General features: G+C 44.5%; 1 protein-coding gene across 7 annotated transcripts; it reads left to right on the plus strand.

The window, feature by feature from the left end:
* The first annotated feature begins 17598 nt into the window (after positions 1 to 17598).
* On the plus strand, positions 17599 to 111940 carry LOC138785936 (calcium/calmodulin-dependent protein kinase type IV-like). Of its 7 annotated transcripts, XM_069962420.1 has the most exons (15): positions 17599 to 17672; positions 19546 to 19624; positions 54041 to 54088; positions 54623 to 54698; positions 55248 to 55394; positions 65548 to 65626; positions 73870 to 73932; positions 75529 to 75611; positions 78781 to 78853; positions 80211 to 80301; positions 86834 to 86908; positions 97205 to 97280; positions 100968 to 101094; positions 104853 to 105005; positions 110803 to 111940. In XM_069962420.1, the coding sequence occupies exons 5-15, from the start codon at positions 55297 to 55299 to the stop codon at positions 110908 to 110910; spliced, it is 1026 nt and encodes a 341-aa protein (XP_069818521.1). In that variant the 5' UTR covers positions 17599 to 17672; positions 19546 to 19624; positions 54041 to 54088; positions 54623 to 54698; positions 55248 to 55296; the 3' UTR covers positions 110911 to 111940. The 7 variants fall into 7 exon arrangements, with proteins under 7 accessions (XP_069818521.1, XP_069818522.1, XP_069818524.1 ...); XM_069962421.1 differs by lacking the exon at positions 54041 to 54088; XM_069962425.1 differs by lacking the exons at positions 17599 to 17672; positions 19546 to 19624; positions 54041 to 54088; positions 54623 to 54698; positions 55248 to 55394 and adding exons at positions 58089 to 58124; positions 60984 to 61007.
* Positions 111941 to 130984: the final 19044 nt, after the last annotated feature.

The following is a 130984-nucleotide window of genomic DNA, read 5'->3' on the forward strand; positions in this document are numbered from 1 at the left end:
CTGGCATGCAAAAACAAAAGCAATCTGATGGAAAATGAAAGAGTTATGACTCTTAGACTGTGAGGAGATTTGATTTATTTTGCAAAGGGAATTCCACATGATCCATTAACAAATTTGCTGCGATGGAGGACGCAGTACTGTCACTTGGCGAAAGCACGGCATTATCCATAATCCCTTGCAATCATCCAATCACCTGCAAGTCCCACTGTGATGTCACCAGGCACTTCTAACCCTGTACACACTTCCTGGAGGTGGGCAGTCAGCTGTGTGTGCAGAGCAGAGAAGGATCGCAGCAGGCATTTAGTGCAAGACAGGGAGAGAATCAGGGAGGGACATGAAAGGATAGCAGAGTCCATTGTGGATGGGTGTCTGTGGGTGCTGTGGGTGAAGTTATCCCAGTGTGTGGGAAAAGTCATCAGTGTCCAGTAAAACCAGGCTGTGAGTGCTGTGGGTGGTATCCCAGTGTGTTGGTGCTGTGAAGCCAGTCTCCAGTAAATCCAATCTGTGGGTGCTGTGAAGCCAGTGTCCATTCAAACCAGTCTGTGGGTGCTGTGGGTGAAGTGAACTCAATGCTATCACAGTGTGTAGGTGCTGTAAAGCCAGTGTCCATTCAAGCCAGTCTGGGGGTACTGTGGGTGAATTTAACCCATTGGTATATCAGTGTGTGGGTGCTGTAAAGCCAGTGTCCATTCAAACCACTCTGGGGGTACTGTGGGTGAATTTAACCCATTGGTATATCAGTGTGTGGGTGCTGTAAAGCCAGTGTCTATTCAAACTAATCTGTGGGTGCAGTTAACCCATTAAGATCCCAGTGTGTGGGTGTCATCAAGATAGGGTCTATTCAAACCAGTCTGTGAGTGCTGTGGATGAAGGTAATCCATTGATATGGGTATTCAAGTTCCCATGAAACCTCTTCCAACCCCTTATAGTGGGGTATGGCCAGTGTTAACGGCCAAGGTGCCACACAAGGTGGCCCAAGTGGAACACAGGTGGGAGTGGTGATCCCAACTGGATTAGAAGAAGGTTTAAGCTCCTACACCTAAGGGGCAAGTGAATAGCAGCAAGGCTGAGATTGTTGACTGGATCGTTCAAAGTTCCAGCTCCACAGCAGGCAGTAGCCAATCCCGGAGATTGCCCTCTCCCAAGACTCTCAGTCTCTAAGGGAATACCCTGACAGTCAAGAATTAGAAGGCAGCTTTGAGACTGCAGGAGTTCAGATCAGAGGCCACATCTGCAGCTCATGCAACTGGAGGAAAAAGGAGTGGGCATACATCATCAGCCAGTAGACTTCAGCAGGGCCCAGGCACTAAATGGGTACCCCAGGGCATTAGCAGCACTCCACAACAGCCTAGCAGTGTGCCTGCTTGGAAGAATCGCCCACTGCGATCAGCGATCTGGCAGTTCTTCCATGTCAGTGACACAAAGACCATGCAGCCATCTGCAGCATTTGTGACCATAAAGTGAGTAGGAATTTGGGTTGAAACCCAGGTACCACTTCTATGCGTCAGCATATGGAGCTCCATTACCCCACCCCCTGGAAGAACCAGAACTCCCACGCCACTTCTTGCCAGGAACAACAAACAGTTTTAAGCTTATTGACCTGCAGTCTCTTCCGTGTGCTATAGAGAAGATATTCTTAAGAGACCTGATACAGCACCCCATTCAATTCCCTCAGAATCCCAAAGAACTCACAACACCACACGCTGCCATATTATAAGAGTGCTGCGTACTATAAAAACACTTCCAACACAGGCATATATTATCGACACCAGCTTAATGCCTTGCCGAAGGACAGTGCGAAACCCATGCCCCAAGAACAGGATTATCCAGACACATATCCTCATGACTATGGACTAAAGAATCTTACCATTTGTGTCCCATTTTTATGAACACGCATGGTAACTGGACAATAACTTTTCTTGGTATTTTTACGATATCATGAGTACGGTACTTAGAGCTTGCACAATGGTTCCTGATGGGGTACTTGTTGTGTGACATTTTAATGGCTCTTGTTGTATCTTGGGTAGTTTAAAGCTATAGGAAGGGTTCTTGATGGGGTATATATGATGGAGAATGATGTACTTTAAAGGGAACCTGTCACCCCCCATGCCAGGTGAAGGCCGCCTGAACCCCATTAGAGCCCCGGATACTTACCCCATCTCGCTAAGTCCCGCTCCTGGAACTGGTCCCGGGACGGACATATCCTTGTCGGAAGCCCGGCGGGCACGCTGCAGAGATGAGTTCAACAACCATAGAGAATGACGGCTCCATTCATTCTCTATGAGCATCAGACCCATCTATGCAGCACGTGCGCCGGGCTTCCGACAAGGATATCTCTGTCCCGGGAGCGGCTCCAGGAGCGGGACTTGGAAAAATGGGGTAAGTATCCGGGGCAGTAGCAGGGGTCGAGTGGCCTTCACCCCGGAGAATCTGTGTAAACCTGCATGTGATTGTGTTCGGACTGACCTATAGAATAATATGGTATCATGTTGCTTTTACCATATAATGCATTACGTAGACACAGGAACCCCCCAAAAGTTACCATATTGCTTTTTTTTTATGATTTCACCAATTTATATTTTCATAAATAATATTTTTGGGGTTCCATCATACATGTTATAGTAGAATGAAAGGCGCGATTACAAAGTACAACTATTCCTGAAAAAAACAAGCCCTTACATGGCCCTGTATATTGCTAGAGCTCTTAGAAGGGGAGGAGGAAAAAAACAAAAATGCAAAAATGAAAATTGGCGCGGTCCACTGGGTCATTTTGGGCTTCGTCCTCAAAGGGTTAATAGTCCCACTATTGTAGCTACAATAGTTTGGCTGTTTGATTGAGATTCATTTGGTATAGATTTGTGAATATTCATGAATCTCACTTAACAAATTTTTGACTGATTCGGTCATCTCTAGTGAGGAGGTAAAAACAAGAGTGCAAAAATAAAAATTTTCCTGGTCCTGAAGGGGTTAATACAGTTATCTATGGTTGCTGCCCCCTGTTGGAAATAAATAAATACCCCTTGCTGCCTAATACAACTGGCACCCCAGGCTTTATCTAAGGTACCTTCCCTTTGCATAAGGCACTGTCCAACAGTAACCTCCTTGCTAACCGACTGAATGTGGAAAGTACAGAATACTAGCTTTGTGCAAAATAGCATAAAAACTACAGGCGCATCTCAATAAATTTGAATATCATGGAAAAGTTTATTTATTTCAGCTATTTAATTTAGAAAGTGAAACTTAAATATTCTATACATTAATTATTTACAGAGTGATCTATTTCAAGTGGGTAATTTTTTCAATGTTGATGATTATGGATTACAGGTAATGAAAATCCAAAAATCTCAGAAAATATGAATAGTGCGGGCAGGCAGGTGACAGTCAGCAGAGGGAAGCATTAAGTGCTCTTAAAATTCCCGGTAGAAGGCTGCTGACTTTGGACTTGATACAAAACAGGGGACCAACACCAGCAGATGACATGGCTCCCAAAACTATTACTGACTGTGGAAACTTTACACTGGACCTCAACCAACTGGGACCTCTTTCTCCAAACTCTGGGACCTTGATTTCTAAACGAGATGCAAAATTTATTTTAATTTCAATAAACAAGACTCCTTAGCAAAGATAAGATACATTTGTATGTTTGGACATACTTAATTTTTCAATAGGAAAATTAACTTGGCAGTTGCTTCACAGGGTTAAATTAAACTAGCAGTGGTGGATGATGTGTAATCACAGTTTTTATCTTCCTATGCATGGTTTTAAGAAGGTACTGGGGATGTAACCTGACAAACCATCATCAAATTTAATGCCCATGGCGTGGCCGAATTAAACCATTTTTAAACACTTAGAAGAATCTTCATGTTAGCTTAGTGCACTGTGCAACCCATGCCCTGAGAAAAGAATCATCCAGATACAAATTCCCACAAGTATGGTTTACAAATAGAAAATTTTCCCTATTGTTAACAATAGCCATGGGGTTCAATCTCTGGACTAATAATATTAGCATCCCACTTTTCCAGACAAGCACCGTGACGTGACTGGGTGATTACTGTTCTTGGGTTTATTATGACATCACGAGGGTAGTTAGATACTGCACTACACTTTCTGATGGGGTTGTTGTTTGTGCCAACGTTTTAATGGCTCTCGTAGTTTAGTGTTACCTTGCCGTATTTAGGGTGTGTTCACTTGTGGCTGGTGGTTTGGGATTTCTGCTGCCTAAAATCCAAAGCAGACCCACAGCGACATGCCAATGCACCCTTAGGCTGGGTTCACACTACGTATATTTCAGTCAGTATTGTGGTCCTTATATTGCAACCAAAACCAGGAGTGGATTAAAAACACAGAAAGGATCTGTTCACACAATGTTGAAATTGAGTGGATGACCGCCATATAACAGTAAATAACTGCCATTATTTCAATACAACAGCCATTGTTTTAAAATAACAGAAAATATTTGCCATTAAATGTCGGCCATCCACTCAATTTCAGCATTGTATGAACATAGCCTTTCTGTGTTTTTAATCCACTCCTCCTTTTGGTTGCAATATGAGGACCACAATACTGACTGAAATATACTGTGTGTGAACCCAGTCTTAGGGTGAAGGTTTTTTGGAAGTGACCAAAGAGAGGGTGGGAAGGTAGCTCCCATCAGGGGTTTTACCCTTCCTAGTTCAAGCCAGCTGGTGACAGACCTAAAACACCACAAGACATACATGTATGGCTTGCATGTTGCACTTGCTTAGAACATCAAACTAGTGTCTCTATATAGGCATGTCTTGTCAACAGCCCTGATTCAACAGTGTCCACACCTGAATAATTGTGAATTGTCAAACTTAAAGGAGCAGGAGAAAAAAAATCGCGATTTTTCTACACCATAGAGCAAACATATTCATAAAACAGAATAAGTACTGGGAACCCCATAGAAAGCCTCTCCTTCTCTAGATGAAGTGTCGGATCCTCGGGGTAGACGGGGACCACAGGAGCCAGAATGAATGCGCTTCACGGCTTTAGGTTTAATGAAGTAAAACGATGAATTTTAATGGTCTCATAAACAACGCGTTTCGAGGCATAAATTGCCCCTTTGTCAAGTAGGAGAGACATAGTGTATCATAGGCAGAGGGTCCTTTATATATATGTCAAAGTATCTGTTTGGCAGAAAATTGTAAAAAAGGTGCCTGGGGTCAGAGGTGGCTGAAACAGATCAAATCCAATGATAACAATATTCACTTGAATACAACATGATTACATTTGTTAAAAGTATAAAAGACTCTTATGTGCATACAATCACGATTTCTATTATTTAAAACAAAATAAAATAAAAGTGACATCACAGAGGTCCGTATCACATGATCGTTTTTTTTGGTGGGGATTTTGAATAAACTTTATTGTGTGCACTTTTTTCTTTGTTTGTAGGGGCATAACTTTATTTATTAAACAAATGATAAAAATCACATGATTGATTTTTTTTTGGGGGGGGGGGTTGAATAAACTTTATTGTGTGCACTTTTTTCTTTGTAGTGGCATAACTTTATTTATAAAAAAAAAAATTAAAAAAATTAAAATGAGAATGACATAAGGAATGGGGATTATAACATGTCTAATTAATATACATATACATGAGGTACATGTGTGCCTATGATAATGGGTAACCATAGATTAAGCTAAATAGGCTAAATGAGCTGGATAGGACTGAGTTAAAACTTTATTATGGATGGGTGGAAGGTGGTGTAAAGTGAAAGGATATTATGGCTGAGAGAATATATTAAAGGTTGATTTCGAAAGCTTCATTCAGGCCATTAGGAGACAATGTATCCAGTTTAAAGATCCAAAACATCTTGCATCTCTTTAATTTCTGAAATCGATTGGAAGCATCTGCGGGTATATGATCAATTGGGCAGATTTTGAAGCCAGAGAAGTCATTGCTGTGGTGTATGGAAGCGTGTCTTGATACGCTATGTTTCATAAACCCTGTGTTTACATTATGACGATGTTTATTGATTCTTGTTCTCAGGGGCATTATAGTTCTCCCTATATACTGAAGTCCACAGGGGCAGGTGAGTAAGTATACTACAAAATCTGTTGCACAAGTTAAGTGATGTTTTATAGGAAATTTTTCTTTAGTGATTTTACTGGAGAATTGGTTTGTACATATCATGTTCTCACAGCACTTACATCTAGGGTTATCGCATTTGTTGGTTTTATTTATGATGTTAGTATTTTTAGTAGGTATTTTGGTTGGACGTAATATACTGGGGGCCAAACAATTTTTAAGGGTTTTTGCCCTACGGTAAATGAACCTTGGAGTACGTGGGATCTCCTTTTTGAGGATAGGATCACACAGTAGAATCTTCCAATGTTTCTTGAAGAGGTCTTCCATTCTTTTATGGTCCGAATTGAAGGTAGTGATAAAAGCTAAATTAAACTGTTTGACTTTATCTTGTTTTACAGTTGTTTTCTGCCGTGATAGTTGTAAACACTCTTCTTGCGTAAGATTATTAGTTCTTCTTAGAGCTGAATCGACTACTTTTGTAGGGTAACCTTTTGCTGCGAATCTATTCCTCAAAGTACCACATTACGTTTCATAGTCACTATCTTTAGTGCAATTTTTTCGAATTCTCTTAAATTGACTGAAGGGAATGTTGTCCTTCCATTTCTTCATGTGAGAACTATGATAATCCAAATAACTATTACTGTCTACTTTTTTGAAATGTGTTTTTGTGATGACTTTTTCTTTTTCGGTGCTTAGTTCTAGATCCAAATATTCTACTTGGTCGCCGGAGTACGTGGCTGTGAAGGTGAGTCCCCAGGAGTTCTCGTTTAGGTAAGATACAAAATTTTTTGCTTCATAGATTGTACCATTCCATATAAGGATGAGGTCATCGATGTACCGTTTAAACAAATGTATTTTCGGAAGCCAGATGGGATTGGAATAAATAAAGACTTCTTCAAAGAGGCCCATGTATAAGTTAGCATAGCTTTGGGCGAAACGTGTGCCCATGGCCGTGCCTCGGGTTTGCCTGTAGATTAACCCTTCAAAGTGAAAACTGTTGTGCGTCAAAATGTATAAAATGCTGTCTAGAATAAACTGTCTTTGTTTTTTGGGAATAGTGGGATCTCTATCTAAGATCTCCGCAATGCACTCAATACCCTTAGTGTGGGGGATATTTAAGTAAAGGGCAGATACATCTAAAGTCACCCAAATATAATTTGAGTGCCATGGGATATTATATAATGTGTTAATAAGGGATGTAGAATCCTTTAAATAAGATTTGAGAGAGATCACATATTTTTGGAGTAAGAGATCAACATAATGGGACAGGTTGCTGCTGACTGACATCACACCTGAAATGATGGGTCTTCCTGGAGGATTTTTCTCGTTCTTATGTACCTTTGGTAGGTGGTAGAAGGTCGCTAATGATGGATTATCCGGAATAATGTATTTTTTCTCTTTTTCAGTGAGAATACCGGCTTCAAAGGCTGTATTGACCAAAGACTTTAACTCCATGAGGTATGGATGTATGGGTAGGGTCTGTGTCTAGTATTTCATAGTACCCTGTATCCAATAAAATATTGGATGCTTCATTCAGGTAATCACCGCGGTTTTGGATGACAATTCCCCCCCCCCCCCCTTTATTCGCACATCTTATAACAATATCTCTATTGTCCATTAGGGTTTTTTTGGCTCTTTTTTCTTTTGCATTGAGATTATGGATGTTATCAGGAGCCATATTTATCTTACGAAGGTCTGACATGACAATTGATGCAAACGTTTCTATATAGTTACCCTTATGGTGTAGAGCAGTGCTTCCCAACCTTTTCCACCTCGGGGCACCCCTACTAAATAATGTTCCTCAAAATAAGAAAACCGTCATACAGTGACTCACAGGTAACGTCTTCTTTGATCTGAGGAGTCACTTTCCCTTTTCCTCTCAATCCGCCATGATGATTTCTTCCAGCTACTTTTCATCTCTTCAGAACCTGCAAGACAAACAATTTAGGGTCCGCACATTTCTAGCAACTTCCTTTCCTTTCTCCCTCCTGTCGGCTCCCAAAGTAACTGCGCTGTTTGGTGTTATGTGCAGTAAAGCGAGTAGTAATGTGGGATGTCCCCTGTATGTAGGATCCCCCGCTGTGCCCCCATGAGCTAATAATGCCCCAGAGGTGCCCCCATGAACTAATAATGCCCCCAGAGTTGCCCCCATGAACTAATAATGCCCCCAGAGGTGCCCCCATGAACTAATAATGCCCCCAGAGGCGCCCCCATGAATTAATAATGCCCCCAGAGGTGCCCCCATGAACTAATAATGCCCCCAGAGGTGCCCCCATGAACTAATAATGCCCCCAGAGGTGCCCCCATATACTAATAATGCCCCAGGGGTGACCTCCATATACTAATAATACCCCCAGAGGTGCCCCCATATACTAATATTGCCCCCAGAGGTGCCCCCATGAGCTAATAATGCCCCCAGAGGTGCCCCCCATGAACTAATAATGCCCCCAGAGGTGCCCCCATATATTAATAATGCCCCCAGAGGTGCCCCCATATACTAATAATGTCCCCAGAGGTGCCCCCATATACTAATAATGCCCCCAGAGGTGCCCCCATATACTAATAATGTCCCCAGAGGTGCCCCCATATACTAATAATGCCCCCATATATTAATAATGCCCCCAGAGGTGCCCCATATACTAATAATGTCCCCATAGGTGCCCCCATATACTAATAATGCCCCCAGAGGTGCCCCCATATATTAATAATGCCCCCAGAGGTGCCCCCATATACTAATAATGCCCCCAGAGGTGCCCCCATATACTAATAATGTCCCTAGAGGTGCCCCAATATACTAATAATGTCCCCAGAGGTGCCCCCATATACTAATAATGCCCCCAGAGGTGCCCCCATATGGTAATAATGTCCCCAGAGGTGCCCCCATATACTAATAATGCCCCCAGAGGTGCCCCCATATATTAATAATGCCCCCAGAGGTGCCCCATATACTAATAATGTCCCCAGAGGTGCCCCCATGAACTAATAATGCCCCCAGAGGTGCCCCTCATGAAAAAAACAAACATCATACTCACCTAATCGGCGCTGTGTGGCTGCAGGCAGCAGCTCTCCTCTTCGGGCTCCATCTTGCGAGCCGCGGGGACGGGACTTCCAGCAGACGTGATGACGTCACATCATCACGCCTGCCGGAGAGGTCACGTCCCGGCCTCCCATAGGCTGCTGGCATGAAGTGCCGGCGGCCTATGGGAGTGAATATAGGAGCAGGACGCTGACACTTCCTGCTCCTATATTCTGCTTACTTTAATGTTCCGCCCGCTCATAGTGCGGGCGGAACATTAAAGTGATCCGTGCATCCCGAGAAGTTGCGCGACCGCAGCTTCTCGGGATGCTTAAAGAGACAGCGCACATTTCCCACCGGGATCCTGCGGCACCCCTGGCGGGTTCTCCCGGCACACCAGTGTGCCGCGGCACCCCGATTGGGAAACGCTGGTGTAGAGGATAAAAAGTGGAATCAGGACGTAGACTGGTGTGTCTCCTTCTCTAGAGAGTTCCTGTCTCAGCCAGATATGGCAGCAGAGAGCACTGTCAGACTGAAAATAAACAAAAAAAAAAAAGTTTACATCCAGCGCAAATACAATGCTGCCCATACAAAACCAATGTAAGCAATTGAGTGACTATCTATGAAGTAAATGATAGTGTTCAGTGAAGGTACCTGATTAAAGGCACTGTCTGTTTGTGTGCCGAGAACTGTTGAAGGACTCTGTTGCACTATATTGCTTGGTCTGTGTATTGATGTCTAAAGAGTAAACTTCTTTGCTGAGTAGGGTTGTAGTGAGATACTGCATGTATCCACTGTGCGGTGATGCCGTACAGTCCGTTCTGGAGCTGCCCCAGCCGGCAGCACAGCTCCACAGTACGCTAACCTGATAGTCCATTGCGGCAATCACCACTCACCTGAAATGTCTGGACTACGAACAACCTATAAAAAAGGAAAAGGAACGGGATCATGCCATAATCCTGAAAAGGGGAACCGTGACAGTTGCTGAAACGCGTTGATTTGTGGTTTTACTGACGACCCATACAGAGAATGACGTCACTGGATCGCCCAGGAACTTTAAACTTAGCGTACTGCGGGTTAGTGTACTGTGGAGCTTTGCCGCCGGCTGGGGCACCTCCAGAACAGACTGTACGGCATCACCGCTCAGTGGATACATGCAGTATCTCACTACAACCCTACTCAGCAAAGAAGTCTCCTCCTGAGACATCGATAAACAGACCAAGCAAGACAGTGCAACAGAGTCCTCCATAGATAGTCACTCAATTGCTCACATTGCTTTTGTATGGGCAGCATTGTATTTGCGCTGGATGTACACTGTTTTCTTTTTATATATATATATACCCTTTAGTGAACGAACGGGTGTTCACGTTGACATTCAGCAGCAGAAATTGCAGCGCTGGTGAGGGGGTTGTTTCACCCATTGTGGAATTTCTCTTTATATTGTATATGAACATAAAACAACATTTCCTGCATGACTTACAGCAGCTAAAAAGTATGAAAAGACTTGAGATTTTCTAATAGAAGTAAATTACAAATCTATATAACTTTCTGACACCAGTTGATTTGAAAGAAAAAGATTTTTGCTGTACACCCCCTTTAAGTACTACTGGTGCTTCCAATCTAAACTGACTGTTCTCTACTCTAGGGTCTACTGGATTGAAGAGAGTGCTGCTCATGTTACTGCTTCCACTGTCAACTGGCTGTTCTAGGCACTACTGGGTCCAAGTGAGTGCTGCTGGGGCTACTGCTTCCACCATCAACTGGCTTTTTTAGCCCCTACTGGGTCCAAGAGAGTGCTTCTGGTGTCACCACCTTCAACTTTCTGCCCTAGGCCCTGTGGGGTCACTTAAACTGTGACTAATGTGGTCAATCCTGTTACAGGGCAAGTAAGGTCTAAATCAGGGGTCTCAAACACAATTTACCCGGGGGCCGCTGGAGGTAGAGTCTGGGTGAGGCTGGGCCGCATCAGGTTTTCCACAAGAAAAGCTCTTACAAAAACATTCCAATGTCATCAAATGTTTTTATCTTTTCATCTGTTAAAACCACATATAGTTGCTGACTAGAGAAATGTAACTATTATTATTCAGATTCAAATGTCTGTATTGACAGTTCCTTAACATTTAACTTTCTGAACATGAATTCAACACACACACACACACTGCCTGACGCCCAGCCCACACACACACTGCCTGACCCCCAGCCCACACACACATACACTGCATGACCCCCATCCCACACACACACACACACTGCCTGACCCCCACCCCACATACACACACTGCCTGAGCCCCACCCCCCACACACACATACACTGCCTGACCCCCACCCCACACACACACTGCCTGACCCCCCCACACACACACTGCCTGACCCCCACCACACACACACACTGCCTGACCCCCACCACACACACACACATATACTGCCTGACCCCCACCCCACACACACACTGCCTGACCCCCACCACACACACATACACTGCCTGACCCCCACCACACACACATACACTGCCGGACATCCACCACACACACATACACTGCCTGACCCCCACCCCACACACATACACTGCCTGATCCCCACCACACACACATACACTGCCTGACCCCCACACACACACACTGCCTGACCCCCACCCCCCACACACACTGCCTGACCCCCACCCCACACACACACTGCTTGACCCCCACCACACACACACTGCCTGACCCCCACCCCACACACACACTGCCTGACCCCCACCACACACACACTGCCTGACCCCCACCCCACACACACACTGCCTGACCCGCACCCCACACACACACTGCCTAACCCCCACCACACACAAACTGCCTGACCCCCACCACACACACTGTCTGACCCCCACCCCACACACACATCTGTTGCATTAAAGGGGTACTCCAGGCTGGGGGCCCCCATCCCGGAGTACCCCTTCAAGGAACCAGCAGGCCAAGTGTCTATTCCCCTCCCCCATGTCTCCTCTCTGGCCTCCCCCTTCTCCCCACCGGCCTCCTCCTTCTCCCCACCGGCATCCCCTTCTCCCCTCCGGCATCCCCCTTCTCCCCTTCGGCATCCTACCTCTCCCCACCGGCCTCCTCCTTTCCCCCACCGGCCTCCACATCCCGGTCGCCGTGGCCTCCTAACCTCGGGTAGCAGCGGCAGCCTCAAACACCGCCCACCCGACGTAGCGCCCGGACGTCCTTGTCCAATCAAAACAGCGCAGGGAGGGAGCGTGGAGCCACTGTGTCTGGCCGTGCTGCACGCATCTAATCAGCGTGTACGCAACGGCAGGCCGCAGCGGCTCCACGCTCCCTCTCTGCGCTGATTTGATTGGACAAGGACGTCCGGGCGCTACGTCGGGTGGGCGGTGTGTGAGGCAGAGGGGCAGCCACGGTGACCTGCGAGCCAGATGTGGCCATCAAAAGAGCCACATCTGGCTCGCAAGATGCCGGGGAAAAAAAGATTCGGGGCGGCAGGCATTAAATCCGGGGCTGGGCCGCACTTACAGTAACATGACAATTTAGGTGGGGGCCGCAAACTAGTGTCCCGAGGGCCGCCGTTGGCCCGGGGGGCGCGAGTTTGAGACCCCTGGTCTAAATAAATCTTAGGCCTGTCTGCCTTTGGCCCTGTGAGGTCACTGAGACCATTGTTACCACTAATTACTGTTTCCCACAATAATGCTTTATAAGGGTTTGTTCTCACAGTTATTAAAAACAATGCTTTTTTAGTGTAGTTTTGATGCATTTTTCACTGTGTTTCTGCCACAAATGAACTTTTTTTGCCTGGAACAAGCAGAAACGCTTGTAAAGTGAGATGTCTTGCATTGCATTTTTGCAGCTTCTTCCATTGAGATCAATGGGACATTTAAACTAACTTTGCATTGAAAAAACAAACTATTTTGAGACGGAAAAATGTGGCGAACCTGCCAGATCAAACTTTTGTAACGTTCGCTTAAGTTCGTGTATGTGTGAATGAAATGCAATATATAGCAATCCCTTGGCTCTTCTACCTATTAAACCAGATGCTCTAAGGACAAAGTAAGCTTGAATGAAAGAAAACAAATAACCAGATTCTTAAGACCACACCAAATGGTGATTATGCACTCAGGTGCTGGACCATATATATTTGATGTTTCAAGTATACTGTATGCCATCACTCTGGATCATTAATTTCAGAAGCATTAGGCCACCAATTTTATAAGCCTCAATGAGTGTTCTATCTACACAGAAGCAAACAGCCATATATACAGTACTGGCTTAAAGAGTGCAAAAACATGACATTATTTCCTCTTCTATCTGCACCAGAGGTGGCTACAGATTGATATATGGGATGGAGAGTAACTTAATTTTATGCTGCATATGAAGCCAAGATAATTTCGATGGTAACACTTCCACTGTTTTAGTGGCTTATTTATAAGGCCCCGGAGCTAATCTGTGTACTGTTAAACCTAAGTATTGTATGAACTAAACTAATTGATTTCCACTTTACAAAGAGCATATCGGGATCTTAAAAATACGCTTTATAATTCAATAATTATCCAGTCTATCAATATTGAAGTGGAGAACACCACTAGAAAAAAAAGGTAAGTTTTATTTTACTCTGAAAATTTTTCAAGAAAGGAAGAACATAAGTAGCCAAGGCAAACAAACCCAAGGTATGAGCAAAGAAAACAAGAGCCTTGGGTTTATAAGGCTGTTCACAAAAACTGTTCAAAAATAGGTGTGTTGATTTAACCCCTTCGTGCTGCAGCTAGTTTGGGCCTTAATGACCAGGCTAATTTTTCAAAATCTGACCTGTCTCACTTTATGCTCTTATAGCTCAGTGATGCTTTAACGCATGCTAGCGATTCTGAGATAGTTTTTTCGTGACATATGGCACTTTATGTTAGTGGCAAAATTTGGTCACTGCTTTGTGTGTTTTTTGTGAAAAACATCAAAATATCATGAAAAATTTAAAAAATTTGCATTTTATGAACTTTGAAATTCTCTGCTTCTAAAAAAGAAAGTCGTAGCACATAAATTAGGTACTAAGTCACATTACCAATATGTCTTCTTTATTCTGGCATAATTTGGTAAACATATTTTACTTTTTTAGGGTGTTATGGGGCTTAGAAATTTTTTAGGGACCAGTTCTTTTTTTAAATGGATTTAGAAGTCTGGTATCCTGAAAACCCCGATAAGTGACCCCATTTTGGAAACTACACACCTTATAGAATTAATCTAGGGGTATAATGAGCATTTTAACCCTACAGGGGCTGGAGGAAAGTATTCACAATTAGGCAGTCAAAAAATGGAAAATTAAAATTTTCCAATAATGTATACGTTTAGATTAAAGTTTCTAATTTTCAAAAGGAATATGAGACAAAAAGCACCCCAAAATTTGTAATGCAGGTTCTCTTGAGTACAACGGTACCCCATATGTGGGCGTAAACCACTGTATGGGCACACAGCGGGGCTCAGAAGGAAGGGAGAGCCAATTAGCTTTTCCAATGCAAATTTTGCTGAAGAAGTTTCTGAGCGCCAGGTGCGTTTGCAGTGCCCCTGTAGTGTCAGCAGAGAGAAAACCCCCCATAAGTAACCCCATTTTGGAAAGTGCACCCCTCAAAGTATTCATCTTGGTTTGTGGTGACCATTTTGACTCCACAGGTATTAGAGGAAAGTATTCAAAAGTAGACAGTAAAAATGAAAAACTCAAATTTTTCCAATATTATGTTCTTTTAGTTTGAAATTTCTCAATTTTATGAGGAACAAGAGGAAAAAAGTACCCCAAAATTTGTAACGCAGGTTCTCCTAAGTGAAAAGGTACCTCATATGTGGGCATAAACCACTGCATGGGCACACAGGAGGGCTCAGAAGGAAAGGAGCGCCAATTTGCTTTTTCAATGCAGATTTTGCTGAAGAAGTTTCTGAGTGCCAGGTGCGTTTGCAGAGCCCCTGTAGTGTCCGCAGAGTAAAATCTCCCAATAAGTCACTCCATTTTGGAAAGTGCACCCCTCAAAGAATTTATTTTGGGGTGTGGTGAGCATTTTGACCCCACAGGTATTTGAGGAAAGTATTCAAAAGTAGACAGTAAAAATGAAAAACTCGATTTTTTCCTATAATATGTTCCTTTAGTTTGAAATTTCTCAATTTCACGAGGAACAGCAGAGAAATGTCACCCCAATATATGTAAAGCAGGTTCTCTTGAGTAGAACGGTACCCCATATGTGGGCATAAACCACTGCATGGGCACACAGCCGGGCTCAGAAGGGAAGGAGCGCCAATTAGCATTTTCAGTGCAGATTTTTCTGAAGAAGTTTCTGAGCGCCAGGTGCGTTTGCAGAGCCCCTGTAGTGTCAGCAGAATAGATTCCCCCCAAAAGTCACCCCATTTTGGAAAGTGCACCCCTCAAAGAATTCATCTTGGGGTGTGGTGACCATTTTTACCCCACAGATATTAGAGGAAAGTATTCAAAATTGGCCAGTAAAAATGAAAAACTCGAATTTTTCCAATAATATGTTGGTTTAGTTTGAAATTTCTCAATTTGACGAGGAACAGGAGAGAAAACGTACCCCAAAATCTGTAACGCAGGTTCTCCTGAGTACAACGGTACCCCATATGTGGGCATAAACCACTGTATGGGCACACAGCACGGCTCAGAAGGGAAGGAGCGCCAATTTACTGGAGCAAAACCGCAGCTAGTAATGGTTATTAGAATAGCGCAGTTACTAAAATAAAATAAAAAAAATGAGAATACAGGTAATGTGGGGTGGTTACGGACAGCCTGGGGTGGTTATGGGCAACCTGAGGTGGTTACAGGTAATCTGGGGTGGTTACGGACAACATGGGGTGGTCACGGGCAACCTGCTGTGGTTACGGCAACCTGGGGTGGTTACAGGCAACGTGGGGTGGTTACGGGCAACGTGGGGTGGTTATGGGCAACGTGTGGTGGTCACGGGCAACCTGCTGTGGTTACGGCAACATGGGGTGGTTACAGGCAACGTGGGCTGGTTACGGGCAACCTGCTGTGCTTACAGACAATCTGGGATGGTTACGGGAAATGTGGGGTGGTTACGGGCAACCTGCAGTGCTTACAGACAATCTGGGGTGGATACGGGCAACGTGGGGTGGTTACGGGCAACCTGCAGTGCTTACAGACAATTTGGGGTGGTTACGGGCAACGTGGGGTGGTTACGGGCAACCTGCAGTGCTTACAGACAATCTGGGGTGGATACGGGCAACGTGGGGTGGTTACGGGCAACCTGCAGTGCTTACTGACAATCTGGGGTGGTTACGGGTAACGTGGGGTGGTTACGGATAAACTGAAGTTCATATAGGCAATCTGGGGTGGATACCTGTAATCTGGCATGGGCACCGCAATCTGGAGGGGGTCATTGGCAATTTGGGGTGGTCAGAGGCGCCTGCGGTGGTTACGGGTAATCTGGGGAGGGGTTAGGGGTAATTTGGGAGTAAACTGCAATTATTACTATAATAAAAAGTGTGTGTTTTATTTTTTTGTATGTTTGTCACTTTTTGTACTTTACACATTCATTTTCACTGTATTACTATGATTACTGTGATATTTTCTATCTCAGTAATCATAGTTCAGTGACAGAGACCAAATTGTACAGGGGGGGTGGGGGGCGACTTGGGGGGTGGGGGGACATCACTTTTTATCCCCTGTCACCAATCATTCATGATGACAGGGGATAAAAAGTGCCAGGAGCACATGGTACAAGCGATCAGCGGTATATAGTATATACCGCTGATCGCTTGTACCGTGACCCCACAGGGGGGGTCCCCGATGACTGCCCCATGCTCTCCGCTACCTCCGGTGGCGGAGAGCATGGGGCTTTCATTCATTTTAACTTTTCCATCGCTGTGAACAGACATTAGTCGGTTCACAGCGTTGGCGGCGGCCATCTTGGAAATGATGGCCGCCGGGGGAGGGGGGTTAGTGATCGCCCTACTAGGGGGGGCTGATCTGAGGTCTGGGAGCAGCACCGGTAATCCCCTTTACCGACGGCCGCCGCTATAACGTTAATAGCGGCGATCGTCGGTAAGGGGGGGGCGGGACGGACCCCACACACTGCCCCAACCCCTCAGCTACCTCCGGTAGCTGGGGGGATGGGATGGGGTGGGGGCTGTCCCGGCCCCGCAGCCTTATTCTCTGCCATCTCCGTAAAAAGCTGATGGCAGCAGAATAAGGACCCTTAGTGACCGCCGTAAAAAGCCGTATCGGCGGTCACTAAGGGGTTAAAGAAGGATAATGTAACAGATGAAACAGAGCAATGAGGATGATATTCTGGACACCTGGGTAGCACAAAGAGGGGGCCCATCCAACCCCAAGAGTGCACTGCTTAGTTACAACAGCTAGTAAGCGTAAACAGAGGGGGAGATTTATCAAACATGGTGTAAAGTGAAACAGGCTCAGTTGCCCCTAGCAACCAATCAGATTTCACTTTTCATTCCTCACAGACTCTTTGGAAAATGAGAGGTGGAATCTGAGTAGTTGCTAGGGGCAACAGTTCTACTGTACTGAAAGATATGGTGATAGGGATTCGCTGCACCTTACTGATGTGTATGGAAAACCACCTACTTCGAGTGCACTACTGGCGCTAAGAGAGTAATAATGAATAGGAAAAAGTAGTAGGCTCTCTAGAAGAGGGTGAAATGATATATAAAAGATGATATATAAAATATATGCTTAAATAGATCTAAATTGTGATGATATAGACCATGTATATATTAAAATACATCTGGATTGTAATTAAACATTTATTATAACACTTGAAAATACATGAGATGATTAGTCAGTGTCCGAATGACCAAACCCAACTATAGATGTACTTCAATATCAGACTCATGGTCAATACACATGGATTCATAAAAATCAGATTGAGGTTAGTCAGTACCACAATGACCAAATGCAACCAAAAATGTACTTGATATATTAAAATCTTACAACATATACTGAAAAATATAAAAAATGTTAAATATAAATGAAAAAGTAAAAAATGATTAAAAAGTAGAAAATATATAAGAGCCCAGTGGTGTTTGGCTGCGCCGGGCCCAGCGCAGTCAATCCACACAATTGTATAGACAAGTGATCCCGAATCGCTGTACTAAATATTAGTTCGTATCGGCAGTATGTAGTTATCGTAATCTCAGCTGTGGAATGATCGATATAGTCTATCTTGCAAGTCCTATGTGTTTTACAGGCTAATAGACAAATAACAGTTTGAAAGAGCGCGCGCTCACTGACAAGTGGACGCCGCAACGGCTCAGAGAATACTCCAGCACACTGTGCTAACCCAAAGTACGTCTACACAGACCCCAGGAAGATCAAATCCATCTATGGTCGGGTCACTACGACATCACCACATCGGTCCGTGAGAGCCGTCTTCAAAATGGTGAGGGGTGGTTTACTCCACCTCCACTGTCTCAATTTATGGTATATGTTTACAAATACAGTTATGTATATCTAAAGACATTTCTTGACTGTGAGGATCACGTCCCGTATCACAACCATCTATCACTACGGAGCCTATGAGATATTTGTATTGCAATAGCCTATAAAATACATAGGACTTGCAAGATAGACTATATCGATCATTCCACAGCTGAGATTACGATAACTACATACTGCCGATACGAACTAATATTTGGTACAGCGATTCGGGATCACTGGTCTATACAATTGTGTGGATTGACTGCGCTGGGCCCGGCGCAGCCAAACACCACTGGGCTCTTATATATTTTCTACTTTTTAATCATTTTTTACTTTTTCATTTATATTTAACATTTTTTATATTTTTCAGTATATGTTGTAAGATTTTAATATATCAAGTACATTTTTGGTTGCATTTGGTCATTGTGGTACTGACTAACCTCAATCTGATTTTTATGAATCCATGTGTATTGACCATGAGTCTGATATTGAAGTACATCTATAGTTGGGTTTGGTCATTCGGACACTGACTAATCATCTCATGTATTTTCAAGTGTTATAATAAATGTTTAATTACAATCCAGATCTATTTTAATATATACATGGTCTATATCATCACAATTTAGTTCTACTGTACTACTGACAGTTCTACTGTATGCCATGTTTGATAAATCTCCCCAGGGTTTTTAAAACCATGAACACTGCCAAAACAGCCAAACAGCAAAATATGTGCGGGCTGTGGCTGCTAGAGAAGATGATGGCAGGGGGACACTGAGGAGACAGGGCACTGGAGGGACATTGAGCATCCCCCTGCCATCATCCTCTTCAGCAGTCACAGCCCGCACAGCTCTGGGAGTTGGGTCGTGACATCACCATGTTATCCAGGAAGTAAAGCCTTGATGCAGTAGTAAGTGCAGGGAAAAAGCACTTCATAAGCATTTCCCGTAATAAGTGTGTATTGGTAATTTGTATAACTTTTGGGAGGCAATACAATACTTTTTACAAATACAATACTAATACAAATTTTTCACCGGACTTCTTGTTTTAGGACAGACTCACCACAGAGTAACCCAGCCCAGCCTGGAGGAGAGGAGTCTGATTTTAGCTCTATGAGGAAGCTGCTGTCAGTAAGTGCAATGAGTACATTTACTAATACTGTACACTGAACTGTTTTACTATAAAGTAGCCAACCCCTTTAACTTTACTTGAAAATATCTTCAGTGCAATACAAAAAGATATAACAGTGTTTTGGTACTTAGTGCAATAAACAGTAGTAGATATAACAACAATAGCTTGAGGTTAAGTAAAGTAGAATGAATCTGTAGCAGTAGGGTGAAGCTAACTAGTAGTAGAAGCTTTCCTACATAGCCGAGCATAGTCAGAGAGTGGCTTACTTGCATCTATGCTCTACTGTAGATTAGTCTTTTTCTCTCTCCTTTTTAAGGGGGTGACTGTCCTGAAGTAAGAATCCATGACGTAGGCAAGGGGGTTACTCCTGGGACTACGGTTACCCCAGGGTTGGGTTCAGCAGTGCATGACTGCTGTAGTCTTTCACACTGGAAAATAGGTCCTATCTCTTCCTTAGCTGGAACTAGACCAAACCTAGCTTCTTCTGCTGACAGGCACTAGACTCCTCTAAACAGGAACCCTCCCAGCTTATGCATCTACAGTTACATGATCTCATAATCCCAGAATAAGAGATCCTTGGGCTCTATTACAACAGTATGACTGGACAATAAAATTGTATACAAACTTTGAAATTTAACCCTTTGAGGACCAGGCCCAAAATGACCCAGTGGACCGCGCAAATTTTGATCTTTGCGCTTTCGTTTTTTCCTCCGCCCCTTCTAAGAGCTCTAGCACATTCAATTTTCTATCTACAAGGCCATGTAAGGGCTTGTTTTTTACAGGAATAGTTGTACTGTGTAATGGCGTCTTTCATTCTACCATAACATGTATGACGGAAGAATGCAATATGGTAACCTTTGGGGGGTTCCTGTGTCTACGTAATGCACTATATGGAAAAATATGCAAAACAGGAGTCCGTGGAGCCTCGGTTGCGAGTCTCAAAACACGGGATAGCCAGATATCTCTAGCCTGTTGCCACGGGGTGCCTCCATGATAGGGAGAGCACCACACCACCCTGATAAATAGCCCCTTAAGTCCCACTCGGTTGCGAGTATTGGAACATAAATAGGGAAACACAAGGGGCCACCCTGGTGTTTCCCTATTTATGTTCCAATACTCGCAACCGAGTGGGACTTAAGGGGCTATTTATCAGGGTGGTGTGGTGCTCTCCCTATCATGGAGGCACCCCGTGGCAACAGGCTAGAGATATCTGGCTATCCCGTGTTTTGAGACTCGCAACCGAGGCTCCACGGACTCCTGTTTTGCATATTTAAATTTTTGGGGGCATCAGTGGAGACTCTTGATTGAGTACTTCATTGGAATTTTTTTCACTGTTCTCCTTGAGTTCAGTGATAACTGTGTTTTGTTGGACTATATGGTAAAAGCAACATGATACTATTACTCTATAGGTCAGTCCGAACACAACCATATGCAGGTTACACAGATTCTCTAATGTTATATTTATTTCTTTTTAATGAAATCCTTTTTCTTAGCAATTAGTTAATAATAAAATGGGCCTATTGTGACGCTTATAAAAGTTTTATTTTTTAACCTACGGGGCTGTATGGGGTGTAATTTTTTCCAACATGATCTCTAGTTTTTATTAATACAATATTTGTGAAGATCGTACATTTTGATCACTTTTTATACATTTTTTTTATATATAAAGTAACATAAAATCGGTAATCCGCGCATATTTTAATAGATCGGACAATTAAGCATGCTACGGTATATTATATGGTTAGTTATTTATTTATTGTTATATGTTTTATTTATATAATGGGAAAGAGGGGTGATTTAAGCTTTTATTGGGGGAGGGGTTTTGGGGTAGTGTTTTAGTTTTTTTTTATACATTTTAAGTCCCTTTGGAGGACTTGTACATTCTTTACTTTCATTTTCATCACTGATCACTGCTATGCCATAGGCATAGCATTGATCAGTGTGATAGGCGATCTGCTCATTGAGCCTGCCCGTGCAGGCTCAGTGAGCAGATTGCCGATCGGACCGCACGGAGGCAGGTGAGAGACCTCCGGCGGTCCATTTTAACGATCGGGACTGCGGGGGTCTGTCACTTACACTCAAACGGCGCGGCGTTTAAGGGGGTTAATGTCACGCTGCAGCGCGAGTATATGGATGCTAATTTGACAACCACTAAATATAACTGTTGCAGAGCCCTTCCAAAGTATATCTGTAAAATGACCAAAATACCTAGATGTGGTATAATAATGTTATGGACAAAAAAATATTTAAAAAATAAAAATAATTAAAAATAGCATTGGTTTAAAAATAGTCCTGTATATATGTTGCTGGATTGTTCTTGTACAAATTGTGCATACATAAAAACCATGTCTATTTTAATATTCAATATAGAGAATGTTCATCTATTGCTTGGTGGAATCCACCTCTCACCCCTTTCACATCTCCGAAAGAATGCAATGTCCTGGATGAGAGCTCTGTTGTCTTTTAATATACATTTAAAGGCCCAGGACAGTTGTGCGCTTCTCCACAGAAACTGTACTTTTAGTGCAGTGGAAGATCCTCCTCCTATCCTATCTGATGTCGCTTACATTTGTAGATCACCAATGAGCGACAGATTGGAGCAGCATCAATGTGGTAGGAGCAGGAGTGTTGCTAGGGTCCTAAAACATCCGGCGGGGCATGGGCATCCTGAGTTGACTTCTGCAGTGACGTTACACACGCACACTTTATATGTGTGTGTGTGTGTGTGTGTGTACATATATCACTTTTTTTTTTTTTTTTTACAGATGATCAGATAGGCTAGTATTTGAAATTGTGACAGTTGACGTCTTCTCTGATCAGAGTCATTCACTTTTCTCTTTCTTTTCCATTCGGCCCAAGCCATAACTCTTCTCTCCAGAATCTGCCAGGAAAAACATTTTAGGCTCCTTCAACCAGCACACACAGTAATTAGGTCTCCTCTGTGCCCTATCTGTGCTCAAATAGTATAGGCCTTCTCTCTACCCCCACCTAGTTGTAGCCCCCCGTTCCCTCTGTGTCTGCATAAATTATAGGCCTCAACTGTGCCTCCAAATAGTATAGGTCCCCATGCAGCAGTCCTCATGTAGTATATGGCCCCCTGTGCCACACTATAAAGTATATGCCCCCCATGCATCAGACCCCCATACAGTATATGCCCCCCTCTGCTGTGCAGCATCCCTATATGGAATATCCCCCCTGCTGTGCAACATCGCCATATAGAATTTCCCTCCTGCTGTGCAGCATTACCATGTAGAATACCACCTGTTGTGCAGCATTACCATACAGAATACCCTCTGCTGTGCAGCATCCCCATATAGAGTAGCCTCCCCTGCTATGCAGCATCCCCATGTAGAATAGTCCCCCCCCCTGTTGTGCAGCATTCCCACATAGAATAGCCCCCCTGCTCAGCATCCTCCATATATAGAATGGCCCCCCTGCTGTGCAGCATTCCCATATAGAATAACCCCCCCTGCTGTGCAGCATCCCCATATAGAATACCCCGCGCTGTGCATTATTCCCGTATAGAATATCCCCTGCTGTGCACCCAAATATAGTAATAATGCTCCGTGCTGTGCTATCCCCATTGTTAAATGCCCCCACTGTGCCCCCATATAGTAATAATGTCCCCTGCTGTGCTCCCATATAGTAATGTCTCCTGCTGTGCCTCAATATAGTAATAATGCCTCCTGCTGTGCCCCAATATAGTAATAACGTCTCCTGCTGTGCCCCTCATATAGTAATAATGTCCTTGCTGTGCCCGATATAGTAATAATGCCCATTGCTGTGCCCCCATATAGTAATAATGCCCCCTGTTGTGTCCCCATAGTAAAAATGCCTCCACTTCTGTGCCCCCTATATAGTAATATAGCACCTACTGTACCCACCATAGTAATAAAGTTCCCCCCCTCTGCCTACAAAAAACCTGCCCCCAACACACTACCCCATCTGACCCCCCCTACACACACTACCCCCACCTGAACACCCCTTTAACACACTACCCCCATCTGAACACCCCTTACACACACACACTACCCCCATCTGACCCACCTACACACACTACCCCCATCTGACCCCCCTACACACACACTACCCCCATCTGACCCCCCTACACACACTACCCCCATCTGAACCCCCTACACACACACACACACTACCCCCATCTGACCCCCTACACACACACACTACCCCCATCTGACCCCCCTACACACACACACTACCCCATCTGACCCCCCCTACACACACTTCCCCATCTGACCCCCCCTACACACACAATACCCCCATCTGACCCCCCTACACACACACACACACACCTGACCCATATACGCACACGCAGAGTACTACCTGGAGGTGGAGAAGCTCGGCGGCGTAGAAGATTGTCGCCCCTACAGCTACTTGTGGACTTGTGGCGTCCGTGGAGCGCAGGAGAGAGGCTGGGCTGGAGCGTGCGGCCGTCCAATGAAGAGCGGGGTGATGACGCCACAACGGCGTCCGGACGTACGACGGCACTAAGTGTTGCCGGCTCATCCCAATTCAGCGGCCCGCTAGCGCTGAAGTAACAGCAGCCAGGGGCCTCTGATATTGAGCTATCACAGGCCCCGGCTGCTGTTATTTCGGCGCTGGCTGGATCAAAAAGACTTTTGGGGCCAGGCTGAAATCATTCGGGGCTTGGGTCACTGAGTAGGAGTAGATCTACTCGTAACTAACACTTTGCAGGCTTGATAGCGTTCTTCAATGTATTAGGGAAGAATGGAGAACTGGTTTAGTGTGCCCCTTGTAGATGCTGGGTTCAATGGAAATATGTCCTGCAGGACTATATAGCTGTGAGTTCACAAGACGCGTTTCTGAGTTATCTCAACTCCTTCCTTAGTAGTGTTGTAAGAATGCTGTACCAAATAGATTTATACCCCTCACCAGATATCCAAATTAACCACTTGCAGGCTCTATAGCCTTTAAACATCTGGCACTCCTGATGTCCTTACAGAGTCTGCAGTGGCACAAAAACGCTGTACAGTGGTGCCTTCGATTACAAGCATAATTCGTTCCAAGGCCATGCTTGTAATCCAAATCCACTCTTAAACCAAAGCAAATTTTCCCATAAGAAATCATAGAAATGCAGACAATTGGTCCCCCCCCAAAAAAAAATAATGATTTATTATTCTGAATAACATGTAAAACAGATGAAACAAACATTCAGATACAGCAGAGTATGTGATTATAAGTTCCTGTACAACACAAGGGCTGAAAGAGACTGCAATGAGCATGAATGTGCAGGACATATGTGGGCACATACATGCAGCACTCTCTGTCTGGGGAGAGAGGGGCTACAGCTATGAAGAGATTACCTCCACAGTCCTGTCCCCTAATGTAAGCTCCAGCCTTAAGTGGATCTGATATGATTTGGAAGGTGAGGGAGACTTCCTGGGTTAGAATACAGGGCTGTAGACCCTGCTATGCAGACCATGCCCCTCTTCCACTCGCACTCCCACCCAGTACAGGGAGCTCTTAAACCAAAGCAATGCTCTTAAACCAAGTCACAATTTTGAAAAACTGTGAGCTCTTAAACCAAAATGCTCTTAAACCAAGTTACTCTTAGACCAAGGTACCACTGTACTCTTATCAACACTTCTGAGGCATTTCTGTGTTCAGTAAGTGAGGAAACTGCTGCACCTTTTGTCCTGTCCATCTTGGCTCTACCTACCATAAAGCAATGAAGGGGTATATTAGAGCAATTGAGGGACCAGAGAGGTGCGATTTCACACTGTAACCAAGCCCATGATCGTAAGTATAATCCCGCCCCCAGACAGGGCACAGTTAAGCCACCAGGGGTTAACCCCCTGGCGAGCAGACTATGTCCAAAATTCTTTGATGTGCGCACTGTGCCCATCCCAGCAAGGAAGGGGTGAGTGGGGCACAGTCTGGCCCCCAGGGGGCTAAGTGGGGATGCTATGAATCCTCACTTAACCCCCTGGGGGGGCAGACTGTTACGTCTGATACCCAAGGGGTTAGGTAAGGATGCTTTTGCAAACCCACTTTAACCCCTGGGGACCAGACTTTGCCCAATATGCTGTGCATATCCACTAAACCTCCTGGGGCAGACTGTAAGTAGCTATGTGTAGAGAGAATAAAAAGAAGGACTTGACAGAGGCAGGCTGGTTTGTTAGGCTTGGGAGGGCCAAAATAAATGGCCCTTCCAAAATTGGTACTACTAGGCTACTGCTGTTAGATTTTTTTACCTGGCTGGTTATGGAAATGGGTGGAACCCTACTCGCTTTTTAACCAGTCAGGTACAAGAAAAACAAACAGTAGCCTAGTAGTACCAGGGTGAGAAGGCCATTTACTTTGTCTCTCACAGCCTAACAATACTAGCCTGCCACTGTCCAGTCCAGAATGGCCTTTTTTTTTTTTTTTTTTTTTTAAAGCTTTGGGACTACTGGTACCTGGGGTGGGGGTACTGGGGTAATTATGGGGGGGGGGGTAAGTGTTAGCCATTTTACCAGCTAACACTAAGCCCCAGTTTAGTAAAGGATACTGTCTATCAGACGGCTTTCACTACTAAGCCTGTAAAGTAAAGACACCATTGAAAAATATTTTTTATTCAAATAAAAACCCTGCCACACCCCTTCTGGACCATTTTATTAAAAAACACAATCCGCTGGTCATCAACATAGTCCACCAAATCCAACATAATCATCAGGATAATGATATTTGAAAAGCAAAAAGGAGAGGCACAAAATAGGCAGGAGCAGAACACCAATCATTTTGATAGGTGATTTTCTCCTTACAGTACGCAGCTTCTATACAGATAGCTGCTGATTGTCTGGCACCCAAGTGATTAAGTGAGGATGCATTGCTTTCCCACTTAAAGCGAATGTACCCCCTTACTGCCTATATTAAATGTTTCATACCACCAGATCTGCGCCGCTGCACTCAATCAGCCGACGTGGTCCTTTTTTGAATCAGTTGTCCCATTCTTGTTATTTTCACTGGTATTCAGGTATGTTAATTAGGTCCATTCTGCACAGGAGGAAAGGCCAGGAAGACCAGTTCAAAGATATCTAACCCCCCCCCAGATAACAAGATAACATGTGCGCGTGCTCTTCTCTTTCCAGCCTCCAGTATATTTGCCTGTCCCAGTCCAACCCTGCTCTGATGGCGGCTCTGAGATCTGGACGCACTGACAGGCATGATACTGGAGGTGGGACTGATAAGAGGAGGCGCATACGTCATCTGGGGAGGGAGAAGATATCTTTGAACTGGTCTTCCCAAGCTTACCTCCTGTGCACAAACCCCTTCCCCCGAATCATGTACCAGTCAAATTCTGCATACCATGCTGCAGATGGCCATGCCTGTACGTGACAGAAATGACAAAGGCGCAGGAGCTTGCAGCACCTATAGTGCTATAAGAAGGGAGAACAGGGGCAGATTAACTTTACCATAGGCCCTGGGCTGTTCACCAAACCTGCCCCCCCCCCCCCCCCCCCCCCCGCACCCCGCTGTAGCTATGGCAGCACTAGCAAGGTGTATAAAGTACAGGATAGTTATTGTCATGATGCCCTGATCTGTGAAAAATTGCTATAAAAAAGCAGCAATTGTTTGCAAATCATGGCAGAACTGTATGCAGAACTGTATGCAGGCAATATGCCTGTAATCAGGCAATTGCACAGTGAAGTCCCCAAGGTGGGACAATAAATTAAATTGTTAAAAAAAACACACACACAAATATTAATAATAAAGTAAAATTCATATATCCCCATAGCCCCCAATACAATAATAAATATTGGGGGGGAAATTACTAAGTGATTAAACCTGCACAGTGACCGAAAATTTTAAATGAGAAAAATGCTAATTTTGACATTTTTTTATGAAAAAATTGCATATTTCACAAAAAATGTTTGCTTATCAGCCAAAATTTACCACTAACCTAAAGTACAATATGTCACAAAAAATCTCAGGATCAGAAAGAAAATTTATTGCATCACCTAGCTACAACCGTATAAAGTGAGACAGGTTGGATTTAAAAAATGAGCTCTGGTCCTGAAGGTCAAAATCAGTCCAGTCCTAAAGCCGTAAAAAAAAAAAGGGTTGCACCAGATGAGTCAGCACAGCAGCATAGATCTGGTGGTATGTAACCCTTAATATAGGTAGTAAGGTGGTACATTCACTTTAACCCTTTGGGTGCCTTACTGAACAGTCTGGCCCCCAGGGAGTTAAGCGAGGTGGCATTGCATCCCCTTTTAACAACCTTGGGACTAGACTAATCTCGCACTGCACCCATGCCAGCAAGGATGGGGATTTAGTGAGCCCCTTCCTTGCTGGGAGGGAAGCAGTGAGCATGTGGGGGGGCCTGGGGCTTCAAGCTCACCATCAGATGTCTTCTTTCTTCACCAAACCCAGCACACTGAACTTGATGTGTGCCGGACTTTGGCTCCTTAAATTTCCGCTCAGCCAATTAAAGGCTGAGGCGGGACCCTGATGCAGTCACTGATTGTCTGAGCTCAAACTCAATCAGCAATTGTAAGTTTAACCCTACTGCCCCCCAAACTCCTCCCTACCCCCACCCCCAACAGAGCACAGTCTGGCCTTCACAGGGTTAAGTTACTGGATATAATTAAGCAAGTAGTAACTTATTTCTTGAAAGATAATAAAAGGATGAATGTACTCCAAGCCAGGAAGATAAATTTACGTATTCGAGTACTCATAATTATTTTTATTATTAAGTTAAAAAAAAACACACACACACACACACTAAGCTACCACACTGCTTGAGTGCTGCGGTTGGCAGATTATCTGGGGCAAATGCAGATGTTGAAAGCATATACATCAGACATCTATATCTGACAACAGAATAGTTGTAGATCATTCCAGGCAGGTTGAACATTAAAACAATAGCCCATCTTAGAAATAGAGAAGAGGAAACAAAAGACTTCGTGCTGTGTCCTATTTTATCAGGATGTGCAAGGATACAGAAACACAGTGTAGATGCAGTTATGTAGTTTAATCTCTCCCTGCAGGCTAAATGGTCCTATTTTCAGCTCACCAGTTATATCAATTCTCACAGCTGCCGTCGTCCTTCCCTACCCATTATTTCATTGGGTTGATTTCTCACTTATCCAGCAAAATCTGAACTGGCGAACAAATCTTAACAAATTCCAGTTTCAAGCTTATATTTCCCTCTAGGAAATATGAAATAAGAATAAAAGAGCTGTGAAGCAAACAAATGAGTTAACATACCAATTTGTTTTGTTCACTCATTGGAGGATGTTGCACAAGGGCAAAATTCTTGTCAAACCGTGATATTTTTTAATAATCAATATTTACCATTTCACTGCTGGTAACCTTCTGCAGCCCACAAGTGCAATGGATCTCCTGCACAACTGAGACCAAACTCATCTTCCAAATGCACTGCAGCCACAATTCTTCTATACTGGCTTATGAAATAGAGCTTTTGCTTTACCAGGATGCCACTGAGCGCAACAGAAATAGGAGACCAAAAAAAACCCATATGTGTATGCTGACAGATGATGATCAATGGCCACGCACATCTACTATACTACAACTGCTGATATTATATGGCATGTTGTGTAATAACAGACTGTGTCGTAGACTTACTTCAGGGGAAAGAGATCGATTTCAGAAACCTTTTAACCCTTCTCAAAAATCATGCTGTGACCAGGGATACATCATTTATGGTATAAAATTGGGTGAGATGACACTTACTATTGAAATCAATAGAAAAGGCCACCACACATGATTTAGCAAAGGAAAGAAAGTACCATTATCTCCACAAGACTTGTGAGAAGGTTTACATTTTCGTGAATGCTAAATCAATAAAGAGATAAGATGATTTAACAAGTGCAATCTTGCGTTTAAAGGGGTTGTCCATCCTGGCTTGGTGGCTTACAGGGGAAATGCCCTCTATAGAGTCAGTCCTTACCCAAATGAAGCGTTATTTGCTCATGGACCAGCTAGATGCTGAGCCAGCTCGGGAACAAAGGGCGAAACCATTCTTTAAAAAATGGAGAACATTCATTGAGACTTTTCTGGACCGGTCGGAGATTGGGAAAGTAAAGTACCCTTTCCGTAACACCACGTGGTACCTCAAAGCAGACATAGCGGGTACCTTGGGGGCCCTTAAAATCTGAATTCATGGCGCTTGTACAGGTGGATGATGTATGAAGGGTCCTATTCCTGAGAGTAGGGGAGTGAAGGGGGGGTTGTTGGGTGTGGGGTGGCGGGAGGGGAGGGTTTATTTTTCCTTTTTGTTGTTGTTGAAGCAGTCTTTGTTGGCCCTTGCTAGAATGTTGTGTATCTGATACTATACTATGTATATTACTGTGAAGTATATTTCACCTACCTTTGCAGCCAGAGTATACTGCGCCAATGTTATGTGGAAAATTTGAAAATAAAATAAATGTTTGAAAAAAAAAAAAAAGGGGGTTGTCCAGGATTAGAAAAAGCGCAGCCACATTCTTGCAAAAACAGCACCACCCCTGACCCTGGGTTGTGTGGTATTACAATTATAGAGGTTGTCCAGGCAAAATTAACTTGTGCCCTAGGGGACAAGTAAGAGATCAAAGGGGTCTAACCTCCATACCCTCCACCAATCTCGCTATCGCTACTTTTTTTTTTACTTTAACTATAAGTCCCCCTGGGGGACTTTTATATACACAGCATTGATCTCTCACAGAGATTCATGCTGTGTGTATATACACAGCTATGATCCATTAGATCAGTGATACATGGCTCTGGCCTGCCGCAGACCACAGCAATGTATTGTCAAGCTGGGATCAGTGCCACTGCGACGCTGAGGCCCGGCCAGAAGAACAGACACTAACTAGATCTGTCCCACTGGACACTAGGGATGTGCAGAGCAGCTGCATTTAAATGCTTAATTAGCTGGTGTGGCAACGGGACCCGCGCTCGCCGGTTGGACCCTTCTCTGAACTCCCCTTGTGCCACAATGATGTACCAGGTATGTAATGGGATGCTAAGGGGTTAAAGTGGGTCAGGGTTAAGGTCCGAACCCAAGCACCATTTCAATGCGTCAGTATATGGAGCGCCACAATCCAAATGACTAGAAGAACCTGGACCCCCAGGGAACAGGCCAGTCTCCACCAAAGTCCCTAATAAAATATTTTCCCACCCAGTAATTTTGCCCCTTACGCTAAGAATTAATAGGATAATCCTAAAGCAAATACCAATAGTCAATTTAAATATATTAAAAAGTAAAACCCAAGGGAAGATTTATCAAACTGATGTAAAGTAGAATTGGCCCAATAAGATTCCACTTTTTATTTTACAAGGAATCTGTGAAGAATGAAAAGTGGAATCTGATTGGCTGCTTGACTGCCAAAACATTTCCAGCATATATTATCCACACCAGCTTAAAGGGGTAGTGCGGCATTTAACTTTTAATTACTAAATAACACACATTACAAAGTTAGTCAATCGCGGCTGAACAGCTGATGACGCGGCAGAGGGGGGGCCGGCATGAGGGCCGGCTGGAGTGGTCCGGCCGGCCTCCCGAAGATGACGTCGTCGACACAAGATTGCGGCCGGGGTCGACAGCGAACACGTAAGTATAATGCACCAACACTTCCAGGGTGGGTGGAACACGGAGAAGGGAGCCATTCACTTAAATAACACACATTACATAGTTGTATAACTTTGTAATGTGTGTTATTTAGCGAATAAAAGTTAAAGGCTGCACTACCCCTTTAAGAAAAAAAAAGGACAGGGGCACGGGGGTAAGTAACAAAAAGTATTAACTCACCTCTCCCTGTGCCTCTTTGGCCCCGGATTGCCATGGGCTCCGGGATCTCCGGCGCTGCACACATCATGACTCGGCTGATTGACTGGCCGCTCAGCCAGTCAGTGACTGGGGCGAGACCCGCCTTCTGATGGGGGTCCTGAGGCCGGACCCAACACTCACCGCGGGCATGAAGGGAGGTAAGTCAAGACTGGTTAACATTTATCTCCTGCTGGCTACCTGTTTTTAAAAATAGCTGGACTTCTCCTTTAAAGGGGTAGTGTTGCGTTTAACTGTTATTCACTAAATAACACACATTACAAAGTCATACAACTTTGTAATGTGTGTTATTTAAGTGAATGGCCCCCTTCCCCATGTTCCCCCCACCCCGGAAGTGTGGTGCATTATACTTATGTATTCGCTGTCGATCCCGGCCTCCATCTTGGGTCATTGACGTCATCTTCGGGAGGCCGGCCGGACCACTCCAGCCGTCCCTCATGCTGGCCCCCCTCTGCCGCGTCATCAGCTGCTCAGCTGCGATTGGCTGAGCATAACATAATGCACCACACTTCTGGGGTGGGGGGAACACGGGGAAGGGGGCCATTCACTTTAATAACACACATTACAAAGTTGTATAACTTTGTAATGTGTGTTATTTAGTGAATAAAAGTTAAACACCACACTACCCCTTTAATGCCTCTCCAAAGTTCAAGGTGCATCCCATGCCCTGAAAACAGGATTATCCAGACACAAATCCCCATGGCTGTGGTTCAAAAAGAAGGCATTTCGCTTCTTATTAACCATAACCGTGGGGTTTCAACCTGACACCTGAATCAGACCATTCATGTCCCATTTTTCAGGTAACTGGACAATAAATGTTCTTTGGGTTTTTAACCCGTTCAGGTTCAGTAACCAGGCAGGGCCGCTTTAACCAGAGGGCACATGGTGCACGTGCACCGGGCCCACTGGTTAAAGGGGCCCCCCAGAGCCGGCCACCAGCCTGTCAGGAGGGAGCACCATGGATGGGTAATCTACTTACCCCTCCATGGCGCCCCCTGCAGGGCCCCCCCATCCGCCGTTGCCCCCGCCCGCCCGCTGCTGCTGCGGCGCTTCAGCAGCAGCGATACTGACAGAGAGAGAGCCATTGGCTCCCTCCCTGTCAGTCACTCTTGTGGCCGCACTTCCTGCGGTCACAAGAGGCCGCACTCTCCCTCTAGCGCCCGACGTCACTGGAGCGTCGGCGCGAGGGTAAGGGGAGTGCAGCCTCTTGTGACCGCAGGAAGTGCGGCCACAAGAGAGAAGAGAAGAGGAACGCGTGGACCTAGATGAGTAAAAGTGTTTGTTTTTTTCAATGTTATATGGGAGGGGGAGCGCATATACTATTGAGGAGCACAGGGGTCTATATACTATGGGGGAGCACAGGGGAGCGATATACTATGGGGGAGCACAGGGGGCTATATACTATGGGGAATCACAGGGGAGCTATATACTATTGGAGAGCACAGGGGAGCTATATACTATGGGGGAGCACAGGGGGCTATATAATATGGGGGAGCACAGGGGGCTATATACTATGGGGAAGCACAGGGGAGCTATATACTATTGGAGAGCACAGGGGAGCTATATACTATGGAGGAGCACAGGGGGCTATATACTATTGGGGAGCACAGAGGGGCTATATACTATTGGGGAGAGCACAGGGGGCTATATACTATGGGGGAGCACAGGGGGCTATATACTATTGGGGAGAGCACAGGGGGCTATATACTATGGAAGAGCACAGGGGGCTAAATACTATGGGGGGAGCACAGGGGAGCTATATACTACTGGGGAGCACAGGGGGCTATATACTATTGGGGAGCACAGGGGTCTATATACTATTGGGGAGCACAGGGGAGCTATATACTATTGAGGAGCACAGGGGTCTATATACTATGGGGGAGCACAGGGGAGCTATATACTATGGGGGAGCACAGGGGAGCTATATACTATGGGGGAGCACAGGGGGGCTATATACTATGGGGGAGCACAGGGGAGCTATATACTATGGGGGAGCACAGGGGAGCTATATACTATTGGGGAGCACAGGGGAGCTATATGCTATGGGGGAGCACAGGGGAGCTATATACTATTGGGGAGCACAGGGGAGCTATATACTATGGGGGAGCACAGGGGAGCTATATACTATTGGGGAGCACAGGGGTCTATATACTATGGGGGAGCACAGGGGGCTATATACTATTGGGGAGCACAGGGGGCTATATACTATGGGGGAGCACAGGGGAGCTATATACTATGGGGGAGCACAGGGGGCTATATACTAATGGGGAGCACAGGGGTCTATATACTATTGGGGAGCACAGGGGAGCTATATACTATTGGGGAGCAATGGGGTCTATATACTATGGGGGAGCACAGGGGAGCTATATACTATGGGGGAGCACAGGGGAGCTATATACTCTGGGGGAGCACAGGGGGCTATATACTATGGGGGAGCACAGGGGAGCTATATACTATGGGGGAGCACAGGGGAGCTATATACTATGGGGGAGCACAGGGGAGCTATATACTATGGGGGAGCACAAGGGGCTATATACTATGGGGGAGCACAGGGGAGCTATATACTATGGGGGAGCACAAGGGGCTATATACTATGGGGGAGCACAGGGGAGCTATATACTATGGGGGAGCACAGGGGAGCTATATACTATGGGGGAGCACAGGGGGCTATATACTATGGGGGAGCACAGGGGGCTATATACTATGGGGGAGCACAGGGGAGCTATATACTATGGGGGAGCACAGGGGGCTATATACTATGGGGGAGCACAGGGGGCTATATACTATGGGGGAGCACAGGGGGCTATATACTATGCGAGAGCACAGGGGAGCTATATACTATGGGGGAGCACGGGGGAGCTTTATACTATGGGGGAGCACAGGGGAGCTATATACTATGGGGGAGCACAGGGAAGCTATATACTGTGGGGGAGCACAGGGGGCTATATACTATGGGGGAGCACAGGGGAGCTATATACTATGGGGGAGCACAGGGGAGCTATATACTATGGGGGAGCACAGGGGTCTATATACTATGGGGGAGCACAAGGGAGTTATATACTATGGGGGAGCAGAGGGGGCTATATGCTATGGGGGAGCACAGGGGAGCTATATACTATTGGGGAGCACAGGGGTCTATATACTATTGGGGAGCACAGGGAAGCTATATACTATTGGGGAGCACAGGGAAACTATATACTACTGGGGAGCACAGGGGGCTATATACTATTGGGGAGCACAGGGGTCTATATACTATTGGGGAGCACAGGGAAGCTATATACTACTGGGGAGCACAGGGGGCTATATACTATTGGGGAGCACAGGGGAGCTATATACTATTGGGGAGCACAGGGGAGCTATATACTATTGGGGAGCACAGGGGTCTATATACTATGGGGGAGCACAAGGGAGTTATATACTATGGGGGAGCAGAGGGGGCTATATGCTATGGGGGAGCACAGGAGAGCTATATATTATTGGGGAGCACAGGGGTCTATATACTATTGGGGAGCACAGGGAAGCTATATACTACTGGGGAGCACAGGGGTCTATATACTATTGGGGAGCACAGGGAAGCTATATACTATTGGGGAGCACAGGGGAGCTATATACTATTGGGGAGCACAGGGGTCTATATACTATAGGGGAGCACAAGGGAGTTATATACTATGGGGGAGCAGAGGGGGCTATATGCTATGGGGGAGCACAGGGGAGCTATATACTATTGGGGAGCACAGGGGTCTATATACTATTGGGGAGTACAGGGAAGCTATATACTATTGGGGAGCACAGGGAAGCTATATACTACTGGGGAGCACAGGGGGCTATATACTATTGGGGAGCACAGGGGTCTATATACTATTGGGGAGCACAGGGAAGCTATATACTACTGGGGAGCAAAGGGGGCTATATACTATTGGGGAGCACAGGGGAGCTAGATACTATTGGGGAGCACAGGGGAGCTATATACTATGGGGGAGCACAGGGGAGCTATATACTATTGGGGAGCACAGGGGTCTATATACTATGGGGGAGCACAAGGGAGTTATATACTATGGGGGAGCAGAGGGGGCTATATGCTATGGGGGAGCAAAGGGGAGCTATATATTATTGGGGAGCACAGGGGACTATATACTATTGGGGAGCACAGGGAAGCTATATACTACTGGGGAGCACAGGGGTCTATATACTATTGGGGAGCACAGGGAAGCTATATACTATTGGGGAGCACAGGGGAGCTATATACTATTGGGGAGCACAGGGGTCTATATACTATAGGGGAGCACAAGGGAGTTATATACTATGGGGGAGCACAGGGGAGCTATATACTATGGGGGAGCACAGGGGGCTATATACTATTGGGGAGAACAGGGGTCTATATACTATTGGGGAGCACAGGGAAGCTATATACTACTGGGGAGCACAGGGGGCTATATACTATTGGGGAGCACAGGGGAGCTATATACTATTGGGGAGCACAGGGGAGCTATATACTATGGGGGAGCACAGGGGAGCTATATACTATGGGGGAGCACAGGGGAGCTATATACTATGGGGGAGCACAGGGGGCTATATACTATGCGGGAGCACAGGGGGCTATATACTATGGGAAAGCACAGGGGTCTATATACTATTGGAGAGCACAGGGGAGCTATATACTATGGGGGAGCACAGGGGGCTATATACTATTGGGGAGCACAGGGGGGCTATATACTATTGGGGAGAGCACAGGGGGCTATATACTATGGGGGAGCACAGGGGGCTATATACTATGGGGGAGCACAGGGGGCTATATACTATGGGGGAGCACAGGGGAGCTATATACTACTGGGGAGCACAGGGGGCTATATACTATTGGGGAGCACAGGGGTCTATATACTATTGGGGAGCACAGGGGAGCTATATACTATTGGGGAGCACAGGGGTCTATATACTATTGGGGAGCACAGGGGGGCTATATACTATTGGGGAGAGCACAGGGGGCTATATACTATTGGGGGGAGAGCACAAGGGGGCTATATACTATTGGGGGAAGAGCACAGGGGGGCTATATACTATTGGGGGGAGAGCACAGGGGGGCTATATACTATTGTGGGAGAGCACAGGGGGGCTATATACTATTGTGGGAGAGCATAGGGGGGCTATATACTATTAGGGGAAGAGCACAGGGGGGCTATATACTATTGGGGGGAAAGCACAGGGGGGCTATATACTATTGTGGGAGAGCACAGGGGGGCTATATACTATTGTGGGAGAGCATAGGGGGGCTATATACTATTGGGGGAAGAGCACAGGGGGGCTATATACTATTGGGGGGAGAGCACAGGGGGGCTATATACTATTGTGGGAGAGCACAGGGGGGCTATATACTATTGTGGGAGAGCATAGGGGGGCTATATACTATTGGAGAGCACAGGGGGGGCTATATACTATTGTGGGAGAGCACAGGGGGGCTATATACTATTGTGGGAGAGCACATGGGGGCTATATACTACTAGGGAGAGTGCACAGGGGGGCTATATACTAATGGGGGAGCGCACAGGAGGGCTGTATATAACTGGAGGAGCACATGAGGGTCTATATACTACAGGGACACCTTAAAACTATGGAGGCACAGAGGGGTGTAACTATGTAGGGGTACAGAGGGGTGTAACTACTGTATAGCGGTACAAGGGACCTAACTACTGTATGTGTTGGAGCCTAAAATATTTGTCTGGCAGATTCTGGAGAGAAGATTCACAGCCAGGAGAAGACTTCAAGGTGGCCCAGGCTGGATTGAGAGAAAAAGAAAAGGTGACAGACTCTGATCGGAGAAGACGCCCCCGGTGAGTCACTGGATGTAACTGCACTCTGTTATAGGGTTGTAGTGTTAGGGGTCATGATGTGGCGGTATTATGTAATGGTATCATTGGTGAAATCTTTCTGTTTTGTTTTGTGCAGTTTTTATGTAATATGTAATCACTGTATGGTGGTAGGAGTGTTATAAGGTAACTACTGTATGTATTGGGGCTCTTGATACAGTGTGGGAGCAAATTCAGTACATTATACAATGTGCACAAAGGGAAGGGGGGGGCCCACTCTTGAGGGCTGTGCACTGGGCCCACCTGTGACCAGGGCCGTATTAACAGCTGCTGCTGCCCTAGACACTAAACATTTTAACTGCTTAAAACATAAACAAATTTCCACTTTGAATCAATGATTAGAGCAGTCGCATATTGTCTGAGGGAATTCTCACCACAGGATTGGTAGGTAATAGCTTTAAGCATCACATTTACCACCGCCACACCAGACCTTATCAATACTGCCATAACAGACCTGACCAATACCACCATACTGTGATCAAAATTTACTGGCAAGATTTACTGACAAGGGAAGGTGGAAGACAAAAAAAAAAGTTGTTTCCCTCCACCTGCTCCCTGGTGCTGCCCCCCTGCAAGGTGCTGCCCTAGGCACCAGACCACGGGTACCAGGTAAATCAGGCCCTGCCAGTGACATAACTGAACTTTCATTTATGCGGCACACTCAAGAACATACAGTTACGCCCTGGGATGACACATGGTGCAGGAGCTGCTCCCACACCATCCGTGGCCCAGGCTGACAGTGATAGCCAGGAAAAGCGCTGCATCAGCCGAGCCCAGATTGCAGCAGCTAACACTTGTGCTATACACAGGTGCTGCGATCAGTATGATTGCAGCATCTATAAAGCAGAACAGAGGGAGAATTCTCCCTTTGTTCACATTGTTCTCTGCAAAGCTTTTACACAGCCCCGATGGTTGTTATCACAACAGGAGGCTTCCCTGAGGCTTACTGTGTTAAAGCTACGGTGGCAGATCAGGCTCAGCCCTAAGGCAGCCCTATGACAAGCAATTTTCACAAACATTTTTTACAGATATCTGCCTAAATTTACCACTATCCTGAAGTACAATATCTCACGGGAAAATTCTGAATCGCATGGATAGGTTATAGCATGACAGTGCTGTAACTGCATAAAGTGACACAGGTCAGAAAAGAAGAAGAGAACCAATCACGGACAATTTTTTTTAAAATTCTTCGATTTAATTTAAATCTATTTTTAACCCCTTCAAGACCGAACCCATTGATGCACGGACGTCCAGGTCAAATTGAAGCAATGCTCCTCCCCGCCTTCTACGAACCATAGCACTTATAGTTCCACCTACAGGGCTGGTATTTTTTTGCGCCATAATCTCTAGTTTTTATTAATATCGTGTTGGTATAACAGAAAAATTTTAATCGCTTTTTATAAAAAAAAATTCTGATATACAGTATAATTTTAAAAAATCAGCAATCTTGGGGTTGTTTTTTTTTTTTTGTTTACGCCTTTCACCTTGTGGGAACAATAATGTTATATTTTAATAGATCGGACAATTCTGCATGCTAAGATATATAACATAATATTTTATATATATTTTTATTTTTATAATGGGCAAGGAGGTATAGTAAACTTTTATTGGGGGGGTATAAGTATATTAAAGGTATATTAAACTTTTAAAAAAAAATTTTATTACACTTTTTTTCTTTTTAAAACATGCAATCAATAGATTGCATATACTGATCTATGCCATAGCATAGCATAGATCAATGTTATCGGCGATCTATGCATAGAGCCTGCCTGAGAGCAGACTCTATGCATGGATGGCCGATCCGACAGGATAAAGGTAAATGGATTACCCCCGCCCGTCGGTACAAGCATGGCTGCGGGGGTCCCGATCACTCAGTGACAGGAGCTTGTTCTGTCACTGAGTATCTTAAACGCCGCTATAGATCGCAGCGTTTAAGGGGTTAATGAGAGGCAGCTGTGGGATCGCAGCTGCCTCTCATTATACTCAGCTCCTGGGACACTAATGTGTGCGGGCCGCTCTCACTGCAGCGGTCCCGCACACATCAAAACCCTTCACAGTCAGGAACGTATATGTACATTTCTGCTGCACAGGGTATGTGCAGTAGGAACATATATACAGATTGCTGACGTGAAGGGGTTAAAGTAATATCTGTAAATATAATTAATGAATTTTGTGGCTGCGTTTTTTCATTTATTTACCTTTTCATCATTGTCTCGCACCAGCTCTTTTCAAAAGAGTTGGAGCGAGACCGGAAACTCCTGGCATGCAGAGTGGCAGGAAGGGCTCCCATGAGCCATGCGCACCGTTCTGTCCATACACAGTTATCTTGCGTTATACAGCGTGATGTTGCTGTGTATGTCTAACTGTCCCTGTACATCTCGTCTATTCATGCAGGTACAGGTTGCCTTTGCAGTCTGTATCTTATACTGTACCTAATCCTTTGTACCAGTGCACTAAGGCCGGGCACTGCAATATTGATGACATCACTTGCGTTCCAGCGCTGGAACGCACCACTGGAACGCAAGTGACGTCATCTATGTGGCGGCACCCGACCTTACTGCACCTGTACAGAGGATTAGGTAAAATATAAGATACACACGGCAAAGGCAGTCTGTATCTTCTAAATAGACTTAGGGAGAGATAAACTTTTATAATAGGAACAGTTAGATTTAGATGATAGGGCCTTCAAGGCCTAAATCAGCCTGGTCCAGAAGGGGTTAACGAGCCTGAATGCTCATTTACATTAAAACTCCCAACAAAGGCCCCTCAGAAACCACGAGACGTCACAAGACATGTTTACAGCTCCACTGACTGGCACTTGGTCGCCACACCAGCCAGTTAACCCCTTAACAACATCGGGCGTAAGTATACGCCCCCGCAGGGTGGGCTTTAACGCAAACGGGCGTATACTTACGCCCGATGTTTCCCCGATCGCTGTGTGTTCAAACAGCAATGGCGATTGGTGCTGTTTGAGACAGCACCAATCGCCATTAGTGTCCCCACCAAAGATGGCGCCGATGCCACCCCCACGATCGCCGTGATAGGCGATCAAACTGTAAAAAAACTGTTTTGTCGCGTTCTGCACCCCTCAGCTAGTTGTGTGTGGTGCAGGTGTACCATACTCACCTGATCTGGGCGTCCGGAGTGACGATCTGCGGTCCGCGCCGTCCTCGCGTCTTCTTCGGGTCACTTCCGGGTTCGGTCGTCCAGCGTCGGAAATCTTCGTAATCGCTCGGGTCCTCGTGTTCGGTGGGGCTCGGTAATCTCCGGCAGTGTCGCTCTACCGCCCCCTAGCGGCTGATCAGTGAATATCATTCACTGATCAGTTGCTTTGGGTTAAAAAGATTTTTATTTATTTTTTTTTCCAATTTTTTTTTTTTTTTGCGCCCTAACGCCGCTGAGTGCTGATCAGCATCGCCCGAAAGTGCGCCGCTGATCAGCAACTCCTCCTTTTTGGCGTAGGGGCGTTTTTCCCCCCTATATCCTACCGCCACTGGCTGCTGATAAGTGCCGCACATAAGTGCGGCATTTATCAGCAGCTCCTTTCTTTGGCGAAGGGATCTTTTTTCAAAAAAACACGTAAAAAACACTACACTACACCACATTACATGGAATAAAGTTTTACACTACACCACTACACATTTACATACCCCATATACCAATCCCCGTATAAAGATGGCCCCCAAGGTGTTTTCGGTGTCGGACTCATACGTTATTATTGCCTCCGACACCGAAACAGCCAGTGAGGATGAATAGGGGGATCCTTCTTTCCTCCATTCATCCTCATCATCCTCATCATCCAGTGATGTGTCTGGGGGTAGCGTAGCGCACGCTGCCCCCCAGACACGTCTTTTTCGCCAGTATCGTCCCAATAAGAGATGACGGTATGGCGTGAAATTCTACAAACTCTGTGAGAGTACCTCAGGGTACACTTACAGATCCAGGGTACGTGCACACTGCGGAATGGCGAAGGATAACCCTTTGTGCATTCCGCAGCTGGCACCCGCTGGCGGACTGATGGAGGCGAGCGTCTCCACCCGTGTCATAGACTCCATTCTATGCACGGGCGGACTCCGTCGTCCGTCCAAAGAATGAACACATTGGACAGATGGCAGAATCCGCCCGTGCATAGAATGGAGTGTGACACGAGCGGAGACGCGCGCCTCCATCAATCCGTCGGCGGGTGCCAGCTGCGGAATGCACAAAGGGTTATCCTTCGCCATTCCGCAGTGTGTACGTACCCTTAGAGTGTATGAAGGAAGGGACACCCAAATCCAGCCCCCAGATGCCACCCCCCCATCCTCGGAGTTAGTGGGAAGATCGTTCGGGAACGGATCTTCCCACTGCTGGATAAAGGTTACCACCTGTACGGGGATAACTTTTATACCAGCATCCCCTCTTCTGGTCCCTCGCTGCCCGAGCTACTGTAGCTTGCGACACGATCCGTAAATATCAGAAGCAGTAACAGAGCCCTAATATTTAGCAGCCATGGAGTAGACCCAGCGCTTCTGGATATGAAGGACCCCGTATCGCACCAGGGCAACATTTTCCAGGTGACGTCCCCCACACTGGAAAACAGGAGACCCCAGAAGAAGTGCAGACTGTGGCGTAACAGGGGGATCAGGAAGGACACCATTTTCCAGTGTGACACCTGTCCTGATCCCCCCGGCCTCTGCATACTAGATCGCTTCAAGGCGTACCACACGTCATTGGAGTTCTACATTATCTAAATTCTGTCCCTTATTCCTATTTCAGGGGTCACGTTGATCCAGGGATTATTCTGATTGCCATTATGGAGTCGGGAAGGAATTTTTCCCCTGTGGTGAGGCTACTGTCGTCTGCCTTACGAGGGTTTTTTTTTTTTGCCTTCCTCTGGATCAACACAGGTTGAATTTGATGGACACCTGTCATTTTCAACCTTATAAACTAATAATTGGCCTAATACCCCCAAATAAATTAGAATGGTCCCTTTTCCCCAGCTAAATAGGTATGGCCGCCATTCCCATTAGAGGATGCCATGATGCAATTACAAAGCCTCTGTGCGGCCAGGACAGTAGAAACACCCCACAAGTGACCCCATACTGGAAACTACACCCCATAATGAATCTAACGAGGGGGGCAGTGGGGATATGGCCCCCTGGTGAAGGCCACATTTGGGCCGTGAAAATGAAAAAAATGTATTTTTTATTTTCATGGCACATGTTCCACTTATGTGCCCGTCACCAGTGGGGTCCATATGCTCACTGTACCCCTTGTTGGATTCCTTATGGGGTGTAGTTTCCAGAATGGGGTCACTTGTGGGGGGTTTCTACTGTCCTGGCAGCACAGGAGCTTTGTAATTGCGACATGGCCTCCATCCTCCATTCCAGCCTCTAAATGGCGCTCTGTCCCTTTGGTGGCTTGCCCTCTGCCCATATGGCATATTATATCCACATGTGGGGTATTTTCGTACTCAGGGGAAATTACCCTACATGTTTTGTGTTCACTTTCTTTTTTAACCCCTTGTGGAAAAGGAAAAAATCAAGGCTAGACCAACATTTAGTGTAAAAAATTTTTAATTTTTACACTAAATCATTGATCTTGTCTTGATTTTTTTATTTTCACAAGGGGTTAAAAGATAAAAAAAAACACTAAATGTGTAGAGCTATTTCCCCTGAGTACGGAAATACCATGTTGCATTTAAAAGGCCCATGTGTTGCCAAGACAGTTGACCCCCCCCACAAGTGACCCCATTATGGAAACTCCACCCCTTAGGGAATGTAACAAGGGGTGTAGTGAGCATATGGACCCCACTGGTGACGGGCACAAATGTGGAACAATATGAAAATGAAATGTTACATTTTTTACACTATAATGTTGGTTTAGCCTTAAATTTTTCATTTTCACAAGGGGTTAAAAGAGAAAAAAAAACACAAAATGTGTAGAGCAATTCCCCCTGAGTCCGTAAATACCCCACATGTGGACATAAAGCGCCATGTGGGCGCAGGGCAAGCCTCCGAAGGGAAGGAGCGCCATTTGGATTTTGAAGGCTGGATTTGGCCAGAATGGATGATGAACGCCATGTCACATTTACAGAGCCCTCGTGCTGCCAAAACACTGGAAACCCCCCACAAGTGACCCCATTCTGGAAACTACACCCCTCAAGGAATCTAACAAGGGGTGCAGTGAGGATATGGACCCCTTGATGACGGCCACATTTGTGCCGTGGAAATGAAAAAATGAAATTTTTCCCTTTCACGTCACATTGTTCCACATTTGTGCCCGTCACCAGTGGGGTCCATATGCTCACTGAACCCCTTGTTAGATTCCTTGAGGGGTGTAGTTTCCAGAATGGGGTCACTTGTGGGGGGTTTCCAGTGTTTTGGCAGCACGAGGGCTCTGTGAATGCGACGTGGCCCTTGAAATCCATTCCAGTAAAATCCAGCTTGCAAAGGCCAATTGGCGCTCCTTCCCTTTGGAGGCTCGTCCTGCGCCTGCTTGGCACTTTATGTCCACATGTGGGGTATTTCCGTACTCGGGAGAAACTGCGCTACATGTTTGGTGTGGTTTTTTTCTTTTATCCCCTTGTAAAAATGAAAAATGAATGCTAGAACAACATTTTAGTGTAAAAAATAGAATTTTTTCTTTTTTACACCACATTGTTCTGAAAATCTGCGAAGCACCTTTGGGGTCCAAATGCTCACCGCACCCCTTGTTACATTCCTTGAGGGGTGCAGTTTTCTAAATGGTGTCCCTTTAGGGGTGTTTTTTAGGTTTTGGCACCCCAGAGCCTCTGCCAACCTGAAGTGGTACGGTCAAAAATGACCAAATATAACAGAGGCGTTGAAATTCACTAGGCGCTCCCTTATATCTGAGGCTTGTGGTTGCGGCAAATAGCGCAATAGGGCCACATATGGGGTATTTCTATAAACTGCAGAAACGGGGCAATCAATATTGGGGTGCATTTCTCTGCTAATAGGTTTATCATTATGAAAGATATTGGATTACAATAAAATTTCTGCACAGAAAATAAAAATTTTAAAATTTCTTACACACTTCACTTTTATTTCTGTGACTCCCCTAAAGGGTTAAAAAAACTTTCTAGATGTGCTTTTGCAGAGTTTGGGGGGTGCAGTTTCTGAAATGGGGTGCTTTGTGGGGCTTTCTAACATACAGGCCCCTCAAATAAACTTTGAACCTGAACAGGTCCCTAAAAATATCTGATTCTGAAATTTTACAGAAAATTTGGAAAATTGCTGCTAATGTTTTAAGCTTCCTATTGTCTAAAAAAAATGAAATATAGTTTAATTAATGCTGCCAACATAAATTAGACATGTTGCTAATGCTATTTAATATGTAATTTATGTGGCATAACCATTTTCTGTATAAGCAGAAAGGTTTCAAAGTTTGAAAAATGCATTTTTTCACAATTTTTCACGTTATTTTGGTGTTTTTCATAAAGATTCGTTATGAGCATCGACTCCATTTTACCAGAAATGTAAAGTACAATATGTCACGAGAAAACAATCTCAGAATCAGCCGGATAGGTAAAAGCATCCCGAAGTTATTAATGAATAAAGTGACACTGGTCATATTCATAAAATTTGTCTCTGTCCTTAAGGCCATTTCAGGCTCTGTCCTTAAGGGGTCAATATCATAACATTCTGTGATTGGATAATTACTTTTTTTTGTTTACTGAAATAGCTTTATTAACACCCAATTGGTTTGAACATACATACAATGTACTACGGAACAGCAATGGCTAAGAAGCAGTACACAGTAAATTATTACAAATGCCATACATAGCCTGACAATACAATACAGGCATCTTTTCACTATACATCATACCATGTTATATAGTTATCAAGATTTGAATTTTTTTCCAGAGACACTCAGGCTTTGACAATGAGGGTGTGGCTTATTGTGGGTGTGGCTTGTGTGGTGTCTGTAGGGGTGTGGCTTGTCATTGTGAGAAAGATTCCCCCCCTCCCCCTTTAAATCGTGTTTACTATATAGACCATACAGTTAGGACAATACCTGAGGGCCTGATACTGAGATCTATAATATACCGTGGGCCTGATACTGGGGGCCAAATTCTGGGGTCTGCATTATACAGGTCTGGTGTGGATTAAGATCATCTTCCCTGCTGTACTGTTCCCCTAACTCTGTATTGTCGTTCTTTTTAAAATGCAGCATGCTGTAGGTATGGTATATTGTAGGTGCCTAAGCCTAGGGGAAAAGAAATGTTAAGTATGTTAGTGGTGCATACATGCATTAACCTCTTAAGGAGCCATGACGTACCGGTACGTCATGGATCACTGTCACTTAAGGACCCATGACGTACCAGTACGCGGGTCCTTCAAGAGGGCGCCGCGGACCGGCCGCATGCGATCGGGAGACATGGCATGCAGAAATACACTGCAGGCCATCCTTACCTGTCCGACGATCGCTGCTATTGGCTGATCAGTTCAGATCAGCCAATAGCGGCGATCGGAACCTTTCCGGGCCATCGGTGACCCGATGACCCGGAAAATGATGGCGGCCGGTGCTGTCCGAGGAGAGCATTCTGTACTAATCAATACTTTACTTTAATTAAAACATCAAATGTTTCTTCTAATTATGCTATCACAATAGCATTACTAGAAGAAACATTTTGAATCAGAGCCGTCCGCAGCACAGTGACTTCATTGTGCCGGCGGACTGCGAAGAGACAAGATGGAAGAGAGAAGAGCAAGACATCGGAGAGTGAGTATAAAGCTCTCCCCACCCCCTCCCCAGCACTGCACGCATCCTAGCAAGGATGGGGGGGGGCACTTAACCCCTTCCTTGCTGGTATGGGTGCAGTCTGACATCAGTCTGGCCCCCAAGGGGTTAAGGGGGATGCAATGCATCCTCCCTTAACCCCTTGGTGGCCAGACTGTAAGCAGCGATCTGTAAAGATGCTGCATACTGTAAGGTGCACAACACCGCTCACAATGATGGGTGTTGTGCTCCTGTTTGTGTGGTTTTTGTGTGTTTCTCCCTTTTTGTTTTTCAGATATCGGTATCCAGTGGATTACGTCAGATTCCATGGACTACGTCGATGACCAGCGGTTGTTTTTCTTTTTTTTATAAAATGGTCAATGAGGGGTGTGGGGGTGTTTTTATTTGAATAAAAAAACATTTTTCACTTGTGTCTTGTCTTTATTTCTTTACTTTATAGACTTAGTAGTGGAAGCCGTCTAATAGACGGAATCCATTACTAAGTTGGGGCCTAGTGTTAGCTGGTATAAAATGGCTAACACTAACCCCCCATTATTACCCCAGTACCCAATGCCACCAGGGGTACTGGGAAGAGCCGGGTGCCAGTGGTCCCGGAGTGTCAAAATTGGCGCTCCTGGACTGGGGCGGCAGCAGGCTGGTAATATTTAGGCTGGAGCCTAAACCAATGGCTCTTCACACCCTGATGTTACCAGGCTGCTGTTGGTTGGTTTTTAAACCGGCTGGTTATAAAAATAGGGGGGACCCTATGCGTTTTTTTTATTATTATTTATTTATTTTAAAAAAACGCATAGGGTCCCGAAGTCACTGTGCTGCGGACGGCTCTTTTATGTGTGCGATCAGCTGATCAGCTGATCGCACATATAATTCAAAATGTTTCTTCTAATAATGCTATTGTGATAGCATAATTAGAAGAAACATTTGATGTTTTAATTAAACAGAATGCTCTATTTACCGGGAATATGAATTAACGGCTTAATGGAGCTTCCTGTACTAATTAATATTTAATTAATAAAACACATTTTTAACACATTTTAAAATCAGTTTTGTTGTTCAATAATTTAATTTAAACGAATCCATACTTGTGCAATTAAATATACTGTCAAAAAATAAATATATATAGAAATATACATTTATTTATATATATATATATATATATATATATTTATTTATTTTAACAGTATATTTAATTGCACAATGATGGATTCGTTAGAATTAAATTATTGAACAACGAAAGTGACTTTATTACAAAGAAAATGTGTTTTATTAATTTAATATATTAACTATTAGAGGCATCGGCATTATTGCCGGCTATTTTTTAAGTACTCCGTACGGGACCGCCTGTAAATCCACGGCCGTGAATTTGCACAGTTCCGGCCGCAAACAATGGTCTTGTTAATTTTTTACGGGTCCGTTTACGATCGGACCGTAGGCTCATACGTAGTGTGCACTGTTGCAGCCGTATATAGTATACTTTCCAGCGTACGCATCAACCTCAAAAGTACGGGCGCACTACGGCCGTACATATACGTAGTGTGAACATAGCCTTAGGGTTTGTGCACACTGCGGAATGGTGAAGGATAACCCTTTGTGCATTCCGCAGCTGGCACCCGCCGGCGGACTGATGCAGGCGTGTGTCTCCACCCATGTCATAGACTCCATCCTATGCATGGGCGGATACCATCGTCCGTCCAAAGAATGAACATATTGGACGGAGAGCGGAATCCGCCTGTGCATAGAAGGGAGTCTATGACACGGACGGAGACGCGCGCCCGCATCAGTCTGCCGGTGGGTGCCAGCTGCAGAATGCACAAAGGATTATCCTTCGCCATTCCACAGTGTGCACGTACCCTTAGAGCAGGGGTGGGCCCGGCCCCTGACACCTCCGGATGTGGCCCGCGGCTCCCCTGTGACATGCGCCGCTCTGGAGGAGAAGGAGCCGACACACACGGCATCCTCCTGTGTCTGTGACAGCTGCCAGGAGGATGCTGTGAGTGCCGGCTCCTTCCCCTCAGAGCGGTGCACATCTTCTGACTCCTGCCCTCCTCTGACGTGCGCCGCGCTGGTGAGGCAGGAGCTGGCACAGACACAGGAAGATGTGTTGTATGCCGGCTCCTGCCTCACGAGCGCGGTGCAGAGCGGCGCACGTCTTCTGACTCCTGCGGGCCGCGCGCGATGACGTCATTTCATCGCGCGCCGCCTGCAGGAGAAGACCGGCACAGAAGAGAGGAGGGAGAAGAGGACCTGGACAGCGTGGGAGCGGAGGAAAGGTGAGTGGGATGTTTATTTTTTTCATTTGGGGCAGACACTGGGGGTTAACTAGGCCACCAGGGACATGACTGGGGGGCTAACTAGGCCACAAGGGACATGACTGGGGGGTTAACTAGGCCACCAGGGACATGACTGGGGGGTTAACTAGGCTACCAGGGACATGACTGGGGGGTTAACTAGGCTACCAGGGACATGACTGGGGGGTTAACTAGGCCACCAGGGACATGACTGAGGAGTTAACTAGGCTACCAGGGACATGACTGAGGGGTTAACTAGGCCACCAGGGACATGACTGAGGAGTTAACTAGGCTACCAGGGACATGACTGAGGAGTTAACTAGGCTACCAGGGACATGACTGAGGAGTTGACTAGGCCACCAGGGACATGACTGAGGAGTTAACTAGGCTACCAGGGACATGACTGAGGAGTTAACTAGGCTACCAGGGACATGACTGAGGAGTTAACTAGGCCACCAGAGACATGACTGAGGAGTTAACTAGGCTACCAGGGACATGACTGAGGAGTTAACTAGGCCACCAGGGACATGACTGAGGAGTTAACTAGGCCACCAGGGACATGACTGAGGAGTTAACTAGGCCACCAGGGACATGACTGAGGAGTTAACTAGGCTACCAGGGACATGACTGGGGGGGTTAACTAGGCCACGAGGGACATGACTGAGGAGTTAACTAGGCTACCAGGGACATGACTGAGGAGTTAACTAGGCCACCAGGGACATGACTGAGGAGTTAACTAGGCTACCAGGGACATGACTGAGGAGTTAACTAGGCTACCAGGGACATGACTGAAGGGTTAACTAGGCCACGAGGGACATGACTGAGGAGTTAACTAGGCTACCAGGGACATGACTGGGGGGGTTAACTAGGCCACCAGGGACATGGCTGGGGGGTTAACTAGGCTACCATGGGCATCACTAAGGATTCAAATCAGGTACAAGGGGCATCAGAGAGGGTTAACTACAATAGCAGGGGCATTAGGGGAACAATACTTTGCCTTGTTCGGTTGCTACAAACCCCCGCTACTAACTGCCGCGCACGGTATAACATTGAGTGCGGCCCTCGAATGATTTTATTAAGGCCCGACCGGCCTTCGACATGGAAAAGGTTCCCCACCCCTGCCTTAGAGTGTATGATGGAAGGGACACCCGAATCCAGCCCCCAGATGCCCCCCCCCCCCATCCTCCAAGTTAGTGGGAAGATCGTTCGGGAACTGATCTTCCCACTGCTGGATAAAGGTTACCACCGGTACGGGGATAACTTTTATACCAGCACCCCCTCTTCCGGTCCCTCGCTGCCCGAGCTACTGTAGCTTGCGGCACGATCCGAAAATATCAGAAGCAGTAATAGAGCCCTAATATTTAGCAGCCATGGAGCAGACCCAGCGCTTCTGGATATGAGGGACCCCGTATCGCACCAGGACAACATTTTCCAGGTGACGTCCCCCACACTAGAAAACAGGAGACCCCAGAAGAAGTGCAGAGTGTAGCGTAACAGGAAGGACACCATTTTCCAGTGTGACACCTGACCTGATCACCCCGGCCTCTGCATACTGGATCGCTTCAAGGCGTACCACAAGTCATCGGAGTTCTACATTTTCTAAATTCTGTCCCTTATTCCTATTTCAGTGGTCACGTTGATCCAGGGATCATTCTGATTGCCATTATGGAGTCGGGAAGGAATTTTTCCCCTGTGATGAGGCTACTGTCGTCTGCCTTACGAGGGTTTTTTGCCTTCCTCTGGATCAACACAGGTTGAATTTGATGGACACCTGTCATTTTCAACCTTATAAACTAATAATTGGCCTAATACCCCCAAATAAATTAATAATTGTCCCTTTTCCCCAGCTAAATAGGTATGGCCGCCATTCCCATTAGAGGATGCCATGATGCAATTACAAAGCCTCTGTGCGTCCAGGACAGTAGAAACCCCCCACAAGTGACCCCATTCTGGAAACTACACCCCATAAGGAATCTAACAAGGGGGCAGCGGGGATATGGCCCCCTGGTGACGGTTACATTTGGGACGTGAAAATGAAAAAAATTTTATTTTTTATTTTCACGGCATATGTTCTACATATGTGCCTGTTACCAGTGGGGTCCATATGCTCACTGCACCCCTTGTTAGATTCCTTATGGGGTGTAATTTTCAGAATGGGGTCACTTGTGGGGGGTTTCTACTGTCCTGGCAGCACAGGAGCTTTGAAATTGCGACATGGCCTCTATCCTCCATTCCTGCCTCTAAATGGCGCTCTGTCCCTTTGGTGGCTTGCCCTGTGCCCATATGGCATATTATGTCCACATGTGGGGTATTTTCGTACTCAGGGGAAATTACCCTACATGTTTTGTGTTTATTTTCTTTTTTAACCCCTTGTGGAAATGGAAAAAAATCAAGGCTAGACCAACATTTAGTATAATTCTTTTTTAATTTTTACTCTAAATCATTGATCTTGTCTTGATTTTTTAATTTTCACAAGGGGCTAAAAGATTTAAAAAAAACACAAAATGTGTAGAGCAATTTCCCCTGAGTACGGAAATACCCCACATGTGGACATAAAGCGCCATGCGGGTGCAGGGTAAGCCTCCAAAGGGAAGGAGCGCCATTTGTTTTTTTGAGTCTGGATTGGATTTCGAGGGGCCTTGTTGCATTTAAAAGGTCCCTCTGTTGCCAAGACAGTTGAAACCCCCCAAAAGTGACCCCATTATGGAAACTACACCCCTCAAGAAATGTAACAAGGGGTGTAGTGAGCATATGGACCCCACTGGTGACGGGCAAAAATGTGGAACAATGTGGCGTGAAAAGGAAATATTACATTTTTTACACTATAATGTTGGTCTAGCCTTGAATTTATCATTTTCACAAGGGGTTAAAAGAGAAAAAAACACAAAATGTGTAGAGCAATTTCCTTCGAGTCCGTAAATACCCCACACGTGGACATAAAGCGCCATATTGGCGCTGGGCAAGCCTCCGAAGGGAAGGAGCGCCATTTGGATTTTGGAGGTTGGATTCGGCTAGAATGGATGATGAACGCCATGTCGCATTTACAGAGCCATCGTGCTGCCAAGACAGTGGAAACCCCCCACAAGTGACCCCATTCTGGAAACTACACCCCTCAAGGAATCTAACAAGGGGTGCAATGAGGATATGGACCCCTTGATGACGGGCACATTTGTGCCGTGAAAGTGAAAAAATGAAAATTTTCACTTTCACGTCACATTTTTGTGCCCGTCACCAGTGGGGTCCATATGCTTACTGCACCCCTTGTTAGATTCCTTGAGGGGTGTAGTTTCCAGAATGGGGTCCCTTGTGGGGGGTTTCCAGTGTTTTGGCAGCACAAGGGCTCTGTAAATGCGACGTGGCCCTTGAAATCCATTCCAGTGAAATCCAGCTTCCAAAAGCCAATTGGCGCTCCTTCCCTTTGGAGGCTTGTGCTGCGCCCGCTTGGCACTTTATGTCCACATTTGGGGTATTTCCGTACTCGGGAGAAACTGCGCTACATGTTTGGTGTTTTTTTTTTCCTTTTATCCCTTTGTGAAAATGAAAAATTAAAGGCTAGAACAACGTTTTAGTGTAAAAAATACTTTTGTCTTTTTTCACGCCATATTGTTCGGAAAATCTGTGAAGCACCTGTGGGGTCCAGATGCTCACCGCACCCCTTGTTACATTCCTTGAGGGGTGTAGTTTTCTAAATGGTGTCCCTTTAGGGGTGTTTTTTAGGTTTTGGCACTCCACAGCCTCTGCCAACCTGAAGTGGTACAGTCAGAAATGACCAAATATAACGGAGCCATTGAAATTCACTAGGCGCTCCTTTGTATCTGAGGCTTGTGGTTCCGTCAAAAAAATGCATTAGGGCCACATATGGGGTATTTATATAAACTGCAGAAACGGGGCAATAAATATTGGGGTGCATTTCTCTGGTATTAGGTTTATAATTATGAAAAATATTGGATTACAATAAAATCTCAGCACAGAAAATAAAAAAATTAAAATTTCTTACTCACTTAGCTTTTATTTCTTTGACTCCCCTAAAGGGTTAAAAAACTTTCTGGATGTGCTTTTGCAGAGTTTTGGTGGTACAGTTTCTGAAATGGGGTGCTTTGTGGGGCTTACTAACATACAGTCCCCTCAAATACACTTTGAACCTGAAAAGGTCCCTAAAAATATCTGATTTTGAAATTTTACTGAAAATTTGGAAATTTGCTGCTAATGTTTTACGCTTTCTATTGTCTAGAAAAAATGAAATATAGTTTAATAAATGCCGCCAACATAAAGTAGACATGTTGCTAATGCTATTTAATATATAATTTATGTGGCATAACCATTTTCTGTATAAGCAGAAAGGTTTCAAAGTTTGAAAAATGCATTTTTTCACAATTTTTCACGTTATTTTGGTGTTTTTCATAAAGATTCGTTATGAGTATCGACTCCATTTTACCAGAAATGTAAAGTACAATATGTCACGAGAAAACAATCTCAGAATCAGCCGGATAGGTAAAAGCATCCCGAAGTTATTAATGAATAAAGTGACACTGGTCATATTCATAAAATTTGCTCCGGTCCTTAAAGAGTCACTGTCGTATTTTTTTTTTTTGCAGAAATCAATAGTCCAGGCGATTTTAAGAAACTTTGTAATTGGGTTTATTAGCCAAATCTGCCATTATTTGCATGTAAAAAGCCTTTTCCCAGGTCCCCCCCTCCTTCCTCTTTTTCATCCACTCTGAAAAATCTGAAAATTGTGACTTGTTGCAGGAGACGTACCCTGTCTGCTCTAGGGAGAGGGGAGGGGGGAGGAGGAAGGAGGGAGTTAGCCGGCAGCAGAAAGCAGATAACAGAGGATTACAGGCACGGAGCTGGGTGACAGCTGTAATCTGAGCTCAGACAGGTCACTGGTGATGGTCAGAACAGATAACGGGTGAGGGATTTGTAGATTAACTCTTTGTTGTCCTGTTTTGGTCTATTCTTTAGCTCTCTCCATAGGAGAACAATGAAGACAGGGGGGAGAGCTTCAAACTGCTTTTTCATGATAAAAATGCATTTTTCGGATAATAAACCCAATTACAAAGTTTCTTAAAATCGCCTGGACTATTGATTTCTGCAAAAAAAAAATTCACGACAGTGACACTTTAAGGCCATTTCAGGCCTGGTCCTTAAGGGGTTAAAGGGGTTTTCTGGGTAAAAAAAAGACTGATGAGCCATCCACAGGATAAGTCAACAGGGTGCATTAATGTGTTCTATGAATACGGTCAATGCACAGAAGATGTGCAATGGACCAGATTCACAAATCTTGTTAATAATGTATCATTATGATGCTGGGAGCACCGCTGTTTACTTATCTTCCTGGTACTGTACTCACACAGCTGTGCAGCTGTGTAAATCTATTTTTCCAGGATATTGAGGACCAGGCCCAAAATGACCCAGTGGACCACGCAAATTTTCATTTTCGCGTTTTTGTTTCTTCCTCCTCCCCTTCTAAGAGCTCTAGCACTTTTAGTTTTCTGTCTACAGGGCCATGTAAGGGCTTGTTTTTTACAGGAATAGTTGTACTTTGTAATGGCATCTTTCATTCTACCATGTATAATGGAACCCCAAAATTATTATTTATGAAGATATAAATTGGTGAAATCGTAAAAAAGAATGCAATATGGTAACGTTTGGGGGGTTCCTGTGTCTACGTAATGCATTATACGGTAAAAGCGACATAATACCATTATTCTTTAGGTCAGTCTGAACACAACCATATGCTACCAATGTGACAGAACCGTACAGGTACAGTAATACATTGTATAGACACATCTATATAACTTTTAATGTACTTTTAATAGAAAACAAGTTTTTCTTATCCGGAGTTCCCCTTTAACATCCCTGCATCTGGCAAAAAGAAATTGGCAAAAAGTCACACACTTGCTGTTTGCCTAATTGATAAATTCCCTTCCATAGTGTTTATTTTCATATAACTACGTACAAGCTGCTTAGTTTACAGCACACGTCCTACATTGAAAAATTCTATCATCCAGTGTAGACTATAACTCGTGTAGACTCAAGCAGTCATACCAATTACATACACTAGATGGAGCCAAAGTTAAAGTATAACTATAGAACCTGAAACTACATATCATGGGAGGAGCAGATGAAGGGTGTGTTAGGATAGTGTTCTTATGACATAAACATCAGTATCTCTGGGGAATCAGTAACTACAGACGTGAATACAATAGAAGCACCGCTGAAATAAAATACTGTAATCACATCATTTACTTTTTAAAATAATAATGAAGAAATACTATTTGGATGCCTTCCCTACAGAATGGCAATGAACTACACTGAGGCCAAGAAGGTATCAAACAGCTTTATCTGGGAATGAATTAAACTGGACAAGCAAGTAAGTGTTACTGAGGAATATATCTATGCCATGTACAACCTGAAGTATATCAGCTCCCATATAGACATGTAGAGCTGTTACCACCTTATAAAACAGATTAGTACGCATACTATATACCAACCATTCTGCATGGGTTATGTAACATGATCCTCAATACCCACATATCACATATAGTGTACTGCTATGTTATTCTGTTTAAGCTTCCATTTCATTTAAATTTCAAGTTAAAAAAGAAGTCATGGTTATACACTATAAAGCCTAAATGTTCTCTATGAGTGAAAAAGTATGTATTTAACATTATATTTCAAACCAAGCATTGCTAAAAAAAATAAAAAAAAATAAAAAAAACAACCCCAGTGCCTTGTAAATAAAGGGAAGCTACATCAACCATGTGTGGAAGTGTATTCATCTGAAATGCTCCTAGTAAACATGGTTCTTCACTTTTAAACATGAGCATGGTATGTTCAACCTATGCATGTTTGTATTCTTCTTTGTTTGGGGTGACACAGGTAATAGGTGCACTTTCTAATGTATACGTTATTTTCACAGACTTGAGGATTTGACTATTGACCCAAATATCTGGACCTATAGCAGCACAATGCCAGCTAGCAAACCAGAAGATATGTACTGGATAGAAGGATCTCAGAGAGAAAATGCACTGGAACACTTCTATACCTTGGAACAAGAACTCGGAAGGTAGTATGGCAACATGGTGGATCACTTTAAAATCTAAGCATACAACAGACTATCAGTTGCATCACACTAAACTGGCACACCAGAAAAACAGAGGATGGTATTGTTCAGTAATGGATGCACATTATTAAAGCGACTCTGTACCCGCAATCTGACCCCCCCCCCCCCCCCCCCCCCAAACCGCTTGTACCTTCAGATAGCTGCTTGTAATCCAAGATCTGTCCTGTGGTCCGTTTGGCAAGTGATGCAGTTATTGTCCTAAAAACAACTTTTAAACCTACAGCCCCGTGCCCTATAGGCGTGGCTTAGAATATCTGTGTCCTAACTTTGCACCACCCCCTCCGTCCCTCCTCCCCACCCTCTTAATCATTAGGAATGCCACTGGAACATTTTCTTCATGCTGAACATTTGCACAGGTGTCTTAATGATCCAGCCCATTTGACGGACTGACACTGGTGGGGAATAGTAGGCAATCTGCCTGGAGCATTCCTAATGATGAAGAGGGTGGGGAGGAGGGACAGAGAGGTTGTGCCAGCCTAATGCATACACAATCTAGGCCACTCCTGTAGGGCACGGGCTGCCAGTTTAAAAGTTTTTTTATAACAATAACTGCATCACCTGCCAAACAGACCCCAGGACAGATCTTAGATTAAAAGCAGCTGTCCGAAGGTACAAGTGGTTTGGGGGGATTGTGGGTACAGAGTCACTTTAAGGCTTCCCTTAAACACAACTTTCGCACAGTATATTTTGAGGATGAAAAACACAACAAAAACTTCTGGCATTTTTTCATTTTAATATGCCAGAAAGAAATGCCAATATGCATAGAGACACAACTTTTTTTTTGGCGTTTTTAGTCATAAAAATGCCAATATTGGTGCCAAAACACTGCAACCAGATGTTAGCTGAGAGTGAATGGGAAAAATGAAACACAAAACCCACAGGACCTTTTTGCAATAGTGTTTTTTTGAGGACAGTTTGGCCGCTTTTAGTGTACTTGCCGTTTTTGGAGTTTGGCCCTCAGCACGCCTTCCCGCCTGCTGGCTCCTGCAGCACCCCTTATAAATATTCCTAGTGGCCCTCTACAATGATATCACTCTCTGCCACTGCTCAATGCAGAGCGCTGTTTTGAATATTTATAAGGTGTGCCCCATTGCACCAAACTGCCTCATTTACATATGAAGAAAAAATTTATTTTATCAGTAATGAGGCAGCGTACCTTCTAAATAAAGGTATGACTGCTATAGATTAGCGAACCTCAAGCATATTCGGGTTTGTCCAGACCCAAACTCTTTGGTAACTCATTTGATAACCGGTGGCTGGAGGAGTTGGATGCATCCCTATAGAGTCCTATGGCTATATTGTTTTCCAGAGAGCCTTGGGGCACCATCCAGCTTCTTTAGCCACCGGTAATCAAATGGCGAGAGTTTGGTTTATTTGGATGAACTGGAATGTGCTCAAGGTTCACTTCCTGTCCCCTGCCCTATTAGAATCTAGTTAGATCAGTCTAACCTGCTGCTTGATTCACTTTTAACATAGTCAAATGGCTATAAAAGATTCTTATCAGTTTTCATAATAATAATAATTCCTTTATTTATATAACAGCAACTCATTTTGCAGCACTTTATATAAATTCTTCAGTTTTGGTCCCTGCCCCATTAGGGCTTACAATATAAATTTGTCTATCTGTATGTTTTGGGTGCGGGAGGAAACCCATGCAAACACTGGGAGAACATTCAAACTCTTTGCACATGTGTTTAAACCCAGGACCCCAGGGCTGCAAGGCTCCAGTGCTGAGCCAGTGCAAATAAATGTTCTGATGTATTATGCCATTGCTTGGAGAATAGAACATTCACAGAGTAACAAGCTCCCTAAGGGGCCTTTCACATGTCACACGGACAGTATTTTGTGGATGTGTGAATGGCCCCCTACTGCAGATGCTGTGCATTAAACAGACCACTTTGTAGTTAGAGTTTAAAGCCACAGTTATGCACGCCTTCCAGTACACTAGGGAAAAGGCAAATGGGTTGATAAATGTATTGTGAACAAGTTGTGCCAAGTTGCTCCAACACTTCAGGTCACCATGTGCTGAAAATGGCATGATCTTGCTTTGGTAAATCTGGGTCATAAAGTACCTATTCTAGACATTGTGTCTTAGGTTTTACTCACATTACAGTCATTATGCTTTATGATAGTTATGTGGAAAGCTAGGTGTGGTTAGCAACAATGTAGATTTCATAAACATGAAACAAGTGCATGAGCAATGAGATGTGCAACAGAACACAGAAACCTTCATCTAAGCCTCATATTATAGAGTTTTATTTATTCAAATGCAAGTCTTAGGTAAGTGCAGGTAAAAGAGCTCGATACATCTATATCATAAAAATGAAAGTCTGTCTGTCTCTCCGTCTGTCCCATATAGACTTCCAAACACCTGAACCGTTTGAACCCAAATTTGGCCCACAGACACATTGGGTGCCCGGGAAGGTTAGAGCGAAGGTCCCGTCCCCGCCAGATGTACAGGAGAGGAGGGGGAGGGGGGGAGACCGCCCCATAGAAATGAATAGGAAAATCTACAAACTGCACACACAGGTGATATAATTAGTGCTGCAGCTGAAACGGCAGTTGGAAGCCTTAGCAACCAATAGGATTACTACTTTCATTTTCACAAGGAGCTGGAATCTGATTGGTTGCTAGGGCCAGCTGCCTCACAAGAGATCCACAGAAATAAATACAGTAAGGGTGCCTTCACACCTACCGGATCCGCAGCGAATTTCACGCTGCAAATTCACTGCGAAGTCCGCTGCGGATCCAGTGTCATTCAACTCTATGACACTTCATACTGGCAGCGAGATTGACATCCCACTGCGAGTATGTAAGTTAACCCCCTTGGCGGCCGGAGCGTAACTTACACTGACAGAGGCCCCCATCATTCCGCCCGCACAGACCGCTATTAAATCGTGCAGGCTCCCCTCCTCCAGTGTGTTCAGCACTGTGCTGCTGCTGCCGGGCACGCCTCTCTCCTCGCGACTCTCCACTACCAATGTTGTATATAACCAGGCTCTGTATAACACTGCCAATGTTGTACATAACCAGGCTGTATATAACGCTGCCAATGTTGTATATAACCAGGCTGTATATAACACTGCCAATGTTGTCTATAACCAGGCTCAGTATAAAATTGTTAATGTTGTATACCAGGCTGTATACTGTAAAACACTGCCAATGTTGTATATAACCAGGCTCAGCATAACACTACCAATGTTGTACATAACCAGGCTGTGCACTGTATAACACTGCCAATGTTGCATATAACCAGGCTGTATATTACACTGCCAATGTTGCATATAACCAGGCTGTATATAACACTGACAATCTTTGTATATAACAAGGCTGTATATAAAACTGCCAATGTTGTATAACCAGGCTCTGTATACAGTCTGATCACATGACATCTCAGTTTGGCTATTAGGTATTTAGGATGTTTAAAGTTTTTAGTTTATGTAAATTGTAGCTTATGCACATTAGAAATAAACAGTGCAGAACTGTCGGGGTATATAGCGTATAAAGGGATATATACAAGGGCATAGGCGTATAAAGGGGTACATAGCGTATAAAACAAGCGCATAGATTTGCCTCCTGGGCGACCTTGGAACAAATCTAATTAACACACTGACACTATATATGCGGGCAGCGCCGGGTACATTTCCTAGTTCATCATATATAAACGGGCACAAAAAAATTAATCTTAGACACCTAGAAGGTTTCATTCTTCAAATGAAGAAGCTGGGAATTACCACAGAAAGCTCCAGAGACATTAATAATCATGTTTGCCAGATCTGTATGCTGAATCCCTCAGCATCTGCCACCGAGCAGAAATCCTCTCATGTTAACTATTCTGTGGATGGATGCAGTAATCCTGCAGTATCAGGCAAATTACAAAAAAAGTGTGTTATGCACCTTCATTTTTTTAAATTATTGGTCTGAGTGACATACATGCTTTATTTGGGACTTAAAGCATTTGTGGTAATTCTCAAAGCCTGTCAGACAAAGGAAGCCTCTTTAGGGTAGAATAACATGTGGGAGGATTGTTTCAAAATGCTTTGTAACTAGAGATGAGCGAACCTCCAGCATGCTCGAGTCGATCCGAACTTTCGGCATTTGATTAGCGGTGGCTGCTGAACTTGGATAAAGCCCTAAGGCTATATGGAAAACATGGATATAGTCATTGGCTGTATCCATTTTTTCCAGACAACCTTAGAGCTTTATCCAAGTTTAGCAGCCCCCGCTAATCAAATGCCGATCGTTCGGGTTCGGATCAACTCGAACCCGAACTCTATTTGTAACCAAAGCTTACCATACACCTTTAATAACTGATGGCCGCAAAAACATAACCAATCGGAGAGGATCATGGGGAATTGCTGGGGCACGCCCCTTTGCTGAGCTGTGGCGTGTCTGGGACCCAGATCCATCCTAATTTGTTGATACCTGAGATTATCTAGAAATGAGGTATATCGGCTTGGATCAGGAGCAAGCTGGAGGTGGCTCTGCTAAGGGGCATACCGCAGGCTGGTGAATCTGGTGTGGTGAAGGGCGAAGCCCAGACGCCTGAGAGCCACTGAAACTGTCAGATGCAGGGCAGATATTCAGCACCATGTGATTGAGAAGTCCTGTGCGACACTGCATGGGCCTTGTGAAGTACAGAGGAGAAGCCAAGTTGGGAGCAGGTGGAGATGCCAATGCCAATAAAGGTAGTTGCTCCATCTAAGACAACACGTCCCTTAGTAGAAACAAGCTAGCAGGGGCCACATGAGTGTAAGTTCCTGTGCCATGCGGCACGGGTACTGTAGAAAGGCATGAAGTGGAAGGGATTGGGAGAAGATGCTGGTGAGAGCGGTGCCGTGCTGCAGGCCCTGTATTCCTGTCATCCTCAGCTAATAAAAGCAGCAAGACTGCCCGCAAGTAAGAGCAACGTGGCTCAGGCACCGTTTGAATAGAACATAATCTTTATGTTCCTGCCTAGAAGTTGGTGAGAGCAGCGTTAAACTGCAAACCTTTTTGTTTTTCTCTTCCCTCCATGTTTGCATACAGTTATTGAAAACCTCCTTGCAATATGTGAAGCCCTAAAAAATTCACCTGGGATTGCACTTAAGCTTTACCTTAAAGTTTAAAAACAAGCAAGTATGGACATTGTTGAATTATGAAGTGTGATAGTCAGACTTAGGTGTGAAAAGAAAGTAACTTGCTTTAACTTATACGTGAAATTAATAGTTGTTAGATTATTATAATAAGACATTTGAAGGATACTGCCAAGCCCTTGGATATAGCGAATATTGAATGATTGTTTTGTTATTATACTGGAGAACTGTGGAGTTAATTTCAGACTTGTTAGTGTTACTGCAAAGCCCTTGGATATAGCACCGATTGAATGACTGTTTTACTAGAATATTGGAGAACTGTGACGTTAACATCAGACTTGATATTGTTACTGCCAAGCCCCTGGATATAGCACTTTTTGAATTACTGTTGGTTGGGGGGTTGAGATATAATAATGAAGAAGTTCTTTTGTTTCTAAACTATGCTCCCGGGACACAGAAGAAAAGATCCTCATTTAAGCAGGTAAAATAGAAAGGGAAACAAAGTTAAGTATGCCTTATTGTTTCCAGCGAAACTCAGGGTGGTTTATGAAGACAAAAGTTGTTTTTTTTGACTTCCCAGAGGAAGCTCTACAATGGATGGATAGAAAGGGTCTATGATGTTTGCAATTTCTGATTGAATAGTCAAAGCTTAGAAGAAAAATTTACTTAGGTTGAGAAGCTCAGAGATGCTAATATCTCAAGCCATCTGGGGGAGGGGGCGCCAAGTGTAGTAAGGAGGTTTTTTTAATTTTCCCTCTTTTTTATGTAAATGACCTTTAAAATTATTTCTTGGAACATTTGAGGGTTAGCAGACAAGCTTCAAAGACTGGATAATTTAATATAAATGGTATTGAATGTTTACTTGAGAAACATTTAATGAAGAAGTTAGTAAAAGTGTTAAATAATATGTGGTGGTCCCACCAATACCCCTTTTTTTTATTGTTCATTTTTATTTTTTTTATTTATCAAACTGGTGTAAAGTAGAACTGGCTTGGTTGGCGGAGGCAACTAAAGACCCTATTACACGGGGCGACTTTGAGAAGCATTTGCTCCTCGTTCCCCGCTCGCTGCTGCCACGATAGCGCGCGGGTGAGAGCCGGGGGGGCCACGGGGAGGTGGGGGGGCCATGGGGAGGTGTGGGGGGGCCACGGGGAGGTGCAGAGGGGGGCTGCCCGGGCAATCGTTAGATCGTCCGGGCAGCCCATAGCATATGGCAGCAGTCTGCTGCCACCGCTCCTATGCAACGGAGCGATGGCAGCAAATCGTTGCCATATGTTGAAAGACAAACTACTACAACGATCAGCCGACATCGATCATGTCGGCTGTTCGTTGTGTTCTATTACACAGGACGATTATCGTCCGTGAAGGACGATATCGGCCGAATACGGCTGATAATCGTTCTGTGTAATAGGGCCTTAAGACATTTCTTCTTTACACCCAGGGCCGTATTTACCCAGGGCAGCACCTTGCAGAGGGGACAGCACCAGGAAGGAGGGGGAAGGAAAACTACTTTTTTTATTTTTATTTTTTAGTATCCCACCTCCTGTTCAGACTTGTCAGTGAATCTGGTGACTTTTTGAGGAGGGGTATGGTGGAATTGTTCATGTCTGGTATGGTGGTGTTATCCAATCACAGTATGGTGGTATTGTTCAGGTCTGGTGTGGCGGTGTTAAATGTGACACCTGGAGCTATTACCTATCAATCTACCAATCCTGTGGTGATAATTTTTTCAGTTAAAAACCATGAAAAACATGATTCAGACAATGTTTCTACATGTAGAGAAATGCATGTGGCCGAAACCACTTTCCCCCACACTCCCCAAGATGGTTTTTTTTTCAGGTTTAGCGCCTAAGGCAGCAGCAGCAGCAGCAGCTATTGGTTTGGCCCTGTTTACACCAGTTTGATAAATTCCCCCCCCCCCCCCATGTATTTCTCCACTGTAAGGTATAGAATCTTGTATGTATACTGGCATTTATCTATATTCCTCCCCCATTCAGATCAGTGGTTCCGAAGATTCTGTTTAAATATTGTAGAAGCAAAGATGAATGCCATTTATTAGTTGTGGGTGATTTTAATGCTATAATGAATGCACAAAAAATTCTGTTTATTCATGTTAAATTAAAACGGTCAAGACCATGTCCCAAATAGATTTGGTTTTAGGGAATGACTTATTGCAGAGACGGGGAATCTTTGGCCCGTGGGCCGCATCCACCCCCCTGAGATGATCTGATGTAGCTTTGGAACGCGTGAGCCGTGCCCATCGCAAAGAGTGCAAAGACCACCAGACAAAGGAGGGTCCATTTAGGTAGAGTAGAGGAATGAGCACAGAGACCAGCACTTAACCAGAATAACACTATACTTCAGAATTATTACAAAAACCAATGTCCTTTCTCCTGATAGACAACACAGAAGGACTGGCTTGGGTGCTTGTAGTGTAGATAAAGAAATGTAAATTGAGTAGGTTAAGGGACTGTTTTGTGCTGTGTGACAAAATTAGGTTTCAATGGAGTACTTCAGCTTAGACTCTTTGCTCCATTGCAGACTAATCCCTTTTCTGGATAGTCCCGACTAGATTCAAGATGTTTATGCAAGGCGTAGGCAAGGTGTACCCAGGTGACAATTACCCCAACTCTGGGTTTAGCACTGCATACTTGTTACTTAAAGTCTCTTATAAACATTTGAAATCCCTTGTTCTTGACAAAGGCGCTGGCCCTCAGGCCAGGCCTGAATATAGACTCATATAGAACTCCTGTTTGTTGTCTCTCTCTCACCATACACCAGCCAAAAACTAACTAAAAAACCCTCCCACCAGGAACTAACCATCCTTAATAGGGATGACCGGAACTAACTTAGTATTGGTGGGGAAGTTAGGATAGGGGAGAGTAGGACACCAAGTGGTGATAGTGCAAATGACATCCCTCATGCCAGAGTGTGACACCTGGCAGATACCTTTTTACAGGAATAAGAATTTAGTGGCACATCTGCACTGGGACAGTACACAATCACTGCCTTCTCTCTGAGTGGGCAGATGACCTGGGAGACATGGGACTTCCTGTGTTTATACTCTTCTATTAAAAAACCCCAAGTACTACAGCACTTATAAGCTACTGTAGGTCCTGAAGGACAGTACACTATGTACAAAGATGTCTGATTCCAGTTCCGTTCACTGTGTGCAGGCACTGCAGCCCTGCGGTCTTCCACTTATTACATATTGATGGCACTTGCTGTAGATAGGGCAACAGAACATTAGAGCAACATTTGGGGAAAAAAAAACTGGCTTAGGTGATTTGTACCACCAGGGCCGTATTAACCACAAGGCACCCGTGGTCCGGTGCCTAGGGCAGCACCTTGCAGGGGGGTAGCACCAGGGAGCAGGGGGAAGGAAACAACTTTTTTTTGTTTTTATTTTTTTAGTCTCCCACCTCCCGTTCAGACTTGCCAGTAAATCTGGTGTCTTTTTGAGGGGGGTAGGGGGGGGAGGTATGGTCAGGTCTTGAATGGCAATATTGTTCAGGTCTGGTATGGCTGTGACGCCTGGAGCTATTACCTACCAATCTAGCAATCCTATGGTGAGAATTCCTTCAGACAATATGCAGACTGTTCTAATCATTGATTCAATGTGGAAATTATGTTTTGAGCTGTTAAAAACCATGAAAAATGTGATTCAGACAATGTTTCTACATGTAGAGAAATGCATGTGGCCGAAACCAGTCTCCCCCACACTCCCCGACATAGGATGTCTTCAGGTTTAGTGCCTAGGGCAGCAGCAGCTGTTAATACGGTCATGTGTACCATATTTTGTATGTGTTTTAGACATTTGCATCTTGTCCAATAAGTGGGCATGGCTTTCTTGAAAATGGACACCCGTACTTAAAAAGAATTAACAATAAACGATTGCAAACTAGCGTTTTTGTAAAAGACCTGAAAGCATTCACCATAATACACAGAATGATAGTCAGTAGTTATAATCGCAATAACGATCACAATTCCAATGATTCATATACTCTAATATACAAACTATGGTAAGTACGAATGTGAAATGTGTACATACATTGAAACATTTTCGAATGATTAACAATGATTTAATGGTCAGCTCAAAAGACACGATCAACAACATACGTTTAACCGTTGCCTGCATACATGCAGAAAGATTATTGCTTATATTTGAACAATATAATTATTTTTCGCACAATAATAGGGGCCGAATTTTACACTAACAATAACACTACAATAACAGTCATTATTTACCTGCCCCTGTGTTTTTTGTGAAATATTTACAAAAGGGCCATAAGCCCAAAACTCATCAGAGCTAATTCCCACTAGTAAAATATAACTTTTATTGGCTCATGTTAAAAGTAAAAAACATTAGTGCGATTTAAAATATACGCACTCCTAATGCCCAAATAACATCTCATCCCAGTAAGGGGATAGTACCCCAATGGCTTAGTAGCTGCAGACTACCCGCCAATAGATTCAATATTTTTCTTTTTAGTAGTTTATGGACAAAGAAGTGCTATTTAAAATACACAGCGCATAGCCCCTCAACTAGTTTCACCCGCTCTCCGGCGTCATCAGGAGGTGTCATAAGCCCACCTCCTGATGACGCCCGAGAGCAGGTGAAACTAGTTGAGGGGCTATGCGCTGTGTATTTTAAATAGCACTTCTTTGTCCATAAACTACTAAAAAGAAAAATATTGAATCTATTGGTGGGTAGTCTGCAGCTACTAAGCCATTGGGGTACTATCCCCTTACTGGGATGAGATGTTATTTGGGCATTAGCAGTGCGTATATTTTAAATCGCACTAATGTTTTTTACTTTTAACATGAGCCAATAAAAGTTATATTTTACTAGTGGGAATTAGCTCTGATTATTTTTTTTGCTTATGGCCCTTTTGTAAATAGTTGCTATATATTCATCAGAGCATATTCCTTTTAGGCACATTTAGGGTTGTTTTCTGATTTTGAGAAATATGACACTATTTGTTGATTATATTCTTTTTTTTTACATGCTTTCTGTGCAGTGGAGCTACTTCTATGGTTTTTAGATGTGAAGAAAAAGGAACAAAAAGGCCTTACGCTGCAAAAAGAATAAAAAAAACTGTAAGTATATATTCTTTTAATGAATTTATGCTTTAACTGTAACTAGGGCATAACTAGAATCCTATGGGCCCCAGAGCAAATTTTGGCAGGTATGTCCCCCAGTAGTCAGGTAGGTCCACTATTAGGCAGGAATGTCCCCTAGTAGGTAGGCAGTTCCTCAATAAGCAGGTATTTCCCCAGTAGGTAAGTAGTTCCCCCATTAGGCTGGTATTTCCTCCATAAAGGCAAGCAGTTCCACCATTAAGCAGATGTATACCTCAGTAGGCCGATAATCCCCCCTTTGTGCTAACAATGAGGAAAAAAAATCACACTTACTTCTCCCATGCAGTGACCTCTCTCCCTCACAAAGCTACAGCCTGGCCACTTTGTTCCTCCTATACTCTGGTTTAGGTGCCAATAAAGAGACATTACAGCCTACACCACGGCAGAAGATATCATTCTGCTTCCAGTGTAGGCTTCAGTCTAAAGCTTTCTGCGGCCTACATTAGCAAATTTCTACTGTATGTGCATGTATGCAGGGTCCTGGATTCCCTGGTTAGCAAGTGAGTTCCAAAGCAGTGCACCAAAGGGGCATGTTTGGATCCTGACGCAGGTTTTCTGTGTGCCAAGCCTCAGAGCAATAACATAGTCTGCCTTTATGTTAGGTATGAAACTGCATGTAAAATAGGAACAAAAATACTTAAAAATGCATGAAGGCTGCTTGCATTTTAGGGCCATATCACAAGGGTAGACTGTCAGACAGGTGTACTTACCATGTAGAAATCCAGCAATCAAACAACAGATTATTCTGTGGGGATCTAGACTCACCACTCAAAAATCCCACAGCCCCAAATTGATGTCCTATAGTACCTTTAACATCTGATGTCAAATGATTATCTGGTACCATCAATGGTATCTTCCATTTTTAGGGTATAAACCCACACACCGTATATGCAGCAGATATGCAACAAATACGCAGCAGATTTGTTGGTACAGATTTGATGCTGTGTTCAGTTATTTAGATCTAATCTGCTGCGATTTTGCTGCGATTTTGCTGCGAGTTTGCTGCGTATCGCAGCAGTAAATACGCTGCATATACGGTGTGTGGGTTTATACCCTTACAGAGCAATATAATATAGTACATGGTAGTGCACATACAAATTATACTATTTTACTATTTCAGGCTATATAATGTAAGCAAAAAACAAACAAAACAAAGTAATTATATCAATTAGGTCAGAGTCAATCAGCCGACACCAGACCAGTGCACTCAAAAAAAAAAAAAAAAAGAAACAATGGAAGAGCAAATATGTAATATAATGTATTATATAACTTTTCAGATTTCATAATGATCTGAACATTATCAGTTGACTACCCATCTACTAATGTACAATGTAGAACATAACTTCCATATTCATTAGGAAACAGAAGTAGTATAAAGAGGTGAAAATTAGCTGTATTGGTGCAGCAATACTCTAGGGCAGTGGTTTGAAACCAGGGTGCCGCGGGATCCCGGTGGGAATTGTGACAGTCACTTTAAGTATCCCTCAAAGCTGCAGCCGTGCACCGTTCACTTTGATGTAATGTTGCATCACTGGGTGAGCAGGCACATTATTAAACTGAACAGAATGTAGAAGCAGGAACTGTCAGCTTCCTGCTTCTACCTTCAAACTAGGCACTTCATGCCTGCAGCCTAAGGGATGCCGGGATGTGATCTCTCCAGCAGGTGTGATAATGTGACGTCATCATGCCTGCCGGAGGATCCGTCCCCGCTGCTCGCAAGCTGGAGCCAGAAGAAAAAGAAGAGCTAGATATGGTGAGTATGATGTTGTTTTTTTATTACTGGGGCACATAAGGTGGGGGGCTTAGTAGTGTGGGGGGCACAGCATGGGGGGCATTATTACTAGGGGAAAAGCAGTGAGTACATTATAACTTTGAGGCACAGAATGGGGGACATTATTACTAAGAGAGGAAGAGCAGGGGGTACATTACTATGAGTGGGGAAAGCATGGGGGACATTATTATTAAGAGGGGCAGAGCAGGCGGTACATTATTACTATAAGGGGGCACAGCATGGGGGACATTATTACTATGAGGGGCAGAGCAGGCGGTACATTATTACTATAAGGGGGAACAGCATAGGGGGGCATTATTACGTTGAAGGGAATTCTTAGGGGGCATTATTCCTATATCAAGGGGTCAATATTACTATGTGGGAGTGTGAAGGTGGCCATTAGGGGTTATTACTTTGGGTAAAAACATTGTAATCCTTAAAATGGTTTCAGCCTTGTATCTGCTTCTGGAAGAAGGAGAGGAATGCTGGCAGCACTCCTAGGAGGACAGTGCAGCGAGCCGGGGTAATGGGAAGAGAGTGAGGGGAATGAGGAGAGGATGATGGTGATGGTAGTCTCTCCTGAGCGTGGCACTGAGCTCCTCTGTGAGGGGATGCACTGAGGGCTGCAGAGGGAGAGTGTGCTATACCCGCAGGATGGCTGGAACTTTGTCACGGTCACAGGTGGGCACGAGGGCTTCTGCAGGTACAGGGGGACTCTCTGGCGCTTCCCTGGTATCTCTCTCTCTTCTGTGGCTGCTGCAGCGGTTTCTGTAGGGGGGCTGCACCCGTGTGTAAGGTGGTCGGTGGTGTGGACCTGTAGTTCCCCCGGGGCCAACCCCAAAATACTGCTGCCTGGCAATATGGCCCCTGATGGTGGTGTGGTGCAGGTGGACCAGACAACAGGGAGACAAGGAGGGAGGCAGTGCAACAACAACTCCTCTACTGTAAGACTTGCAGGTGTTATACAGTCCTTTAGCATACAGTGATGAATACTGGTGGCTTTGACTGAGCTACTGTGCTTGTGAGAGCCTGGTGGTGTGAAGAGAGACGACCTGCCTCAGGTCCTGGTCTGCCAGTACGTGGGGGACGCTGGTGAGCACTGTGATCCCGTGGACTTCTCCCAATGGTGCTTGAGTCTGCTTCTCCCCTCCCTGTCTGCCAGGGAGCTTCCTGCAAAATTACTGGGCCGGGCCTTAGGCCACAACTTTCGGGTCCCAGAGGATCCAGGGGTCCTAGTCAATCCTACCCCCCGAATGTCAGGAAGATGGGTGCCGAGGCCTACGTTAACTCGGCTCCCTCCTACAGCCAAGTCTCTCCACTGGGTGTCTGTCTTTAGGATTCCCACTGACTGTATATGTGCTGCCCCTTTCCTGAGGGGGCACCTGACAAACTGTCTCTCAAGGTCTCTCTTTCTCTCACCTCCAGCTGTTTGTTCTCTTGCTGCTCTGTGTAAGATCTTTCTCCTTGTTCCCCTCAGCAGCTTCTCTCTCTGTGGTGATCTCCTGAGGTGATGTTATACCCTCTACAGCTGGTCACTTGTCTCCTGTCTCTTGTCTCAGCTTGTCTCACTTGTCTCAGCTAAGCTCTGCAACAGCCAGCCTTATATAGGGGGCCTATCTGCATAACCACACCCCCTTCTAGCAACTTCCAAGCTTACCACACTACCTAGAGCAGTTCCCACTAAGGTCAGTAGATGTCGCTGTAGTGTGTTGTGTGCAGTGCAAAGCATGTAACCCATCTCTGCCTGCCAGTTACTGGTACAAAGAAATACAAATAACAGTTTAGACAATAAAACACTTGTTGACAGGTGCCATCCTCAGCCCAGCCACAGGAACCATGCTCTGGTATACTACAACAGCACTATGAACCTACATCGCAATCACAATACACAAGCAAGAGAGACACTTTTTATAAACAACTTATGGTAAACAAGACATTGTGCCAGCCTGACTGCGCAGCACAGGAAACCACTGACCATCTATGGACTGACCTATCAGAGTGTGACATGTATGTGTCTTGTGACTTACTTAATTTGGACAGGGATAGTCACTTGGGAATAAGGCAGATAAAATGTAAATCTCGCCTTATCAGGAGCACAGCAGGGGAAATTATTATTGTATGGGGGTACACAGCATGGGGCATTATTACTATATGGGGGCACATAGGGGGCTTTATTATTGTATGGGAGTACACAGTAGGGGACATTATTAATATAAGGGGGCACATCAGGGAGCATTATTATTATAAGGGGACATAGCAAGCGATCCTACATACAGGGGGCAACCCACATACCTACTCGCCTACTGCACATAACACCAAACAGGGCTGTTACTACAGTTTGGAGGCCTATAGGAAAGAGAAAGAAAAGAAAGTTGCTAGAAATGTGCGGTGCCTGAGATGTTGGTCTGGCAGGTTCTGAAGAAATGAATTGTAGCTAGAAGAAATCATCATAGAGGCCTGCACCTCTAGAGGAAAAGGGAAAGTGATTCCTCAGATCAAAGAATACGTCACCTGTAAGTCACTGAATGGCGTTTTTTGTATTTTGTAAAAGGTTATTTGTTAGAGGTGCCCTGAGCTATTTTTTTTTTCCAAGGGGTGCCTGGAGGTGGAAAAGGTTGGGAAGCACTGCTCTAGAGAAATATAATTGCCACAGTACAAAAGTTTGTTGAAAAATTATCAATCTTAAATGGATACTGTCAATTTTAACAACTTCCCTCCATTTGATAGCCTTTGTGATTCTTAACATATTTGCAAATCATTTTATTTACCAAAAGTTACTACCTACCCCAGAGAAAAACAGTTCTAAAGCATTGGTCAATAGATATCTCACTTCTGTACAATCTGCTGCCCTGTGCCTGTTGTCAGGGAAAATTTGTTTCAAGTAATAGACAGAGCAGGAAAAATTACAGGAAGTGGAATTTGGGCTTAGCAACTGTGATGTGCAGGAGAAAGGGAGTGAGCCTGGTCTGAATACCTGCAAGCAGAGCCTGTCTGCTTGCCGAAGATGATCCATACTGTTAACATCTTCCCAACCTATGTAGTACAGATACAGCATGGGTCAGGTGAGTGAGTATGAGGCAGGCTCAGAAGCCAGTACTGCATCATATCCTGCAGATAGCAGCAAGTTCGGTAATGATCGACATGAGACATCACTCCAATGCCAGTCATTTAACTTTTTAGATGCATTGATCAATAGCGTCTGCCTGTTAAAGACTTTACCAGCTGACCACTGATCTAATAGTAATAACTAATAATAACTAACAGTGCATTTTTTTTACTTTTGCCCTACAAATATTACTTTCTGGCTTTGTAATATACTATATGATAAAATAAAGGGTACCGGTAAAAATCACAACTTATTCAGCAAAAAATAACCCCTTCATACAACTCTGTCAGTAGAAAAATAAAATATAAAAAATATAAAAATATAAAAGTAATCAGGTCCTCTAGGCAGGCATAAATATATGGTAAAAGTAAAGATTAGTTATAGTAAATTTAGCAAATTAAGCAGAGTACAATATTCAAAGGGATACTCTGGACAATAAAATTTTTTGATATATTGTTGACTTTGCATAGAACATAATAAAGATCCTATTCTTACCTAAACAAATTTCCCTGGGGTCTTACAGTGGCGTCTTCACGTCCGCTAAATGCTTTTGCTGCTACTACTAAGACAGACTTGTCTCGGCAGTGATGGCCCGCTTAGCCAATCCAATCTGGATTGTCCAGAGAAAAATATTTATTTAAATATTTGCAAGTGCCTAGGTAGGCAATAACCTGCCACAGATTTTCTGCTGGTGCCAGTCCCGCTGCTCAGAGATTCCTGTGTTTTGTCCGAACACAGAGGAAGTGCCCACTCAGCCAATCACTGGCTGATGCAGGTCACTAACATGGCAGGAATTATCTATGTTGGCATTTCCTATGTGTCTAAATGGAAACAGGAAGCTCTGACCAAGTGGCGTACCTACCATAGAGGCAGGGAAGGCAGTTGCTATGGGGCCCCTGGGGGGACGGGGGCACGGGGATGCTCAGGGAAAATAAGAGCCTCCTGTGTCCTTCTACTTAATCCCAAATTTGGCTCCTATCTGCCCAGTTGTAGGCTTATTCAGCCCAGAAGAGGCCATTGCTAGTGTGAAAATGCTCGAGTAGGGACCATGTCTCGAAGACGCCTTAACGTGGCAACATCGTACACTCTGTTTGATCAAATAGTTTGCTAAGATCCTCACTTTTTAATATCTACAGAGCAGGTGTTTACCGTGTGTACGCTGGGAGGAGTATATACAGTAAGCCCTTGCACCTGTGGGTTGCTGTTGCACCTTCTGTTTTTTTGTCTATATATATATATATATATATATATATATATATATATATATATATATATACACTACCGTTCAAAAGTTTGGGGTCACATTAAAATGTCCTTATTTTTGAAGGAAAAGCACTGTACTTTTCAATGAAGATAACTGTAAACTAGTCCTAACTTTAAACAAATACACTTTATACATTGCTAATGTGGTAAATGACTATTCTAGCTGCAAATGTCTGGTTTTTGGTGCAATATCTACATAGGTGCTTAGAGGCCCATTTCCAGCAACTATCACTCCAGTGTTCTAATGGTACAATGTGTTTGCTCATTGGCTCAGAAGGCTAATTGATGATTAGAAAACCCTTGTACAATCATGTTCACACATCTGAAATCAGTCTAGCTCGTTACAGAAGCTACAAAACTGACCTTTCTTTTGAACAGATTGAGTTTCTGGAGCATCACATTTGTGTGGTCAATTAAACGCTCAAAATGGCCAGAAAAAGAGAACTTTCATCTGAAACTCGACAGACTATTCTTGTTCTTAGAAATGAAGGCTATTCGATGCGAGAAATTGCTAAGAAATTAAAGATTTCCTACAACGGTGTGTACTAATCCCTTCAGAGGAAAGCACAAACAGGCTCTAACCAGAGTAGAAAAAGAAATGGGAGGCCGCGTTGCACAACTAAGCAAGAAGATAAGCACATTAGAGTCTCTAGTTTGAGAAACAGACGCCTCACAGGTCCCCAACTGGCATCTTCATTAAATAATACCCGCAAAACACCAGTGTCAACATCTACAGTGAAGAGGCGTCTGCGGGATTTTGGGTTTCAGGGCAGAGTGGCAAAGAAAAAGCCATATCTGAGACTGGCCAATAAAAGAAAAAGATTAAGATGGGCAAAAGAACACAGACATTGGACAGAGGAAGACTGGAAAAAGTGTTGTGGAAGGATGAATCCAAGTTTGAGGTGTTTGGATCACAAAGAAGAACGTTTGTGAGACGCAGAACAAATGAAAAGATGCTGGAAGAATGCCTGACGCCATCTGTTAAGCATGGTGGAGGTAATGTGATGGTCTGGGGTTGCTTTGGTGCAGGTAAGGTGGGAGATTTGTACAGGGTAAAAGGGATTCTGAATAAGAAAGGCTATCACTCAATTTTGCAACACCATGCCATACCCAGTGGAGCCAATTTCATCCTACAACAGGACAATGACCCTAAACACACCTCCAAATTGTGCAAGAACTATTTACAGCAGAAGCAGCCAGCTGGTATTCTATCGGTAATGGAGTGGCCAGCGCAGTCACCAGACCTGAACCCCATTGAGCTGTTGTGGGAGCAGCTTGACCGTATGGTACGCCAGAAGTGCCCATCCAACCAATCCAACTTGTGGGAGCTGCTTCTAGAAGCGTGGGGTGCAATTTCTCCAGCTTACCTCAACAGATTAATAGCTAGAATGCCAAAGGTGTGCAATGCTGTAATTGCTGCAAAAGGAGGATTCTTTGACGAAAGCAAAGTTTGATGTAAAAACAATGTTCTTTTAAATACAAATCATTATTTCTAACCTTGTCAATGTCTTGACTCTATATGACTATTCATTTCACAACGTATGGTGGTGAATAAGTGTGACTTTTCATGGAAAACGGTAGTATATATATATATATATATAGTAAAGTGTGTAGCGAGGGGGGCCCCATACCGTTTTTTGCTATGGGGCCCTGTGAATCCTAGCTACGCCCCTGCTCTGATCAGTGAATCATCAGCAGGAAAGTAAGGCCCTAATTTTTTGCTGCAGGGATCACAGCCTCAGCACAGACCTGTAACACTTACGGACATTTGAACAGGGCCATAGAAATAAGTGGGATGTGTGTACAGAAATTATGGCCGTGTGAACATATCCTAAGTGTTTTTTTATATTTTACTGCCACCCTGAACATTTGTAAATACAAACCATTTTCTCTGAATAACCCCATCAAGTACTTACTAAAATTCTGCAGCCTGTACATATCTAGCAAGTGAACCGGAAAAAGTTGATGAATACAGTGAAGAACATTTACTTAACATACAAAATCTGTTTATAAGGACTAGTTACCAGCATAATTCTAAAGAAATATTGTTTTACTTTACAGATTGATAAAAAAATTGTAAGAACTGAAATTGGAGTACTGCTACGCCTGTCACATCCTAATATTGTAAGTTTCCTATCTGTGTAATTACTATTTTTTTATACTGACACATTACTAAGGGCCCTTTTACACAGAAAGATTATCTGACAGATTATCTGCCAAAGATTTGAAGCCAAAGCCAGGACTGGCCCCACCAGAAATTCAATCCAACCAATGGGAGAGCCGGATGCAAGTCCACCAGGTGCCTGAAAAAACATACAAACAAAATATAGTTAGACATATATCTTAAAAACCCACAAATACATTAAAAACAAGTAAAAAGTTTTTTATATATGTCCTGAGTCTGAAAAGACCTGTAGGAGTGCTATGGGATATTTTTTATTTTATGGTTTAAAACAAAGCTATACTTGTTTCCAGGTCCAGTCTCCTGAAGGCAGATTTTCTTGTGTCGGTTGGAGAGAAAAAAACTGAACTAGGAAGTCCTGGCTAGTACAGTGTTACAGCTTAATGCATCCAACAATCCAAATGATCAAATTGATGCCTAATCAGATGACTGGCACTACCTGTGTTTAGTCTCTTTTTTTCAAAGAGTCTAAACACAGGGTGTGCCGTGTTTTCCTCTGAAGAGGACTCACTCTGGAACTTGGACTTGTGCTAGTCAGCTCAGCAATAAAACCATTAACTAATTTAAGACCAAACTGATCTGTGGCTTTGTTCAACAAACCTAGGTCAATACTGGAGGGCAACTTCTACAAGGCCTTGTGATAGGCACAGAGTTTAAAGAGGTTGCTGGTAACTTGCTCACAATCACATACAAGTATCACATTAACAATTAACCCTTTGGATTACCTCAGTGTGCTTGCTGTAAAGCAGATCCAGGCAATGTACAGCCTGTAGGCCAAATGTGGCCCGCTAACTAATTCAGCCTTGCTTGTGTCCCCTTACAGCATCCCTAGAAGCTGTGGTTAGGACATCATCTCTCCAGCAGGCGCAATGATATGAAGTCATCGCACCTGCAGCAGAATCCATCTTGCGGCTCACAGACTGGAGCCAGAAAATGGAGGGACCTTCCGCATTCCTGCAATAGGGGGGGGATGTACAAAACAAGGGGGCATTATTACTATGGGTGGGGGTGCATAGCAGGGGGCATTATTACTATATGGGGACACAGCAGTGGGCTGTATGAATATATAAGGGGGGTCATAGAAGGGGATATTATTACTATATTGGGGATACTACATAAAGGGGCAACCCACATATCTACTATCTATCTATCGCACATACCACTAAACAGCAGAATTACTACTGTATGGGACCCTATATGTAAGAAAAAGGGGAGGACGCTGAAGAAAAAGTGTGGAGCCCATGATGCTTGACTGACAGGTTTTAAAGAGATGAATTGTAGCTGAAAGAAATCATGAAGGCCTGTGAGTCTGTCCCTCCAATTGAGTCCATGTGCACTGTGCTTCCATTTATACTATTTCTATGCTGCACAGTTTGTGCATTTTGGTTACACATTTGTAAGTGCTTCACACTGCAAAGAGCCATAGAAGAGGCAGCTGCCATATAAATATTATTAATAATGATTAATAATGCTTTTGTCCATCGAAGATAAATTAATTAGAACAACTTTCTCTAAACAACTGATTGTATTTGTTTTAGATAAAACTTAAAGATATCTTTGAGACCCCATCTGAGATTATCCTGATTTTAGAACTGGTAACAGGAGGAGAACTGTTTGACAGGTATATATTAAATGCTTTAAAAAGATTGGGAGACATAAAACCGCCTGAGCTAAAAAAAAAAATCTGTTGTACTTTGTGAGAAATAAAAATGGCTTGTGACTTGCATCACAAACATTTTCAATGTGTTTTAGACACTTGTGCACCTCTCTCAACGGAAGCGGTGTGGCTTATTGAGAAGTGGGTGTGACTGTGGTAAAATGGGCATGGCCTAAATGCACCAAAAAATGCACCACTGTTTGCATAACACTAAACATAAAATAATAGATGGTGCAAACTAATAAATGGCGCAGACTTACTAATAGTAGGCTTTAGATGCATCAGAATTTCAAACATTCTGACACTGTAAGTTTATACTATGTCAGGCCTTGTTTACACATTGTATGGTTAAGTTAAACAACGGCCATTGCTGCAGCTTTGCAACAATGGTCGTTGTTAACTAACAGTGCTTGATTACACTACAGTATATAGAACACCAGCCGTGGTGTATACACTCTATATACACTACGGCCGGTGTTCAATGCAGCCGCACAAAATACTGACATGTATATTTTGTGCGGCCACTATTCAATAGCAGCCGCACAAAAAAAAACTGTGCACACAATGTAAAGTATGGCTTCCTGGCGTACTTTACATTGTGTGCTATGGCTAATTGGAGTGTGGGCATGCCCGAATGTGCCGGCATTCCAATTAAGATGAAATGCTGGTCACCCGGCTAATACTGCAGTATCAGCAGGATGAGCATCTCAGACAGCAGCCGTTCTGTGACATGGCCGTGTCACACAATGGCCGCTGTTTGTGCCATGTGTAAACATGGCCTAATACTGTTTTGATTATTTTCCCCAATGTACAGAGTCTGGTTATAATTATTAGGTTGGTCCCCACAGTCCCTGTTCAACTCCTGGTTCCGATCTCCTTTCTTCTTCCGGCATACTCAACCAATCACTGGCTGAGATGAAACGCCTCTCCCAACAGTGATGGGCTGAACCAGCATATACTGCTTCGAGCAGGAAGAAGACAGGAGATTGGGGAACCAAAAGGAACCAAACGTACTCTTAGGAGAGGGGGGGCTGACACGCAGCTTTTTGTGGCAGTTTCTTCAGTGAGTTTTGCAAACCAAAGCCAGAAGTGGATTCAAAGTGAATAATAAAGGAAAGGATTCTTCCTGCTGGATCCACTTTCGCCATGGTCTCAAAAACAGATTGACAAAGCTGTGTGTGAAAACCTCAAATATTAAACTGTATCTTTTTCAGAGCACATACATGCATTGTGCAATAAAATGCTTCAAGAAATTGTTGATGAAAGTTTACGTGCGAATGTGATGATACAGTATATGTAAGTGATTACAATGTAAGGAAGAAAGGATATGTTTATTGGGGAAAACTGCAAACCTAAAAGGAAGCTTTACTACTCTGTTGGGCTGCCTCTAGCCTGGATACAAGATCAGATAGATATAGATGGGCTTGGAAGTCTACAGGTTCTGTATGGCATCCTGTGGCCCATTGGCTGACAGCTGGACCAGTAACTCTGGCGCACTTATAGACAGAGGCACAGCCAGGATTTACGGGGGCCCCTCTCCCCCACACACATGCCACCGCTGAATGCTGAGAACCGGGGGGCGGACAAGTTCTGTCAAGAGTTGGCTGGGCTGTTGTTATTATGCCACTGACCATTACAGGTGCGCTGACGTGAAACCTTAGGGCGATGAGCTCACTTGCATCAGTGAACCTTGTGCCACCTCAATGGCTCTCTGTGCAGTCTCTCTATAGTATATGGCCCCCTGTGTAGTCTCTCTATAGTAGATGACTTTCTGTGTACGTCCCTCTATAGTAGATGGCCTCCTGCGCAGCTACAATAAATAAAATGGCCCGCTGTGCAGCTACCTTAAATTAGATAGCCCCCATGATATAAATAAATGATAAGAAAGAAACAAAAAAAAACAACTCCCCTCTCATATGCTCCCCTGTTGCTTCAGCTCTCCCAGAGTGAGCTGTTCTGTTCTGTCTTCCGGGACAGGCAGCGTGCGTTACAGACACTGCCTGCGTCAGAAGTCCTGCCCCCCTGTCAGCACTCTGTCAATTGCAGAACACTGACAGGTGGACGGGACTTCCAATTCAGGCAGTGTCTGTATCTGAAGACAAAAGAGGACAGCACATGCCAGTAGAGTTGCAGCAGTAGGGGAGGTGAATTGTCTTTTGTTTTTTCTATTATTTGATGTTGGCCTCCAGAAGCCCTGGGCGGCCACTCAATCTGCCCTGCCCTGCTCAACAGCAAAGGCAGGATTGCTGTACTTAAAGAGTAACTGTCATGTTTTTTTTTTATTGCAGAAATCAGTAGTATAAGCGATTTTAAGAAACTCTGTAATAGGTTTCATCAGCCAAAAAAGCCTCCTTCTGTACTCAAGAAGCAATCTCCCAGCCTCCCCCCCTGACTTCTTATCTGTGCATTATCAGGCAAACACGTCTTCATTACAGAGAAGCCAGTGAAGACGGGCTCTGCTCTCTCCATTGTAAGCCTATGAAGGGGGAGGGACTGAGGGAGATGAGGGAGCAGGAAGAGGTGACATGAAGGTCAGCTGTTTGTAGACTCTCTGGCACCTAAAACGCTAAATTCAGGTGTCAGAAAGGTCAGTGCTTATCTATGAACTTACTGAGAGAAGATTGCAGGGTGTTGTGCTCTGCAAGACTGCTCCGTGCTCAGTCACTCCTAACAGCCCCTCCCCTCTCCATAGCCACATAATGGAGACAGAAATCCTGCTTCATTTGATGTGAGGGGGGAGGCTGGGAGATTGCTTTTTCAGTCCAGAAGGAAACTCTTTTAGTACATAAAACCTATTACAGAGTTTCTTAAAATCGCTTGTACTATAGATATTTAATGTTTTCAGAAAAATGACCCTGAAATGACAGTTACGCTTTAAACTCGACCACTTTCAGATCCCAAAATAAAACCTGGACATATTGTTAAGATGGTATTCACAACGCTGCGGCAAATTAAGGCCACAGTGGCTGGCTGTCAATGGCAATGGCAAATTTCCTTATACTAAGTGCATGGATCTGTAGCATTTGTTTCTTTGGAATTTATAGAAATAGGGGCACATGGAGGTACAGTAAGGCCCCATGTACTTTTATGAATATGTTATGAGAATGCTTCACTAGTATTTTCTCCCCTTTAGGATAGTGGAGCGTGGGTATTACAGTGAAAGAGATGCAGCCTGTGTCGTACAACAGATCCTGGAAGCAGTTGCTGTGAGTTAAGATTGACTATGAAACTCTATGGCTGATAAACGTAAAGGTTTTTCTTTTGCACCATGTTTCTTCCCCAATCCATCATTCCTAGAGAGTCTTTCCTACATGAAAGTGGATGCCAGAGCAATGCACTCATTTAGAAGTCACCAAGGAATTATGGTTAAAGGTGAAAATTTATCAAAGGGTTTGCGCCTATTTTTAGATAAATAATTGGATTTTTCACCCATTTTTGGTCTAAGTTCTATTTATGAACCAGTATTCAACAGGCAAAATATTTTTAGATGCAACTTTTTTTAATCTGCCTGTTTTGAATATTCACAAAAAATTTGCATAATCCGGGATTTGCACCCAATTTATCATTTGTGACTTTTTAAAAAGTTTAAAAAACTGGTGCAGACTTACGTCTGGTCAGTACCAGGTGAATATGTTTGCAATTTAGTTTTGCAACTTTTTACTTAGACGCATTTACTATGACAGTGCGACTTTTCCATAAATCACACGCAACATACTGGAACAAAATAAACACCAACCCACAATAGAATAGTCAGACACATTAAATTCCTCAGTAAATGTCCCCCAAAATGTTAGCCAATAAGAGTATCACTAATACTTTGGTCCTTTTTGACACAGAACTATTTCCCATCACATGGATTTTTCTAGCTAACTTCATGCATTATATTACATAAATGTATATTTTAATCTGTCTACCTCACAGGAGAATGTCTAGCTTTAAAGGGGTACTCTGGCGTTTATTAAAAAAAAAACAAAAAAACAATCAATTAAACATAGTTTTTACATTTACCACCCTCCGTAGTCTGTCTCTGTTTGAATTTCCTGCTGTTTGCAGGTCCCTGAACCTCCATTTTTTCTTTACTTCCTGGTTTGGGCTTTCCCATGATGCAGTTTGTCTCCTGTGATGTCTAACTGACTCTGTAGAACTGTTAGATGGCTTACATCTTGTTCAGCCAATCAGAGCTGAGCAACCTGTGTCATCTGACAAAGGGGGGCTGGCTTAACAGGGCTTAGACCGGCCTCCCTCTTGATGATGTCATTGTCACAAAATGGCTTCCTGGGGTCAACAGTCATTAGGTAAGAATGAGCTTACTTCACTTCCTGGTGGGGGATTGAGGGGGGGAAAAGACAGGGAAGGGGGCAGATAGGCGATTGAAGCATATTACAAAGTTATATAACTTTGGAATGTGTTTCAATTAGTGGGGAAAAAGGTTTTCGCTGGAGTACCCCTTTAATTCTTTAACTGTTTTTATAACACTACCAGATATCAGTGAGATTTCTGTGCACTTAAATACTAAAGATATTTGATGTCACAGACACCAATCCTACTTTACTTTTTTTTCAGTATCTGCATGCAAATGGAGTCGTTCACCGAGACCTCAAGCCAGAGAATCTCCTCTACGCTGATATGTCCCCAAATTCCCTTCTTAAAATTGGTAAAGATCAATGCTGGAATTTGCACTGCAAAAATACAATGATTGCAAATGCTATTTATTCGAGTGAATGGCATTGCTCGTGCCTTTCACCTTTACAGAAGACAGAACCACTACCCTCCATGAGGAAAAAATAGCACTACTAGTATAAAATGCTTTATTTGTGATATTCACTAGCAAATGAGAACAGAACAATACTGTCCAAGGCTATGTTCACACATAGCATTTGTGCCAGTCTTTCTTCAACCAAAACCAGGAGTGGATTAAAAACACAGAAACTGTGCACATTTTTCCTTTATAATTTTGCCCAAAAGTCTGACAGAAATACTATGTGTGAATATAGCCAATGTCTGATCTTGTGCAAGATCTTGTGTAAGAGGGTACTGCGACCTGCTATCAATTTAAAGTAACTCTGTACTCACAATCTGAGCCCCCCTTCCCCCCCCCCCCCTAAACTGCTTGTACCTTCAGATAACTGCTTTTAATCCAAGATCTATCTTGGGGTCCGTTTGGCAGGTGATGCAGTTATTGTCCTAAAAAACAACTTATAAACTTGCAGCCTTATGCCAAACGGCCGTGGCCTAGATTGTGTATGCATTAGGCTGGCATACCTTCTCTGTCCCTCCTCCCTGCCCTCTTCATCATTAGGAATGCTCCAAGCAGATTGTCTCCTATTCATCACCTGTGTCAGCACGGAACATGGGCTGGATTGTTAAGGCACCTGTGCAATGTTTAGACAGGAGAAAATGGTCTAGTGGCATTCCTAATGATGAAGAGGGTGGGAAGGAGGGACGGAGGGGTGGTGCAAAGTTAGGGCACAGATACTGTAAGCCACGGCCGTTTGACACAGGGCTGCAAGTTTCAAAGTTGTTTTTTAGGACAATAACTGCATCACCTGCCGAACGTACCCCAGGACAGATCTTGGATTAAAAGCAGCAATCCGAAGGTACAAGCGGTTTGGGGGGAACAGATTGTGGGTACAGAGTCACTTTAAAGCCTGCTTTGGACAAGCCCTTGTTTTAGATGGATCCCTGATCAGCAGTATATACTATATACCACTGATCACTTGTTCCAAATGCTGCCGGCAATTTTTATCCCCTGTCACCATAAATCATTGGTGACGGGATAAAAAGTCAAGTGCCCTGCATTACCTGTAACCACCCCTCATTACCTGTAACCACCCCAGATTACCTGTAACCACCCCGGTTTACCTGTAACCACCCCAGATTACCTGTAACCACTCCGCATTACCTGTAACCACCTCAGATTACCTGTAACCACCCCAGATTACCTGTAACCACCCCGGTTTACCTGTAACTACCCCGCATTACCTGTAACCACCCCAGATTACCTGTAAACACCCCACATTACCTGTAACCACCCCAGATTACCTGTAAACACCCTGGATTACCTGTATCCACCTCGGATTACCTGTAACCACCCCGCATTACCTGTAACCACCCCAGATTATTCAAAACCACTCAAGTTTACCTTTAACCGCTCAGATTACCCTTAACAACCCCAGATTGCCACAGGCTGCCCATAACCACTACAGATTGCCCCAGATTGCCTGTAACCACCCCAGATTGCCCGTAACCACCCCAGATTGCCTGTAACCACCCCAGATTGTCTCTCCTCCCCCAGATTGCCCATCACCACCCCAGTTTGCCTGTGACCCCCCCCCCCCCAGATTGCCCATCACCACCCCAGATAGCCAGTTAACACCCCCAGAGTGTCCGTTACCACCCCAGACAGCCCGCAAACACCCCTAGATAGCCAGTAAACACCCCCGGATTGTCCAATACCACCCCAGATAGCCAGTAAACACCCCCAGATAGCCAGTAAACACCCCTAGATAGCCAGTAAACACCCCCAGATTGCCCATAAACACCCCAGATTGCCACAGACTGCCCGTACCACCCCAGATTGCCCGTCACCACCCCAGATAGCAAGTAAACACTCCCAGGTTGCCCGTCACCACCCCAGATTACCTGTAATCTCATTTTAAAGTTTTTTATTTAGCAACTGCGCTATTCTAATAACCAATACTAGCTGCGGTTTTGCTCCAGCAAAATGACGCTCCTTTCCTTCTGAGCCCTGCTGTGTGCCCATACAGTGGTTTATGCCCACATATGGGGTACCGTTGTACTCAGGAGAACCTGCGTTACAGATTTTGCAGTGCATTTTCTCTCCCATTCCTTGTGAAGTTGAGAAATTTCAAACTAAACAAACATATTATTGGAAAAATTCTAGTTTTTCATTTTTACTGTCAAATTTTGAATACTTTACTCTAATACCTGTGGGGTCAAAATGCTCACTGCACCCCAAGATGACCTCCTTTGAGGGGTGCACTTTCCAAAGTTGGGCGACTTATGGGGGGGTTTTCTTCTGCGGACACTACAGGGGCACTGCAAACGCACCTGGCGCTCGGAAACTTTTTCAGAAAAATCTGCACTGAAAATGCTAATTGGCGCTCCTTCCCTTCTGAGGCCTGCTGTGTGCCCACACAGTGGTTTATGCCCACATATGGGGTACCATTGTACTCAGGAGAACCTGCGTTACAGATTTTGCGGTGCATTTTCTCCCCTGTTCCTTGTGAAATTGAGAAATTTCAAACTAAACAAACATATTATTGGAAAAATTCTAATTTTGGATACTTTCCTCTAATACCTGTGTGGTCAAAATGCTCACCACACTCCAAGATGTATTCTTTGAGGGGTGCACTTTCCAAAATGGGGTGACTTTGGGGGGGTTTCCCTCCGCTAGCACTACAGGGGCTCTGCAAACGCACCTGGCACTCAAAAACTTGTACAGCAAAATCTGCACTGAAAATGCTAATTGGCGCTTCCTTCCTTCTGAGCCCTGCTGTGTGCCCATACAGTGGTTTATGCCCACATATGGGGTACCTTTCTACTCAGGAGAACCTGCGTTACAGATTTTGGGGTGCCTTTTCTCTCGTGTTCCTTGTGAAATTGAGAAATTTCAAACTAAACAAACATATTATTGGAAAAATTCTAGTTTTTCATTTTTACTGTCTAATTTTGGATTATTTCCTCTAATACCTGTGGAGTCAAAATGCTCATTGCACACCAAGATGTATTCTTTGAGGGGTGTACTTTCCAAAAGGCACTGACTTTTGGGGGGGGGGGTTCACTTCGCTGGGACTACAGGGACACTGCAAACGCACCTGGAGAAATTTCAAACTAAACAAACATATTATTGGAAAAATTCTAGTTTTTCATTTTTACTGTCTGTAACGCCTGGAGTCGTGGATCCACTGAACCGTCACTAGCGATGGCACTAACCTCACCAGTGAGCTGAGTCTAAGGGGTCCCAGCTTGGCACACTACAGCTACACTACACACTACACTTGGCTACAGCAGCCGAAAGCAATAGGGTGCCTATCACATTGATCTATGCAGTATTACTCAATGAGAGATCAGTGTGCATATACTAGATGTCCCCCAGTGTAAAAAAAAAATAAGTTTTATTATTAATAAAAAAAAAACCTATCCCCTAATAAAAGTTTGAATCACCCCCCTTTTCCCATGTTATAAATAATAATAAATAAATAAACATGTTGTGGTATCGCCACGTGCGTAATCGCCCAAACTGTTTATTTATTTCATTCCTGATCTCACACGGTGAACGGCGTAAGCGCAAAACAATCCCAAAGTGCAAAACTGTGCATTTTCGGTCACATCAAATCCAGAAAAATTGTATTACAAAGCGATCAAAAAGTCACATATGCGCAATCAAGGTACCGATAGAAAGTACACATCATGGCGCAAAAAATGACACCTCACATAGCCCCATAAACCAAAGGATAAAAGCAATATAAGCCTGGGAAAAGAGCGATTTTAAAGAACATATATTTGTTAGAAATTATTTGAATTTTTTAAAAGCCATCACATAAAATAAAAGTTATGCATGTTACATATCGTTGTAAACTTGAGGAACATATATAAGAAGACAGTTTTACCCCAGGGGGAATGGCGTAAAAACAACAACAATAAAAAACAAATAAAAAAAATTGTTTTTTTTTCAATTTCACCACACAATTAAATTTTTTTCTGGTTTTGCAGTGTAATTTATGCAATTATTCAGCCTGTCATTGCAAAGTACAATTAGTGGCGCAAAAAATAAGGGCTCATGTGGGTTTCTAAGTGAAAAAATGCAAGTGCCTTTTAAGCACAAGGAGGAAAAAATGAAAACACAAAAATTTTAATTGGCCCAGTCCTCTAAGGGTTAATGGAAAGATGCCCCGGTTGCTCCAAAGCAAGACTCTCTTTTGTAGTTGCTCTCCCCTCTGGTTAAGAAGTAAGGATCCTAAATAGTAGATTCTCCTCTGTTACTTAGAATTCACTAATATGGCATTTGAAAGTGAGTTTTCTAAACCATACGCCTTAAGGACATGTTCACACAATGTGAAATACCGGCCGTTCTGTGACCCGGCCGGGTCACAGAACGTCCAGTGTTAGTGAACATCATCCCGGCCACTACTGCAGTACCGGCCGGATGATCTTCACTTGTGCTGAATTAGGATGCTGGCGCATCCCTGTGCGCCTGCATGCAAAATCACCATTGAACGCAATAGAGAGTACAGCCAGAGCCGCACTCTCCATTGTGTGACCTGTCAGGCTTGCGCAACCCCTATTTAGTAAATAGCGGCCGCACAAAACTGACATGTCAGTTTTCTGTACGGCCGCTAGCAATCCCGGCCATAGTGTAAACTATGTGACCACATTTCTCACACATATTTGAACATATATTCCACATTAGAATGGAACACGTTATCAAGGGGAATGTGTGCTGTAGTTCACACTGTGAACTGTGGAGTGCTTTTTTTACTGCCATAGAATTTAAAATTAGTTTTAATCCTTTGAAATAAAAAAATAAAAAAATCAGAGGCAGGGAGAGGAATGGAGGAACATAGTAAAGAAAGTATACTTACCTGTCCCCATGCCCCCATAGCGCCGGTCTCACCTCTCTCTGCGTATGTCCCGGCCCGGCTCTTTCTGGTGCTACATCACGGACGAGTTGACGAATTGCTTGACAAATTGCCCTAGTTAGGTATGTGACATTGCAGCAGCAGCAGTGGCTGTAGGCTGACAGCTGGCAGATATTGGCAAGAGCACGGGGGTGGGTAAGTATACTCTATATGTGCCCACACCTCCCTACCCGCCTCTGATTTTTTAGTTTCATGGGACTTCTTCTTTAATGGAAAATAAATTAAATGAAAGGTATTACGTAGGGGCAAAAATTGTGGTCGGAATGTGGGTCTAATCTGTATCCTTAGCAATTGAGAGGGATATTGTGGTTGTATGGTGTAGCTAGGGTAAATGATGTATTTTGGATGGATATGTTAATGTGTGTTAGTATAACTGGTGAAAAAGGTCAGTTTATACAGAATCCTGTGTAGGGATGGTCCGAACCTGCCGAGGTTCGGGTTCGTACGATGGCTATGGCTGTATCCCAGTTTTCCAGGCGGTCCTCCGGCTGTATCCACCCTCTCCACGGAGGTGGAAGACAGCGGGAATCATTGCTGAGAGTTAAGGTTCGTACGAACCCAAACCTCGGCAGGTTCGGACCATCCCTAAACCTGTGTGTAGTGAATTTTATGTGTGTCTACTGCAATGAGCCTGTGTGTGTATAATTGTGATCTTTTCCTGTCACAGTTTAAGTGCCTAATCATTTTCAATAACTTGGTCAATCAGTTCGACCTACAGTTATCTCTCCTGTCTGCACACACATAATTGTTCCCTGTGGGTAGGAGAGTGAGTAGGTACAGCTGCTCTGGCTCCGGCTTATTCCTGTAAGAACAATAGGGTTTGCTGGTAAAGAAATCCATCTTGTCCAACCCTTGGGGAGAGTCAGAAGGCTCCTATACACCTTATACTGGTGCCAGTGGGTTAAGCTGCCTTTAGTATAACATGTATGAGCACCTTTAAGCTGGGTTCACACACAGTATATTTCAGGCTGTATTTGGTCCTCATGTCAGGTCCTCATAGCAACCAAAACCAGGAGTGGATTGAAAACACAGAAAGGCTCTGTTCACACAATGTTGTAATTGAGTGGACGGCCGCCATATAACGGTAAATAACTTCCATTATTTCAATATAACAGCCGTTGTTTTAAGATAACAACAAATATTTGCCATTATATGGCGGCCATCCACTCAATTACAACATTATGTGAATAGAGCCTTTCTGTGCTTTCAATCCACTCCTGGTTTTGGTTGCTATGAGGACCTGACATGAGGACCAAATACTGCCTGAAATATACTGTGTGTGAACCCAGCCTTACACTATTCCCTTTCTAGGTAGTGTTAAAAAAAAAAAGTGTTACTATCTGTTTGGCCACAATTTGGATCCATAAGCTGAGGTGAATAACTTGTATAATCAGATTTAGTCATGAAATTGTTAATACCACCCTGCTATGTACACTTCATACATGATATATATATATATATATATATATATATATATATATATATATATATATATAGCAATAACTACTGTTTTTATTATTGAAGCTGACTTTGGCCTATCCAAGATTATTGATGATCAAAGAACTATGAAGACTGTATGTGGAACACCAGGCTATTGTGGTAAGTCTATAATGATAAGGACCTTTTCACAACATGTTATAGATCTCCCAATATACATGCTAGCACTAAATGAGGCCCTTAAAGACAAATGTGATTGAGACGTATGGACAGCAGCAATAGTTTCATGGCCACTTATAAACACCAACAAAGCATTCAGCACAGTGATGACAGCAGAATTTGGTGCAGATTTATCTGACAGATATCTGACAAAACAGGTCATTGAGATTTCTGCCTTTTTTAAAATCAATTCCTGGCTTTGCCTTCAATTATCTGTCAGATAAATCTGCCTGTGTAAACAAACCATTAGGTATTTCCCTCTTACCACTTTAAGTCAGCTGTTAGTTGAGGGTTCTTGCCCCCGGGGCTTACTTTGACTAAAGATTTACATAAAATTGTTCTTCATCGTATGTAATGAACCCCACTGTAGGACGTGGTGCAGGTTTTACATTAAAACAAGGGAGTACATTACACTCTGCAATGTCTATAATTAAGCTGTGCCACCCCCCCCCCCCACACACACACCACCACCACCACCACCACCATAACATTTGGACTCAAGTTTGATTAGCTGTTTTTCTTGCCAGGTCGTGAAAGGGTTAATATCTGATTGATGAGTGATGCAACTTTTTATGCACCATTTTGAACAGTTTTCCCTTTATTCCGGCATTGGTACATGTCTGTTTTATCAGATTTTTAAAGGGGTTTTCTAATTAAAACGTACTTGTTCCCTATCCACATCGGATCTGTAATCTGACTATGGCCGAGGGTCGGCACGTGACCCGCGGCTCTATTCATACTCTATGTAGTCTCTGGAGAGAGCAGATTACAGCTTCGGAGATCGCCAGGTGGTACGGAGGTCGGACCTACCCTGATCTCTTACTTGTCGTAAGTTTTAATTGAAAAACTGTTTTGTTTTTTTTTACTTAAAAAGGGCTGCCTATATTATATTGTTTGCACAACCTAATATAGATGTTAATTTAGGTTGTTGGAGCTGCGTGTCAGATTACTGTTACCTGTAATCAGTAAATTGGAGATAATCTGTGTAAAAATGTGGCTGATCGCGCTCCTGTGTGAGTGCAGCAACTAGAGGAATAGATTACTCTGCTAGATGGATACCCTGTCTAGCCGGATGAAACAAACAGTTGTATTAGTATACACTAATGTTAGTATACACTAATGTCTCTCTGTGTTTGCTGGCCCTCTTCCTATGTTATGTGATGGTATATATGCAAGTGGACAGTCAAGCAGTCCAAAAACGTTCCTCTGCCCTGTTTGTATCCACGCAGTGATGGTCGATGTTTAAAAATAATACAATATAGGTGTCACTCACCCAGCAGTTTGGTTTGGAGAACATTAAGACAAACCACACTGCTGGGTGAGTGACACCTATATCATATTATTTTTAAACATCGACCATCACTGCGTGGATACAAACAGGGCAGAGGAACGTTTTTGGACTGCTTGACTGTCCACTTGCATATATACCATCACATAACATAGGAAGAGGGCCAGCAAACATAAAGAGGCATTTGTGTATACTAATACAACTGTTTGTTTCATCCGGCTAGACAGGGTATCCATCTAGCAGAGTAATCTATTCCTCTAGTTGCTGCACTCACACAGGAGCGCCATCAGCCACATTTTTACACAGTTTAATTGGAAAACCCCTTTAAGAATGTGATAGAACAGACATAGCCGATGTGGAAATGAAGGGAAAACTTTCTTTTACTTGGCCTCTGTCCCCTATAAGTAAGTTTTAATTGGAGAACTCCTTTAACCCCTTAGTGACCGCCATGCTGCCTTTTCACGGCGGCCACTAATGGGCTTTATTCCGATGCGTACGCCTTTTAACGGCGGGCGCATCGGAATAAATTACCGCCCGCCGGCGGCTGCAGGACGGGTGATCAGCGGTCAGTGTGACCGCTGGCACCCTCCTGTAACTGCCCGGAGCGGAGGATTCTCCGCTCCGGGCAGTTTAACCCGTTAAATGCCGCTGTCAAACCATGACAGCGGCATCTAACGGGTCCCGGTGGATCCCGGACGGCGCCGTGGGTCACTTACGTGATCGCGATGTCCCGCGGCGCCGTCCGGTCCTCCGATGTCTCCATGGTGATCCTGGGGTCCTAATGAAGGTCCCCGGGGTCACTATGGAGATGCCTGATGCTGACAGGGGTGGCCGCGGCTATTGCCTGTCAGCATGAGGCATGATACAATACACTGCAGTACATTAGGTACTGCAGTGTATTGTATCAGTGATCAAAGTATTTTACACTAGTGTACAGTAATGTACACTAGTGTAAAAGTAAAAAAAAGTGAAAAAAAAATGTGCACCAAACACAACACAGCCCCCCCCAGCCCCCCCAATAATAAAGATGCATTATATTCCCTATACCCAATAAAACATGACATAAAAGTGATCAAAAACACAAATCATATACATATTTGGTATCGTTACGTCCATAACGACCCAATCTATAAAAATATATCAATAATTATATCGCACGACACACGCTGTAAAAAAAAAATTAAAAAAACAGTACCAGAATAGCTGTATTTTATCAATCCACTTTAGAAAATACGTCATAAAAGAGATCAAAAAGTCATATACATATAAAACTTGGTATCAATAGAAACTACAGATCTTCCCGCAAAAAATAAGCCCAAAACCAGCTCTGTCACGCAAAAGATGAGAACGCTATGGATCTTGCAATGCGGCAACAGGTTTTGTGGGTTTTTGCTAGGAAGAGAGTTTCTATTGCGCCAAAGCGGTAATAGTTAAAAAAACCTACACAAATGTGGTATCACCGTAACCGTAGCGACCCAGAGAATACGTGTATTATGTTATTAGTGACCGCCGATACGGATTTTTACGGCGATCACTAATGGGCTCTATTCTACTGCCATCAGCTCTTTATGGCGATGGTGCAGAATAGTGCAGCGGCGCCGGTAATGCCCGCAGCCCCCCGGAGGTAGCTGAGGGGTTGGGGCAGAGTGTGGGGTCAGTCCCGGCAAGTCCCCTCACAGGCGATCGCCGTTATTACCAGTATAACAGCGGCCACCGGTAACGGGCATTGCCAGCTCAGCTGAACGCTTTCATCTCTTCTCACCGTGCATCCACGGTGAGAGGAGATGAGAACATGTCCCCCCCTTCCCCAGAATTAACCCTAGTGACCTGGTCACTGACCCCCCCCCCCCCCCTCCCAGGGCGGCCATCTGATCCAAGATGGCCGCCGCCATCTCTGTGAACAGACTCTGTTCACAGTGATGGATTCCTAAAAATGATCAAAGCTTCATTCTCTCCACCACCGGAGGTGACGGAGAGCATGGGGCAATGATCGGTGTCCACCCGGTGGGGTCCCAGTACAAGTGATCAGCGGTTTATACTATATACCACTGATCGCTTGTTCCAAATGGTGCCGCCACTTTTTTACGCCTGTCTCCAAAGTCAAGTGCTCAGATTGCCCGTAACCACCCTGGATTACCTGTAACCACCCCAGATTACCTGTCACCACCCCAGATTGCCCGTCACCACCCTAGATTGCCTGTAATCTCCCCAGATTGCCCGTATACACCCCAGATTGCCCGTATACACCCCAGATTGCCCGTATACATCCCAGATAGCCCATAACCATCCCAGACAGCCCATAACCACCCCAGATTGCCCGTAACCACCCCAGATTGCCACAGACTGCCTGTAACTACCCCAAATTGCCTGTAACCACCCCAGATTGCTCGCAACCACCCCAGATTGCTCGCAACCACCAGATTGCCCGTCACCACCCCAGATTTCCCGTCACCACCCCAGATTACCCCCATAACCCCAGATAGTCAGTGAACACCACCAGATTGCCCGTCACCACCCCAGAAAGCCAGTGAACACCCCCAGATTGCCCATCACCACCTCAGATAGCCAGTAAACACCCTTAGATTGCCCATAACCATCCAATATAGCCAGTAAACACCCCAAGATTGCCCATAACCACCCCATACAGCCAGTAAACACCCCCAGATTATCCGTAACCACCCCAGATTGGCACAGACTGCTCGTAACCACCCCAGATTGCCCATAACCCCACCAGATTGCCTGTTGCCACCTCAGATAGCCAGTAAACACCCCAAGATTGTCCATTACCACCCCAGATAACCAGTAAACACCCACATAGTGCCTGTAACTAAAATGACACTCCTTCTCTTCTGAGCCCTGCTGTGTGCCCATACAGTGGTTTATGCCCACATATGGGGTACCATTTTACTCAGGAGAACCTCCGTTACAAATTTTGGGGTGCTTTTTCTCCCCTGTTCCTAGTGAAATTGAGAAATTTCAAACTAAACAAACATGTTATTGGAAAAATTCAATTTTTTTCATTTTTACGGTCTAGTTTTGAATACTTTCCTCCAATACCTGTGGGGTCAAAATGCTCACCACACCCCAAGATGAATTCCTTGAGGGGTGTACTTTACAAAATGGGGTGACTTTTGGGGGGGTTCTATTCTGCAGACACTACAGGGGCGCTGCAAACGCACCTAGCACTCAGAAACTTCTTCAGCAAAATCATGCACTGAAAATGCTAATTGGCACTCCCTTCCTTCCGAGGCCCGCTGTGTGCCCACACAGTGGTTTATAACCATGTTTGGGGTACCGTTCTACTCAGGAGAACCTGCGTTACATATATTGGGGTGAGTTTTCTCCCCTGTTCCTCGTGAAATTGAGAAATTTCAAACTAAACAAACATGTTATTGGAAAAATTCTATTTTTTCATTTTTACTGTCTTCTTTTGAATACTTTCCTCTAATACCTGTGGGGTCAAAATGCTCACCACACCCCAAGATGAATTCCTTGAGGGGTGTACTTTCCAAAATGGGGTGACTTTTGGAGGGGGGTTATTCTGCTGACACTACAGGGGCACTGCAAACGCACCTGGCCCTCAGAAACTTCTTCAGAAAAATCATGCACTGAAAATGCTAATTGGCACTCCCTTCCTTCCGAGGCCCGCTGTGTGCCCACACAGTGGTTTATAACCATGTTTGGGGTACCGTTCTACTCAGGAGAACCTGCGTTACATATATTGGGGTGAGTTTTCTCCCCTGTTCCTCGTGAAATTGAGAAATTTCAAACTAAACAAACATGTTATTGGAAAAATTCTATTTTTTCATTTTTACTGTCTTCTTTTGAATACTTTCCTCTAATACCTGTGGGGTCAAAATGCTCACCACACCCAAAGATGAATTCCTTGAGGGGTGTACTTTCCAAAATGGGGTGACTTTTGGAGGGGGGTTATTCTGCTGACACTACAGGGGCACTGCAAACGCACCTGGCCCTCAGAAAATTCTTCAGAAAAATCATGCACTGAAAATGCTAATTGGCGCTCCCTTCCTTCTGAGGCCGGCTGTGTGCCCATACAGTGGTTCATACCCATGTTTGGGGTACCGTTCTACTCAGGAGAACCTGCTTTACATATATTGGGGTGAGTTTTCTCCCCTGTTCCTCGTGAAAATGAGAAATTTCAAACTAAACAAACATGTTATTGGAAAAATTCTATTTTTTCATTTTTACTGTCTTCTTTTGAATACTTTCCTCTAATACCTGTGGGGTCAAAATGGTCACCAAACCCCAAGATGAATTCTTTGAGGGGTGCACTTTCCAAAATGGGGTGACTTTTGGGGGAGTTCTATTCTGCGGACACTACAGGGGCTCTGCAAACGCACCTGGCGCTCAGAAACTTCTTCAGAAAAATCTGCACTGAAAATGCTAATTGGCGCTCCTTCCCTTCTGAGCCCCGCTGTGTGCCTATACAGTGGTTTACGCCCCCATATGGGGTACCGTTCTACTCAGGAGAACCTGCATTACAAAATTTGGGGTGCATTTTCTCTCATGTTTATTATGAAAATGAGATACTCTAATCTTAACAAATATATTATTGGAAAATTTCTATTTTCCATTTTTTTCCGGCCTAATTGTGATTACTTTCCTCCAGCCCGTGTAGGGTTAAAATACTCATTATACCCCTAGATTAATTCTTTAAGGTGTCTAGTTTCCAAAATGGGGTCACTTATGGGGGTTTCCAGTATACAAGCCTCCTAAATCAACTTAAAAAAAGAACTGGTCCCTAAAAAAATCAGTTTTGGAAATTTCATGAAAATTTGATAATTTGCTGATACATTTCTAAGCCCCGTAACACCCTAAAAAATTTAAACATGTTTACGAAATGAAGCCAGAATAAAGAGGACATATTGATAATGTGACTTACTAACTAAATTTTGTCATGTGACTTTCTTTTTTTAGAAGCAAAGAATTTAAAAGTTCGTAAAGTGCAAAATTTTCAAATTTTTCATGATATTTTGATGTTTTTCACAAAAAAACACACAAGACAGTGACCAAATTTTGCCACTAACATAAAGTGCCATATGTTACGAAAAAACAATCTCAGAATCGCTAGCATACATTAAAGCATCACTGAGCTATAAGCGCATAAAGTGAGACAGGTCAGATTTTGAAAAATGAGCCTGGTCATTAAGGCTCAAATAGGCTTGGTCCCTAAGGGGTTAAAATCATAATTATGTGAATTGATAATTATAATAAACTTGATTGTTTGCAACATATATTGTCTCTCCATGCGTTTGGTTTATGATATTTCTGGTCTTATTATGACACAGAAGGGCACCTTTTGTTCCTTCTCAGGAGAGGGTAGGTGAAGCTGTATAATTTTAGTAAAATGAAGACCCTACAAAGTGCATTTGGTCCTGCAGAAAACAAGCCCTTATATGGCTCTGTAGATGGAAAAATAAAAGTTATGACTATTAAAAGGAAAAGATAAAAATGGGAAAATTCTAATTTTCAGGGTACTTAAAGGGTTAACGTATAACAATTGTTTAATTTTTTTTTTCTATCACTGGTCAAACATTTATTACTAGCCTAGGAATACATTCTCCAATAAAAAGTAAAATACAAGTGGTACCTTGGTTCTCAAACTGCCCGGAACTCAAACTGTATTTTTAAGGAAAGTTTGCTTTGGTTCTCAAACTCTTGCTCAGTTCTCTAACACTTTTTGGGCACCCAGTCTTGAAGTACAGTAATAGCGCGGTATTCAAACGAAAATTTACCTGGAAGTAACATTCAGAATTCAAACTTTGCTCGTTTTTTTGCAATTGTGTATGGTGGGTTGTACCTGGTGAGTTTAGAACTGGTGAGGCTTTACATACAGTACAGTACTTTATAAGATTGCTAGTGTACAGTAGTAGTCGTAGTACAGTCAGTGCACCACCATCTACCATACTTTACAGTGCTGGGGTGGGGCACTATACAGTAAAGGATGAGTGAGGAGTTAGTGACTACTGCACTATAATTGCTGGTTTTGTTGAATGCTTCTTGTGTACAATGTACTGTACAGTATAGTGCTGACCGGTACACAGGGGCGCCGCAATCATGAGGCGACTTGAATCGTCTGCCTCAGGCGGCGCCACCAGCTGTCTTCGTGGGGGCGGCATTCAGTGGCAGATTATAATATGGGCGGTTCGGGCGGCCGCCCACATTATAATCCGCCACTGACTGTACTGGAGCCCCCCCGCCCCCCGGCAGTATCTGTAATGAGATGCTGTGAGCGGGGGAGACTGTATTCATAAGCGCCGCCCTGTAATGAATCAGCCGCGCGGTGCTGATACTACAGCGCGGCGCTTATGAATACAGTCCCCCCCGCTCACAGCATCTCATTACAGATACTGCCCGGGGGCGGGGGGGCTCCAGTACATGCATTCCACGTCCGTGATCCGACAGGATCACGGAACGTGGAATGCAGCCTTAGTCCCCTGGCTGATGTGCGGCTGCCGGAGGTGTCCCATCCTGTCCCCGGCAGCGCGCGCATCAGAGAGATCCCCGTGCGCCGGAAGTCACAGCCACAGGCGCACGGGGAGCTCTCTGATGCGCGCGCTGCCGGGGACAGGACGGGACACCCCGGGCAGCCGCACATCAGCCGGGACCAGACCAGAGAGGCTCGACGGGGGAACGGAGGGCAGGTGAGTTATGTGCTGTTTCTTGTTTTATCTGCTGTGCAGGGGGGGGGGGGGGACCATCTATAAGGGAGGGGGGAAAGAGGGGGACCATCTATAAGGTAGGGGGGGGGAAGGGGACCATCTATAAGGGGGGGGGGGGAGAGGGGGACCATCTATAAGGGAGGGGGGGGGGAAGGGGACCATCTATAAGGGAGGGGGGAAAGAGGGGGACCATCTATAAGGGAGGGGGACCATCTATAAGGGGGGGGGACCATCTATAAGGGGGGGGGAGAGGGGGACCATCTATAAGGGGGGGGGGAGAGGGGGACCATCTATAAGGGAGGGGGGGAGAGGGGGACCATCTATAAGGTAGGGGGGGGGAAGGGGACCATCTATAAGGGGGGGGGGGGGAGAGGGGGACCATCTATAAGGGAGGGGGGGGGAAGGGGACCATCTATAAGGGAGGGGGGAGAGGGGGACCATCTATAAGGGAGGGGGGGGGAAGGGGACCATCTATAAGGGAGGGGGGGAAAGAGGGGGACGATCTATAAGGGAGGGGGGAAAGAGGGGGACCATCTATAAGGGGGGGGGACCATCTATAAGGGGGGGGACCATCTATAAGGGAGGGGGACCATCTATAGGGGGGGAAGGGGACCATCTATAAGGGAGGGGGGAAAGAGGGGGACCATCTATAAGGGGGGGACCATCTATAAGGGAGGGGCGGGAGGGGGACCGTCTATAAGGGGGGGGAAGAGGGGGACCATCTATAAGGGGGGGAAGAGGGGGACCATCTATAAGGGAGAGGGGGACCATGTATAAGGGGGGGAGGGGGACCATCTATAAGGGAAAGGGGACCATCTATAAGGGAGGGGGACCATCTATAAGGGAGAGGGGGACCATCTATAAGGGAGAGGGGACCATCTATAAGGGGGGGGAAGAGGGGGACCATCTATAAGGGAGAGGGGACCATCTATAAGGGGGGGGAAGAGGGGGACCATCTATAAGGGGGGGGGGGAAAGAGGGGGACCATCTATAAGGGGGGGAGAGAGAGGGAAGAGGGGGACCATCTATAAGGGAGGGGAAAGAGGGGGACCATCTATAAGGGAGGGGAAAGAGGGGGACCATCTATAAGGGAGGGGAAAGAGGGGGACCATCTATAAGGGAGGGGAAAGAGGGGGACCATCTATAAGGGAGGGACCATCTATAAGGGAGGGGGGAGAGGGGGACCATCTATAAGGGAGAGGGGACCATCTATAAGGGGGGGAAGAGGGGGGACCATCTCCTAAAAGATCAGCACCCTCCTCTCCTGACATCCTCTGTGCTGCTGTGACCTCTCCTAAAAGATCAGCACCCTCCTCTCCTGACATCCTCTGTGCTGCTGGGACTTCTCCTATAGGATTAGCACCCTCCTCTCCTGACATCCTCTGTGCTGCTGGGACCTCTCCTATAGGATTAGCACCCTCCTCTCCTGACATCCTCTGTGCTGCTGGGACCTCTCCTATAGGATTAGCACCCTCATCTCCTGACATCCTCTGTGCTGCTGGGACCTCTCCTATAGGATTAGCACCCTCCTCTCCTGACATCCTCTGTGCTGCTGGGACCTCTCCTATAGGATTAGCCCCCTCCTCTCCTGACATCCTCTGTGCTGCTGGGACCTCTCCTATAGGATTAGCCCCCTCCTCTCCTGACATCCTCTGTGCTGCTGGGACCTCTCCTATAAAGTCAGCCCCCTCCTCTCCTGACATCCTCTGTGCAGCAAGGGACCAAACATTATGTTTATTGGGGACAGCAGTGGGGGGGGGGGGGGGCAGTAGTGGATTATAATGTGGGCGGATTGACGGGGGGGGGGGCGTCATTCTATAGTTCGCCTCGGGCAGCAGAGAGGCTAGAATCACCCCTGCCGGTACAGTATATAGTGCTGCTCTGTAATGTACCGTACAATATATAGTGCTGTTCTGTAATGTACTGCAGAGATTAAACTGGGTACTTATCAATGTAATATATGAGTATTGTAGGTAATTATTGGTGGCTGCCCGAACAAATTAAACACATTTACATTATTCCCTATGGGAAGACACTGCTCGGTTCTCAGACTGCTCAGATCTTAAACTTCCTTCCTCAACCAATTAAGTTTGAGAACCGAGGTACCACTGTAGTTGCATCTACAGATTCTTATTTTTCAGAGGATCTTTTGTAACCTGATTGGTTTCCAAGGGCAAGTACTCCACCTCTCCTTTGCAGCACTGTTGGTACATCTTTCCCCATGTGTAGCCAGCTCTAAATTGTAAGATTTTCTCTCTGTATTTTCAGCACCAGAAATTCTTCATGGTTCTCCTTATGGTCCAGAAGTTGACATGTGGTCCGTTGGTGTAATTACATACATCCTGTAAGAATTTATTTCTCTTCTTTTGTGAATATTATGTCATGTAATTCACATGTAATATTTAAACCCCTCTCCACACCACATAACATAAAAGGACTTTGAGCTTTTGACAAGGTTTGGAGATTGCTTAGGACTAGGGATGGTCCGAACCGAGTTTGGTTCGGGTTTGTACGAACCCAAACCCTCAGTAATGATTCCCGCTGTCTGCCCGCTCCGTGGAGTGGGCGGATCCAGCGGGAGGACCGCCTGGAAAACTGGGATACAGCCATAGCCATAGGCTGTATCCCAGTTTTCCAGGCGTTACTCCCGCTGGATCCGCCCGCTCTACGGAGCGGGCAGACAGCGGGAATCTGCTGACGAGCGTTTGGGTTCATACGAACCCGAACCTTGGCAGGTTTGGACCATCCCTACTTAGGACCTCTAACATTAGTTGATGGCATTTGGCAACAACTGGGATCTGAGCTAACTCCAATGTCAGCTAATTAACTCTTTAGTTGCCATGGTTAATAGAGACCTCATTCTCTAAGTTGTTTTAAAAAAATGTTCTCTTTGTCATCTAATCTTTGCCCGATGTGCTCCTGTAGAAAAACATCCTACAGACTGATGAATCAAAATGTAACATTTTTGGTAAATCCAACAAGGTTTTTGTAGCTCAGTCAGTAGATAAAATATTGATTTTAAATAGAACGGGTCCAAAGACAGGTTACAAAAATGGTGGAGGATGTCAGGCATAAAACATACTATATAAAAGACCTAAGGAATTGAATCTGTATAGTCTGGAGGAAAGAAGGGAAAGGGGGACATGATTGAAACCTTTAAATATGTTAAAGGACTAAATAAGGTTCAGAAGGGAAGTGTTTTTAGTAAAAGAATAAAAACTGAATTCAAGAACAGGAGGACACAATGAAAGGTTAGTTGAGGGAAAGATCAGAAGCAACGTGAGGAAATACTTACTTTAATGCTTAATTACTTTACTGAAAGAGTCGTAGGTGCTTGGACTTCCAGCAGATGTAGTTGGTAAATCTACAATTTACAGAGAATTTAAAGCGACTCTGTACCCACAATCTGTCCTCCCAAGCCACTTGTACCTTCGGATAGCTGCTTTTAATCCAAGATCTGTCCTGGGGTACGTTCGGCAGGTGATGCAGTTATTGTCCTAAAAAAATACTTTTAAACTTAAAGCCTGTGCCAAACGGGAGTATCTGTGCCCTAACTTTGCACCACCCCTCCGTCACTCCTCCCCACCCTCTTCATCATTAGGAATGTCACTGAAACATTTTCTCCATGCTGAACATTGCACAGGTCCTTAAGGATCCAGCCCATGTGCCGGGCTGCCACAGGTGGGGAATAGAAGGCAATCTGCCTGGAGCATTCCTAATGATAAGGAGGGTGGGGAGGAGGGACAGAGAGGTTGTGCAAAGTTAGGGCACAGATACTCCCGTTTGGCACGGGCTTCAAGTTTAAAAGTATGTTTTTTTAGGACAATAACTGCATCACCTGCCGAACGGACCGCAGGACAGATCTTAAAAGCAGCTATCCGAAGGTACAAGTGGTTTGGGGGGGTTAGATTGTGGGTACAGAGTCGCTTTAAACCTGCCTGGGCTAAACATATATCTATCCCAGTGGCGTTGCTAGGGTCCTAAAACATGCGGGGCACGGGCCCTCTGAGTTAATATACACTACCGTTCAAAAGTTCGGGGTCACATTGAAATGTCCTTATTTTGAAGGAAAAGCACTGTACTTTTCAATGAAGATAACTTTAAACTAGTCCTAACTTTAAACAAATACACTCTATACATTGCTAATGTGGTAAATGACTATTCTAGCTGCAAATGTCTGGTTTTTGGTGCAATATCTACATAGGTGTATAGAGGCCCATTTCCAGCAACTATCACTCCAGTGTTCTAATGGTACAATGTGTTTGCTCATTGGCTTAGAAGGCTAATTGATGATTAGAAAAACCTTGTGCAATCATGTTCACACATCTGAAAACAGTCTAGCTCGTTACAGAAGCTACAAAACTGACCTTACTTTGATGAGATTGTGTTTCTGGAGCATCACATTTGTGTGGTCAATTAAACGCTCAAAATGGCCAGAAAAAGAGAACTTTCTAGCACAACTAAGCAAGAAGATAAGCACATTAGAGTCTCTAGTTTGAGAAACAGACGCCTCACAAGTCCCCAACTGGCATCTTCATTAAATAGTACCCGCAAAACACCTACAACATCTACAGTGTCAACATCTACAGTAAAGAGGCGGCTGCAGGATTTTGGGCTTCAGGGCAGAGTGGCAAAGAAAAAGCCATATCTGAGACTGGCCAATAAAAGAAAAAGATTAAGATGGGCAAAAGAACACAGACATTGGACAGAGGAAGACTGGAAAAAGTGTTGTGGACGGATGAATCCAAGTTTGAGGTGTTCGGATCACAAAGAAGAATGTTTGTGAGACGCAGAACAAATAAAAAGATGCTGGAAGAATGCCTGACGCCATCTGTTAAGCATGGTGGAGGTAATGTGATGGTCTGGGGTTGCTTTGATGCTGGTAAGGTGAGAGATTTGTACAGGGTAAAATGGATTCTGAATAAGGAAGGCTATCGCTCAATTTTGCAACGCCATGCCATGCCCAGTGGACAGCGCTTGATTGGTGCCAATTTTGTCCTACAACAGGACAATGACCCTAAACACACCTCCAAATTGTGCAAGAACTATTTACAGCAGAAGCAGGCAGCTGGTATTCTATCGGTAATGGAGTGGCCAGCGCAGTCACCAGATCTGAACCCCATTGAGCTGTTGTGGGAGCAGCTTGACCGTATGGTACGCCAGAAGTGCCCATCCAACCAATCCAACTTGTGGGAGCTGCTTCTAGAAGCGTGGGGTGCAATTTCTCCAGCTTACCTCAACAGATTAATAGCTAGAATGCCAAAGGTGTGCAATGCTGTAATTGCTGCAAAAGGTGGATTCTTTGACGAAAGCAAAGTTTGATGTAAAAACAGTGTTATTTCAAAGACAAATCATTATTTCTAACCTTGTCAATGTCTTGACTCTATTTTCTATTCATTTCACAACGTATGGTGGTGAAGAAGTGTGACTTTTCATGGAAAACACAAAATTGTTTGGGTGACCCCAAACTTTTGAACAGTAGTGTTGGTAGATCATGGGGGGATCTCTGCACTGACGTTATTCATATATACACAGTGACAGGAGAGACGCTGCACAGCACCCGGTGACCGGATGGACCAAGCCCCAGACTGCAGACTGCACTGCAGTGTAGCAATTCCTAATGCAAAAGATTCGGGGCAGTGACCTTCACATTCGGGGCACTGGCCCCAAATCTTAATGCCTAGCGACGCCACTGATCTATCCTGAGATAATAAGAAGAGAAATAATAAAAGGGTAGACTAGATGGACCCAGTGGTCTTTTTCTGCCGACAATCTTCTATGTTTCTATAACTGACAAACATGGTCTGGGGCTCTTTTGCTGGCTCTATAGTTGACAACAAATGTAGAAAAAATGTGTTAATGGTGGAAGGTGGAAGGCTATTATATCAAGTCAAAATGGTAAAGTTGTTCGGACGTGGAGGATTTGTTACAGATTCATTGTGTGTAATTTTAATCTTATAAAACACTAAAACAGTATACATGGTTGACATGATATTGCCAGATGAAAATTGTCCATTTTTGTACTTACCAGGTTATGTGGGTTTGAACCATTTTTTGATGCTCGGGGAGATCAGTATGTGTACAGCAGAATCCTGTCTTGTGACTTTGAATTCATGTCACCCTGGTGGGATGACATTTCACTGAATGCAAAGGACTTGGTAAGTAATACTTAGGTGACCACAGAAATATTTTAAGGGAATGTGTATTCAGTCCAAGCAGAACTGCTTTTTTTCAGCACTGTTTTTTGAAAACCACTTGTTTGAACATTCTAGCACACTAGTACACTGTGGTCCTGAGTTGTTGTGCTGCCATTAACCCCTTAGTGACCGCCATGCTGCCTTTTCAAGGCAGTCACTAATTGGCTTTATTCCGCCTTTCAACGGCAGATGTATCGGAATAAACCGCCGCCTCCCTGCGACGGCAGGGCAGGGGATCAGCTGTCAGTGTGACAGCTGATCCCCCCCTGAAACAACCCAGAGGGGAGGATTCTCCGCTCCGGGTAGTTTAACCCGTTAAATGCCGCTGTCAAATCATGTCCATCGCCATGTCCGTAACAACCTAATCTATACAACTATATCAATAATTATATCACGCGACACACGCTGTACAAAACAATTAAAAAACATCGCCCGTAACCGTAGTGACACAGAAAATACATTTATTATGTTATTAGTGACCGCCGATACGGATTTTTACAGCAGTCACTAATGGGCTCTATTCTGCTGCCATCAGCTCTTTATGGCGATGGCACAGAATAGTGCAGCGGTGCCAGTAAGGCCCACAGCCCCCTCCTCTCAGCTATTGGAGGTAGCTGAGGGGTTGGGGCAGAGTGTGGGGTCAGTCCCGGCCGGTCCCCACACTAGCGATCACCGTTATTAACAGTATAACAGCGGCCACCGGTAACAGGCATTGTCGGTGCAGCTGAACGCTTTCACCTCTTCTCACCATGAATCCACGTGAGAGGAGATGAAAACATGTCCCCAGGATTAACTCTAGTGACCCGGTCACTAACCCTCCCCTTCCTGGGCCGCCATCTGATCCAAGATGGCCGCCGCAATCAATGTGAACAGACTCTGTTCACAGTGATGGATTCCTAATAATGATCAAAGCCCCATTCTCTCCACCACTGGAGGTGGCAGAGAGCATGGGGCAATGATCGGGGACCACCCAATGTGATCCCGGTACAAGCGATCAGCGGTATATACTATATACCCCTAATCGCTTGTTCTAAATGCTGCCAGCACTTTTTATCCCCTGTCTCCAAAGTCAAGTGCCCTACCTGTAACCACCCCGGATTACCTGTAACCACCACAGATTACTCATAATCACTGCAGTTTACCTGTAACCGCTCAGATTACCTGTCACCACCCCTCATGGAGCTTCACTGCCGGCACCGCCGGCAGCTTGGTCCATGGCCCTCAACGTCCGCCGCACATCCAGCCGCACCACCATCGCACATGACCCGGCCCACAATTCCGCATGCACGACTCGGTGCACAATGCCGCATGCATGACCTGATGCTCAACACTACCGCCACCAGGACCCACCGCCGCATCAACCTGCCTCTGCACCCGTCCAGCAATGATGTATGTGAGTATGTGCACCTGTCCGGCAATGATGAGTACTGTGGGAAGGATCGGGGGGGATGTATTGTTTCTCTCCCCTGGGCATAACCCGAAAATAAGACATAGTACCTATTTTGGAGGAAAAAAATTATATAAGGCACTGTCTTATTTTCAAGGGAAACACGGTATGAATTTTCAATACAAGTGGGGTTTCAAGACACATACATATCACATTCTGATAGGTCAATCCATAGATGGTCAGCAGTTTCCTGTCCTGCGCAGTCAAGCTGGTACAAGTTGTTTCTATAACAATGTCTTTCTCCTGTGTCTGTATTGTGTCTGCGATGTAGGTTCAAGGCGCTCTCCTTGTAGTCCTGCTGCCAGCATTCCTTTCCTTCTTGCAGAAGCAGTTACAAGGCTGAAGCCATTTTAGGGATTACAATGTTCCAAAGTAACATCACCTTCATGGCCACCTGAAGTTCCTGGACCCCTGCTCTGATCAAGGGCTGCTACAGCACTATTAATACAGAGCAGGCACCACCCCCACCACCCGTGTATTGTATGTTATTAGAATATACAGTAGCTGGAAGGGAAGCTGGCAGCTTACCCCAGGTACTGTATATTCTAATGAGAACATAGGGTACACAGGGACCAAGCCCTGTATCAAGAGTGCTGTGCACTGCTGGTTCAGATCAGGGACCAAGGGTTGGACAACCCTGCAGTTCCCAACATTAACATTGGTGGCAGCATGTAGCCCCTTACTGCTTTCACTCCACTGAAGTTGATGTATTAACAAAAAAAGTTATATTGCAAAGCATTGTAAATTTACTAAAGCAATGAATTAAAAATTAATTTTTTACTCTTTTATTCAAGCTTCAAATGCCAATTTATGGGAGGGGCTTTGATGCTATAAAATGAAATCTCAAAAAATTACAATACAGCAGTACAGTGTGATTGTGCAGTGCCTCCTGTTTGTCAATGTGCCAGTTACTGTCACTTATTGCAAACAGAAACAGACAGTCCCAGATGTCTGCACTGTTAAACATTGTATATCTAGGAAACCAAGAACGAAGGACAGAAAGAAAAGCCCAGAGGTGACCCTCTGCATAGACTAATCATCACATTATTAGAATGGTGCATAGTAATCAGCACGGTGGCTCAGTGGTTAACAGCACTGAGGTCCTGGGTTCAAATCCCACCAAGGGCAACATCTGCAAAGAGTTTGTATGTTCTCTCTGTGTTTGCGTGGGTTTCCTCCGGGTACTCTGGTTTCCTCTCACACCAAAAACATTCAGATAGGTGGATTTAGATTGTGAGCCCTATTGGGGACAGGGAGCAATAATTGGCGAAACTATGTAAAGTGCTGCGGAATCTGTGTGTGCTATACAAATAAAAGCATTATTATTAGTAGTAATCTATTTTGTACTGCGAGTGAAATTGCATGTCACATACCAAGCCAGGAGCGTCAAACAGGGTGCACACCAAGGGCCCCAAATGCAGAAAGTAAAAACAGCCTGCCGAGCACCGAATCCCCCTGCCTCTATTCACTATCTGCACCCGGATGGAGTACAATACTTAAGCAGAAACTATCAGTTTCCTTCTTCACCATTCCCCCATAGGTTGCAAGCACTTCAGGACTGCATTCTCTGCCTGGCCAGTTATAACTCAATAGAGGCAGAGACATTATTACTGAATGGAGGCAATACAGTAACTAATTAGTCACCAATAGTTTTGTATGGTCATGAATTTGAAAGGTTTGACAGGTGTTCTGTCGACCGCGTACCACCAGGAATGGGGGGTTTATCTTCTTCAGCAATGATAGTCAAAGGATGATCTGCAGAGACCTTCACGGGGGAATGTCCCACTGGTCCTACTTCCATGATTATGGTGTGGGCTGGCATAATGTACAATAGCTGGACCCTTCTAGTTTTCTTTCTAGGTACACCACATTTGTGTGTGCAACCAGTGATACAGCCTTGGCACAGTGTGGGTCTCATACTCAATACTGAATAAATTGAGATGTTTTGAATATTTTGTATCATTTGCATATCATTAACATGTCTATTGTTCCTGTGATTTTTATGATTCCTTCCTGGTGGGGCATGATCAGTGTTCAGGAGTTTATATGCTGGATGGTTTCTAGCATTCCCAGTGTACATTTAGAGTGTTGGAGGAAGCCAAATTACCAGAATGAAAACAAGAAAAAAAAATAGAAAGACAACGCTTAAATCATGCAGATGGCAGATTTGAATCCAGGACCAGAAGCTGACCACCTGGCAGGTAGAATGACAAAAGATTTTCATCAGTGTACATACAGTACAGTACACTAACTCACCACATTTCTGTTGCAGGTAATGAAGTTGATTGTGTTAGATCCAAAGAAAAGACTAACATTTTCTCAGGCTCTGCAGCACCCATGGGTAACAGGAAGGGCTGCCAAGGTTTCCCATATGGACCGTACACAAAAGAAACTTCAAGAATTTAATGCTAAGCGTAAACTAAAGGTGGTGTTTTTTGTTTTGTTTTTTTCCATTAAGCTTTTTTAACCTTGTAAGCAGCAGTCTGTTTTGGGCTTTGATTTTCCCATAATTGACAATTAGGTTGTGTTCACTCACATTGCACTTTCAGTACAATCGTGCTGATTGGTTCCCTTGTAAATAATGGCAATTATTACTAAATTTCAACAGTGTGTGAACATAGCCTTTCTGCGTTTCCAATCCACTACTGGTTTTGGTTGAAAAATATTGAGCAAAAATACTGTGTTGGAACATAGTCTTACCCATTCAGCAACAGTGGGAAGACTTGGGGGTCTTCCAATGACGGGGAATAACCATCCTTGTAGCTGTCAAGAAATGGCATAGAATCTCCTTTTTGACTGTACCAATGGAGCCAGGGATTTGTGATAAAAGCATGAATTGGGAGTATTGACTACAGTCTTTCCAGAATATGCATTTTAAATGGTCAGTATCTTATCCCAGAATGCACCTATGCCAGGGTGGTCCCACCAAACATGCAGCATATCTCCTGTCTCAGAGATGCTGTGTAAACATTGATCCAATGACTGTACAGTGGCAGGGCAATAATACCACCTCAACAGTATTTTGAATGTTTTTCTCTTTAGCTTAAAAAGCCAGAGATATTCCATGTGTTTTCATATTTTCTGAACATACTGTTTGTCAAATGAGGTATTAGGATCAACTTTCCATTTATCAAAGACGATAGAACACCAAAGTACAAGATCAGTTAATTGTATTCAAACCAAGACAGGCAGTGCCCCTCCACCTGTGCTTGCATGAACGTTGAGGTAAGACAGTATCACCTGTTATGCAGTCTTGGAGGAGTGGACAAGAACTACACTCCTAAGGGTGCATTCACACGTACAGGATCTGCAGCAGTTCTGCAGCATATTTGATGCTGTGTTCAGTTATTTAGTTACATTGATATAAAGATTGTTGCGGATCCTGTACGCGTGAACGCACCCTAAGGGTGGGTTCACACTACGGAATTCTGGCGGATAAACTCAGCGGAATTCCGGCGGCTGTCCGCGCACAGCCGTGCGCCTTTCCGCCGGCTCCATTCTATGGGCCGGCGTATTCCGCTATCCGTCGAAAGAAGTGACATGTCAGTTCTTTGGGCGGATAGCGGAATACGCCGGCCAGGGGCAAAGCTAGGGGTTCAGCCTAGGGGGGGGCGAGTGAGTCTGAGTGGGCCCCTAACCGATTATGTTACCCATAGGAAACCTTGGCAGAAGACAATGTTTTCTGAATAACAAAGGCTTTATTCTACTATATTACTCATAGTGAATAAGGATTGAGAAAAGATATAGAGGCTTCTACATTTCACATATAGAACCATGTAAAAATTAAGGGTTATCTAATTAGGGTTATCTAAGGTTAGAAAAACATAGCTGCTTTTTTTCCAGAAATGGCACCACTACCTATCTCCTATCTATCTATTTCCTATCTATCTCCTAGCATCTATCTATCTATCTCCTATCTATCTATTTATTTATCTATCTATCTCCTATCTATCTATCTATCTATCTATCTATCTCCTATCTATCTATCTATCTATCTATCTATCTATCTATCTATCTATCTATCTCTCTCCTATCTATCTATTTATCTATCTATCTCTCTCTCATCTATCTATCTATCTATCTTATCTATTTATCTATCTATCTATCTCTTATCTATCTATCTATCTATCTATCTATCTATTTATCTATCTACTGTATCTATCTCCTATCTATCTATTTATCTATCTATCTCCTATCTATCTATTTATCTATCTAAATATCCAAAAAGTAACTGCAGCATCTTATCTTATCTATCTATCTATCTATCTATCTACTGTATCTATCTCCTATCTATCTATCTATCTATCTATCTATCTATCTATCTAAATATCCAAAAAGTAACTGCAGCACACAGGACAGAAAAAAGTTCAATCTGTATTGGTGATTATTCCATACAAAACACACAGTAAATGGAAAGCGACGTTTCGACGTCTCAATGACGTCTTTTTCAAGCCAGTGAATACATTTCAAAGGAAACATGTGATTTATATATCATGTGCAAAGCAATTAATGACGTGTTCATTCCACACCTGATATCACAATCAGCTAACGTGAGTATATACATGTGCAATAACATAAATAATCAGGGAGCTTCTAGCTCCGAAGTGACAGTGTAAGTCCATATTTTTCAATAATTCATGATGATCAGAAAAAATATATATACATATATACAAAATGAGAACATATCGGAGCAGTTGTGATTCACTCACACGCTGTGATCAGCAGCATCAACCAGGAAGTAGAGTCTTGGACCGCACGCCATCAGTGGAACGCATGGCCATCTAGAAGCTCCCTGATTATTTATGTTATTGCACATGTATATACTCACGTTAGCTGATTGTGATATCAGGTGTGGAATGAACACGTCATTAATTGCTTTGCACATAATATATATATATCACATGTTTCCTTTGAAATGTATTCACTATCTCCTATCTATCTATCTATCTATCTATCTATCTATCTATCTATCTGTCTCCTATCTATCTATCTATCTATCTATCTATCTCCTATCTACTTATCTATCAAATCAAATCAAATCAGCTTTATTGGCAGGTCTTAATAACATATTAGCATTGTCAAAGCAAACAGGAGATTTTTGGTGGATGGGTAGGGAAGATGGGTAGGGATGGGGGGTAGGGACGGAAGTCTGTGGTATATCGTAGGTGGCGGGATGGGGGGGATACCGGGGTCAGGTAGTTGGAGTCCATGACGTATCACGCTCCTCTCAGTTTATGGCAGGCAGTGACGTATTGTGCCGCTATAGTTGCTGTGGTCTCTTCTTCCCCCAGCAGGATGGGTAGTTTCTCTTCCTCCTCAATGGTGGAGAAGCCTGGAAGGAGATTGGAGAGTCTCCTGAAGTGAGTGTCCCTCACTGCTGAGTATTTGGGGCAGTGTAGTAGGAAGTGGGCCTCATCCTCCACGGCCTCCTGGTCGCACTGCTGGCACAGTCGGCTCTCCCTGGGCTTGTACGTCTGTCGGTGCCGCCCTGTTTCAATGGCCAGGTTGTGGGCGCTCAGCCTGTAGCAGCTCAGGGTTTTCCGGTCTCTGTGGTTGGGTAGTTTCTCCAGATATGGGGCCAGTCTGTACTCCCTCTGTAGCCTCTGGTATATGGTCAGTTTCTGGGATTCTCTGATGTTGTTCCCCCAGACGCTGATGTAATCCTCCTTCCTCTTGTCTATTGTCTTCTGGATTTGGCTTTTCGTAATGCTGTGCTGGTTGGCGGCTTGGTCAGGTTGGGTTTGGGAGACTTGTTCCCGGTGGCTTTGTTTTCTTGGGGTTTCTTGGTGCAGCAAGGCCTTGTGGTGGTAGGAGCTGGGGCTGCCGGAGGAGCGAAACGTCGCTGTTTTTCCCTTGTGTTTTACGTATGGAATAAATTTTTCACTTTTCACCACGAAAGTCTGGATGTGCTCCAGTCGAATTTCTTTATATCTATCTATCTATCTATCTATCTATCTATCTATCTATCTATCTATCTCATCTATCTATCTATCTATCTATCTAAATCAGAAGAATACCGCAGCACTCATGGGATAGAATTCAACACAACGTGTTTATTTCCCCAAACCGTGACGTTTCGCTCTCCACACTGAGAGCTTTTTCAAGCAGAGAGCGAAACGTCGCGGTTTGGGGAAATAAACACGTTGTGTTGAATTCTATCCCATGAGTGCTGCGGTATTCTTCTGATTTATATCACTTATACCGGGTGGTCACTGGTATATACCGCCTGGCACCACATTCATCGCTACACGAGTGCTGCATTCATTCTGAATTTCTTATCTATCTATCTATCTATCTATCTGTCTCCTATCTATCTATCTAAAATAGTGGGTGGCAAAATCCAGCACACCCAACCCTTATCTCTACCTACTTTCTGTTGTTGGACAGTTGGGAGGCTGCCATATACCCGGGACACGGAACGGCCGGTCTCTGAAAGGTTCATCCCGGATGATCTTCAGTGCCGCAGAGTTCTGATTTGGGCGCATCAGTGCGCGCCCGCATCAGAACTCCCCACAGTACACTATGAAGCGTGCGGCCAGAGCCGCTCACTGCATAGTGTGCACTGACAGGGTTTTCTGCAGCTACTATTCAGTGAATAGCGGCTGCGGAAAACTGACATGTCAGTTTTTTTATGGCGCCGCGAGAGATCCTGGCCGGAGCGTATATGATGTGTATACACTCTGGCCGGGATACCTTCAGCCTGCAGCACTGCATAAGTTCCGTGGAAATCACGGCCGTTGTAACAATGGCCGTAATTTCCATGGAATTTACGTAGTGTGAACATAGCCTAAGGGGAGGTAAAAGAGGGAGATAAACTGGAGGTGGCACTGTTGGGGCACAGATAGGACACATTGTCTGCTGCTGTTTAGAGGGTAGATGAATAAAAGTAACAACCATGCTGCACTGAGCTCTGCACAGGGGAGGGGGGCAAAGTTATTGGCAGAAAATGAATAAACTTAAAACCAGTTGAGTGAAGCTGCTGCCTGTACAGAGATGTCCAGGCTCCAGCATCAGGAGGGGCTCTCTGTACTTCCCCTCACTCAGTCTGCCCTCTACCACCTACAGCACACAGCAGCAGCCTGACTAACACACAGATGATGATGATGATGATCACTCACTGTCAGCTGCTGCTGCTCCTCTTCACAATCCCTGGCAGCCATCCAGTAGCAGGATCCCTCGGCTCCTGTCATCATATGGCTGCCCCTCCTCCCCTCCTCACACACAGCACTATGCAGAGCAGTGTGTAGCTGAGGGGGAGGAGCTACAGCTGTCGTGCAACATGTGAGGAAACAGGAAGAGAGGAGAGAGCAGAACATCCCCGCAGCATCAGGTGACTGAGTGGGGCCCCCAGGAGCAGGGGGCCCGCACCTGCCGGGCGCTAATGCCGTCTGGGGGCCCCTACAGACGTGTTAAGGCTGTCTGCAAAGGCAATAGCTTCTGCAGACAGCATTAACCGTCTGGGACCTCAGTGGGCCCCTGCCAGTGTGGGCCCTGGGGCCACCGCCCCCCTTGCCCCCCCTAATTTCGCTTCTGACGCCGGTCCTATGGAGCCGGCGGAAAGGCGCGCGGACATACTGCGGAATTCCGCGGAGTTTATCCGCGAGAATTCCGTAGTGTGAACTCACTCTTAAGGAGGAACCTACAGGCCCTCCATCCTGGTTGGAATGGGTTTGGAGAAGTGGAGACAGTAGGCCAGATAATTTGGAGAGCCTCCTTTTAGCAACCCATCTATCCCAAATGTACAAGGTATGAGGGATTAAAAAGGGAAAAGCAGAAAGAGATTGGCAATCACAAGAGGGATCCAAGAAGTTCTTGGGCCACAGGAGACAGAATTCTAAATTAACCAATTTTTCACCCTTTTTTTGCACCCATCAAGGATCCTGTCAAGAACAGTTGCCTCGTACTATAAGGGTACAAACACACACACCATATACGCAGCAGATCTGCAGCGGATGGTGGTGCAGATTTGATGCTGTGTTCAGTTATTTAGATCTAATCTGCTGCATATTTGTTGACTATTTGTTGCGTATTTGCTGCGTATCACGTGTCGCGTATCATGCTGCGTATAAGCTGCGTATACGGTGTGTGTGTTTATACCCTTAATCAGGAAGGGGGTATTCAGATATGTAACTTTCCATTTCATTGTTTTTAAATAAAAGGGTGTTCTGAAACCAGTAACTGGATTTGTATTTCATGTTTTTTTGTTTTTTTGTTTTACACAGGCAGCAATGAAAGCTGTGGTAGCTTCAAGCCGTTTAGGAAATAATCATAATCACTCAGATAAAACCAAGGACATGCAAAAAACAGAAGATCCAAAAAAATGTAAATAATATTTTAAATGTTGAGAATAAAAGCTGCCATTTATCTAAAGACCACCCAAATACATCAGAAGACCATTAAAAGGCCCTGTAAAGCAGATGTTCGAGTCCAAATATGACATTCAATCAAACAGGCAGATGACTGTTCTAACGAGTGAAAACCAAACTGCTAATCTTATATACTATATAAAAAAAAAACTGTTGTCCGTTCTTTATGCACAGCCAAACGACTGGACCAATCTGGCTCATAGTTAATCAAGCCCTTTTTGGTAGATTTTAGCTCTCTGGGAACCACCGTTTTCGAGATATTTGAATAAAAAAAAAACACCAAAAAATAACAACCTTAGGAAGGGGTGGTGTGCTGGTTTTGCATGAAAGTAGCTGTTTTTTTTTTTCTAATCTTGTATCTGTATCTATATTCATTAAAGGGATAGACAGGGTCTATATCGGTGACCACAGTGTATGTGAACATATCACTACTGGCAAAGTATCAAATGTCTGCTCATAACAACTGCCAAGTGTTTTACTGAATATGACATTGTCGTAAATTGAAACCCTTTCAGACCAGTCAAGCCTTTAAATAGGAACCATGCACTTGGATGAAAGGCTCCAAAGCACATGGCACAACTAAGGATTTTCCTGCAGGTTTCTGTGAAGAAGAGAAAGAGGTATATACCTTTTGAGAAGAAAAATAAATAATTGAAAAAAAGAAGCTTTATGTGCCTCTGAGATGACATAGCATGCAGTGAACCAGGAGTGGTGGAAATACTCTAATCATACAATGCAACTTTATGGAAATCCATCTTTATGTTCAAATAAACTTCAGCCATTTCCCTTCGAATCATTCAGTCTCCATAAGTATGTATATCCTGAAAAGGCTCTTTCTCAGAGGCTGTATCCACATTATAAGAGACGAGCGCTCAGGGTGGTATTACACAGGCCGATGGGGGCCCGATAATACCTGTAAACGAGCAGCGATCTGCTAGATCATCACTCGCTACCGATGTCCTTGCAGCCCTTATTTAAACTACATACATTACCTATCCACGTTCCAGGGCTGCTTCTGCGGTCGGCTTCTCCACAGGTCCCGCGCCCTCTAGCTTCAAAGTGGCCTGTCAGCTGACAGGCCGCTCCGCCAATCACAGGCCGGGACCACCGTGGCCTGTGATTGGCCAGGTGGCCTGTCAGCTGACAGGCCGCTCTGAAGCTAGAGCGAGCGGGACCCGGGGAGCAGGAGCAGCCTTGTAACGTGGATAGGTAATGTATATCGTCAGTCGCCAGCCGCGCACCGCTATTACACGTAGCGGTGCGCGGTCGGCACCCGACGAAAATAGATTGGGCCGATTATCGTTCCGTGTAATAGTACCCTCAGTCTCACTGGCTGCAGTCACATTTTTAGATGTGCAGGGTGTGTCTTACAAACTGCCGTCACATTATTGGGATGCAGGGTCTCTCACAGGCTGCAGTTTCATATTTTTAGTAACGAAACCCTATACTGATATTTTGAGGACTGACCATTCAGCTGTGGGACATAAGATCACTTTGATTGTATTTTTTGTGACATTTTTCTTTAGTACACCCTCCTTATATTCAGAGCTTGTGAAGGAGTTACATTGAGCATGACTTTTTCCAGGAACCATGTTGCTTTTTCTTAATTTATTTCTCTCTTTAGGGCCCGTTCACACTGAGCAAAAAAGGCGGAATTTCAAGCAGAGCCCGTGTCCTGGATGCCGCTTGAAATTCTGCCTGTCCCATTGATTCAATGGGATTTCTCAAGTGCCTTCTCAGAGCAGAGGTGCACGAGATATCCTATTAAAAAAAATTTAAAAAATGGGACAAGCGGCATTTCAAGCAGCATATGGGGCACGGGCTTCACTTGAAGTTCCGCCTCTTTTGCTCAGTGTGAATGGTCTTGTAGAAAGAAAATGAAGAGGGTGTATACCTCCTGCTCTTTCCCTCATAAACCTTCAGGGAAATCCCCCATAATAGAATAATTTGTATTTTGTAGCAAAATGTTAACTTTATTGGATATGTTGGCAAAGCAAGTTCATAACACACACAAAGTGAAAATTATTATGTTAATTTGTTTTCCCTGAGACCCATTGGCATCACAACATATGGGGTATTATCGCCCCTGCGAGCCCCTGGGACGAAGGAATTTTAATGAAATAAATAAGCAAAGCTTTAATCCCCTCCTCCAGGAAGTATAATAGGCCCCACCTTCCCCACACACCTCAGTCAAATTATAACGAATACAATAATACAGGGCGGGTGCCTTGTGATGCCAATGGGTCTCAGGGAAAACAAATTAACATAATAATTTTCACTTCCCTATCGTCCCATTGGCATCACAACATATGGGGAACTAGCAAGTATCCTCATTGGGTGGGTCATTAATTACGGCAGCAGAAAGTACGGATTTAGCAAATACCGTTCTGGATGAACATAGAGACTGTAACCTATAATGGTTGACAAAGGTGGAAACTGAAGACCAGGTTGCCGCCTGACATATGTCCTCAATGGGCACCGATGTGCGCTCTGCCCAACTAGAGGCTACAGCTCTGGTTGAATGAGCTCTAGTGAACTCAGGTGGAGACATACCAGCTGAAGAATAACAGAGGCCTATACAATCGCATATCCAACGCGATATTGTAGGTTTTGAGGCCTTCTTACCTCTGTTTCTACCAGCAAACAAAATGAAAAAATTTTCCTCTCTACGAAAAGTATCAACTCTATTCAGGTATAACCTGATAGATCTGGAAACGTCCAACAGTGAGAGATCCAAGACTTCTTCAGATGAAGATGCAGGAGAGAAAACAGGAAGGACCACCGACTGGTTAATGTTGGCGTGAGATGCCACCTTCGGAAGAAACCCTGGAAGGAACTTCAAGATGACCTTATCCTGAGAAAACATTATGCCGAGCCGGAAATGACGTGACGCCGCTATGGAACGCACTATGCGTTCCACAGTAAGCAGACAGAAATAAGCATACCGGACTCCAGATGAGCTGGATACGCCATCCTGCTGTAATACCGGCCTGACGCGGGATCCTGCGGTGACACCCGGACATCCTGGCAACTCCGCAGGTATCTTTAAGAAAGAAATAGGGAGGAGGGAGAGAGTCCCCTAGGGCTTTCAGGAAACGAAGTAAAAAAGACTGAGGTGTGTGGGGAAGGTGGGGCCTATTATACTTCCTGGAGGAGGGGATTAAAGCTTTGCTTATTTATTTCATTAAAATTCCTTCGTCCCAGGGGCTCGCAGGGGCGATAATACCCCATATGTTGTGATGCCAATGGGACGATAGGGAACAACAGTTAAACAAAAAGACCCATTCAGTAATTTTACTAGCCATTTTATATCATAAAAAATATTGCTTTATACATGGCAACAGATCAGAATTTTTTTCCTAATGAGGGATGGGGAACCTTCGGCCCTCCAGCTGTTGCAAAACTACAATTCCCATCATGCTTTGGCTGTCCAGGCATGATGGGAATTGTAGTTTTGCAACAGATGGAGGGCCGAAGTTCTCCATCCCTGCTCTAAATCATGAAGCTTTAACTTTAACATGTTCTAGGTTTGAGTTATGGCAATCTAGCAAAACAGTAATTTACCCCTGAAATAAATTATTGCTGTGTCTTTGCTTTGAATTAAAAAAAGAAATAAACCTTCAAAACGTTAACTATCCACTGGAAACATGTCCATTATGCTTATTACAATTTTTGCTGTTTTTACTGTTTATCTTCTTACCACTCCTACCCCACTCCCCTGTAACTTGTATTGACCAGGTGGGGGCAGAGCATAACAAGTCCAGCACTGGTTGGCTGATACTCAGCCGCCCAGTGTTAGGGATCTGATCAGCTAACTTTATCTAGGGCATATTTTTGGACTACAGTTTATATTTCAAGCCTACAAAATGAAGCTAAGGCTTACTAAAGAAACAGTGTAGCTGAACAAAGATGTGCTGGTGTCCAGCCTAAAAATACTTATAAATAAGGCAAGAAGCACCAAAGCCCCTATAAAGAGAACTAATCAGATTTTTTTTGGGTAACGCTACTAGCAGCACCTGGAGGATCTGCTAAAACGCTTCCTTACCACGTGTCCCGTAGAACCTTTAGCTGCTCAAACTAAGGGTCCATTTACACAGAAAGATTTCTGACAAATTAGCTGCCAAAGATTTGAAGCCAAAGCCAGAAGCAGCCTATAAACAGATCAGGTCATAAAGGAAAGCCTAAGATTTCTCCTTAACTGAAATCTATTCCTGGCTTTGGCAGATAATCTGTCAGATAATCTTTCCGTGTAAATGGACCATAAGACGTTTTTTCCGGCGCACCAGACATGCAGAGAGCCGGGAGTCATCTGGGCTGTGACTCTCTGCCTGACAGCTCCCTCTGCAGGATGACGGATAGGAAAAGATCCTTCTAACTGGCCTCTTTTCCTGTAATCATCCTCCAGCAGGCCATGATGAAGCACACCTAAGCGTGAAACGGCTGTAGCCTTGTCTGAGTTTATCGACTTGTATCCCATGTGATCGGTATAAATCGTTTTTGCAAGGATCCTGTGTGTGCCGCAGTGTTTTCATATCTGCTGAGACTATTCTTTAGATTGTATGGCTGTTACATCGGTTCTAGTACAGTCCAATATGCACCAAGGTTGAAGGAGAGATCATTCCAGCATCACGCACTGTGAATAGTGCAAAGAAACTTTTTTTGTACCGTCAAAATAATTTTTGTTAATGTTGCCTCGCTAAAAAATGACAAAAAAGTGATCAAAATGTTGCATATACTCCACAACGGTACCCCGAAAAAGTTATCTCATGCCACAAAAAATGAGCTCTCACACATGCCCTGTCGCAATAAAACAAACAAAAGTAAATACATTTTTGCCATCATGATTTGCCATGAGGCAGAGTCTGATCTTATGCCTGTCAGTGTAGAGGCCCGTTCCATGATGTGCCAATTCTTTGAGTGGAGAGCAGAGGCGTGCGAGATATCACACTGAGACAGTGAGGTGGGTGGGATTCTGAGCGGATTTCGCAGCGCGAGTCCCGCTTGGAATTTTTGCTTGTTTTGCTCAGTGTGAACGAGCCCTAACACAGACGGGATAATGTGTACTGAAGTATATCATAGTGGCACAGTCTAGTCCCTAGTGAGACAGTAAAAAATAAACTAGATTTGCATTTCCAGGGAAATACATAGTGCTTGAAAAGAGAGCTCTTTTAACAGTGACTTCCCTTAAAGAGAAACTTTAACCCTTGATACCCTCCCTTTAAGAGCGACTTTGGTACAGTCCCTTTAAGAGCAACTTTGGTACAGTCCTTTTAAGAGCAACTTTGGTACAGTCCCTCTAAGAGCAAGTTTGGTACAGTCCCTTAAGGAGCGACTTTGGTGCCAACGCTTTGAGTGACCTATATACACTGTCCCTTTCAGAGCGGCTTAAGTATTGTCCCTTTAAAAGAGACTTAGGTACCATCGTCTGAAGACCAGCTTAAGTACTGACCCTTCAAGAGCGACTCGGGTACCGTCCCTTTAATGTTTTAGTAATTTTTTATTGAGAAGGTTTTAAAATTTTTACAGTACAGATATAATGCAGGATACAAGTTTCGCAAACGCATGTCAAATGAAGGGTACACGGCACAATACCGATAAATTGCAGGGTAATATGCAGTAATTGAGATTATAAAGAACACACAGCAATCAACAAAACATATAACTCGCTTTATAAGAAAACATGGTAATATAGAGAGGTAGAGCAAACTGGGGATATACTGTAGTCTCTGAAAAACTCAGTTCAACGTTTCCAAATGTAAAATAATGCACTTGGGGAGGAGGAATCCTCTATCCGAGTATCACATCGGCAGTACTGTGTTGGAAAAGACTTCAGAAGAGAAGGATTTAGGGGTAATGATTTCTGAAAGCCTTAAAATGAGTCACCAGTGCAACCAGGCGGTGGGGAAAGCAAATCGTATGCTGGGGTGTATAGCTAGAGGTATAACCAGTAGGAAGAGGGAGATGGAGATTGTGATCCCGCTGTATAGAGCTCTGGTGAGGCCACATCTGGAATACTGTGTCCAGTTCTGGAGACCTCACCTAAAAAAGGACATTGATAAAATAGAACGGGTCCAAAGACGAGCTACAAAAATGGTGGAGGGTGTGAGGCATAAACCATATCAGGAAAGACTTAAGGATTTGAATCTGTATAGTCTGGAGGAAAGACGGGAAAGGGGGGACATGATTGAAACCTTTAAGTATGTTAAGGGACTAAATAAGGTTCAAGAGGGGAGTGTTTTTAGTAAAAAACTGAGCTCAAGAACAAGAGGACACAGTGAGAGGTCAGTTGGGGGAAAGATCAGAAGCAATGTAAGAAAATATTATTTTACTGAAAGAGTAGTAGATACCTGGAACAAACTTCCAGCAGAGGTGGTTGGTAAATCTACAATAACAGAATTTAAACACGCCTGGGATAGACATATATCTATCCTAAGATAATAAGGAAGAAAATACTAAAAGGGCGGACTAGATGGACCCAGTGGTCTTTTTCTGCCGACAATCTTCTATGTTTCTATGTTTCTAGGAAGGGCGCATTTGAGGATTTTTTGTACATAGGTAGGCAAATCTGTAGGAGAAACGGATTCCAGCACATTATGAAATTTCAGGTTTTTGCGCCTACTGTGTTCATCCAGCGCCATAATTTTGCTCCTTAGTAGGTTAGACGACTCCTCCAGTTTTTTGCAGGTGATGGATAAAGAGTTGTGGGCATCAATCACTTCGCTTAGTTTTAACTCTGCTAGTAAAACCCTGTCCTCCACTGCTCTCACCGATGAAGAAAAGGATGAGAAGATCTGATCAAGCCCAGCCAGAAGTGAATCTCTGAGAGATACAAACATGTCCTTAACAAGGGAGGCAGACAGTTGCGGAGTATGGGTCAGCAGCGAAACAAGGTGTTTATCTGATGTTCACTGTAAGTCTGTGAGTGCTGGAGAGAGTAAAGTGCAAGCAGCATCCGTGGTTGGTAGAAGAGGCCGTAAATATGGCAAGGAAGCCAAAGGTGACTGGAGCAGGAAGCCAAAGAAGATGACTGGAGCAGGCAATGTTGTTGTGCAGAGGGTGCGCACAAGAGCTACTATAGAACTCTGGAGCCGCAGGAGACAGAGTGTCGGTTCCCATACTAGTCCAAGCAACAGGAGAGTCATATAGTAAAGGAATAGGCTCTGCGGGGGGAGGTAGCACAGGATCAATAGGAGCAGGCACGAGCGCTCGGTCAGCAAATAATTTAGGGAGGCATAAGTCGGAGACTGAGCGTGAGCATAGAGCGGCATCAGGGGAGGAGGGTGATGGAACCGGGAGGGAAGCTGCAGCGGATGATAAATGACACTGCTGGTCGCCTGTATCAGTAGAGCGCAGCTGACAGGAGCGAGATTTTGCATTTTTGTCCACTTAGATGATCGGGAAGGTGGTTTGTCCACAGTGACAGTCCCCTGGTGCTGAGCAGTGAAGTCCGAGACAGGAGGGGCCTGCCACGCCGCCTCGGCATCCAGAAAGAGATCGCTCAGCCAGCAGTCGGGGAGGGAGCCGGCACCATCTTGAGCTCTAGTTGTTGAGGAGAGAGACATCTGCGCCTTCCTCCTTGCTGCTGCAGATGCCTTTTTAGATGTATTCCGCATCTTAGAATGTAAGAGAAGTGTTTCAGGAGTTCCCCATTGTAAAACAAAGAAATAAAGAGTGTAGCTGAAAAGTCGCTGAGGAAGCCGGAGATCAATGAGGACATGTCTGGTCTTTTCAGTAGCAGGCCACGCCCCCCCCCCCCCCCCCCGTACCGTCCCTTTAAGAGCGGCTTTGGTGCCGTCCCTTTAAGAGCGGATTTGGTGCCGTCCCTTTAAGAGCGGCTTTGGTGCCATCCCTTTAGGAGCGACTTGGGTCCCATCCCCTTAAGAGCGGCATGGGTACCGTTCCCTTAACCCTTAGAGGACCCGGCCAATTTCATTTTTTGTATTTTCGTTTTTTCCTCCTTGTGTTTAAAAGGCCATAGCACTTGCATTTTTCCACCTAGAAACCCACATGAGCCCTTATTTTTTGCGTCACTAATTGTACTTTGCAATAACAGGCTGAATTTTTGCATAAAGTACACTGCAAAACCAGAAAAAAATTCAAGGTGTGGTGAAATTGAAATAAAAAAACGCATTTCTTTTATTTGGGGGGTATGTGTTTTTACGCCATTCGCCTTGGGGTAAAACTGACTTGTTATATATGTTCCTCAAGTTGTTACGATTAAAACGATATATAACATGTATAACTTTTCTTGTATCGGATGGCCTGTAAAAAATCCAAACCATTGTTAACAAATACACGTCAGGCTTATAGCGCTTTTATCCTTTGGTCTATGGGGCTGTGTCAGGTGTCATTTTTTGCGCCATGATGTGTTCTTTCTATCGGTACCTTGATTGCGCATATACGACTTTTTGATCGCTTTTTAGTACAATTTTTCTGGATTTGATGCGACCAAAAATGCGCAATTTTGCACTTTGGGATTTTTTTGCGCTCACACTGTTTACTGTGCGAGATCAGGAATGTGATTAATTAATAGTTCAGGCGATTACGCACGCGGCGATAGCAAACATGTTTGTTTATTTATTTATTTGTTTACTTTTAGTTAAAACCTGGGAAAAGGGGGGTGATTCAGACTTTTATTAGGGGAGGGGGCTTTTTACTATTAACAACACTTTTTTTTTTTTTTTTACACATATACTAGAAGCCCCCCTAGGGGACTTCTAGTATATACACTGTGATCTCTCATTGAGATCTCTGCAGCATAGATATGCTGCAGAGATCCATGAGATCGGCACTCGTTTGCTTTCGGCTGCTGCAGCCGGAAACAAACGAGTGACGAGTCGGGGACGGCGCCATCTTGGAGCGATCCCCGGCCGGCTTCAGTATCGGAGATCGCTCCTCCGGGACAACGTTCAGAGTCGCCTAAGGGTTAAAAGCGGCTTGGGTACCGTCCCTTTAAGACCGACTTGGGTACCGTCCCTTTATGAGCGGCTTGGGTACTGTCCCTTTAAGAGCAACTTATGTAATGCCCCTTTAAGAGCGACTTGGGTAACGTCCCTTTAAGAACGACTCGGGTACCGTCCCTTTAAGAGCGGCTCGGGTGCCGTCCCTTTAAGAGCGACTTGGGTACCGTCTCTTCAAGAGCTACTGACTGAACTCTGCTACTTATAATGGTAAAGATCATTGCTCGGTTACCATGACAATCTTACTCACGTCAGTGAGACAAAATCGTTAAGGACCTTCCATATTCTACTGACCAATAGTGGACATGTGACTGTGTGGATGTTGTGAGGCATTGACTGACAAGACCTTAGAATTTCTATTGGCTGCTATATTTCAGCTATTTGCATAAGTGCTGTGATTGGCTGTTAACGTTTAAAATGTGGCCATTATTTCCAATGGGCCGTGACGGATTATAATGTGGGTGGTTTGGGTGGCTGCCCGGGGCCCGGAGGGGCCCAAGCCGCGCCACCCACATTATAATCCGCCACTGCCCATTGGAAATAATGGCCACATTGTAAACGTACACTCCCCTATAAGATCAGCACCCTCCTCTCCAGACATCCCCTGTGCTGCTGTGACCCTGTGACCTCCCCTATAAGATCAGCCCCCTCCTTTCCTGACAACCTCTGTGCAGCTGTCACCTTGGGGGGGGGGGCAACAGCAGGAAACCAGGTGGCAATATGTTTATTGGGGGCAGCGGAGGTGGGGTGGACAATGCTTACTGGGGGTAGCAGCAAGGGACCAAACACTATGTTTATTGGGGCCAGCAGGGAGGGGAAGCAGGCAGTGTTTATTGGGGACAGCGTGGGGCGTTAGGGGGGCAGTGGCGGGTTATAATGTGGGCGGTTTGGGCAGATTGACCGAGGGGGGGGGGGTAGGTTGGGTGGACAGCCCGGGGCCCAGGGTACATTTAATCCGCCACTGCCAATGGGCCATTATTTTCTATGGGAAATTAGGGGTCTTTAAATGTAAAGTTCTTAAAAACGACAAATCCGATCGGAACCAAAAATAGATGGCACACCTGGCACCGACTAGGGCTTCGAAACACTGTTTGAACTGAGTCTTTGCGCAAAGCAGTTTAGGCTGTATTAAAGGACAAGTGCCATGAAAAACTTTTTCCCAGTAATTGAAGCACATTACAAAGTTATATAACTGTGTAATATGCTTCAATCACCTATCTGCCTCCCTTCCCTGTCTTTCCCCCCCCCCCTCCACCCCCACCAGGAAGTGTCCTAACTCACACAGACCTAATGATTGCCGTCACTGTCACTAGCTCCTTCTTGTGAGGATGAGTCATCAGCAGGAGGGCTGGTCTAGGTTCTGTTACAGCAGCCCCCCCCCCTCCCCAGTCCAAGTGATGGCTTGCAGTTGTTCAGCCAATGGGAGCTGAGCAAGCTGAGTCACCTGACAAGGCAGGGGAGGGGGGAGGCTAGTGTAACAGGAGAAGTAGCTGAGAGAAGAGCTTAGTGACTGTGACGACAGTCATTAGGTCTGTGTGAGTTAGGACACTTCCTGGTGGGGGGTGGAGGGGGGATAAGACAGGGAAGGGAGGCAGATAGGTGATTGAAGCACATTACAGAGTTATATAACTTTGTAATGTGCTTCAATTACTGGGAAAAAGTTTTTCATGGCACTTGTCCTTAAATTGCAGAAGAATGGCTGGAAGATGAAGAAGAAACAGAAGAATACAGATTACAATATAGTGCTTTTTCAAGCACTGTAATAAATATTAAACACACAATCCCTACATGCCAAATTATAATTGATGTACAAGTAATTAAAAAGAAAAACTGAAAGATACACATATTTGGTATTGCCCAATATTTAATGGCTCGAATGATAAAATTCTCTCCTAATTTAACCCACACGTGAACTTAAACTCATTTATTAACAAAATTATTTTTGTTTATCTCACCTACCTAAAAAGTGATCAAAATGTTGCATATGCTTCAGAAATTAAACCACTAAAAAGTTACCTCATCCTGCCATAAAATAAGCACTCACACAGCTAAGTTAGTAAAGTTGAAAAAAAATAATTTTATATATATATATGGTTTGATCAAATTATATGTCAACATCCTGACGTTGGTTTTTAAAATAAGCTTAGCAGCACTAGTATCAGCCATAGGTGTGATGTGCAGCCGCTTCTCTCTCTCCATGTCGTGTTTTACATTTCTCCCTTTTCTGGGCAGTTGGCACTCCCCAGACCCACGTGACCCAAATCAGCAGAATATACCTGTACTCACATGTCAGTACCTCCATGTTTTTCCCATTCTGTTTGCAGCAGTGGTGGTGAGTGCAATACCATATTCATAATTGTGTTGTTTGGGGGCAGCCTTCTCCGCCGGTGGTGCTGGCTGGGTTTTGGTGGGGCATTTTGGGTTGGTCCTGTGACATTGGGGTTGCAGGGCCATTCCATGGCCTCCCTTCCCTGCAGGTCCCGCTTTGCGGGGTTGGCGGCCACTGACCGTCACAGTGTGGAGTTAGTATAGGGACCCGTGTGAACCAGGAGACCTACACGTGGTACACGGGGCGGTATGGTTTGATCAAATTATATGCCAATATCCTGATGTTGGTTTTTAAAAAAAGCTTTGCAGCACTAGTATCAGCCATAGGTGTGATGTGCAGCCGCTCCTCTCTCACCATGTCGTATATATATATATATATATATATATATATATATATATATATATTTCTCAAAAAATATCACGCAAAAATGTTTTAACAATAAATGTTTTCTATTACATAAAAGTACTTTACTGCAGAATAAAGTTATCATGTCATTTAGACTGTGTGAAGAACGTCATAATTAAAAAAAAAAGTGGCATAGTTTCCAAAATGGGGTCAGTTTTTTTTTTAACCAATATTTTTATTCGATTTTCACAAAAGAAAAATTAACAATACAATGTCAAAAAAGACACAATAGTAAATAGCAACAATACAAAGGATATACAGGGGAGATATGACAAGAGACACCTCCATCATACAGGGAGTACGCGCACAGCTTCCAAAGACTAAGACAAACAGAGTAACAAGAAAAAGGTACTTTCAGAGAGCATCAGGGGACAAAGAAGTCCTGTAATGAGACGACTATTGAGGTAACTGTAAGGCACCCAACGTGCCTTTCAAAGATTCAACACAATACCACTTGGTTAATTGAAATGGTCGGACAATGTCATGTATTGCCGCCGCATCATAATGTGTCAGAATAAAAGGTCGCCATTTCTTAAAGAACCTCTTTGTTCCCGTGTCCTTGTGTCTCTCTGTATCCAATCTATCTACTCCAAGAAAAATTTTTAACTGCGCTATTATCATGTCAATATCTGGCACATCTGGTAACAACCAGTTAGTAAATAGGCACCGTAAAGCTACTAATAAGGTGATGTGTACCAACTGGGGTATGGATCTGACCTCATCCACCAATTCAGGGGGCCGCAACTGGTGGAATAAGATCACCTTTGGAGCCAGTGTTAGTTGAAGTTTGTATCGGGAATGGATATAAGATACGATCATATTCCAATAGGAAACCGTAGCTCAACAAGTCCAAATCCCATGCCATAAGTTAGTAAGGGGGTCTGACACTTGGGGCATGCTGTAATCCTATCTGGGAAGGCCGGAGAAGGAAGAATGTTAAATCCATACAGTGCAAAGTGTGAGAGTTTAAAGTATGTCTCCCTCCACCTCTCATTGATGACACATTTTCTGACTGTCGCCCACCCCGATAATATCACTTCTGTGATGTCGTCGTCCCCCGTCAAAGCTGCCCATCTATGGAAGAGTTTCTTGGGGTCTATTTTAAGGAAATCATTGCGTAAGGCACTGTATAAGATGGAAATGGATGCTCTATTATTATCATCTTCAATTATGCCATCGAGTGTGTGGTGCTGAGACTCTTTCTTAACATCTTTGAGCCGAGAGGTACAAAAAGCATGTACCTGATTAATGTAAATGTTGTGAGATTGCGGCAGGTGAAATTTTTGTTGTATTTCAGAGGGTGTGAGCCAGCGGCGTGAACTGGAATCCATTAAGTCCCCCACCCGTCTAAATCCATTTTCCACCCACAATTTTAACCATTCCCTATTGTGGCCATTTAAAAACTCCGGATGCCGATCCAGTGGCATGTGCTTAGATATCAAGAAGGGAAGCCCTAATATCTTACGAATTATTTTCCAAGAGACTATGGTGTCACGCAGGAGACAGGATTGCTTTATGTCTACCGGTAGTTTGGAATAGTTTGTGTGTAAAAGGCATTTGAGATCCCATGGGTAAACTAAAGCTTGTTCCAAAAGTAAGTTGGAGAAATTGGAAGAATTATGTAGCCAATCCATAATGTGGCGAAAGATGCTCACCAAATTGTATCCCCGCAGGTTAGGGAAATTCACTCCCCCCTCCGCTTTGCAGAGCATTAATTTAGTTAACGATATTCTGGGGCGCTTGCCATTCCAGATAAATTTAGAGAAAGCCGACTGTACCGCCGTAATGTCCGTATGCTTTATCAGAAGTGGCAGGGTTTGTAGGGGGTATAGTAGACGGGCAAAGCTTATCATTTTTATGAGGTGACACCTCCCCATCAATGATAGTGGGAGAGTTCTCCAGGAGTGCAATTCAGTGATTATCTTCCGAATGATTGGTGTATAGTTAAGAGAGTATAATAAATTGGTCGACCTTCCTATTTTAATTCCTAAGTAGGTTATGAAGGAGGAGGCTACAACCAAGCCCAGAGAACCCGCCACCAACTGCAACTGCCGGGTAGACGTTCCCAAGGGTAGTATTTCACTTTTTGTTATGTTTATTTTGTACCCATTAAAGGTGCCATACCAAATGGGGTCAGTTTTGGGTGGTTATTTATTGTTAGACATCTGTACTTTGGGTTCAGTGCTGTGTAAATCATTAGACGGTATAATGTGAATGAGGCTTTTGCACTCCTTAGCTCCTTTGTACGTGTAGGCTGCCCCTTTAACCCCTAGACGACCCATGACGTACAGTTACGTCATGGAAGTCTGACCTTGACGTATCTGTATGTCATGTGCTGTGAATCACGCTCCGGAGCGGAGCGTGCTTCATAGCAGCCGAGCTCTCACCGTTAATGACAGGCTGCAGCGATCATGCTTCAGCCTGTCATTAACCCCTTCAAACACTGCGATTGCGCCATTTAAGTGTAAGTGACAGGGGCAGCCCCCTGTCACTTATCGATCGTTTTAACGCATCGCTTCTCAGTCTGTTGAGGCGCAGGGTCCCGGTCTGTGCCTGACATCGACACACAGTAGGGACTCCAAGATTTATGACCTGCTGATTAAATCAGGGCTTCTCAATATGCACTACGCGTACCCCAGGGGGTACGCGCGGCAGGTTGAGGGGGTACGCGGGGAGGTGGGGGGAAAAATTACTTTTGTTTTGGGTGCCGGGACACTGCTATCACACAGCAGTGTCCTGACACCTATCACTGCCGCTGCCCTCACATCCTTCCCCCATCAGCAGCTCAGCAGCGTTCTGTGGGGTACGGGACTTGGTGAGGCTGCTAGGGGAAGTATGAAGTTGGAGGATCGGGGGCTCAAGGAGGATATGCGGTAGCCTGGGGAGTCCCGGGCAGGCTGTCTGAGTCGGCCCGCAAAGGCGGATAGGAGATGCGGCAGCGGCAGGCTGATGTCCCTGCAGGCGGCCGCCGAAACAGCACGGCCACAAGGAAAGTCAGTGGCTAAGGGGGTTGTGGTGTGCGAGGCTACCCCGCCCGCGGCTCCTGCAGTGAATGGTGGACCAGGGGATGGGGTGCCCGCCATGCCCACCTGCTGCCACTGCTTCTCCCCGTTCAAGCAGTGGATTGTGGACCGGAAGATGGGGCCCTCCGGTGGAAGTGTGGTACCACATCTGCCGGTCCACAATCCACTGCTGCAGGAGCCTCCGGCAGGGTAGCCGTGCGCACCACTACCCCCTCGCTGACCTGGTTCCCTTACCGGAAACTGGCCAGACCCCTCTCAGTAATAGCACATCCCCCTCCTCCCACTCCAAATCCACCCCCTCCACCTCTTCTCTACCCCCTCTTTACCCCCATCTTCTCCTCTGTACCCCCATCATCATCTCTCTCCCTCCACCTCCTCTGTACCCCCATCATCATCTCTCTCCCCCCTCCACCTCCTCTCTACCCCATCATCTCCTCTGTACCCCCATCATCATCTCTCTCCATCTCCTCTGTACACCCATCATCTCCTCTCTACCCCCATCATCTCCTCTATACCCCAATCATCTCCTTTCTCCCCCTCCACCCTCTCTGTACCCCCATCATCTCATCTCTCGCTCTGATCTCTACCCCATCATCTCCTCTGTACTCCCATCATCTCCTCTCTCCCCTTCCTCTGTACCCCATCATCATCTCTCTCCATCTCCTCTCTACCCCCATCATCTCCTCTCTCTCCCCCACCATCTCCTCTGTACCCCCATCATCTCCTGTACCCTCATCATCTCCACTGTACCCCCATCATCTCCTCTCTACCCCCTTTACTTCCTCTCTCCCCTCCACCTCCTCTCCCCATCATCTCCTCTTTCCCTCCTCGCTCCCCCTCACCCCTTTACCTCCTCTCTCCCCCTCACCTCCATTACCTTTCCCCCATCACCTCCTCTTTCCCTCCTCCTCTATCCCCCTCACCCCCTCTCTTGTCCTCTCCCCATCACCACCTCTTTCTCTTCTCTCTCCCCCTCACCCCCTTTACCTCCTCTCTCTTCATCTCCCCCTTTACCTCCTCTCCCCATCACCTACTCTTTCCATCCTTCTCTCTCCCCCTCCCCCCCCCCCTCTATCCTCCTCTCCCCCATAGCCTCCTCTTTCCTCCCCCCTTTACCTCATCTACCTCCTCTCTCTTCCTCTTTCCTTCTCTCCCCCCTCTGTCCCCCTCGGACCTCACTCTGCACACCAGGCCTGGACGTGATTTTTCCCGTGGCTCAGAAGCTGGAGAAGAGAGGAAGACCCAGCTGTGGCATTATTAGTATATGGGGAAAAGCAGGGGGTAACCCTATACCTAATCTGGGGGATTTAACTGTTTGCGGGGCACTACAGTGGAATTAACTATTTGTGGAACACTGATGTGTCACTTATGGGGGAATTAACTATTTGTAGGTCCCTAGTGGGGTTATTAACTGTTTGTGGGGCACTAGTGGGGGAATTTACTATTTGTAAGGCACTCTTGAAGGTATTAACTACTATATGGGAGCTAATATGGGAATACCTACTACTTTGACAGTGCCAGGAACACTGCACATCACTCTGACAGTGACAGGAATGCCAAATGTACAGAAATGGAGTATTGAGGGTAAAGGGAGCTACCACAGGAAGAGGAGGTTAAGAGTAGAATCATGCTAGCGTTTGTGTGTGTGTAAGCTGCCAGGTGGGTTATGGAGAAAGAAATGCTGCACTGTGGAGCTGGTAAACAGGTGGAGCACTATGTGGTAATGGGTTACTGCAGGTGGAGCAGTATGTATTTTCTGCACTGTGCTGGTGGTTTACTAAAGGTGAAGCAACATTTATTTCTGCACTTTGGGGTTTTGACGCTGCTCTGGGATATTACGTGCACTACGTGGCGGTATCTGGCGCTTCATAGTTGTAAATGTTTGTAGGTGAGGTCCGAGCATCAACATGGAATGCCGGGTGAGGCCAGAAAACAAAAAGTTTGAGAAGCACTGTTTTAACGGACCGCCGGAGGTCTCTTGCTATCCTCTGTACGGTCCTATCGGCGATCTGCTCATTGAGTCTGCCACAAGCAGGCTCAATCAGCAGAGCGCCTATAACACTGATCAATGCTATGCCATGTCGGTGCAGGGCTAGCTTTCGAAGGGAAGGAGCGCAATTTGGATTTTGGAGGCTGGATTTGGCCAGAATGGATGATGAACGCCATGTCGAATTTACAGAGCCCCTGTGCTGCCAAGACAGTGAAAACCCCCCACAAGTGACCACATTCTGGAAACTAAACCCCTCAAGGAATCTAACAAGGGGTGCAATGAGGATATGGACCCCTTGATGACGGGCACATTTGTGCCGTGAATGTGAAAAAAATGAAATTTTTCCCTTTCACGTCACATTGTTCCACATTTGTGCCTGTCACCAGTGGGGTCCATATGCTCATTGCACCCATTATTAAATTTCTTAAGGGGTGTAGTTTCCAGAATGGGGTCACTTGTGGGGGGTTTTCAGTGTTTTGGCAGCACAAGGGATCTGTAAATGCGACATGGCGCTTGAAATCCAATCCAGTGAAATTCAGCTTCCAAAAGCCAATTGGCGCTCCTTCCCTTTGGAAGCTCGTCCTGCACCCGCTTGGCACTTTATGTCCACATGTTGGGTATTTCCATACTCGGGAGAAACTGTGCTACATGTTAGTTTTTTTTTTTCTTTTATCCCCTTGTAAAAATGAAAAATTGAAGGCTAGAACATTTTAGTGTAAAAAAATTTACTTTTTCCCTTTTTCACGCCACATTGTTCTGAAAATCTGTGTAGCACCTGTGGGGTCCAGATGCTCACCGCACCCCTTGTTACATTCCTTGAGGGGTGCAGTTTTCTAAATGGTGTCCCTTTAGTGGGTTTTTTTGTGTTTTGGCACCCCAGAACCTCTGCCAACCTGAAGTGGTACAGTCAAAAATGACCAAATATAACGAAGGCGTTGAAATTCACTAGGCGCTCCTTTTTACTGTATCTGAGGCTTGTGGTTGTGTCAAATACCCCATATGTGGCCCTATTGCGCTATTTCTATAAACTGTAGAAATGGGGCAATAAATATTGGGGTGCATTTCTCTGGTAATAGGTTTACGATTATGAAAGATATTGGATTACAATAAAATCCTTGAACAGAAAATTAAAATGTTCAAATTTCTTACACACTTAGCTTTTATTTCTGTGATTCCCCTAAAGGGTTAAAAAAAACTTTCTGGATGGGCTTTTGCAGAGTTTGGGGGTGCAGTTTCTGAAATGGGGTGCTTTGTGGGGCTAACATACAGTCCCCTCAAATACACTTTAAACCTGAAAAAGTCCCTAAAAAAAAAAATCTGATTTTGAGATTTTAGTGAAAATTTGGAAATTTGCTGCGCTCCGGCCGGTAACGTGCACACTCTGTCTGTGGTAGGATTCAGTCACTGATAGACTGCGTGACGTCACAGCAGTTGCAACGGATCCTGTTGAGGTCCAGAAGGCTACTGCACTTCTACGCGTTTCAAGAGTCACGGCTCTCTTTGTCAAGCTTGACAAAGAGCCGTGACTCTTGAAACGCGTAGAAGTGCAGTAGCCTTCTGGACCTCAACAGGATCCGTTGCAACTGCTGTGACGTCACGCAGTCTATTAGTGACTGAATCCTACCACAGAGTGTGCACGCTACCGGCCGGAGCGCGCCATCTGTCAAAGTCAAAGAAAAACTATTGTTCTATTATGGGACAGTAGAATCAAGTGCTTGTTACCTACTTACTCTCCAAACTGTTTGGACTCCGACGTGGATGCCATAGATAATACACGCACAGGACCCTCATTGGATACAGCATCGGACAGTTTCACCACCCTGACGCGAATGATCACCACTCACATTCAGCAACAGGTTAGTTAGCGTTTTGAGTACGGTGGTCTATTTCCATAGTGGGTAATAAAATACACTGCTACTATATCTATTGCATGTAACAACATCAGCTTAGCGCGGAAAGGTCAATATTTACCACTAAAGATTTGTTATAAGTATTGACTCCAATTTACCAGAAATGTAAAGTACCATATGTCACGAGAAAACAGTCTCAGATTCAGACGGCTAGGTAAATGCATTCCCAAGTTATTAAAGGAAAAATCCGTCAAAAATTTTTATTTAAGTATTTTATTGCCCCCCAAAAGTTATACAAATCACCAATATACACTTATTACGGGAAATGCTTATAAAGTGCTTTTTCCCCTGCACTTACTACTGCATCGAGGCTTCACTTCCTGGATAACATGGTGATATCACAACCCGACTCCCAGAGCTGTGCGGGCTGTGGCTGCTGGAGAGGATGATGGCAGGGGGACACTGAGGGACACAGGGCACTGAAAGGGACACTGAGCATCCCCCTGAAATCATCCTCTCCAGCAGCCACAGCCCGCACAGCTCTGGGAGTTGGGTGGTGACATCACCATTTTATCCAGGAAGTGAAGCCTTGATGCAGTAGTAAGTGCAGGGAAAAAAAAGCACTGTATGTGCATTTACCATAATAAGTGTATATTGGTGATTTGTATAACCTTTTGGGGGCAATACGATACTTTAATAAAAATTTTCTCCGGACTTGTCCTTTAATGAATAAAGTGACATAGGTCATATTCATAAAATTTGCTTCGGTTCTTAAAGGCCATTTCAGACCCGATCCTTAAGGGGTTAAAACAGCTGGAGGGCCTGAGTTTGACACGTCTACTCTATATGATGCTGAAGGGCACCATATCAGCACAATTTTACTGATTGGTTCCCTTTGGATGCAACTGTCAAAAGGGTAAAAAAAAAAAAAACAATTTTCAGAGATAACCCCATCCCAAAATAAAAATGTTATTCACCCCCTTTACCTATATTATACATAAAATATAAACATATTTGCCACCGCTGCGTGCGGAATTGCCTGAACTATTAAAATATCACATTCCTGATCTTGCGCAGTAAGCAACCAAAGCACAAAAAAAAGCCAAACCACAAAATTGCAGATTTTTGGTCACAAAAATTTTAATAAAAAGTGATAAAGTTGCATAGACAGAGGAAAGGTACAAAAGTACAGATTATGGCACAAGGATCAGAATACAGCCATTTTAAACACTTTTATAGCAAGTTTTAACCTTTTCAAACCAGTAAAATACGTGTAGTAACAGCATAAACAGCCAATGGTTATATACTGCCCCTCGCTGTGATCATACTCACTGTTTTAGGGTATGTTCAAACGGAGCAAAAGCGGCACAATCCCGCCTGCCCAGGCCTCTCTATGGAAGGGCTCGCGCTGTGTGAACATCCCCTTAACACAATGCAAATATTATAAAGCCCCCGCCCACACATATATATATATATCTGTA

This window comes from Dendropsophus ebraccatus, chromosome 3 (genome assembly GCF_027789765.1).
Source record: "Dendropsophus ebraccatus isolate aDenEbr1 chromosome 3, aDenEbr1.pat, whole genome shotgun sequence".
NCBI lineage: Eukaryota > Metazoa > Chordata > Amphibia > Anura > Hylidae > Dendropsophus > Dendropsophus ebraccatus.

Excerpts from the sequence above, each read along its gene's own strand:
- LOC138785936 (XM_069962420.1), top strand. The coding sequence starts at position 55,297 with ATGCCAGCTAGCAAACCAGAAGATATGTACTGGATAGAAGGATCTCAG. Across the intron at positions 80,302-86,833 it reads AAATTCCCTTCTTAAAATTG|CTGACTTTGGCCTATCCAAG; the intron begins GTAAAGATCAAT and ends TTATTATTGAAG. Across the intron at positions 101,095-104,852 it reads CACTGAATGCAAAGGACTTG|GTAATGAAGTTGATTGTGTT; the intron begins GTAAGTAATACT and ends TTTCTGTTGCAG.